We start from the raw sequence: 144,179 nt of genomic DNA on the forward strand, positions 1-144,179 counted from the left end.
AAAAAATCCACAAAAACTTAGGATCCTGTTATTAGGCAACAGCATATTAAAACAAGATACTACTTCATACTTCTTAGAATAAAAGTCAAAAACAATAACAACATCAAATCCTGATGAGGATTTCGAGCACACAAACTTTCATTCATTGCCAGTGGCAATGCGAAATGGTATAGCTATTTGGAAAACAAGCTGGCACTTTCATAAACATTGCTTCCCTTATGATCCAGATAATGAACTCCTTCATATTTATCCAAATGAACTGAAAATTTAATGTCCACACAAAAATATGCACACTGATGTTTACAGCAGCTTTACTCACAATTGCCCAAATTTGGAAGCAACCAAGATGCCCTTCGGTAGGTGAATGGGTAAACTGTGGTACATCCATACAATGGAATATTATTTAGTGATATAAATATCAGCTATCAAGCAATGGAAAGAAATGAAGGACTCTTAAATACATATTTTTTAGTGAAAGAAGCCAGTCTGAAAAGACTGTATGATTCCAATTACATCACATCTGGAAAAGACAAAATTAGAGACAATAACAAGATCAGTGGTTCCCAGGAATCTGAGAGGAGGAAGGGAAGAATGAATAGATAAAGCAAAGGGGATTCTTAGATATGATGCTATAATGGTAAATATATGACATCATCTATTTTTCAATCCATACAACTATACAACACAAAGAGTGAGCTCTAATGTAAACTATGGACTTTAATTAATAATAGGGTATTAGTACTGATCCTTCAATTTTCTTTGCAATTCTTCAAATGTACCACACTAATGCAAGTTGTTAAAAATACGAAAAACTGTGTAGGGGGTGTTGGGTAGAGAGATGGAGGGATATGGGAACTCTGTACTTTCTACTCAATTTTTCTATAAATCTAAAACATTTCTAAAAATAAACTATATTAATTAAAAATGAGGGGCATCTAGGTGGCACAATTGGTTAAGCATCTGACTCTTGGTTTCAGCTCAGGTCATGATCTCAGGGTTGTGAGAACAGCCCTGCATTGGGCTCCATGTTCAGCGTGGAGTCTGCCTGAGATTCTCTCTCCATCTCCCTGTCCCTCCCGCTTGTGCTCTCTCTCTCTCTCTCTCTAAAATTAATAAGTAAATCTTTAAATTAAAAAAGAAACAACTTCAATATCAGTATGCTAATAAGATTTTAAAAATATCTCCCATTCAGTGAACATAACATGAATATTTGGAAGGGGGGATTATAGGGAGATCATTTTATGAAAGAAAAATTATTAAGTTAAACCTCCCTGAATAATTATTTTTGTTTTCCAGATAACGTTTTGGTTAAAAAACAACCAATTTAATAAGATAGATATTAATCACATGGTAAAGAGACAATTTTAGGAAAAATCCATTTTAAACCAATATTAATAGGAGCATCTGGGGGGCTCAATCAGTTAAGCATCTGACTCTTGATTTCAGCTCAGGTCATGATCTCAGGGTTATGAGACTGAGTGTTGCATTGGACTCCCCATTCAGCAGGGAGTCTGCTCTTCTTCCTCTCCCTCTGCCCCTCCCCCTGCTCACTGGCGTGTGCTCTCTCTCACTACCCCCTCTCTAAAAATAAATAAAATCTTTATTAAAAACAATATTAATAAAAGATTTGTGATAGTTTCTAAAAACTAGTTTTCCACAATTTAATGAATATGTTTTATGAATACAGAAATCTAGTAGGGAGTTTTTTTAAAAGCTTTATTTTATATTAAATAACAGTTTTAAGTACTAGAGTTTTTACTTAAGGGTGATATTTCATTAGAAAAGTCTTAGTTTTCTCACTGATCAAATAAGATAGTAATTCATATCTTATTCATGCCATAATTACTAATGTTACTAATTTGTACACACAAAATTTTAAAAAGAAGCTCATTTCCTTTGATCACTTTACAATAGTACTTCTGGAATGTCATGTCAAGAAAGTACTACAAATCTACACCATTTATTCAACAAAGTTATTGAACATCTACCCCAAACTAGGCAGTACAGTAGGCAGTGAGGACACACTCATGAAAAAACAAAAACAAAAACAAAACAAAACAAAACAAAAAACAGAAAGAGGTATGGTTGTGGCCTCAATAGCGCAGTCAGAAGAGGTAAATGGATGTCAGTCAAAGAGTTCTATAACTGTGTAAAATGTTAATGGTAGTAAGTGTAACGGAGAATTGTAGGGCAAATGAGAGCACTTCATAATGGAATTTGTCCTACCCCAAGCCTTGTGATAATGGAGTCATAATCAGAAGGTTGTAAAATAATTGGCAGGTTGCAGAAGGAAGCAGAACATCATCATTGTCAACAACAAAAAATACCCAAAAAGATACTATCACAAAAAGAAACAGAAAGAAAAAAAAAAAAAAAACCCACATACATACATACAAATCCAAAGGGATCATGGAAAGGAATGGACAACCAGAAAAACAGAAAACAAGGGAGTTCAAAGATAAATATTGCTATATAATTGGATTTAGTATCCCACTATACTAACTACCTAGCTTTTGGAGGAAATATAAAATTAGATTTCTACCTCCTAGCTTGAAGGAGAACACACTGCATATGATATAGAATAGTGAATTAAACTATTAAGGTATTGTTAAAAATATTGGTGGAAAATGTACCTTGAGATGATGTCAAATATGATTGATAAAGAACAACTTTTGATTGTTTTGAATGCATATATAACAAAAACACATATGAAAACTGAATGTCAATGTTACTAGCACTTAAAGAATATGAGGGGAAGAAATATTTGCCAAGAAGGAGGAGTTATCAGAGAAATAATACAAAAACTAGGATAATGTGGTGATAAAAAGCTAAAGGAGGATTATTTCAAGAAAAAAGGGAGTGGTTAAGAATGTTAATTATGACAATAATTCAAATATTAAAACAAAAATAGAAGGACTGGAGAAATACCCAATAGAGTTAGCAACAGAGATATTATGTAGTACAATTTATGGAACTAGAATGTTTTATATATAGTCATGACAGAAAAGTTACAAAGTTCTAAAAAACTGACTTGTATGAAATATTCACAAATTACATAGTGAGAAATGAATGTTTAATTGTGAACATGAGTTCACCTTTTTGTGGTGAACAATGTAAACTTTGCTTTGAAAAGTAAATATAGCAGTTATTTTGGACTGATTTGATATATATTTCTAATTCCTTTTTTTTAAAGATTTTATTTATTTATTTGACAGAGAGAGAGAGAGCACGAGAGCAGGAACATAAGAGGGAGAAGCAGGCTTCCCACCGAGCAGGGAGCCTGATATGGGAGTGGATCCCTGGACCCTGGGATCATGACCTGAGCTGAAGGCAGACGCTTAACGACTGAGCCACCCAGGCGCCCTCTAATTCCTATTAAAGTCATTATAATTATATTTTCACGGCCAAAAGTCATCAAATCCTTAATAAAACAGTATGAAAGCATATAGTTATGAAATTTATCTCAAGATGTTATTCTAGCTGAAAATATGAGTGATAAAACTGTATTTTATTCATATTTAATATTTTAAATACAAATTAAACTTCTTTACAAATTTCTCTAGAAAATTATTCTATGAACTCGGGCATATATTGTCTCATAAATAAATTGGTGGTGGTAGAAAAAACTTGTGAAGTTTGAACTTTCAATTAAATTTATCCATTTAGCCAAATCTCTTTTCATTGTTCTATTAGAAGAGAATTTGGCAGATATGAGTCAGGATTAAGTTATCTAATTTTAGATGTCTCTAAGAGATTTTATAATTGTTAAAAAATAATATTTACTATCTCCCTTCAGAATACTATTTGACTCAATACATTCTGGTTTTCCCAGTTAGTTCCTTTCAAACTTTACTGGGAAAACACATTATAAATAACAATTATTTCGTACAGTCTGTTCACAAAGGGGCATTTTTCATAAATACTTAAGTGGACATGGAAGTCTTTTTAAAGAAATTTTACTACAAAGTTTGATGAAACAGATGAAATAAGAACTAAAGAGAGATATTCCATAGTCATGGATAAGAAGACTCAACACGGTCAAGATGTTAGTTTTTCCCAACTTGATCTGTAGATTCAAAGAAATCCCAACCAAAATATCAGCAAGTTAATTTATGAGTATAAACAAACTTATGCCAATGTTTATATGGATAGGCAAAAGATCCAGAGTAGCCAACACAATATCGAAGGAAAAGAACAAAGTGGGAGGACTGATAATACCTAACGTCAAGATTTGCTAGAAAGCCTCAATCATCAACACAGGTGATATTGGTAAAAGAAGAGACAAATGGATTGACAGAACAGAACACAGAACTCAGAAACAGACCCATATAAATACAGTCAACTGATTTGATAAAAACGCTAAAGCAATACAATGGAGAAAAAATAGATTTTCAACAAATGATGCTGGAAAACCTGGACATTCTCATTAAAAAAAAAAAACTAGACAATGTAGCTCTTCACCAAAATTAACCCAAAATGGATCATAGACCTAAATATAAAATGCAAAACTATAAAACTCCTAGATGATAACATAGGAAAAAACCTAAATAACCTTGTATTTGGTGATGATTTAATAGATACAACACCAAAAACACAATTCATAAAAAAATTGATAAGCTAGGCTGCATTAAAATTGAAAATTTCAGAAACAAAACAAGCAAGCATAGGGAAAAAAAGATAGAGAGAGGCAAGCCAAGAAACAGACTCTTAACTATAGAGAACAAACTGATGATTACCAGAGGTGGGAGGTGGGGATGGGTGAAATAGGTAATGGGGATCAAGGACTGCACTTGTGATAAGCACCAGGTATTGTATGTAAGTGTTGAATCACTGAATTGTACACCTGAAACTAATATTACACTGTATGTTAACTAACTGGAATTTAAATAAAAACTTAAACAAATTATAAATTTCTGCTCTGTAAAAGACAATAGCAAGAGAAGGAAGAAGAGAAGCCATAGACCGGGGGAAAATATTTGCAAATGACATATCTGATAAAGGCCTGTGTTCTAAAACACACACAGAATTCTTAAAATTCAACAAGAACACAAACAATGCCCCCCTTTTCTTTTTTCAAATTTTGGATCATAGATCTTAACAGATCCCTCATCAAAGAAGATATGCAGATCGCAAATTAGCACACAAGAAGATTCTCCCCTTTATATGTTATGGGGAAAATTTAAATTAAAACAACAGTGAGATACCACTACACGCCTATTAGAATGGTGGCCAAAATCCAGGACACTGACAACACCAAATCTTGGCAATGATGTGGAACAACAGGAACTCTTATTCATTGTTGGTGCAAAATGGTATGGCTATTTTGGGAAAGTTCAGTGGTTTCTTACAACACTAAACATACTCTTACCTTGTGATTTAGCAATCATGCTCCTGGTAGTTTCCTATAGGAGTTGAAAACTTAAGTCCGTACAAAAGCTTGCATATAGGTGTTTATAGCAGCTTTATTTATGATTTCTAAAACTCGGAAGCAAACAATATGCCTTTCAGTGAGTGAATAAATACACTGTGGTACATCTAGACAATGGAATATTATGCAGTGGCAAAAAGAAACAAACTATCAAGACATGCAAAGACATGGAGGAAACTTAAATTCATATTACTAGTGAAAAAAACTAATCTGAAAAGTTTATGATTCCAACTAAATGATATCTGGAAAAAGTAAAACTATGGTGACAGTAACAAGATTAGGGGTTGGGAAGAAAGAGGAATGAATAGGCAGAGCACAGAGGATTTTTAGTGGAGTGAAACTACTTTGTATAATACTTTAATAATGGAGGCATGTCATTATACATTTGTCCAAAGCCATAGAATGTACAAAATTAACAGTGAACCCTAATGTACACTGTGGACTTTGGGCGATAATGATGAGTCAATGTAGGTTCATCAATTGTAACAAATGTATCATGGTGGTGCAGGATGCTGATAGTAGAGGATGCTGTGCATGCATGGGACCAAGGAGTATAGGGGAAATCTCTGTATTTTCTGCTCAGTATTGCTATGAATCTAAAACTACTCTAAAAATGGGGTCTATTAAAAAAAGAATATTTATGTTGAGTCAAGCTGTATAACAATAGCAATTATACTCTAAGCATGGAACAACACTCTCAAAAGATTTGTCCTTTGCAGTCCACTGCATCTTGATTATAGAAAAAATGTTTTCATACCATTTTTAATTTAAAATTGACACCTTTTTGAAAAAATTTATCTACCAACTTCTGACAAATATATAGTATACATTTCTGTTCAGAATTGCACATTAGCCCAACAACTTAAAAAACATTTTCATATAACTATGAAACTTATCATGATAATAATGCAAGTCAAAAGGAGATTATAGGATTACATTCTACTCAATATATAAATAGAAATATCATTGATTTAGAAAACAAGAACAAGAAACAAATTTAGCCACAGAGAATAGTAGGTAAAATATATAAAGAATAAAAGGGAACTTTGTAGTTCTCCAGTTTACTTCCTGCTAGACATTCAAGCAGTGTTGTGTAACTTCTGAATTGATACTGACATATCAACAGGATAGGATAGTTTGCAAGTGAAGATTTCTTCAAATTAATGGGACAAACTCCTCTTTTAGATCTTTAATCTGCTAGTAAATAGTTCCGTTAGCTGAGGTTTATATCAATCCTAAAGTCTTGGGCTTACAATTCTGTCAAGTTAACTCAATTACTGCCTGACTTTCCTAAAATCTGCTTCCTCCGGAAAACACTAATAAAGATGTTAAGGTCACCAGAAACAGGACTTTATGAAATTTTAAACCACCAATTTACCTGTATCATGTGAAAAATAATTAGCTGAAATACAGCCTAAAATATTGTTATCAGTGAGGAGAAAACATATGAAACATAAATTCTTGTTTAGGTGGCATTTCTTTATAAGTAATTTCTTCTTAATCACATCCCACTTTCTACTTTTTATAAACTGTGATGTATGGGTCAATGCATTTTTTTTTCAGTAGAGTAAAATAGCCATACAATTCATTATTACGATGGGTGAGACCAGAAGTCCATCTTTTTTTTTCTCCTCTCACAAACCATTGTTCATAAAATGAATAATAATGCCTTCTGAGGAAGAAGTAATCACTCAAGAATAGTTTAGCTACTGTAGGATTTATGTCTAATCCTCATTGGCCCAGCTTGAAGCATTCCAGCATACAGCTCCTAACATTAACGATGGTAAAATAATGTACATATTTGTGACACATCAATACTTTTTTTAATGCACTAAAAATGAATTACTAGAAGAATAAAATTTAAAAGGATATACAAAACACAAGTTCAAATTTATAAATAAATTTAGTAGTCTTCCTAAAAATGTTTCCTAATAAGTATAACCAGAACAAACATAATACAGGGAAAATTGAAAAAGAATCAGTAAAAACATAAATGTTGTTTAGTAAGTGTGCTATAGACAGTTAACAAAAATGAATCACTATGACATCACACCTTGTTGTCATTCTATAAGTATATACAAGTTATGCATTAAATAATTATCTATATAAAACACCTATATGCACACTTTGAAAAATGTATATATATAAATTATCTTCCTTTACCTTGCTTGTTAATTTATTTAGTGTAAGTTGGATTGACAACATAATTCTTAGGGATATAGTATATCAAAACTGGTTAACTTTCACAGTAGAGAGGCCAATTTTACTGTGTTATGCTAATGGAAATAGAAGAATAATTTTAAAGGAATTTTTGCAAATTCAGAACATTTATTTTCAATTTTTATTCAAACTTAGAGTGGTGCTCTCTTTTTCACTGTCTTAGTTGTTTATTAACCTCCTCAGAAAAGCAGCCCAAAGCTGTCCTAGAAAAGATATGCAGAAAATCATATTTCTTATTTTAGAGCAGAAATGTATCTTAAAAAATTAACTATTCCAAATGTCTCTTTTTCAGGTGAGAATTATCCTCTAAGCAGGAAATTAATAAGCATTAAGTGCCTGTGGAAGATTGTTTACAAAGATAGTTGCAACAATTTCTCCTTTTTGCAGTGGAATTTGGCACTTCTCCAATCAACAAGTGGAATCTATTTCTCCTACAATGGATACAGGATGGCTCTGTGATTTGCTTTTACAAGCAGAATAAGGCAGAAATGACTTTGTTGACTAGTTTTTAAGAAATCTTACAACTTCCTTTTACTCTCTTAGGAAGCCTCAGCCACCCCATAAAGAAATTTACACTGTCATAACTGGCGAGGCTAGATGGACATAAATGTCCTGAAGAATGAGAGATGGAAAATAACAAGGAGAGAGAAGTTTTGAAGGATAATTGATCATAAGTACAGAAAGGTCTCAGCAGTCCAGCCATCGTTGCTATAGGGTCAGACATATATAGCCATAATAATCCCTCAGCCTCAATGAGGAGCTGAGAAAATCCATCCTTATTAAGCCCTTCTGAATTTCTGATTGCAGAAGAAAATATAATGCCTGTTGTTTTAAGGCACTAAGTTTTGGAATGGATTAAGTCACTGAATTTTGGAGTAATGTGCTATTTAGTAATAAATAACCAAAACTAACAATACCCGTGAGGTAAGCCATTCAAAGACAAAGAGATAACATCTAATTATAAGTATACAGTCTAGAGGTGGTTAGTGATAAATTCATACACAATTAGCTTTAAGAATACTTATAAGCACCACATTGGGGTGAATTCCAAGTGTCACAGGAACAGAAGCAAGTTAGGAAAATAAGTATTAGATCAGCAAACATTTTACAAAAGGGATGATAATGAAGCCCAATATCACTCAAGTCTTTAATTCACTCATCAAATATTTAATGGGTACATCACCTGGGCACTGTGACAATACAGAAGTAAGAAATTTCATGTTTTGTTCACAGAAGGGATGTTCCACAACTGGATTGAAGGACCCTGTGAAGAATTGGTCCAATATGAATTTAGAGGATTATGAATTTGGAGAATTCTTCAGACTTCTGTCTTAGTAAAATGGGGAAATACTTCAGAACATTAATCCCAGAAGAAATCATTTGAAATGTAAAGAATGAAAACAAAATAGTAAGAAGTATATAACATTCTATAAATTACAGATTTTGTATCATTTTAAAATAACTTATACAAAATCAAAATACTAGATTTTAATAAATGCATAAAAATCAGTTTAGATTTAACTTTCCTAATGCAAGGACACCTGAACTCCATTACCTTAAATAATTTAAATTATTAATTTGTAAACAAATAATTGTACAAAATTCCTATTGACATATAAAATTGTAGGATATTTCTTTGATGTGGAAAGAAGTCTTTAATATGCCATGGGGCAAAGAAAATTGGATATTAATTTTAGGTACTTTTTATAGTTTAAGATTTATTTTGACTGTTAATCATTCTTTTAAAATATATGGAATATAAAAAAAAGAATCATTTATCTTTTACTTATACAAAAATAAGTTTCTAGTCAGATATAGAAGAATTATGACTCTAATTTTCCTTTTCACAAGTTCATATACTAAACAATGAATCATGCACAAAGGTGCTGCACTTCTAATATCACCCATTTATAGTGGTTTTTGACGTATAATAAATGAAGTTTGCTTTAGGAAGAATGACATATTGAAATCATTGAAAATGAATTTTTACTCATTATAAGTTTAATTGTGAAAAAAACAAAACAAAACTCTAGTTCCTTGTTGGGGAAAAAAGAAACTATCCATCATTTTGCAAATTATATCAGCTCATATTTTTATCAAACCAAACCATGTCCTTTTGCATGATATAAAAGTTTAAGCATAACATAAAGTTCTAACAAAACTCGGAGGCGGAGCAAGATGGCGGAGGAGTAGGAGACCTAGATTTCGTCTGGTCTCAGGAATTCAGCTGAATAGGGATCAAACCATTCTGAACACCTACGAACTCAACAGGAGATCGAACAGGAGAGTAGCAACAACTCTCTGAACAGAGAAGCGACCACTTACTGGAAGGTAGGGCGTGCGGAGAAGTGAATCCGAGGCGATATTCGGGAGGATAGACGGCGGGGGAGGGGCCTCCGTCGGCCGCTTCTGGCAAGTGCTAGAGCCGCGGAGCACAAAATCGGACCTTTTAGAAGTTGGCTCGGCGGAGGGACGTCGCTGCAGTGGCTAAGCGGGGGGTGGAATCCTCCCGGGACAGTGTGGTCTCAGGACCCTCGGGGTCACAGAAAGACCAGGGGTGCCTGAGTGCAGCAGAGCTCCCAGGTATCGGAGCGGGGAAGCCGGCTGCAGAGACGGAGCCGAGGCGCGGGCTGTCAGCTCGGGGTGGCCATAAACTGTGATCTGCGGCCCAGTCGGGGCACGGCTCCCCCAGCAGGGACCCAACAAGCAGCAGATCCGGGGAGACTCCCCTTCCTTCCCGGGGAGGAGCGGTGCGGGAACGCACTGCAGGGATCTGCTGGGTTTGGAGACTCCGCGCGGGGTCGGGTGCCAGAGATAGAAACGCTCGGTCACAGGCCGGGTGAGCACGGAGTGCGGCCGGAGACCGGGGACACGGAAGTGACTGCTTTTCTCTGGGGGCACACTGAGGAGCGGGGCCCCGAGTTCTCAGCTCCTCCGAGTGGAGATTGGGAGGCCACCATTACTGCCCTGGTCCTCCAAAGCTGTACCGAGAGCTTGCAGGGAACAAAAGCTCCTGAGAGCAAACCGGAGCAGCTTCCTTAGCCCGGACTGACAAAGGCGGGGCAATTCCGCCTCCGGCAAAGACATTTGGGAACCACAGCAACAGGCCCCTCCCCCAGAAGATCAGCACAAACAGCCAGCAAGCCAAGACCAAGTTGATCGATCAAGGAGAATAGGAGAACTCCAGCGCTAGGGTAATACTGCACATAGATTCATGGCTTTTTTTTTTTTCCTTTTTTTTTTTTTTTTACCAGGATTCATTATTTCATCAAAGTTAATTTTTGTTGACTGTTTTTTTTTTATTTTTCTTTTTCCCTTTTTCAACCAACATCTTATAAATCCCTTTTTTTTAAAAAAAAAAACATTTATTTTTCATTTTTAGAGTCATATTTTATCCCTTCATAGTAGTTACCCTTATTTTTGGCATATATATATATAAGTTGTTCTCTCTTTAAAATTTTGAGGTACAGTTTCTTCTAACAGATCAAAATATACCCTAAATCACTAGTGTATGGCTTTGTTCTAGTCTCCTGCCTGATCACATTATCTCCCTTTTTCCTTTTTTTTTTCTTCTTAAATCTTCTTTATTTTTTCAAACAACTTATCTTATCAAGTCCTTTTATAAAATCTTTTATAATTCTCATCTTTACAGTCATCTTCCATCCCTTCATTGTATCAACCCTTATTTTGTACATATATGTCTTTCTTCCTTTAAAATTTTAGGAGGCACTTTTTTCTAACAGACCAAAATACACCCAAAATCTAGTGTGTGGCACTGATCTATGCACTAGCCTGATCATATTTGATCATATTCTGCCTTTTTTGTATTGTTTTGTTTTTGTTTTTATCTTTTCTTTTTTTTTCTTTTTCTCTTTCTTTTTTCTTTCTTTCCCTTTCTTTTCCCCTGGTTTCAGGTCTTTTCTGATTTGTATACAGTATATTTGCTGGGGACGTTGTAAACCTGTTAGCATTTTGTTCTCTCATTCATCTATTCTCCTCTGGACAAAATGACAAGATGAAAGAAATCACCTCAGCAAAAAGAACAAGAGGTAGTACCGTCAGCCAGGGACCTACTCAATACAGACATTAGTACGATGTCGGACCTAGAGTTCAGAATCATGACTTTAAAGATACTAGCTGGGCTTGAAAAAAGCGTGGAAGTTATTAGAGAAACCCTTTCTGGAGAAATAAAAGAACTAAAATCTAACCAAATCGAAATCAAAAAGGCTATTGATGAGGTGCAATCAAAAAGGGGGCACTAAATGTTAGGATAAATGAGGCAGAAGAGAGAATCAGCGATATAGAAGACCAAATGATGGAAAATAAAGAGGCTGAGAAAAAGAGAGAGAAACAACTACAGGATCACGAGGGCAGAATTCGAGAGATAAGTGATATGATAAGACGAAACAACATTAGAATAATTGGGATCCCAGAAGAAGAAGAGAGGGGGGGGGGGCAGAAGGTATATTGGAGCAAATTATAGCAGAGAACTTCCCTAATGTGAGGAAGGAAACAGGCATTAAAATCCAGGAGGCACAGAGAACCCCTCTCAAAATCAATAATAATAGGTCAACACCCCGACATCTAATAGTAAAACTTACGAGTCTCAGAGACAAAGAGAAAATCCTGAAAGCAGCTCGGGAGAAGAGATATGTAACCTACAATGGTAGAAACATTAGATTGGCAACAGACCTATCCACAGAGACCTGGCAGGCCAGAAAGGACTGGCAAGAGATCTTCAGAGCACTAAACGAGAAAAATATGCAGCCAAGAATACTATATCCAGCTAGGCTATCATTGAAAATAGAAGGAGAGATAAAAAGCTTCCAGAACAAACAAAAACTAAAGGAATTTGCAAACACGAAACCAGCCCTCCAAGAAATATTGAGAGGGGTCCTCTAAGCAAAGAGAGAACCTAAAAGCAGCAAAGAGCAGAAACGAACACAGACAACAGACAGTTAACAGTCACCTTACAGGTAATACAATGGCACTAAATTCATACCTTTCAATAGTTACCCTGAATGTAAATGGGCTAAATGTCCCAATCAAAAGACACAGGCTATCAGATTGGATTAAAAAACAAGACCCATCAATATGCTGTCTGCAAGAGACTCATTTTAGACCCAAAGACACCCCCAGATTGAAAGTGAGGGGGTGGGAAACCATTTACCATGCTAATGGACACCAAAAGAAAGCTGGGGTGGCAATCCTTATATCAGACAAACTAGATTTTAAAACAAAGACTGTAATAAGAGATGAGGAAGGACACTATATCCTACTTAAAGGGTCTATCCAACAAGAAGATCTAACAATTGTAAATATCTATGCCCCGAACATGGGAGCAGCCAATTATATAAGGCAATTAATAACAAAAGCAAAGAAACACATTGACAACAATACAATAATAGTGGGGGACTTTAACACCCCTCTGACTGAAATGGACAGATCATCTAAGCAAAAGATCAACAAGGATGTAAAGACTTTAAATGACACACTGGACCAAATGGACTTCACAGACATATTCAGAACATTCCATCCCAAAGCAAAGGAATACACATTCTTCTCTGGTGCCCATGGAACATTCTCCAGAATTGATCACATCCTAGGTCACAAATCAGGTCTCAATCGGTACCAAAAGATTGGGATCATTCCCTGCATATTTTCAGACCACAATGTTTTGAAACTAGAACTCAACCACAAGAGGAAAGTCGGAAAGAACTCAAATACATGGAGGCTAAAGAGCATCCTACTAAAGAATGAATGGGTCAACCAAGAAATTAAAGAAGAATTAAAAAAATTCATGGAAACCAATGAAAATGAAAACACAACTGTTCAAAATCTTTGGGATACAGCAAAGGCAGTCCTGAGAGGAAAGTATATAGCAATACAAGCCTTTCTCAAGAAACAAGAAAGGTCTCAAATACACAACCTAACCCTACACCTAAAGGAGCTGGAGAAAAAACAGCAAATAAAGCCTAAACCCAGCAGGAGAAGAGAAATCATAAAGATCAGAGCAGAAATCAATGAAATAGAAACCAAAAGAACAGTAGAACAGATCAACGAAACTAGGAGCTGGTTCTTTGAAAGAATTAACAAGATTGATAAACCCCTGGCCAGACTTATCAAAAAGAAAAGAGAAAGGACCCAAATCAACAAAATCATGAATGAAAGAGGAGAGATCACAACCAACACCAAAGAAATACAAACAATTATAAGAACATATTATGAGCAACTCTATGCCAGCAAATTAGATAACCTGGAAGAAATGGGTGCATTCCTAGAGATGTATCAACTACCAAAATTGAACCAGGAAGAAATAGAAAACCTGAACAGACCTATAACCACTAAGGAAATTGAAACAGTCATCAAAAATCTCCCAAGAAACAAAAGCCCAGGGCCAGATGGCTTCCCAGGGGAATTCTATCAGACATTTCAAGAAGAATTAATACCTATTCTCCTGAAACTGTTCCAAAAAATAGAAATGGAAGGGAAACTTCCAAACTCATTTTATGAGGCCAGCATTACCTTGATCCCAAAACCAGACAAAGACCCCATCAAAAAAGAGAATTACAGACCAATATCCTTGATGAACATGGATGCAAAAATTCTCACCAAAATACTAGCCAATAGGATCCAACAGTACATTAAAAGGATTATTCACCACGACCAAGTGGGATTTATCCCTGGGCTGCAAGGCTGGTTCAACATCCGCAAATCAATCAACGTGATACAATACATTAACAAAAGAAAGAACAAGAATCATATGATCCTCTCAATAGATGCAGAAAAAGCATTTGACAAAGTACAGCATCCTTTCTTGATCAAAACTCTTCAGAGTATAGGGATAGAGGGTACATACCTCAATATCATAAAAGCCATCTATGAAAAACCTACAGCGAATATCATCCTCAATGGGGAAAGGCTGAGAGCTTTTCCCCTAAGGTCAGGAACACGGCAGGGATGTCCACTCTCACCACTGCTATTCAACATAGTATTAGAAGTCCTAGCCACAGCAATTAGACAACAAAAAGAAATCAAAGGCATCCAAATTGGCAAAGAGGAAGTCAAACTCTCACTCTTTGCAGATGATATGATACTGTATGTGGAAAACCCAAAAGACTCCACCCCAAAACTGCTAGAACTCATACAGGAATTCAGTAAAGTAGCAGGATATAAAAATCAATGCACAGAAATCAGTGGCATTCCTATACACCAACAACAAGACAGAAGAGAGACAAATCAAGGAGTCGATCCCATTTACAATTGCACCCAAAACCATTAGATACCTAGGAATAAATCTAACCAAAGAGGCAAAGGATCTGTACTCAGAAAACTATAAAATACTCATGAAAGAAATTGAAGAAGACACAAAGAAATGGAAAAACGTTCCATGCTCATGGATTGGGAGAATCAACATTGTGAAGATGTCAATGCTACCTAGAGCAATCTACACATTCAATGCAATCCCCATCAAAATACCATCCACTTTTTTTCAAAGAAATGGAACAAATAATCCTAAAATTTGTATGGAACCAGAAGAGACCCAGAATAGCCAGAGGAATACTGAAAAAGAAAAGCAAAGCTGGCGGCATCACAATTCCGGACTTCCAGCTCTATTACAAAGCTGTCATCATCAAGACAGTATGGTACTGGCACAAAAACAGACACATCGATCAATGGAACAGAATCGAGAGCCCAGAAATGGACCCTCAACTCTATGGTCAACTTATCTTTGACAAAGCAGGAAAGAATGTCCAATGGAAAAGAGACAGTCTCTTCAACAAATGGTGTTGGGAAAATTGGACAGCCACATGCAGAAGAATGAAACTGGACCATTTCCTTACACCACACACAAAAATAGACTCCAAATGGTTGAAAGACCTAAACGTGAGACAGGAGTCCATCAAAATCCTAAAGGAGAACACAGGTAGCAACCTTTTCGACCTTAGCTGCAGCAACTTCTTCCTAGAAACATCGCCAAAGGCACGGGAAGCCAGGGCAAAAATGAACTATTGGGATTTCATCAAGATAAAAAGCTTTTGCACAGCAAAAGAAACAGTCCACAAAACCAAAAGACAACCGACAGAATGGGAGAAAATATTTGCAAATGACATATCAGATAAAGGGCTAGTATCCAAAATCTATAAAGAACTTATCAAACTCAACACCCAAAGAACAAATAATCCAATCAAGAAATGGGCAGAAGACATGAACAGACATTTCTCCAAAGAAGACATTCAAATGGCCAACAGGCACATGAAAAAGTGCTCAACATCGCTCGGCATCAGGGAAATCCAAATCAAAACCTCAATGAGATACCACCTCACACCCGTCAGAATGGCTAAAATTAACAAGTCAGGGAACGACAGATGTTGGCGGGGATGTGGAGAAAGGGGAACCCTCCTACACTGTTGGTGGGAATGCAAGCTGGTGCAACCCCTCTGGAAAACAGTATGGAGGTTCCTCAAACAGTTGAAATTAGAGCTACCGTTCGATCCAGCAATTGCACTACTGGGTATTTACCCCAAAGATACAAATGTAGGGACCCGAAGGGGTACGTCTACCCCAATGTTTATAGCAGCAATGTCCACCATAGCCAAACTGTGGAAAGAGCCAAGATGCCCATTGACAGATGAATGGATAAAGAAGAGGTGGTATATATACACAATGGAATATTATGCAGCCATCAAAAGGAATGAGATCTTGCCATTTGCAACGACGTGGATGGAACTGGAGGGTGTTATGCTGAGTGAAATAAGTCAATCAGAGAAAGACATGTATCACATGACCTCACTGATATGAGGAATTCTTAATCTCAGGAAAGAAACTGAGTGTTACTGGAGTGGTTGTGGGTGGGAGGGATGGGGTGGCTGGGTGATAGACATTGGGGAGGGTATGTGCTACGGTGAGCGCTGTGAATTGTGCAAGACTGTTGAATCACAGATCTGTACTTCTGAAACAAATAACGCAACATATTTTAAGAAAAAAGAAAAAGAAGAAGATAACAGGAGAGGAAGAAAAGGGGAGTATGTCAGAGGGGGAGACGAACCATGAGAGATGATGGACTCTGAAAAACAAACTGAGGGTTCTAGAGGGGAGGGGGGTAGGGGGATGGGTTAGCCTGGTGATGGGTATTGAGGAGGGCACGTTCTGCATGGAGCACTGGGTGTTATGAACAAACAATGAATCATGGAACACTGCACCAAAAACTAATGATGTAATATATGGTGATTAACATAACAATAAAAAAAATTAAAAAAAAAAGTTCTAACAAAACTCTAAAGTGGATATCATCATGGATTTAGAATACACTGGGCCCAACTCATGGCATTCTCTATGATGAAAAATATGGAGCTACTGGGATAGTAAAATTTCCAGAGAAAATCTATTTCACAGTTTAATAGATAACACTGATGAGGAATTCTTTTATTCCATATAATATCCTTCTCTTGTAATCTCTTTTCATCATTTTATTTAAACAATTTATTTTATTATGTAAGTATATTTTCTTCCTTCTAATATTTATATTCACACAATCACATTCCACTGTACTCTCCCCACAGCTTTACTGATATAATTGACATATAACATTGTATAAGTTTAAGGTCTTTGTGTTAATTTGATACACTTACATACTGCAAAATGATTACCACCGCAGCATTAGCTAACACATCATGACACATAACTACCATTTCGTTTTTGTAGTGAGAACATTTAAAATCTAATTTCTTAACAACTTTCAAGTATATAATACAGTATTATTAACTGTAATCACCAAGCTGTTCATTACATCCCCAGAACTTATTCATCTTATAACTACAAGTTTATAACCTTTGATCAACATCTCCCCATTCTCCCCACCCCTAGCACCCGGTAACCACTACTCTACTTTTAATTTCTATGAGTTTGACTTTTTAAATTCCACATATTAAGTAGTATCATATATTATTTTTCTTTCTCTGACTTATTTCAGTTAGAAGAATGCCCTCAAGATTCCACCATTTTGTCACAAATGACAGTATTCCCTCTCTCTTGTGGCTAAATGTCCCATTGAGTATGTACTACATCTTCTTTATCAGAACTTACTTTGTAAACATAGACTGAGTATAGTAACCATTTAAATTTGGCTCTTCAACAGCTGAATTATTTTTGTTTCTCCTAATTAAATTGGTCTGGTAATAAATTATTCAAAATGTAATGTTCTTACTAAGAATGGAACATCAGCTAAAGGTATTTTGACAATATGTTTATAAATAATTAGCATTTAATGTGAATCAAAACAGTAAGTTGAGGTCACTGGATAACAGAAAAAAAAAGTTCTTAATGATTTAGGCTTGGATAAAGAGTAAACTTTATTTTATTTTATTACTTATTTTTTTAATATTTTATTTGTTTACTTGAGAGAGAGAGCAAGGGAGAGAGAGCATGAGCAGGGAAGAGGGGCAGAGGGAAAGGGAGAAACAGACCTCCTGCTCAGCAGGGAGCCTGACGTGGAGCTGGATCCCAGGAGCTGGCGACCATGACCTGAGATGTAGGCAGATACTTAAACGACTGAGCCACCCAGGCACCTGAAGAGTAAATTTTATTTTGTATGACTTCTGGTGAAATACAATGGATTAGAAATATATTTTTATTTCCCTCCTGTATTAGCAATAAATTAGATTGGAGCAATAAACTACTACTAATCCAATACTCAATACAAGTGAAAGGAGAAAAGTATTTATTAAAGATATCAACAAGCTTTTGGAAGACAGAAAATATCTAGAGAAGCAACTAAAGTTGAGAAATCTTAATATTAAGTGGTTGCAAGAGGAAAAAGCAAGTCCTTGAAATAGGCAACACACTGATAAGCCTCAGAAATGAAGCCATCAAGTATCATTGAAAGTGAGAGATGGAGGAGTCATAAATAAAAATTGGTTGAAAGTCCAAGGGCAATTAGCCTTCAAATTTGCTCCTACATCTCGAGCTCTGAGGCAAGTACCCTCCCAGACACACACTACCCCCAATCTTTCTAACAAGAGACAGGGGATTCACTAAACTATAAAGCATCCAGACCCAGGAATATTATGAATAATAGGACAGGAATATATGTTTTAGAGAAAACAGGTCTATTAATTAAAACCCAACTTACTAAACAAATGGTAGCCAGGCAGCCTCCTTCTGCTGGAAATACCCAAGAACACCGGAATATTCCTCAAAGTCTTGCCTCACTTTCTGCCTCCCTGGCTTTCCTTCTCAACACAAACACACACACACACACACACACACACACACACACACACACACACAGCCCTGATCACAGAGAAAATTGGCAGTTTCTTCTTTGGAGAATCTGAGCAGGCAAAGACACCTTTATATTTTGGTTTTTGTCTACATTTCAATAAAAACTCTGGTTTCCCCTCAGCACCCTCAATGAAAACACCCAGCACTTAATAAGTACACCAGTGTACAGAAAGCTTCCCATTAATTACTTTGTGTTTTAGTTTAAAATATGATTGGACTGCTAATCAGCACCAGCCAGTTGAAGAAGTAACTTAGTATGACAGATAAACACCTAAACAGGAATTCAATGGAAGGAGGTGGGAAGAGTAGAAGAGAAACAGGAGGAAACAACAATATGGAAATATAAGAAATATTAAAAATATATAAATAGCATAATCAGAGAGATAATATTTACCATGAAACCTGAACACATTATATAATGAAGAAAATAAGAAAATAATAATTATCTCTCAGATATGAAATATATGACAGAGAAAAAAGACACCAGGATCTAAATTCTAAGAGATTTATAGACTATGAAAGAAAAAAGATAAAGGAATTAGTAGTAAAAAAAATGTACAGACCCTACAATAATCCTATATTCAACAAATATGAACTTCAGGAACTGAAAATAAAAAAAATAGAAGGGAATAAATCAAATAAATAAATATTATGAACATAAGCATCCGTGTTGAAGTAGATCACTGAGTAGTTTGCCAATGAATTTAAAAATATACACATATATAACAAATTGCATTATTATAAACTTGCACAGCAACAGAGACATTTCCAGAAAAGAGAATGAAATAGGAAAAAAGTCAGTGAATAGGAATTGTAATAGCATTTTCAGCAGCAAAGTTAGGTGAGAGAAGACGGTATATTTACTGTCTTTAAAACTCTGAAAGAAATCAGGTCAAACCTTTCCAAACCAGTATCTCACAGTTAGGCACAAGGCATTTTTGTTTGCTTATTTTTGTTTTTAAAGGCATTTTCAAATAATTTGTATTTGAAAAACTTTGCTACATGTAGTTTTTCTCTTAACAAACTAGACTCTCTATTTTGCTCCAAGTATAAAGTAAAATCAAGAAAGAATAAACTATGAGATCCAGGAATTAGAGAATCTAGTAAGAGGAGTGAGGAAGCAAATTCTCTGGATACCAGGCCAGGTCAGACGACAAAGTATTCCAAGAGAGGGGACTGAAGGAATTTGGTGACAAGTATTAATTCTAGAAAACAATAAAAGCAACAAGTTAAAGGAAATAAAGGAAATTATAACCCACTGAAGAATATTTTCATAATCACAATTATAAAAATGTTCCAATCATATCTAGAAGGTAAGGAACTGGGAAGGTAGTAATAGAAGTTATGGTCAAGAAGAAGAATTACAGCAAAATGTGATCTTCAATTGTAAGCTTTAGTTTTACTGGGCTATTTATTGACTAATAAAAATAATTTCCAGTGATGAAAATTAGATATTTTGAACCCCCCTCTTCACTTGGGTAAAACTGAAAATCTGGAAAATATAGATTTTATTTTTAGAAGGGTTTTACATTTATAGCAAAACCTGAGTAGAAAGTACAGAGTTCCCAAATACCCTCTGCTTTAAAAATTCTCCTGTATATTCCTTTCCAGAAGAGGCAGCCAAGAGGCTGAACAGCTGAACAGCACTTTTTAGAGACCCAAGGCATTGACCCACTGCCATTTAGTCCAGGGTTTTACCAAGTGGAAAATAGGGCTGGGTGCAAACTCCAGAAATATGGGTGAATCAGAAATATATTGGCCCTCACAAGAACTATAGTTAACCATGTCAATTCTATTCAATTTATCTGTATAATTTTCTTTGTGTCTGAAAAAAAATCTTTAAACTTTTTTTTTAAAGATTTTATTTATTTGACAAAGAGAGACATGGCGAGAGAGGGAACACAAGCAGGGGGAGTGGGAGAGGGAGAAGCAAGCTCCCCATGGAGCAGGGAGCGAGCTGCGGGGCTCAATCCCAGGATTCCCGGATCATGACCTGAGCCAAAGGCAGACGCTTAATGACTGAGCCACCCAGGTGCCCTACTTTAAACTTTTTTAAAGGCAATTCTGCTAACAACAGATTATCTCAACTCTTACCATATGAAAACGTCTTTTGTTACTTTTGAAAGATATTTTCACAAAGTATACAATTATGGGTTCTTTTTGTTTCTTTAACACTTAAAAATTCTATTTTCACTAAAAAATATATTCTCCCTGTTTCTGGCATGCATGGTTTCTAATGAGAAATAGAAGGCATGATTCTCCTCAGGACTATACCCAATGTTGTATATATTGTGAAACCTCTTCCTTCTGGTAAGAAAGCAAAGTATTTTCAGCTTGTGTGCACTCAGGGAATTGTTCTACCTATTTCCACCTTTTTTTCCTCCCATGGCCAGGATATCTGTTTTTATGGATCATGCAGAACTATATTATGAGAGAGAGAGAGCACAAGCAGGGGGAGCGGCAGGCAGAGGCTGAGGGAGAAGCAGGCTCCCCACTGAGCAAGGAGCCCAATGCAGGGCTCCATCCCAGGACCCTGAGATCATGACCTGAGCCAAAGGCAGACGCTTAACTGACTGTGCCACCCAGGTGTCCCTCTTTGAAAATTATTCCAATTTCTCTTTATTTTTCTCCTTATATTTTCTTCCCTGCATTTCTCTCTCTCCCTCCTCCCAGAGCAAGTACATGCCTCACAAGACTCTTTATCCCTACTTAGTAGGTAACCTATCACTCTTGTCTAGCAAAGGAAGAATGACAAGGCTATCTCTGTCATGGGCACCATTTGTTGTGTCTGTTTGGTGCAGTATTTTTTTAATACATGTTTTATGTACAGAAGAAAAGTTGTAAGGCAGTGTTTCATAACCACAGTATCTCAAGGTATTGGTACATGCAGGATCAGCAAGAGAGAAAATGGTACTGTTTAGTCAACTGCTAAGAATTATGCATGACACAGATCATGTTAGCTTGCAGATGCACTTGTTAAATCTGATATGAGAGCTGTTTAATAAAAGAAGAGAGCAAAATGTGAAATCATAAAATTCAAAAATATTAAAAACAAAGTATAGGAAATACATTTTATGCATACATTATCTAGTCCATATGTGATGTGCCATCATGGAAAAAAAGGAGAAAACTTGCTGTGCTAGGAAACAGCTGAAAATACTACTAAAATTGGCAAGAATAATATATTATCTGGCTTTTCCTCATTAAGTTTGGTACAATAGAAAATCATTTGTTTAGGGAGAAAATGAGTCTCTACCAGTGAAGCAAAATTGATTATGAGGAGACCAAGGCTAGATATCCCTTGCTTTTCAGAAGCAAAAATTGTTGAATACTGCAAACCTGAGAAATAGTAACTCATGACATTATGAAAATTTATACAGATATTTTGGATTTGTTTATACTTTCTCTTAGCACATATGGTCAACTTTTCTACTGGAATTTTTTGACAGCCACCAGAATATTTACCAGTAAGAACACTGTTTTATTTCTTCCTTTTTTTTTGTAAATATAAAATATAATGCATAAGATGTAGTTCTGAACAAAACTATTCATTGCATGTGTTTAAAAATGTTTTCTGTGAAAATCTTTTTGGAAACTTCCTTTGTCTCCACCCCCACACCCCAACTTAAAAGTGTATAATCAATTCCTCCTCAGAATCTCAACACAACACTTTCTGTCCATAGGTTCTGTCTCCATGCTTTAATACAAACACCTTTTTGCATAGAAAAAGTAAATAAATAAAATATTTTCCATGCAATGTAAACTAAATTCCATAGGAATACATCTCTGAATACAGAAGAGGCTGTCCAAAATTTCAGACTTTACTTTTTCTATTTGAATATACACATCAAATTCTAACTACAGATTTAGTGGGTTTTTTTTCAAAATTTTATGTGAACTATAGTCGACACAACATATTAGTTTCAGATATATAACACAGTGATTAACAATTACATACATTTGCAAGATTTAGGATTTTTTTTATTTCTCTGTTCTGTCCTATTTATTATTATTATTTTTGCGTAGGCTCCATGCCCAGAGTGGAGCCCAACATGGGGCATAAACCCTGAGCTCAGGATCTGAGTTGAGATCAAGAGTTGGACACTTAATCAACTGAGCCACCCAGGCACCCCAAGATTTAGTTTTTTTAAGCACAAAAACCTAGGTGCAAAATTTCAATATTCTGTGTTCAGATTAATCCTGAAAATCATACATTTGGTTCTATAAGAAACAAATACCATAAAAGGAAATAATATAGTATTGTTATCACTTAAGTTTCTTTGATTTCCCTTCGGCATACGTAACTCATTTGGTTGATTTTGATTTCCAGAGTAACTTCAGGAGAAGTGGTCAGGGGTCACCGGCACCATCACTTTACAATAAACTACCCCTGGATCCTGCTCATTATTTCTGTTTAATATTGTGCAAACAACCCAGCTTGCACAGAAGGTCAGAAAGCATTAAGTCAAATCTGGGTTTTGCACAAACAGTGAAATGTGGAATGGCATAACATCTAAGAGAGTCAGCTGTGATTCAAGATAACTGATAGGCAAGGGGAAAGTTATAACTTGTTGAAATTGAACTAGGCTAAATCACTTTGCTCTCTCTGAGGCAATGAAACCAGCACAGAGACTATAATTCAGCATCCCAAACATGGACATAAATGGTCTCTACATGGAATTCTAACTTTGGACCAAATATGTATATGCAATAGCCACCACCCAAATCTTACTCTAGTGAATAAATGTTTGAAAACTCTAATCATGGCAGGAAAAAAAAAAAACAGTATTCCCTATAATATTTAACTTTCTACCTAGTTTTTTTTTAAATCATATACTTTTGCTTTCTGAATTTCCATGAGCATAATCAAACATTTTAAGGTGGATTTTTATAGGGAATTTTTGCACTATTTGGATTGCACAGTGGTGAATGGAGTTGAAAGAGAAATTTAGCCTCTATGTAAACAAGATGCATTTGCCTCAATATTTTATTGATGACTTTTACTTGGAAAGGTATTAGCTCACTGATTTGTATTACAGGATTATCCACTAGAAGTAATTAATTGTACGTAGACCAAGAGAAGATTGTTAACTATAGGCCACCCCCAAGAATATTATACCTTTGTTATTAAACAGAACTCTTTAGTATTTGGTATTCATTCTACCAGGAATTTATTTATGATTATTAGGTAACTGTTTAGACATTAATTTGAATGTTAAAATGATCAAGCTAAACAAAAATATTGCCTATGTAAGTTCATTAAAATAGTATTTCATAGATTCATTAAAAATAACACAAGAGGAGACGTACAGTAATTTAGCTTCAACCAAAAATAGAATAGTTATTGTAAAATTATTGGCAGTTTGTAAAATATGAGTTTATCCAAATTCAAGCACAGTGAGATATTGTTACTACTAATATGGTAATTATCTCAGAAGGAAGTAAAAAACATTTGCTGAAATATATACCTTATTTATATAGGAAGTGTAGTCTCTCTTTGCAGAAAGACAATACAGATATCTTTTCCTGACAAGGCAAGACAGGTTCTCCTCAGGACCTGTCCTGTTTCTTCTCTTAAATTCCATGATAATAACTAGGGTTTGATCACAGCAAAAACCAACATGGCACATATTAAGCCTTATAAGAGAAGAAAAGGACTAGAACACAAAAGAAGTTATAAAGATTAACCAGTATGTACATTGACTCAGCAGGAGCTAAAATAGCATCCTTGATACCGAATTTTGAAGATGCCTGATCAAGAGGGTCACAACACAAAACTAAGGAAGAAGGATTTTTTTTTTTATTGGGGCACTCTCTCAGGGCACAGAATTTCACACCGTGGCAAAGACTCTATGGAATAATGAAAACTCGATGCTAGGTTGGCTTCTAGAGGTCTGGAGAAAACAATGGCTCATATTGAGCAAAACTGAAATGGCTGAAATTTCACGTGCGAGGAGTTAAAATAATCAGGGAAATAATGATGTTGGTGTGGATATATTATATGCAGACTAGTTTCCAAACAGATTTGTTTCATAGAAAGGCCTGGAGTACTCACTGGTTGCCAAGCTGTTAAACATGTGCTAATGAGAAGGTCATCAGTATCATGAAGAAGTGCAGCAGTGGCTTCCACTGCAGACCAGGTGGACCAGGTGGTAGAAGAGGATGGGGTAGAGCTACATTTGTTGATGCCAATGGAGATGGAGGCTCTGAGCCAATTGGCATTAGGGGGCAGTGCTTCAATTACAATAGCTGGGGGATCACAGTGATCATAATGGCCAGTAAGGGAGTGCAAGACAAGGAGGTCTGACCTACAGAGAGCTGTGGAGATGATTAATAAAACCTGATAATCTTAGGGGTAAAATAAATGGGCAGCAAACAAGGATTTAAAAAGCAAAATGAATAAGCATAAAGCTGAAAGCATTGTCTCAATAAAAAGTCACAATTCTTGGACATTTCCCAGATCTGAACCACTGTTCTAGTCCATTGATTGAAGAAAATAACAGTCCCCAGGACAAAGAACTGCACAATATCACATCAGATATATACAGCATTGATTCCCCTTTTTTTTTCCCTATGGCTGACTGTACACTAGTGAAAAGGATTATTTTTTGATATAGGGTGTGAGTTGTTATTGATACCTGGAGAACTACACTGTCATTATGGCTTCCTTTTTAGGGTGGAAGCCAGTTAAAAAGTAGAATTCTGGCCAAAGTCCAGGTATTACATTGGGTCCACAGACCTACCTGGTGTCATTTCCTCAGCTCATGAAGGTATAATTTGATTGAGATACTTAGCAGTTAACATGCATAGAGCTATCATCGCAGAGAAGGCCTAGTGAAACATCTCTGCTCCCCAACAGATACAATATAATAAATGAAAATCAATATTGCATCTTGGAAAATGGGAGATATTAGTAACATCTTTAAATATCTAAAGGATGTAGTAGTAGTGGTCCCTATCATATTTTGGTTTAATTTACCAGTATAATCCCTGAAGTAAGCAGATTTAAGACCAAAGAATAGTTGTAAACTATCATAATTTCAACAAATAGTGATGAAAGCAGCTTGTATGCCAGATACAGTATTGTTGCTAGAGATTAATGCAGCTTCTAGAGCATGGTATATAATCATTGTTTTCATGAATGTATACTTTTCTTTCACATGAAAAAAAAAAAAAGAATCAGTTTAAATTTTTATGAAACAGACAAAAATACACACTTTCAATTTTCCCTCAGGACTATGTTAAGGCTCCCAAACTCTTTCTTGACATAGTTCAAAGATATCTGGACCATCTGACATCCAAAAGAATAGTATCTTGATTTATTACATCAGTGAAACCATGATGACAAGCAGGATAATCAGGAGGTATCTTACTGCTGAAACAGTTGGTATATTACATACATTCTGGATGGTTAGAAATAAACCATACTAAAATTCAAGGATTGTCTGCTTCAGTAAAAGTTTTAATGGCCCATAAGGGCAACTCAGGAGAATTGCTCCAAAATGAAAGACAACTGGTTTCACCTTGCATCCTCTTCAGCAAATGAAGAAGTACAATAGCCTTTGGGTCTCTTCAGATACTGGAGGCAACATATAACACTACTAGAATTACTGTTCTGGTACATACTGTGGGTAACAGAAATGGCTTCCCCTACTAAGTGGGGTTGAGGAAGAAAAGAACACTTTATCAGACTTAATATCCCAAAACTTGCCACTCTGGCCATAAGAACTAGCAAGTCTATTGTAATGAGAGTGTCAATGATGGAAACTGGTGTCACATGGAGTTTACAGCAAACTCCAGTAGGACAATCACAACATAGGGGCCTGGAGTTCAAGAGCAAGTCCTCATCATCTAAGCAGATGATTTCATACTCCTTGAGAAAAGGACTTGGTGTGTTACTGGGCCCTATTAAAATTAAACACTTGACCCATAAGGTATCAAGTGACCATGAGTTTGGAACTGTCCATTATGAATGGCACCCTAGTGGACACACTAAGGCATAAATTCTATTGGGCCTAGCAGCATTCCACTGTAAGTTAGAAATGGCATATCTAGGATGGAGTTCAAGCTAGACCAGAGGCACAAGTAAACTGCATTAGCAAGCATTTCAGATGTTCTATAAGTCACCACAGTTGGTCCAGTTGTCCCTCCTTCGGTTCATACCTACAGATATATGATACATCTCATAAAACCTATTGCAGGGCACAACCCAAGCTTGATTTACAGATAGGTTGGTTCATTATGTATATGCAAGTCAAAAATGGATGATGGCTGGATGGGAGAGTACTTATTGATGGCTTTGAAAGAAGTAAAAAAATCTTCCCAATTGTGTAGCTGTGGAAAGTGCTTTTCACTCACTTTGGAAGGGTAAGTGGTCCAGGTTTAGAATATATTTGGACTCATAGGTTCATGAACTATGTAGCAACAGTTCTGGACAACTGAAAGGCAGACATTTAAAAGCTAGAAATAAGTTGGTTTTGGGTAGAAACCATAAGGATGGATATATGGGGGTGAGCACAAAGTCGTGTGAAGGTCTTTGAATCATATGTTAATATCCCCCGGAAAAACTCCACCATGAAAAAGCCACTAAATATGAGTAGATAACAAACAAACAACAACAAAAAACTAAAAAACAAACAAACCAAAAACAACAGTTGATGTCAGCCAACATTGTTCAGTGGGCAATCCAATGATGACAATAGAGACACACACATTAAATGTCCATGGTGGCAGAGATAAAGGTTATGATTTGGCTCAACAGCATGGAAGAACATTTATCAACAGTGATCTAGATAGTGCCTACTCCTGACTATCAACATGTCTTTAACAGATACCAGTGCTGAGATACCTGTAGGACATTATTACTTGTGGAAAGTAATTGGGCACCTGGTGGCGAGATGACTGACTACATTAGTATCCTTATGTCCTGGAAGGACTAGTTATTTTTTCTCTCAAGAGTGAACATTTAGGGCGCCTGGGTGGCTCAGTTGGTTAAGCGACTGCCTTCGGCTCAGGTCATGATCCTGGAGTCCCGGGATCGAGTCCCATGTCGGGCTCCCTGCTCTGCGGGGAGTCTGCTTCTCCCTCTGACCCTCTTCCCTCTCGTGCTCTCTATCTCTCATTCTCTCTCTCAAATAAATAAATAAAATCTTAAAAAAAAAGAGTGAACATTTATTCCAGGTGTGGAATAATGCCCACAGAGCTTTAACCAGCCACACTGTCTGAGGGTTTACCAAGTGCCTGATTCACACTCATGGAATCCCACACAACATAGTATCCAGACTGGGATCCACTTGACTTTGAAGAGGTTGAGAAAGTAGGCCCATAACCATAGGATTCATCAGTCATATCACATATTACACCAAACAGAAACAGCTGTTCTGATAGAGCACCAGGATGGCCTTCTCTAGATACAACTGAAGTATCAAGCACTGAATCAATATTGTGCAAAGGGGTGATATTCTCCAGATTTGAATATACAAACTAAATCAGAGATCCATATGATACTGTATCCCCCAAAGAAACGGATATATGGATCTAAGATTTACAAGTTTTGGGGCGCCTGGGTGGCTCAGTTGTTGAGCGTCTGCCTTCGGCTCAGGTCATGATCCCAGGGTCCTGGGATCGAGCCCCGCATCGGGCTCCCTGCTCGGCGGGAAGCCTGCTTCTCCCTCTCCCACTCTCCCCTGCTTGTGTTCTCTCTCTCGCTGTCTCTCTCTGTCAAAAAATAAATAAAATCTTTAAAAAAAAAATAATAAGATTTACAAGTTTAAAGAAGGAATGGCTCTATGGATAATCATCACCAAGGACCCACTTAGGGACTTTTTTCTTTCTATTCCTACAACTATAGGCCCTGCAGTATCAGATGTTCTGGATTCCCCAAAAGAAATAGTCTTGACAATGTAAGTGACAATGATTCCATTTAATTCCAAGTCATGATTGCTACCTGAGCACTTTGGACTCGGTGAAAGCACAGGTAAGAAATATTTAATTTTAAACTGGTAGAGAAGTTTTCAAAATACCATATTAGTTTAAGCTATTATTACTGATATGGTCAAATATAAATGACTACTGGCTGAAATGCAGTAAAAACAGAGAAGAGGGGTAACTTTTCTTTCCCTTCAGATGCTAACGTTGCTATCATTTACAGAATATTAGTATGTGTTAAGGGAGCTGGGGGAGGAATTTCATGAGTTTGAACCACATTATCTGCTGTGAGGCAATCCTGAAGGTCTAGTTTATTGAGAATTGAAAGACTTAAATTTTTATGCTTGCATCAATTAATTTAGGTTTTCCATATTAATACAGACATAAGGAAATTATTCTAGTAAAATGCTAAGAAATATACAGAAGTCAATATTTTGCTCTAAATCTTTGTGTTGCTGTTGTTACAATATAACACGTTTAAAAATTTTGTTGGTTTCAGCTACATGGTGCTAATAATAAAGCATAGCAAACATGAGTTGTCATTCAACATTATTTTCCCACTAATTTCTCATTTTTGACTGGCTCAGCCTTCATTATTTTTTGTTTATACCAAATAAAAAAGTTCCTTTAGCCCTCATTGCCTGCAGCAATATTCGGCCTTGGACAGATACATTATATGTCCAACCTCAGATGATTTCATCTATTGTGATTTGGAGGACTTGGTTTAGTGACACGATAATTGTATTAACTCTTCACAAAGCTTTCCACTATTTGATTCCATCCAAAAAGATAACAGTAATACAACAATGCTTGGATTTGTCAGAAAGGTCCTGCTCAGCTCTATTTATTTTAACATTAATTATCTGAAAACAAGGCAAACATGAGTTGGAGGACAAGAAATATGCAGACACTGCAGAATTATTTCACTAATTGTTTTGGCTTCCAATAATGTAGTACAGTTGCTTCAATTCCCACCTAAACAGAATGACCTATGGGCTTTGTTATCTTGAGAGAAACATAATTATCTGCTGCATTTGCAGCTTCATGGATTATTAAGATGAATTGGAACTTGTGCAGACTTAGAAAACTGTACTTCATGATTTAACACTTTTGCAAGATTTAGAAAAAACTCAAAGGCAATTCTATAACCTTAGAAGTCTGAGAAAAGAAACATTTTTAGACCAAGGTTAATTAAAGAAGAACCAATTAAATTTAACTAGAGTGCTCAAAGCCACATAAATTATTATCACATCAGACTAGTAGTGAACGATAGGAAAGGAAATAAAACAGCATCCATATTCCCACAATACAAAGTCAATTTTATATATATTATCTGCATATTATTATAAGCAAATGATCTGTTCATTCTCATGGTTCACCTGTAATCATGTGTTAAGTTTCTTATCCAGGTTTTAAAAGTAAATCCAATATGATTAAAAATGACCATTTATTACACAGCTTTTAAATGTCACTTTTATTGTCTATTTCATGTTGTTATAAATTATCCTTAATTTAACATTTTTGTGATAAATTTTTTTCTATATTGTAGATAATTTCTATATTTTGGAAAGATTACTCAAATTAGAGTAATTATCAATGCATAAAAACAACATAGGTTATTGAGATATAGCAGATGGTTAGTCTCATAGAGTAATTTTACAGCATCTAGATTAATAATGAGTTCAAATGGTTTGGCTCAATACATGTGAACTGGGGTCACACTACAGTCCACCACTGATATAGTCATGCAGTGTAATAAGGGAAATTGTCCCAGGAAGAATATGAGATTTTGAGATTTTATTGTTCAGATATTTGATGAACTCTTGGTTACTCTTCTAGTGATCCATAGTATACAGTGAAATTAAAGGTCACCAAATTACTATGGATTGTAGGGACACAATACAGGTAGAAAGAAAGGCTTTGAGAGATCAAATGGTTATGGCATGATGTCACTATGGTGACAACTAAATGGTAACAGTTGATAACTACAAGGACTTTTGGGATTGATTTCCTGCTTGCATCTGACTGCCCTTAAGAGCATATCTAAGGAGGGCAGGGGAGAGGGGACTTAAAGCCTTGAATTTCCAAATCAAGACTCAAGTAAAGAATCAGAAAGTTGTGGACCCTTAAAAAAAAATAACAAAACAAAAAACAAAAAACACCTGGAAGTGGCAGGGCACATGAGACTGTGCATCAAGGCCAGAGCCTGGTGGTAGAATGCAGAGATGTTAAATCATTCAAGTGTGCAATCTTACATGCTAAGGTAAGTAGGCTGTTTATATAGAAATGGAGCTTTGAGACTTGGGATAGGGACATTTGGACAGACTCAGATGAAGTTGAAATCTTTGACATCCCAATTTCCTTTGAAATTTGCGAATATTGGAAGACAAAACAACACGTTGCCCCCTACCCTTCTAAAAGAGACGAGACTTTTCTTGCATGAAAATAATTAAACAAACAACCTTTAGCTACCTTCACTGAAATGATGCTGAGGTGTCCCCTGGCAGCAACTGTGAAAATCATGGCACCAGTTAAGGGTATAAGCCCCTTTCTGGGGGTACTGGCAAGCGGAACAAGGCAGAGGGAGAGTATGAAGCTGGTATCCACCAGTACCTCTGTCCCCACACAAAATCCCAACAGACCCCAGCCTCTCCAGCAGAGTCTTTAGCTGAGGAATCTCATTCACATATAGCCTGGGCACTTTTCAAACTGCTGCTTCTGTGCTGGGCCCTGGGGTGTGTGAGTCTGTAGGCAAGCCTTTTCAGAGGTGTTTCTCAGTTCGCTACAGCCCTTTAGGTCTTATGGACAAGAGCCCTGATGTTTTTCAGAGTTAGATGTTTCAGGGGCTCCTCTCCCTGGTGCAGGTCTTACAAATTGGGATGGTTGATAGGGGGTATGAATGCTTTGTTGCACAGAGAGAAGTTCCAGCTTTGGGGGATTCTTCCCACTTGCAGGTTGCTGTGCCAGGCATGGGGTTTTGCAAGAGACTTCTTCTCAGCCTCTTCTAACCTCCTCCAGGTGGTCCTTTTCTCTTTTGCTGATATAGAGAATCTGCTCAGCTAGTTTTAAGGTCTTTTTCAGAGGGAGTTGCTCCAAATGTAACTTAGATTCAGGATGTCCATGGAAGGAGGTGAGGTCAGGATCTTGCTACATTGCCATCTTGGACTGCCTCTGTGGGTATGTTTTGGACAATTTTTTCTTACTCTTTTTGAGTCCAGCAATGTATTAAAAAGTGATTTTACCCAGAATCTAGTTATTGTGAAATGAGAAGACCATTTAGAACACACAGTCTGCCTCACTATCATGTAAGAATGAAATATTTAATTCAGCGATGTTTTCATGATTAAAATATACGCAATTTGAAGAAAATGGTAATGGATAAAGTGGTAAGTTCTGGCATATATAGAATACTGAAGATAGCAGTATTTAAAAGACTGAACATGAAAATTTTTTAAAATACCTAAAAGAGAATCATTTATTTAATTATTTGATAATGAATACAATACACATGCTTATAGTCCATAATTTAATTTGATTCTGGAAGGATAAAGCAGATAAATTTAATAAAACTTCATGAGAACTTCTCTTGAAAATATCTTGGTCATTTAAGTTAGAAAAAAAGTGGTATTTATAATATACTAATTGCTAAAATTGCTTCAATTTCTCATTGTGGTCTCTTGCCTGCTTCATTAGTCCTTAGTCTGGATAACCACTGTGTCATTTCTACTGGCAGACTTGAGTCATCTTTGGTATAAAGTAAATACTCCTGTTGTCTGTCTCCAATAAAATCACAATTTTTCTAGTAAATTTTAAGTCCACCCTTGTCCAATTATCATTTCATTCATTTATAAATCTCATTACACAGTTTCATGAAAATTAATAAACTCAAGTCCACAACCTCAACCCCATAGATTACCTCAACTGCAGTAGATTTCATTTCTAATTTATTGAGAAACTAGAGAAAAATGGTGTTAACTTCCTTGACAATGTTCTCTTCTTTGACAAAATTTCTGTTCTCCCTTGCCCTGTTATTTCATGTCTGTCTGCCAGTATCAAGTGTCCTTACTTAATAAGACTGATCTTTCTAGCTCTGTTCACACTTGAGTCTTCTCCCAACCTGATGAGTCTTTCTTTATAAATTGTCCTTCTTTAACTTCATTTTAAATTTCTCCTTCTCTATTGATTGCTTTTCCTGGGTGTACACATGGTACTCATCAATCCTAGGAATAGTGTGCCAGAAATACCTTCCCTGTGATAAGTTCATTTTTTAATATATTGAGATAGGAAGAAAGAAAGAAATAGTAGGAAGTTTAACGTCCAAAGCATTCTTATTAAAAGAAAAAAGAGAAAAGAATCCTATTCAGAGGTGGAACTACTATCTGTTAATAAACTAAATAGAAGCCATCTGACTAACATATTTATTGAGACATATATCAAAAGAAAATCTAGTTTTTATAATTTATATATATAAATATATATAGTAACATTTTATAGCATCATAATTAACAATTAAAAAATATATGTATAGTACAAATACACACACAGAAACACAGTACAACCAAACCGATGTTTAATCTATTTCTCACTCAGCATTTCAGAATGTATTTCTGTACCATTCACCTTGTATATGATCTTTTTCTAGAGCTGTATCAGAGTATACTATTAAGTACATTATCAAAGATTAGAATGTAATTTCTTTTTGGCAATCTATTTATGTTTACTACTGACTTCAAAGGACATTTAAGATGTAGAAGAGTTATTTTTCCAAGGGTACAAATGAAACATAATCTTGTCAGCAATTCTCATAGACAAGCGATGCAGAGGCAGTTTTAGCAAGACCTAGTCTCCTTTTAACCAGAAATGATTTGTGCACTTTCTTGAGGCAATGTCTATTTGCAGCAATGTTAACATTGACATCAGTAGCTAGAAAATGACAGGAGAAGACAAATAGTCCTCAGGTATAAAAATCAGCAAATAAGAGTCTTGGCCTTTGGGAAAATGTCAGGATGACCATGAGTGACTACAGATCAAAAAAGGGACACAAAATGAAATCTTTGCTTAAATAAAGGTCATACCCCCACAATGATCCCTGCAGCATTTAAAGAGTAACATTATTAAAAGATTATTAAAAGAATAACCAAGTCAGGCAAGGAGAATACCTAGTTGATGTTTCTAGGGCTTTGAGACTAGTCCCATAGACTGTGTGTGTGTGTGTGTGTGTGTGTGTGTGTGTGTGTGTGTGTGTTAAGGACTTATCTTGTGTGCCTCTCCCCACTGAAATCTCATGATGCAAATAATAGTTCTTTAAGGAAAAAAAAAAAAGAGGTTGTTGCAATGTACTCTATTTCTACATTTTCTTAGTAGTGTAACTGGAAAAGACTGGGAGGTGGGATATAGCTTCTTTCCGAGAATGGCATGTTAATATATGATATGGACAGACTGGAGGGAGGTATTCAAGGAGAATAAAAAAGACAACTTTTGAACAGGCATCCCTCTGCTTAGCTGAGCTAAAAAAATTGATGAGCACTGCAAATAGTTGCAGGCATTCGTTTTCTATAAAATGGGTATGTTTTATCCATTAAACTGTTCTGTTTCTGGTGTTTACCTTCATGCACTAAGTAAATGAATAATGAATAAATAAGGAAATGAATGAATGAAGAAGGGAAAGGTAAATATTGTCAACATTTATATGACAGTCAAGAAAATAAGTAAAATATGAAAGAATATGGGAAATATACATTTAAATATTGAAGAATTAAAGAAGTGAATTTCTCTGCTTCTGGTAAATATACATTTTGTAATCCTAGAACATCCTTTAAAATTCATCACTTCCTTCACTTGCCTATCATATCTAGTGAATCATCCTTTGTACACATTAGCTCTGAGAATCACAGCTAATGTTCTAAACAGCCAAGAAGGTTTCAAAGGTCACAGTTTCTTCTGAATCACTTCTTATTAACATTTCATGTAATGCAATTAAATTGTAAGTGGCTAATAATTATAATAAAGGACAAAAGACTCAAAAATAGGCAACATTACTGACACCATTTGGATTCTAAAGGAAATGCCCCAGTGAACCAATATTAATTTATGAGATACTTTTGCATGCCATATCCTCATATGAGGTCACAGTAGGGCAAATAAACAGCTTACATTTCCTACTGACAAATTGAGTTGAGACTGACTTTCTGGAAACAATAAAAATCCTTGTATTTTTAATACTGTTTATATTTGATCTAGCTTGTATATCCTGAGTTATTCAAAGTCTTTTAGCAGTATAGGGAAAAATACATTAGGAAAGAGTAAGCAAAAGTATAAAGAAGATTTTGAGAGATCTATTTGTTTTGATTCAGTAATACATTAGAAGAAGTGAAAGAGTCTGCTTTAAATTCAAGACATTAGTCATTCAACAAGCATTTATTGAATTTATAGTGTGAACAAAGCTCTAATAACACAAAAATGGGCAGTTTTCTCACATCTAGTAGGGGAGTAAGTTATGTAAATTATTAAAGTGAAATGTGGAAAAACACACAAAAGGATGATAAACATTCAATGGAACTTCAGAGAGATTAATCAATTGCTGAGATAAACTGATAAATATTTTTCAGAAAGGTTGAGATTTAATCTGTATCTGGAAGAATGAATAAAAATTTGTCAGGTAGAAAAAAAGTATTTCTGATAGAGGAAGTAGCTGTAAACAAAATTTCAAATGTTTGAGGTTTTGTGAAAACTCAGGCAAAGAGGAATTGTTCAGCAAGACGACAACCTCAGAGTTAAAGAGAGTGAAGCAAATGCAGCCAGAAAATGATTTAAGTCTTTAAAAGCACAAATTGTGAAGCACTTTATCTGGTGCTATGGTTTGGACACATTGACTTTTGGATAGTTCAGAATATCTAGAGAAAATGAATCTCTGACATTAGCTCACATATGGCATTTCTTCCTTCATTTTTTTAAAAGATTTTTATTTATATATTTGACAGAGAGAGACATAGCGAGAGAGGGAACACAAGCAGAGGGAGTGGGAGAGGGAGAAGCAGGCTTCCTGCTGAGCAGGGAGCCCGATATGAGGCTCGATCGCATGATCCTGGGATCACGACCTGAGCCGAAGGCAGACGCTTAACGACTGAGCCACCCAGGTGCCCCTCTTCCTTCATTTTTTAAGACTTATTTATTTGGGAGAGAGTGTGTGAGTAGGGGGGCAGAGGGTGAGAGAGAGAGAGAATCCTCAAGCAGACTCCCCACTGAGCACCAAGCCCAACGCCGGGCTCAATCACAGGACCCTGAGATCATGACCTGAGCCAAAATCAAGAGTTGGACACTCAACTGACTGAACCATCCAGGTGCCCCTCACATATGGCATTTCTTACCATTTTTAGTATAAATAGTATTTTCTGTCACTCAAAAATATTTATCAAGTGTCAATATGTAGAAGTCAGAGAACTAGGTAGTATAAAATAAATACAAAAGAAGTAGAATTTTTTAACGTTTTAGAGTAACATAAAATGTATATGGGAGAAATTCCATTTTCAGTCTGTAATGTGGAGACTTTGGAAATTATTCCCATCCTAACAAGAAAAAACAAAAACAAAACTGAAGAAACTAAAAATCGATGATTTTTCTTGGCCTTAAGAAAACTGAGTTCAAAAGGCAAACCACTACCCTGAAATCTAGAAGTCTGAGAAAAGGAGCCTTGGCTCTGGAGGGTTTTTATTGTGGCTGGGGGGGCAGTCAGAGTGAGGCTTCCTGGGCACATTCAGGAGTGTGACTGGTTTGAATCTTCTACCAGTGTAAAAGGAGGGTGAATCAGCCTTTCTTACCAGCTTGCTCAGATATAGGGTAGAGGGGAAAAGACAGAGAGAGAGAGAGAGAATCCTCATCTTTTACGAGTCAAGATGTCAAAAGATATCAGAGTCAAACATCAAAATGTTGTATCAGACTCCTTCTTACATAGATGAACATAAAATCTCACATTAAAGGCCTATTTACCTCAGTTCCTATTACTAGATACATAACTTTGACTTTCAACAAAAAATTACAAGGCATGAGAAAAGCCAAGAAAAAAACTCTCTACAGACAAATGACAAAGCAAGAATCATAGCAAGATTTATATATGGCACAGATTTTGCAAAATTTCAAGGATTTATAATAACTATAACTAGTATGTTAAGGGATGTAACGTAAAGGTGGAGAATATCACAAAGAGATGTGCAAGAGAAGCAGAGGAGACGCTTTAGGGTGAGTGGAAAGTAAATCAAATTTGTCAATGTAAAGATCTATCTGTAAAAAAGCATATTTCCTCCTGTGGGCATAGTGTAATTGCGAATACGAATCTTGGTTTACTATTATAATTCTAATAATAATTATATATTTTTTTCAAAATTTTGGACATGCATTTTCAATAGTCAGGGGCTTAAACTTTAGCTAACAAATATGTAAACACATTTATCCAAAATTAGAATAGAGAGCAATTTTACACATAAATTAATAATTAGATATGAAAAAAATGGTATCAATAACTAAAAGCTAAAAATCAATACATTGAAATGATAATCACGGTAATGACCATATTCAAAATTCTTGGTAATTATATAACCTAAAGAGATGATTTGACATTTTAAAAATCTGTTCCATAACCTGCCATAATGTGGCAGTAAATATTCATTTGGGGTGTCAGTACTAGTAAGCAGTATCTCGTCACTATAATGCTGTGGAGAAGATGCATCACAAATCTATTAGCTCAGTCACTAACATACATCGGTTCTACTCATTTCCATGGAATTTATTTGAGTTTGTCTATACCTAATAGTCTGTTTACTTTCAAAGTAAACATGTTTAAAGAAAAAGGAAATGCCAGGGAATGTTGCAAAATATATCATGTACCAACTTTTGTCTGCATGTGAATTAGAATATGTCTATATGCTTGACAAAAGTTTGCAGCAGGACAAGAAAAAAATCTTCAAGTCAAATGATGAGTTGACTATATTATTTCTCATCTATATAACAACTAAACTAGGTTGTAGGACCACATGAAGACATACTTTCACTGACAGTGAACAGATTTAAGGCAGAATGCATTTTTATTGGATTAATATAATTATTTCTATAATATTTCACTAACAGCCTAATAAACTTTTAGTATAAACAACTGATGATAAATAAGATAAATAGACTAATACTTATAAAACAAATCTCATTCTTCTACAATGAGAATATTCTTAGATACATATTGAAATATTTTCATAGCTTCATGTTTACTGAAACAATTTTATCTGATACTACTCAGTGAAAGAATTTAGCATGAAATAAAATATTTTAGATGCATTTTAACTAATCTTATATATTCGAGGTAAGATAAAATGATTATCAGTTTGTTGATGGCATGACAAATTCTAACTATAATATCTGAAAATATCATACTGGGAATTCACTCAACAGTAGTAGAAATAAAGCGCACAACAGCAAGTTGACTCTCAGTTCATCATTCTTCAGTGAGTTACCTGAATCAGGCAGAAATTAGAGGGGGAATCAACATTTGTTAGAGAACAGTACTGAGCGAGATTTTTATATGCTGCAAGTCCTAGTCAGTGTTTCAAGTGTCAGCAAGAATTCAGGAAGAAATTCAAAGTTTTACTAGCTTGAAGAATCAAAGGAAAAAAATGAGGGAGCCCACAGCACTTGGGAAATGAGAAAAAGCCCTAGAAAGGGGAGAGCCATAAATGAGGAGCCTTAAATTCTGAATATACACTTTACTTAAATTTTGACAAGACCCGTGATCTCTACATTAAAGGGCATCACAAACTCCTTTGAATGTTTAAGATAAAGTTGAAATTTAACTGCTACCCAAGAAAAGGAGTTTGTATTTTAAATCTGATCAAATTGTTTTTTAAAAAAGAAACATACATAAACGTTTGTGTAATATAACAGAATCCTAACTCTTCACAACAAACATAACATCCATAATGCTCATGATACAATCCAATAATACGCAACGGTATGCAACATACAAAGAACTATTAAAATTGACCCTTTTTCAAGAAAAAAAAATGAAGGAGTTGAAGAATTTTAAAAAATGAATCAATATAAATTTCCAATCAGAAGAAGAGAGAATAGATATATTAATAAGAAATTAACAGAGCTTCAGGGACCTTTGGAAAAATACATATTAAAAAAAAATCTAAGATGTATGTATTTAGCTTTCCAGAAGAGGAAAAAGAAAAAAAAATACTTCCCAAGTTTGTTGAAAGTAATATATTTACAGATGTGAGAAGCTGAACACATCCTAAGCAGAATCAAACCAAAAGATAACATGCGTAGCACATCATTATCAAACTGCTGAAAAGTAAAAATAAGTAGAAAATCTTGAAAGCAACCAGGGAACTGGGAAGGGTTAGGGACATATGGAAACAGAGTAACAATGTCTTAAGAGATTGCTGACTTACTATCCAAAAATGTAGAGGTGAGAAGACATTCAAGCAGTATCTTTATAGTATTTATTTGTTTATTTATTATTTATTTATCAATTTTTTTAATCAGAGAGAGAGAGTGAGCACAGGCAGGGGGAGCAGCAGGCAGAGGGAGAAGCAGGCTCCCTGCTGAGCAAGGAGCCTAATGCAGGACTTGATCCCAGGACCTTAGGATCATGACATGAGCCGAAGGCAGCCGCTTAACCAGCTGAGTCACCCAGGCGTCCCTCTTTATAGTGTTTAAAGAAAAAGATCAACCCCAGAATTCTATATCCAGGTAAATGTCTTATAATAAGAATGGCATAATAAAGATATAGTTAGAAAAAGAAAACAAATAATGTGTTAACAGCAGGCCTGCACAAAGCAATGCTAAAGGCTGAACAGAAATGAAATCAGTTGGATATTCAAATGTAAAGAGTGGATGAATAGCATTATTAATCTATATTTTCTCCTAATTTATTTAAAATACATAAGATTACATTAGAATATAGCATTGAATTGTGGGATTTATAATGTGATGATATGATATATACAGGATAGTGCAAATGTAATTATAAGATTTCAAATTTTCTTCATTTTATGTGATGTAGTACATTACAAATTCTAAGTAGAGTGAAAAATTTTAATGACAGATAATCTGAGAAATCTCTATAAATAATGCAAAGAACTATAGTTATAAACCCAACAGATCTTACAAAGATAAAATTATGTTCTCACAAAGACCTATACATGAATGTACATATTAGCTTTATTTATGATAGCCCCAAACTGGAAACAACCCAAATATCCTTTGACAGTTTAATAGTTAGACAACCTATAGTATTTATACCAGGGAATATTACTCACCAAAAAAAAAAAAAAGAAAAAAAACACATAAAAATTGAGATGAATCTCTAGATAATTATGTCAAATTAAAATATCCAGTCCTCAAAAGATCACATAATGTAAGATTCATTTGCATAACATTCCTGAAATGATTAATGTATAGGAGTGGAAAAGAAAAGAACAAATCAGACATTGATTGATAGGAGTTATGCACAGGAAGGGAGGAAAGAGGGAAAACGTGTGGCTTTAAAAACTAGCAAGAATAATCTTTGATAATGGAATTCTTCTCTACTTTGCCTGTATCAATGTCAGTTTCTTAATTTTGATATACTATAGGTTGTAAGATGCAGTAATTCTGGGAATCTGAATAAAGTGTATAAAGTACCTCTGTACTATTTCTTTAGCAGCATATGAATCAGTTTATTCTAAAATAAAGAATTTAATTAAGCATAGGCTTAAAATGGCAAAACAAACAAAAAGCCAAAAGAAATTTAAATGGAATTATAAAAACAAAGTCAACTAATTCCAGGAGAGGTAGAAATGGAGAAAAAGAGAAATAAGAAACAGATGACACAGCAGGAAACAAATGGCAAAATGGCAGACCCAAATCCAATCACATAAATAATTACACTGAAAGTAAATTGACGATAAGAGGTGTAATAATAGGAAAGGAAAAGGTAAAATTATTTGCATTGGCAGACATGCTTTTTTTTTAATTTGGAAAATCTTAAGTAATCTACAAAATAAATACTAGAGTATATACATAGGAATAGAAGAGTAGAATGATAAGGGAGATGAATTTTTGACTACAAAGGCTATATCAAACTATTGTCTAAACTGTACACATTATAATTTCATGAGCAATGTACAAAAATTAAAATATCCTATCTACATGTTCTCAAAAACTTCATGTTTTCAAACTTTTCATTTACAGCAATTAAATAGCTAAAACTATTTTATTATAATGTTGATGTGCATTTGCTTGAACCCTGGTGAGACTCATCAGCTCCTTGTGTTTTCCTTAGCCCTTTTTTATTTTCTGAAGTGAACATTCTGATCTTTGCTTATTCATGGAAAAATTTGGATTCTTGTTTATTACCAAGAACAAGATAAACTTTTACAGAAGTTCTATGTGTACTTGAAAAAAATATGTAATTGTAAAAAATATGTCTATTTAGGTGCATATTCTAATTGCTGATTATTAAACTTGTTAATGCATTTTGCAAGTCTTTTTAGCTCTGCTTTCTTTCTTTGCTTTAGCTACCATTACACAGAGAAATGTTGAGAGGTACCTGGGTGGCTCCAACAGTTAAGCGCATGCCTTAGGCTCAGGTCATGATCCTGGGGTCCTAGGATCAAGTCCCAGTCTGGCTCCTTGCTCAACAGGGAGTCTGCTTCTCCCTCTACCTGCCACTCCCCCTGCTTGTGCTCTCTCTCTCTCTCTGACAAATAAATAAATAACATCTTTAAAAAATCATATGCTGAAGCCCTAACCTCCAATATGGTATTAAAGATGGGAGCGGTTCAATAGGATCCAATAGTACTTTAAAAGGATTATTCACCAGGACCAACAGGGATTTATTCCTGAGCTGCAAATTCAACATCTGCAAATCAATCAGTGTGATACACTACATAAATAAAAGAAAGGACAAGAACTATATGATCCTTTCAATAGATGTAGAAAAAGCAGTTGACAACATACAGCATTCTTTCTTGATTAAAACTCTTCACAGTGTAGGGATAGAGGGAACATACCTCAGTATCATTAAAGCCATCTATGAAAAGCCCACAGAGAATATCATTCTCAATGGGGAAAACCTAAAAGCTTTTCCCCTAAAGTCAGGAACATGGTAGGGATGTCCACTATCACCACTGCTGTTCAACATAGTACTAGAAGCCCTAGACTCAGCAATCAGACAACAAAAAGAAATAAAAGGCATCCAAATCAGCAAAGAATTCAAACTCTCACTCTGCAGATGATGCGATACTCTATGAGGAAAACTTAAAAGACTTCACCCCAAAATTGCTAGAACTCAGACAGGAATTCAGCAATGTGGCAGGATATAAAATCAATGCACAGATACACAAACAATGAGACAGAAGAAAGAAATTAAGGAGTTGATCCCATTTACAACTGTACCCAAAACCATAAGATACCTAGGAATAAACCTAACTAAAGAGGCAAAGGATCTGTACTCAGAAATGGAACACTCATGAAAGAAACTGAGGAAGACAGAAAAAAATGGAAAACTGTTCCATTTTTATGGATTGGAAGAACAAATATTGTGAAAATGTCAATGCTACCTAGAAAAATATACACATTTAATGTAATCCCTATCAAAATATCATCAACTTTTTTCAAAGAAATGGAACAAATAATCCTAAAATTTGTATGGAACAAGAAAAGACCCCAAATAGCCAAAGGAATGTTGAAAAAGAAAACCAAAACTGGTGGCATCGCAATTCTGGACTTCAAGCTCTATTACAAAGCTGTCATCATCAAGACAGTATGGTACTGGCACAAAAACAGACACATAGATCAATGGAACAGAACAGAGAACCCAGAAATGGACCCTCAGCTCTATGGTCAACTAATCTTTGATAAAGCAGGAAAGAATATCCAATGGAAAAAGACAGTCTCTTCAACAAACGGTGTTGGGAAAATTGGACAGCCACATGCAGAAAAATAAAACTGGACCATTTCCTTACACCACACACAAAAATAGACCCAAAATGGATGAAAGACCTAAATGTGAGACAGGAATCCATCAAAATCCTAGAGGAGAACACAGGCAGCAACTTTTGTGACCTCAGACGCAGCAACATCTTGCTAGACACAATCTCCAAAGGCAAGGGAAACAAAGGCGAAAATGAACTATTGGGACTTCATCAAGATAAAAAGCTTTTGCACAGCAAAGGAAATAGTCATCAAACTAAAAGGCAACCTATGGAATGGAAGAAGATATTTGTAAATGTCTTATCAGATAAAGGGCTAGTATTCAAAATCTATAAAGAACTTACCAAACTCAACACCCAAAGAACAAATAATTCAATCAAGAAGTAGGCAGAAGACATGAACAGACATTTCTCCATAGAGGACATACAAGTGGCCAACAGACATATGAAAAAAATGCTCAACATCACTCAGCATCAGGGAAATCCAAATCAAAACCTCAATGAGATACCACCTCACACCAGTCAGAATGGCTAAAGTTAACAAACCAGGAAATGACAGATGTTGGCGGGGATGCAGAGAAAGGGGAACCCTCTTACACTGTGGTGGGAATGCAAGCCACTCTGGAAAACAGTATGGATGTTCCTCAAACAGTTGAAACAGAGCTGCCCTATGACCCAGCAATTGCACTACTGGGTATTTACCTCAAAGATACAAATGTAGTGATCCTTAGGGGCACCTGCACTCCAACGTTTATAGTAGCAATGTCCACAATAGCCAAACTATAGAAAGAGCCAAGATGCCCATCAACAGATGAATGGATAAAGAAGATGTGATACACATACACACACACACACACACACACACACACACACACACACACACACACACACACGGAATATTATGCAGCCATAAAAAATGAAATCTTTTCATTTGCAAAGATGTGAATGGAACTAGAGGGTATTATGCTAAGTGAAAGAAGTCAATCAGAGAAAGACAAAAATTATATGATCTCATCGATACGTGGAATTTAAGAAACAAAACAGAGTATCATAGGGGAAGAGAGAAAAAAATAAGATGAAACCAGAGAGGGAGACAAAGCATAAGAAACTCTTAGTCATAGGAAACAAACTGAGGGTTGCTAGAGGGGAGGGGGATGGAGAAATGGAGTAACTGGGTGATAGACATTAAGAAGGGCACGTGATGTAACAAGCATTGGGTATTATATAAGATTGATGAATCACTGACCTCTACCTCTGAAACCAATAACATATTGTATGTTAAGTGAATTTAAATTTAAAAAATGAAAAATTAAAACTAATAAAAAACCATTGGGCTTTGGAAAGTAATTAAGCTATGAGGGTGAAAATCTCATTACTAGATTAGTATCCTTATAAGAAAAGCTATGAAAGAAATCCCTCTCCCTCTTTTTGCCATGTGAGGACACAAGAAGGCAGCCATCTGCAAATCCAGAAGAGGGTTTCACCAGATACCAAATCTGCTGGCACCTTGATCTTGGAATTCCCAACCTTCAGAACTGCGATAAATAAATGTCCGTTGTTTAAGCCACCCAGTCTATGGTATTTTGGTATGACAGTCCAGCTAACTAGAGCTCTCTAACACAGTCTCTTTTTCTATTCATTTGTTTTCCCCACTTTCGTGTATCTTTTATTTCTAGTAGCCAAGTCAGTATCTAGGCTATTCCTGCCCTGACACATGGCATTCCTACTTCAATTTATCATAAAATTTGTCCCTTTGTAAACATTCCAGTTACCTCAAAGATTCTTTAGGCTCAGCTCTCATTTTTAGTCGGTTTTCTCTTTTTGTGTTTGTGCAAGTAGGTGTCTCTTTATATTTCTCCTACATCCCATGATACCAGAAATTTTTCTAAGACTTCATTATTTCTAGAATCTAGTTGTGGTGGAACAGGTGTATTCCTCACAGCTCCAAGTTACTCATTAGCCCAGAAGCAGAAGCAATCTATACAACTTAAAAATAATGACATCTCTAAAAATCTTTTATCCTAAAAGAAGTATGAATTAGACAGCACTGGGGTGATATAATTCTATAATTAACATAAATTATTTTAATTTTGTTTTTTGGTGAGGAAGAGACATGAAGGAGAAGGTAGTAAATGAGGAAAATAAGTGTTAGTGCACTTCAAAGAGAAAAGTACACACATTGACAATCAGATAACAAAATGGAGCTAGTAAGGGAAAGAAGGAATTGATGCGCTAAGTGTCAGCTTCCCAAATGGATGTGCACTTACAGTCACCATATGTGTCTTGACTATTTCAGTTCCCGGACGTTCTGTCTATGTCTGGTTTTCCTAGGCCTTAAGTTGCCAAAGCATCAGCTTAAATTTGTGGCTCTGTCTTAAAATATACTCTCTGTTTCATAAACTAAGACTTTTCATTTTGTTTCTAGGTCCATTATGCATTAATTTTTTTTAAAAGTTACATTTTTTCTAACATTTCTATGTTGGACTTAGAGCAGAATCAACTTTGTCTAAATATATCATAAATTATGGTTGTAATATACATACACATAATTTTCATAATTATAGTTATTTTAAAATCTGGCAAAATGCAAAAAAATGATAATAATAATCCTAAATTTTCCTCTAATATTATACATCCAATAACATGCATTAAACTTTTTATGGTTGATTTTGTGTGTGTGTGTGTGTGTAATCACTTAAAATACTCACTGGTATTTTGGATCAGTGTTTCAACTTATATCAGGTATATTTTGTTATATTACAAAGGTTTCATAGTACATTAAAAAAATCTGTTTTTAAAATCTACTAGGTTGCTGAATGCAAATCTAGTTCAATACTTTCATTTCTTATGAATTCCTTGGTAAGCATCCAGCAAATTTTATTTAACCATTATCTTCTTTCTGTGTTGAATCCTGAACTAAATTTTCTAAATTTACCTGTTTTCCAATAAGTGAATGAATTTAAGTTACATACTTTTCTTTGTTTTGCTTAAATGTGCCCCACCAATTTTTTTCCACTAATTTTGATTTTTGTTATGTCTCTGTTTTAAGTATATGACTATTTCCCTTTTAATTTACATCAGTAGTCAGCAAACTTTTTCTGTAAAGGGCAAGATAAGTAAATATTTTCAGTTCTGTGGGCTATATAGTCTCTGTCACAACTACTCAACTCTTCCATTATAGCATGAAAGCAACGACAAATAATTCATAAAGAAGTGAGTGTGGCCACATTTGGCCCACTGTGGGCCATGGGCTATATTTTGCCAATGCCCGCATTTCAATTTAAAATTAAATTAAACAAATTAAAATGAAAACTTAAATATAGCCACCCCAAGGTAGGTAGAGATATATTGTTTTTTTTTTTTAAGATTTTATTTATTTATTTGACAGAGAGAGAGACAGTGAGAGAGGGAACACAAGCAGGGGGAGTGGGAGAGGGAGAAGCAGGCTTCCTGCCAAGCAGAGAGCCCGATGTGGGGCTCCATCCCAGGACCCTGGGATCATGACTGGAGCTGAAGGCAGATGCTTAACTACTGAGCCACCCAGGTGCCCCAGATATATTGCTTTTTAAATTGTTTGCTACCCTGTAGGATAATACCTTTACAAATTTATTTACTCACCATTATTTCCTATTTCTTCTTTATTTTTTTTAAGATTTATTTATGCATTTTAGAGAGAGAGAGCACAAGCAGGTAGGGCAGAAGGAGAGGGAGAGAGAACCTCAAGCAGACTCCATGCTGAGTATAGAGCCCAACATGGGGCTCCATCTCACAAACTCTGATATCACAACCCCAGTTGAAACCAAGATTTAGACGTTTAACGAACTGTGCCACCCAGGTTGCCCCTTATTTTCTGTTTTTTTTAAAGAGCTATTTTTGCAATTATTTTTTTCTTATTCTTTAAGTACTTCTAAGATAATTTTTAGGGAAGACATTCTAAAATCCTATATGCCTAAAATTGTATTTGTTGTACCTTCACATTAACTGACTTTTACTGGATATAAAATCTAATCCTGATTTTCTTTCCCTTATAAATGTCGCAAATATTATGCAACATTCTTCCTGTCTGTATATTGTTCCTGGGAAGTATGATGTAAATTTTGTTTTTTCTTATACCTATGTTTCTTTCACTCTGTAGTAAGCAGAATAACCTCCTCCTCCACCCAGGTAATGTTCACACTCTAATTTCTGGAACTTATACATTTATGTTACACGGGCAAAGGCAATTAAAATTGTAGATGTAATCAAGGTTGTTAATCAGCTGACTTTGAGATGGGGAATTATTCTGGATCTATGATCATGCCTAAAATAATCTCAAAGTCCTTAAAAATGGAAAAGAGAGAAGAACAGGCCAGAGTGATGAAACGTGTGAAGGGTTTTTATTTCACTATGATATAAATCAGCTTATCATGGGCACACTAGAATGGAGCTGCTGTTTTTCTGTCTTTCACTAGAATCTCAATGGTCTTCCAATGGTATAATGGGGCAGAGATAAAGGCCCCAAAAAAGGAAACTATAAAACAAAATCAAGGTATTTCCCTATGAAAAGAAGGAAAAATGAGTAAAACAGGAAGAATGAGGACCGAATAGCTGAGGTTTGAGAAATGGTTGAGAAGTTCAAACTTGATGAATAGATTAGATCACTTGACCCTAGATCCCTTTCTTCTTAATACAAGAACATAACATTTTCAGTAAGATTCATAAATTTTTAAGAAATATAAAATGGTATTTCTAGAATTGCTCTTATAGAGGAGTAAAAAATGAATGCCAGTACCTTTTCCAAATATGTTTAGAATCAAATTAATGACAAATGTATCAATATGGCTCATAATTCAAGATAAACCAGTAAGTGTTCATGCAGCATTACATTTTCTAATTTTTTCTACCAATTATTTATATAATTCTTAACAAATCTTTGTGTATTTATAAATCCAGAAATCCCCTCCATTGTTTTTTATTGACTACCTGAACAAACTGGAGATGCCATTATTTTTTTTTAATTTTTTATTGTTATATTAATCACCATATATTACATCATTAGTTTTTGATGTAGTGTTCCATGATTCATTGTTTGTGCATAACACCCAGTGCTCCACGCAGAATGTGCCCTCTTTAATACCAATCACCAGGCTAACCCATCCCCCTACCCTCCACCCCTCTAGAACCCTCAGTTTGTTTTTCAGAGTCCATCATCTCTCATGGTTCGTCTCCCCGTCCAACTTACTCCCCTTCATTCTTCCCCTCCTGCTATCTTCTTCTTTTTCTTTTTTCTTAACATATGTTGCATTTTTTGTTTCAGAAGTACAGATCTGTGATTCAACAGTCTTGCACAATTCACAGCACTCACCATAGCACATACCCTACCAATGTCTATCACACAAGCCACCCCATCCCTCCCACCCCCCACCACTCCAGCAACACTCAGTTTGTTTCCTGAGATTAAGAATTCCTCATATCAGTGAGGTCATATGATACATGTCTTTCTCTGATTGACTTATTTCACTCAGCATAACACCCTCCAGTTCCATCCACGTCATTGCAAATGGCAAGATCTCATTCCTTTTGATGGCTGCATAATATTCCATTGTATATATATACCACCTCTTCTTTATCCATTCATCTGTCGATGGACATCTTGGCTCTTTCCACAGTTTGGCTATTGTGGACATTGCTGCTATAAACATTGGGGTGCACGTAACCCTTTGGATCACTACATTTGTATCTTTGGGGTAAATACCCAGTAGTGCAATTGCTGGATCATATGGTAGCTCTATTTTCAATTTTTTGAGGAACCTCCATACTGTTTTCCAGAGTGGTTGCACCAGCTTGCATTCCCACCAACAGTGTAGGGGGGTTCCCCTTTCTCCGCATCCCCGTCAACATCTGTCATTTCCTGACTTGTTAATTTCAGCCATTCTGACTGGTGTGAGGTGGTATCTCATTGAGGTTTTGATTGGATTTCCCTGAGGCCAAGCGATGTTGAGCACTTTTTCATGTGTCTGTTGGCCATTTGGATATCTTCTTTGGAAAAATGTCTGTTCATGTCTTCTGCCCATTTCTTCATTGGATTACTTGTTCTTTGGGTGTTGAGTTGGATAAGTTCTTTATAGATTTTGGATACTAGCCCTTTATCTGATACGTCATTTGCAAATATTTTCTCCCATTCTGTCGGTTGTCTTTTGGTTTTGTGGACTGTTTCTTTTGCTGTGCAAAAGCTTTTTATCTTGATGAAATCCCAATAGTTCATTTTTGCCTTTGTTTCCCTTGCCTTTGGCGATGTTTCTAGGAAGAAGTTGCTGCAGCTGAGGTCGAAGAGGTTGCTACCTGTGTTCTCCTTTAGGACTTTGATGGACTCCTGTCTCACGTTTAGGTCTTTCAACCATTTGGAGTCTATTTTTGTGTGTGGTGTAAGGAAATGGTCCAGTTTCATACTTCTGCATGTGGCTGTCCAATTTTCCCAACACCATTTGTTGAAGAGACTGTCTTTTTTCCACTGGACATTCTTTCCTGCTTTGTCAAAGATAAATTGACCATAGAGTCGAGGGTCCATTTCTGGGCTCTCTATTCTGTTCCATGGATCTATGTGTCTGTTTTTGTGCCAGTACCATACTGTCTTGATGATGACAGCTTTGTAATAGAGCTGGAAGTCCGGAATTGTGATGCCGCCAGCTTTGCTTTTCTTTTTCAATATTCCTCTGGCTATTCGGGGTCTCTTCTGGTTCCATACAAATTTTAGGATTATTTGTTCCATTTCTTTGAAAAAAGTGGATGGTATTTTGATGGGGATTGCATTGAATGTGTAGATCGCTCTAGGGAGCATTGACATCTTCACAATGTTTGTTCTTCCAATCCATGAGCATGGAACGTTTTTCCATTTCTTTGTCTTCTTCAATTTCTTTCATGAGTATTCTGAGTACAGATCCTTTGCCTCTTTGGTTAAATTTATTCCTAGGTATCTTATGGTTTTGGGTGCAATTGTAAATGGGATCGACTCCTTGATTTGTCTCTCTTCTGTCTTGTTGTTGGTGTATAGGAATGCCACTGATTTCTGTGCATTGATTTTATATCCTGCTACTTTACTGAATTCCTGTATGAGTTCTAGCAGTTTTGGGGTGGAGTCTTTTGGGTTTTCCACATACAGTATCGTATCATCTGCAAACAGTGAGAGTTCGACTTCCTCTTTGCCGATTTGGATGCCTTTGATTTCTTTTTGTTGTCTGATTGCTGTGGCTAGGACTTCTAATACTATGTTGAAAAGCAGTGGTGATAGTGGACATCGCTGTCGTGTTCCTGACCTTAGGGGAAAAGCTCTCAGCTTTTCCCCATTGAGAATGATATTCGCTGTAGGTTTTTCATAGATGGCTTTTATGATATTGAGGTATGTACCCTCTATGCCTATACTCTGAAGAGTTTTGATCAAGAAAGGATGCTGTACTTTGTCAAATGCTTTTTCTGCATCTATTGAGAGGATCATATGATTCTTGTTCTTTATTTTGTTAATGTATTGTATCACGTTGACTGATTTGCGGGTGTTGAACCAACCTTGCAGCCCAGGGATAAATCCCACTTGGTCGTGGTGAATAATCCTTTTAATGTACTGTTGGATCCTATTGGCTAGTATTTTGGTGAGAATTTTTGCATGGAGATGCCATTATTAATGTGATGAAATCTCTGGCAGAATGTTTGTGTCACTTGCTGCCATCTCTAGGCCATATCCCAAAGTGAAATTGGTGAAGAGTCTCATGAACCTGTCAGCTAGATACAGTTGCAATTTGATTCCTTCAATCCTTTATCAGTAATATCCCATTTACAAGAGACTTGAGATTTAAATAAGCCGACCATTCAAAATACTGCATGTTTGACTTCAATATTTTTTCAGACCTACAATTGAATTTCATTATAATGACAAAAATCTGATACTGAAAATGCACATTACAATATATAATGGAGCAAGCTTATTGTAACAATAGTGGAAATATGTTTACCAGTGATATTCTCTTTCCATCCAGTTGTGCTCTGTAGTCAAAGGTGATAGCAATATGTGTTATTCAAAACAGTGAGCTGCGAATATGAGAAAACTTCCACCCATTTCAAAAATGATATAAATATAACCTAATCTGAAGTCAGCAATTGTGGTTTGTTTTCAAAAGCTAGGTACTTGTTGGTTCAATTTTTTTTTAATTTAATAGCTAGATGGGGCTGTTATGGGAACTAGATGACAAACTGTCAGATTTTGAGAAACAGTGATCATTTGATTATGAAAGAGCTACAGCAATAAACACAAAGAACTGAATAGTCAATAGAACTTTAGAGCTCTGTTTTTTAATTTGAGGGCTTGACCATTAGGGGACATAAAAACAATTTAATAAATGTTATTAATATTTTAAAAATGAGATAAAAATATTAAAATACATGATAGATAATAAAAATATTACTAAATGAAATTTTTATTATATGTGTCTGTGTGTATGCTTTTCCCAGAGACATGGTATCTAAAAACACAGTGAAGTCTGTTGATTTTTTCCAAAGATATGGTATCTATGGCTAGATCCATTAGTGGACTGTCTTAGTCAGCTTGGGCTACCATAACAAAACACCATAGATTGCATGGCCTAAACAACAGGAATTTATTTCTCACAATGCTGGAGCTTAGAAGTTCAATATCAAGGTGACAGCATGGTCAGTTACTGACATCTCTCTTTCCAGTTTATGGAACTTCTTTCTGTGCTCTCACATAGTGGAGAGAGAGAACAAGCTGTCTGGTATCTCTTCTTATGAAGACACTAGTCCCATCATGAAGGCCTCCCTCATGACCTCATCTAAATCTAATTATCTCCCAAAAGTCCCATCTACAGATAACATCACATTGTGGGCTAGGGCTTCAGCACATGAATTTGGGGGGCAATTCTATCTGCAACAGGATCAGTGTCTAATCAATAACACAGTCAATCTCATTGACTGATGCTGAGGATAAGAAAGAGAATCTTGGACAATTCTTGTTTGAGTTATTCCACTACAGGGCCTGTAACAATGTCTGGCACACAGAAAGCACTTAAAAGTATTGAATTTGTGAAGACATAAGTAAACACCTCAAACTCAACATATTGAAGGCAATATGATATAGTGGCTATGAATTCATTTTCTCAAGGTGAACTGCCAAGAATTGAACCTGGTTTTGCCATTAATTAACCATGTAATCATTGGGAAGTTATTTAAATTCCCTGCTTCAAATTTCTCAACTATAAAATGAGAATAGCAATAGTATTTACAAAAATAAAATTATTTTTAGGATTAAATGGGTTAGTATCAAATGATTAAAATAGTGCCCAGCACATCGTAAATGCTGTGTAAGCTTTCTATTTCTTTTTTTTTGATATTCAGTTCATCATATTTGTCACCTTTGAAATCATTCTCCTTCAATGTCCATGGTAATTAATGGTGTGATTATCTACTCATATGCTCAAACCTGAAACATGCCCCAATTCCTTCCTCCTGCTCTTTTCATCCCTTTTATATATGCAAACATTTATTTATTCTTCAGGTTTAAGCAAAGAAGCTTTCTGGTTTCCTACCTTGGAGTTATCTCTTCAGAAATTTCCATATTCTTATATTTAGCAACTCATTTAAAGGCATTTTAATGAAAAGTGCTATATTATTATATTTGAATTATCCTTGTTACTTTTATTTATTTTTGGTCTCTCACATAAAAATACAATAAATAAAAAATGCTTAATAAATATTTGTTGAAGTAACTGAACTAAAAACTACACTTTGAAAATGTGACATATAAAATCACTGTACATAGCAATATAATATTAGTGTATGTGGGGGTAAGGGGATGGAGAACTTTTCCTAAGAAATGAATCCTCATAGGAATTGTTATTTGTTTCAGGGGAGTTTGATGTGGTTAATGCTCTGTTTACTTTTATGTGTATAATGGCTATAAGGCTCTCCTAAAATTACTTATCAAATACTGAAATTTTTCAATAGATGGATCCACAAAGAACTCATCAGCCTCTTTGTCACTTTGATTTCTAGTAAGTGGCAAAGTGACGCTTTCTTTGATTTGGTTAGTTGTTTCTCCCAAAGACTCCCTAGGAGGTTAATGAGTTCTGAAATGCTCAAGTGGTAAGAGAGAGAAAACCAAATAGGGAGAAGCAAAAAGCCTGAAACCAATACAAGAAAATTAATATTGAATGACTGAATCTAAGTTTTTTTTCAGAACTATGAACATTTTATTCATTTAAATAATTTTTATAAACTATATGTAAGAGATTTTTCTGTAACATAGTAAAAAGTCTGTGTTCCATATCTAACAAGCTGGATAACAGTAAAAATAAAAAAAAAATTAAGCCTTAGCTTTCTCATTGGTAAATTGGAGTTATAGAACTACCTGAAAGAAAAGAGTATAAAATTTAAATAAACCAATATCTATAAAGTCTGTGGTATTTTATACATATGTTGTTTTATAACAATTTTGCCTTCAGTTAAGGTACTGATGATGATTTTCTAAGCACCAAAATCCTTAATTAATTTTGGGAAATTAGTCAAACTAGTTATCAATCTTTAAGTTACTTACCCATTGAAATATACATTATATAGTGTATATAAATACACTGGTATATATATAATTAATATATAACTGAAATATATATGTGTAATAATAATATTAAATAACAAGTAATATGTTCAATTATATATTCTATAAGATACAAATATATAACATATAACATATAAATATAGTATATGATACCTTTTATGTATATATATCATATATGTATTATATGTATTTTTTATGTTACTTTTTTACAGAAAAAAAGAGAAGCTTATTAATTTCAGCAGTTTGCTGTCAACCTAAATCTGCCTTCATTATGTGACTTCTAAATTAGATGGAACTCTTGCAATCATTCAGTTGTTATTTTATACCACATGAGCCATTATGGCTAGTAATTCCTCTTGAAGGATTTGGTATCAGCCACAAAGAATTTTGGTTACGACATTTAAAAAAATTACTGCCTGCCCTGAATGCCTGAACAGTTTATATCGGCAAGATATTTTGGTAAAAGATATTTAAATTCTTCCTTTCCTTTAGTTGTTCTATCTTCTTGTTCCTTTCCCAGTTGAAACTAATTCTGTTGAGAAAGATCACAGTGGAATGCAAATGTTTATTAAATGTGTATTCAAACCCTGTGGTCATAGGTAAACTGCAGTTTTCACATAGTTAGCTTGGCTAGTAGGTGCTTTCTTATTAGAAAATATATTACTCAGGGATGACTATAATAAAGAAGTCAATGGTCTATAACTTGTAACTAAAATGCTCAAGCTGGCCTTGTCAATAAATATTTTTCATTATAGTCTACAGTACTCAGAGTTCAGTTTCTGTGTAGGCAAATACTTTAACTTTTGTTATTCTTGTTATATTGTTAAGGGTTTGATATGACCTTTTAAAAAGGTGAACACAAAGCATAGAAGGCTTGAGCATTTTTATTTCTTATTCAACAAACACAGAAGTCAACCAACTAAGACAAAAGGAGAAGGGGAGAGGGACACACAGGTGAAGAGAAAAAAAAGTTTCAGGTAAAATCTTTTTATGCTAATTAATTTTATTAATTAATGATCAATGGTCACAATGGGATAGCTGTAGATAGAAATGATACAAATCAAATTTCTTCATCCCACTTGTGCATTGTTTTCTTATTTTCCACATTAAACTATTATGACTAATTCTTCTTACCTCTTAGAAAACTTGGTTGCCATCTGAGAGCCATGGTCGGGGAAACCATAACTCATCAAAATGTGACTAGAATTCTTCTCAGTGCACAGAGAGATTTATAAAATCACTGCCCATTTTTTAAAAATAACCAACACGTGTAATTTGTTGCAAGCTATGTCTTTTTAAAAACATCAGAAAATAACAAAAAAAGTATGAATTCGGGGGGGCTGGGTGGCTCAGTCAGTTAAGTGTCTGACTCTTGATTTTGGCTCAGATCATGATCTCAGGGTCAAGAGAGAGATGGAGCCCCGCATCAACCTCCACACTCAGCTGGGAGTCTGCTTGAGATTTTCTTCCCCCCCTTTTTTGCCCCCCTACTCCTGGTCTCACACTCTCTCTCTCAAATAAATAAATAAATTTTTTTAAAAAGTCAACTCAACACCTTTGTAGCATGTAACATTATCATTGAAATAATTATTAGTTTTCTTTTTTAATTCTTTTAAATCTTTTCAAGCCTTATAGAAAATCAGTATAAACAACACATTAAAGTAAGTGAGATTAAATTCAGAGTCTAAGCTTCATGAAACAAATGTTAAAGAGTAATCTGTCCAGTCATGAAAGGTATCCTAATTGATACCTGATTTAAAAGAACACTTATGATATTTCTTCTCATGCAGTCTGTTTCTATCTTTATCATGAACAATCCAAAATAACAGATATTTCAAAGGTGATTTATGACTGAGATAGGAAAATCTTAAGAATTCACTTTTGTGTCAAATCTTCCTTTCCTGGAAACCTTCTAAGTTAATTTTAATTAGAAACAAAATGAAAAGCTATAAATATAGTCTTAAAACATCCTGGGACTTGGTAATGTAACTATGAACAGGGAACAATTTGGAAAAAAGGAATGCTTATTTTTAGCATGTTCTTTTCCTCTGTTCCAACTCACTTTTCTCTCTCCTTCCCCCTCTCAGAATCTTTTATTCAAACACAACTGAGTGCTATCAGATCATGTAGGTCATCTCCTTGAATCAGTGTAAGACCCCTCTGCCATACAAAAATTCCCTGGAAATCTGATGTCTGCTACCAAATGAGATTTATTATTTTTTTGCAGAGATGTTTATAGGTTTTATTGTGTTAACACATATTATAGTACTACCTATTTTATTTTATTTGATATTCCTCAATGGAAAAAGTTTTTGTTCAAAAATTGTTTTGAATGATTATACATACACACATTATAGAATTCAAAAAAGTAAAATAGTAAAGGTAAAAGACAAGTTTTTCCCCCTTTCTTCTCCCCAACCATACAATTGCTATATTTCTTTCTGGAACTATCACAGAATTGCTTTATATTAAAGTTTCCAAAAAATAGTCACATAATTTTCTATTGATTCTATACCACTGATGAACATATACAAGACATATATGGGCCAGATACATTTCCATACCCTAGTGTTATTTTTTCAAAGCTATTGCCAGACAGCATTATCTTGTCCTCATTTTATTTATAGATAAATAAAATAAAATCTATTTAAATTTTTTCTTTAGTTTCAAGTTTTTATTTAAAATGTCTATATTACCCAAAGCAATCTACACATTTAATGCAATCCCTATCAAAATAGCAACAGCATTTCTCACAGAGCTAGAACAAAAATCCTAAAAATTGTATGGGACCACAAAAGTCCCCAAATAGCTAAAGCAATTTTGAAAAAGAAAAGCAAAGCTGGAGGTATCACATTTCTGGACTTCAAATTATATTACAAAACTGTAGTAATCAAAACAATATGGTATGGCACAAAAACAGACACATAGATGCTTGGAACAGAATAGAAAACTCAGAAATGAACCCTAAACTCTATGGTCAACTAATCTTTGACAAAGCATTAACGAATATCCAATGGAAAAAGGACATTCTCTTCAACAAATGGTGCTGGGGAAATTGGACAGGAACACATAAAAGGATGAAACTGGACCACTTTCTTACACCATACACAAAAACAAATTCAAAATGGGAGAAAGACCTAAATGTGAGGGAGGAAACTATGAAAATCTGAAAGGAGAACTCATGCAACAACCTCTTTGACCTAGGCCATAGCAACTTCTTATTAGACACATCTCCCGAGGCAAGAGAAACAAAAGCAAAAATGAACTATTGGGATTTCATCAACATGAAAAGTGTCTGCACAGTGAAGGAAACAATCAACAAAACTAAAAGGCAGCCTACAGAATGGGAGAAGATATTTGCAAATGACATATCTGATAATGGGTTAGTATCCAAAATCTATAGAGAACTTCTCAAACTGAACACCCCAAAAATGAATAATCCAGTTAAGAAAAGGGCAAAAGACATAAATAGACATTTTCCCAAAGAAGACACAGGTGGCTAACACATGAAAAAATACTCAACATCACCCATCATCAGGGAAGTACAAATCAAAACCACGATGAGATACCACCTCACATCTGCCAGAATGGCTAAAGTTAACAACACAGGAAACAACAGATGTTGGGGAGGATGAACAGAAAGGGGAACCCTCCTGCACTGCTGGTGGGAATGCAAGCTGGTGCAGCCGCTCTGGAAAACAGTATGGAGGTTCCTCAAAAAGTTAAAAATAGAAGTACCCTACAACCCAGCAATTGCACTGCTAGGTATTTACCCAGAGGATACAAAAATACAGATTCCAAGGGATACATGTACCCCAATGTTTATAGCAGCATTATCAACAGTAGCCATATTATGGAAGAGCCCAAACACCCACTGAATGAAATCCTGCCATTGAAAGGATGTGCATGGACCCAGAGTGTATTATGCTAAGCAAAATAAGTCAGTCAGAAAAAGACAAATACCATGATTTCACTCACATGTGGAATTTAAGATACAAAACAGATGAACATAGGGGAAATGGAAAAAAAAGAGAGAGAGAGAGAGAGAGGCAAACCATAAGAGACTCTTAACTATAGGGAACAAACTGAGGGTTGCTGGAGGGGAGGAGAGTGGGGGATGGGCTAAATGGGTGATGGGTATTGAGGGCACTTGTTCTGATGAGTACTGCGTGTTATATGTAAGTGATGAATCACTAAATTCTTCTCCTGAAACCAACATTACGTTATGTTATTATTATATATTAACTAACTAGAATTTAAATATTTTTTAAAAAGAATATTATAATTACACCATAAACTAACAATTTTATAAGCATAAAAAAATAGGCACAGGATATTTAGAAATTGTGGATAGTAGAGTACAAATTCAAAAGTTTAGGAATTAAGTGAATTGAATGACTGACTACAGAATTAAAAATGTATGTTTAAACTCTAAAATTCAATACAAATTGCTTTTTTAATTTTTTTAAATTATTTTATTTTAAAATATTTTATTTATTTATTTGAGAGAAAGAGAGTGAATGCACGCATGTGAGAGAGAGCACAAGCCAGGGGGGACAGGCAGAGGGAGAGGGAGAAGCAGACTGCCTGCTGAGCAGGGAGCCTGATGTAGGGCTTAATCCCAGGACCCTGAGATCATGACCTGAGCCGAGAGGCAGACACTTAACTGACTGAGCCATCCAGGCATCCCCACTTTCCCTGCCAAACTGCTTTTATAAATCAAACCAAAGACTCAATCAAAGGCTATGTTTTCAGGTAGTTTTCTTCTAGACGAACATGCAGTAGGAAATTAGAACTGAATCGATTCCAACATGAAGTTTAAAAGTAACAGAACAGGACTGAGACTATTCTGATTACTTAAAAAAATGCTAATAATAACAAAATGCCCCTTTTTGGAGCTTTCTTGCCAAACCCATATCCATAGACAGTGAGAGAGAAAGAAAGGACAACACAAATTATTGAATAGTTGGAAGAATTAACTCTTACAGGAATACCTTCTGCATTGTTGAAAAGGATATAATTAACGAGTGCAAATTCATAAGAAAGAAAAAATAAATAAGAAGAGATTAAATAATATAAGATTTAATTCACTAACACTGAATAATGCATTTAAACATAAACATATTAGTGAATAAAGCAGTAATATGTGCATTAATTTAGATTTGTCAGAAGCTGCCACATTTTTAAAATTGCAATTGGCTTTCCTAAGTATTCTAGATTGTCTGCAAAAGAGAATTTACCATGAAAGAATGAAAGATATTTCTGGTTCAGAACACATCTCATTACCCACCTGCTGTTCTTCCCATGTGCTTAACCTGTTAATCAAAATACCACCTGGTATATATCATTTGGATATTAGGAAACGTAATTGTTTATCTCTTTGAGTTTATATTATCAATTCAAAAGGCTTTGTCTTTGAATCAACTGAGGGCACATATCAGGATAAATGGAAATATCCTATTTTACAATATTTATTTGTAAGACTCTACCATACAACCTACATTGTTTTAGAGTGTTATTGTAATACACTTAGATACAAATAATAGTATATATATTTTTCCTTTATTTATTTGACAGAGACAGAGATAGTGAGAGCAGGAACACAAGCAGGGGGAGTGGGAGAGGGAGAAGCAGGCTTCCCGCTGAGCAGGGAGCCCAATGTGGGACTCCATCCCAGGACCCTGAGATTATATCCTGAGCCGAAGGCAGACTCTTAACTGACTGAGTCACCCAGTCACCCCACAAATAGTAGTATATTGAGACAACTTTTGCTGGGTCATCATGTTCTCTTATCATTCCTTATTGCTTTCCAAGTATCAAAAAAAATGCTTTTATACTTTCAGTAAAGTTAAAGGTAGATACACTAGTTACAATGACATTTAGATCAAAATAACAACTGAAATGTCACTGAGAATATACCGCTGATTATACAAAGTCACAGTTTTGAAGAATAAGTAGTGGCAAGAATACTACAGCTTCAGGTTAAAGACAAATTATAATTTATTTGGTTTTCTCGCATATTACATAGAAGTCCACTTTTATTTTTCCCCAATTATAAATGGAAAGAAGGTAAAATGGTACACTACATTCTACAAAGAAATAAAACTTAAATGTTATACCTGAGATCTAACAGATTTCTAAAATGTATTATCCAAGTAGACTCTAAACAACTTGAAAATGAATTAATTATTTCCAGCACCAATTATTGGACTATTGCATAAAGAACTTGCCTCACACTGACTTTGCTAAAGGGATATATCATTGTTTCATTTTAAATGGGAATTGATATAGAACCTAAAACTGCATATAATTTAATGAAAGAGACTATGACCAGCAATAACTAAAAGGTATGTTTGGTGTTATATATGTATATATACACATACATACATACACATACATATATATACATACATACATACATACATACACATACTCTTGGGTGTCTTGAATTTAAGTAGTATTCATCATTTTCTCAGCTTTGTAGAGAAATGCCATTTAATGGTTATTTATTGACTTGCATATTCAGAGTCACAGCAAGTGGGAAAAGCATATATTTATATGGTGAACATACAATAACTTTTTTTTCTATCTCTAATCACTACATGTTCTTTCATTCAAAGGATAGGGCCATCTTTATTTTATTACAAGCACTGTGACTCCAGAAGTGCAAAACAAGTGGTATTTTAAATGACGCTGATAAAATGAGAATTAAATAAAACTTGCAAACAGAATACATGATTATGGACTAAAAGTGAATATTTATTAACGGAAAATGAGTGACTAACAGAGTTGTGCAATTCAGAAGACATTGCTTGGCTATACATTCTCTCTTCAGACAGATTCGGTTCAATGTGATCCTGACTGATAACTAACAAGAATAATTACCATTTGCTTCTCTGAACTTTCAGCATCATTTTTCATTAGGACATACAACTATCTCATTTTAAAATCCATGCATCTTTGATATGGGCTGATTGTCATGACCTCCACTAATCTTTCTTGACCCAAATTCTAAAAGAACATATAAATATTTAATATCTGCTGAAGACCTTAGAAACCTAATATTATTTCAAACACAACAGTGTTTCTGTTTCTCTCATAATGTTGATTCTTTATGTGTATTACATATTAATCACTTTGTCTAGTGTATTATAATTTACTTTAATAATTAGACAGTAAATATCTATTTTCTATCCTCCTCAATTAATCAAACTGTTTTGTATATAAGTAAGGTTCATTAAATAAACACTTTCAATGTCTATCATGTGTCTATCTCTTCTGAGTGAAGGTAATATAAGAAATATAATAATTGGGGGACAGAATATGTCAACTAAAACTCAAAGCATTTACATTTAAATAAAGTTTAATTAAGTGTTATTTTTAAGTCATTTTAGTCATTATACGTCAAATATAAAATTTTCCAAAATTTTTTTATATTTGCAAAGTATAATTTAGCATTATATTTTTGGGAATTACCTTGCATAAAAATATAGATTGATGGAATCGTAGAGAAATTGAATAGTTACAGGGAATTCAAAAGTTGAAAACTTGGCATAGAGTCAATTATTAGTAGTTCTAAAAGAAATTTGAATTTAAATATGTTGTTGGAAATACAGATACCACAGTTAGGGAAAGTCAACATAGATAGATTCAGGCAGTGTTGAAATCACTGTGTAATACTTTCTCCTTTGAGTCAGACTGCCCAGTCTGAACTATATTTGAATATCATATATGTGTGTATTTTATATGTATGTATAAATACTCCTTATATGATAAATTACTATTGACTTAGCATTAATTAATAATAAGCAACAATTGATTGATTCAAGCAATTATATTTATAATTCAGTATAGCCTTACATAATTTCTATTCTAACTTTGGAATTTAACACGAACATCAAATGTGTAAAATTATAGAGTAAAACAAATAGGAATTACACAAGAGATGACTTAGCAGCTGTCAGCTTCTGCAAAGAATGGCAGTGCACCAATTCCCTTGGCATTCATGAAGCTGTTATCATGGCTGCTGTCACCTCTGTCTTTGCTGAGGTTAAGAGCAATCATAAGATGCTTTTTTGATTTATTTACTCAGTCTGTTGATTAACATAGATTCAATGCCAGAACACTGTTAAAATCAATTGAAATTTCATTTAGACATCAACATTCAAGGATGCTCTTCTGGTAGTTTTGGTTTCAAAGTATATTTTAGAACATTATACACTATTTCAAGGTAATTAATTATGATGTGGATGTGTGTGTGTGTGCACGCGTGTGCGTGCATGCACAGGCATGTGTATTTTTCCTCTCTGTGTATGTGTATATCTCTTTGTGGGCACATATGGCTTTCACAGCAGTAAGCGGTAATACATTTAGTGTTCAGAGTCTCAAAGATTATACTCCCTGTCACCAAAGCCATATGCTCACTGGTCTCATCATTCTATGAATGTGTTTGGAAGTCCTGAATAATCACTCGATACATTTACATAATGTTGTCAGTTTTAAAAGCCCATTCATATTCTTGATATGCTTGATAATGACTTCTATACAACCCAGTGACAAAAGCAAAATAGAAACTAATATAACATTTTAAAGGTGAGAAATTGAGGTTCTAGAGGTTAAGTAACTGTCCAATATAACATTTGGATCAGGCACTTAGATGCCAAATCTGCTAGCTGCATGTCCATGGTACTGTTTTTGTTTTTTCCCTATAGGAGCAAATAATCCTTTCCAGAATCAAGTAAGCCATATTCCTGATAGCATGCCAAGAGGAGATATGCAAGCATTTTCCCTATTTTGACATTGATTAATGCACTTCTGATTATCCCATTTTGGAGAAGTATCACTATGATCAAAGCTTAGTAAATCATGATAATCTTTAGGTCATATTCTGGTTTCCCAAGGATATAAACAGTGACTCACATTTGAGCACATTTAATATTTTGCCTAAAATAAATATCATAACCCTTCAGAAGCTTACATTCAGAGAAGAAAAAATATTTTAATAGTACATTTTAATCTCCATAAATAGTGTCTTAAAATTTTTGTTGTCCTTTTTCTCTCAGAGACTAATTCTATAATTAAGCTTCTTAAATTAATTAAATAACGAGGCCATCAGACTGAGGTGGCTCTAATGCAGTGGAAGCCTATATAAGTAAACCAATAGCTAAGCCTATAAATGTCTCAAGGCTATGAAATTGAAACTTAAAGGCAACCAATCACAAAAGCCAACTAGACTTTAAGCTATGGGTCAAATAATTGCTTTGCTTTGCATCTGCCTTTTCTGTAAAAAAGTCTCTCCTCCAGCTCCTGTCAGTGGTATGCTCCTAATCACTTCCGGTTTAGAGCTGCCTATTCAAATAGATTTTTTGCTCAAATAAACTCTTAAAAATTTTAACATGCCTCAGTTTATCTTTTAACAAGCTTCTTCCCAAATGCTGTTGCCATTTTGTTTTCAACACTTGAGAGGACACATGACACTTCTGAAGTTGGGATAGAGTTCTGAGTAGTCAAAGAGTGCTGATCATTGGATGATAAAAACATAAAGAACTCATGAACCAGAAATTCCACTTCTACACTGAAAACAACAAAAAAGGAATTCTTGCACATGAATACACCAAGACACATTCATAGATATTTATCACAGGTTTGTTACAATAGCACAAATCAGGAAAAGCCTGAAATATCAGTCTAGGGAAATAAATAAGTGCTTATCTGTGTTTATCAGCACTTACAATCCTGAAATCACAATTGAATAAATATAGCATGCTTGATAATCTCACTTACAGAATAAAATCATTAAAAAACTCAAAATCTCAAAAACAATACTGTTTATATACATATCTGTCATAGCTTCAGCATTCGTTAAAGTAGATCTCCAGCATATGGAATGATGAGCCACTGTTCAACAAAAGACTATAAGGGAAAATTAAACAGAGAAGATTATTACTCACAGGTCCTGGAGAAGGTACTCAGGAAGATTAAGGCAGGGTGCAGGCAGAGAGAGCAAAGCAGGCAAGACCTGGGGCATATGTCTGTATTAGGGTTGATGGGTGGAGTGCTTTGAGTTCCTGGGCTAAAGCCAGATTGGTCAGTTCAAACCAGAGAGAGTGGGGTTATGATAAGCTTCACCTGGGTTTTATCTAAGGCACACACAAGGCTGGGAGTAGTCATATCAGGAACTACATTTACCTAAGACTCTACAGGTGGTTTTTAGGACATGTGCTGGCAAGAGGGGAGAGTATCAGTTAAAGGCCCCTGCAGGCCACAAGGCCACATGAAATGGATGCCCAAGGCAGCAATATTATGGTGTCGTAATCTCCCTTTACATCTTGAATAAAAAATAAAAAGAGCTTTAATCACATGTTAATTATTTTTTCAATTTGTGGTGCTTGGTACAAGCACATTTATTTTACTTAATTATTATACTTAAAAAATAACAATATTTAGGGTACTTTGTGAAATTTTCCTCCTTTCACTATGATAACTTAGAATTTCCTCTATTGTTTTTTAATATAGGAATCTGTTTTTTTAAAAAATGAAGAAAATTATTGTAAAATGAACATGAAATTCACTTTAGAAAAAATCATGGTGATCCTCACAGAAAGCATGTCCCTTAGTGTTATCTTATTTAACACTGCAGCAGCATAGCATTTTCAGAAAACAACAGGATTTGTAGATGATATTCTAGAGAACTAAACTTACTGAAAAACTTCTATAACTTTAACCATGCATAATGAATCAATCTTTTCTATCAATGAATGTATGGTGAAAGCTTTCAAAGATTAATTATGCTTTACATAAATTTTATTTACATAAAGAACTAGAATAACCATTCAGATTATTTTACAAAGGACTTTTTTTAAATTATAGAAGTATGAGAATACTTTGAGGTACACATATAATTTGCCCTATAAAATAAAAACAACTATGTAACCCATAAAATCATTTAGATTACCATCCCATTTGCCAAATCTGAGCTATTAATTAGTTTATTTGCCAAATACTTTTAGAGAAATGACAATGCATTAAATAATTAAATAGGACAGAATAAACTGTTCCTATTCAAATATATAGTAATATAAATATATATCATATAATATACACATACACACACACACACACACACACATAATGACTGAGTTCACTAAATGCTATGTGTATAAAGGCTGCATGAATCAGATGAGCACTGTAAAGGAGTGTCAAGTCAATGGTGAGATATGGAGCCAGATGTGGCAGGACTATCACTATGAAAGGTATTTGATCTGTGGGATCACAGAGGTGCTATCAAGACTAGGTAGAGAGCAGAAAAGAAACAGGCATTCCTCTTAAGTAACAAGAAACTGTCTCGGTCAGGGATTCAGTAGAGAGAAAGAGTGGTTGGCACTGGGTTAGCTGCAGAGGTGAAGGTGAGCAGACACTGTTCTCATTGCTTTTGGGGTGTAAGTTGCAACATAAAAGGCAACATAAGTGGATCATATGAACAAAAGCAAAGGATGTTCTTGCTGCTCTTTTGGGTTTATATTGTTTGAAACAGTGTAGTGGTAGGATTTCAAGTTTTCTAAGAAAAAAATATGGCCATTATTATATTTTCTCCATGAAAAATATTACATAATTAAAATCAGATAATTAATACACTTCCATATACAAATATTGGGTGTTTGAAATACCAGTGTAAAGCAAATCTTTGAGTATGTAGATATTACCAAACAGGGTGAATATATATGCCTTTTACTTTATTGGAACAAATAAATCTAGCAATAAGAACATCTGCACTTGGAATAACATATGCTTCAGATTCAGATATCAATAAATGAAAGAACAAAACATGAATTTTAAGCACTCTACTTAAATATTCCTCCATCTGGAAAAGAACCAATGCCATAAAAATAGGGTTATTTCATCTTTGTTGATACGATCATCTTGTTTTCCTTACCCACACACAAAATAAAATGAATAACTGAAGCAATTATCTGATAATTCATGCCACATTGTTGTTGTTATTGTTGTTGCTTAAATGGAATGAATATCTAGATAGCTGGACCAATTTTCCACTTTACTTTTGGTATATGGTTAGATCATTAAGAAATATATTACTATGGCATGTAAACTGGCATTTTCCCATTAACTTCAAATACATATTTTGAAGACTGTTCTCTAATTTTTTTTTAATTCCAGTTTCAAAATTATGCTGACATATCTGTAAAATTTCTGGGTGTTTCATTGAGTCTTTAGGTATTTAGACATTCTATTCTATTTCACAAAATTGAAAAATCATCAAAGAACTCAGAAGTCAGTGTTATAATTTTCCTTCTGATATATTTAAAAAAGTGTCAAACGTAGTATACTCAGCTTGAAAATTGGTTGCATTAACTGTCTAGAAACACCTAGTCTGCAGTTACAAGACTATTTCGGTATCAAATTCCCTGATAAACTCCTTGTTGAGTGACTACTCCATTCAAGAGACTGGTGTGATACACTGAAAATTCAGACAATGGTTCATTATTCTGGATGTAAAGAAGAAGCCATATTTAAAATCAAATAGGCTTCAAAAGGTAATAAATGCATTTTAAACTATTGTTACTAATGGAGACTTAAGACTCATGCCAACCAAATGTGTAAAATGTTTCCATCTTGCTATGGATGAGAAAAAATGCTTTGGAAAGTTGGAGATAGAATGCTGACTTGATACTAAGGTCTTATTGTTAATGTTAATTTTGATAATGTTATTGTAGGAGAGATAAAGAAGGAAGGATGAAGAAATATTTGATCCACACATACTGAATCATTTATGGACAAAAAGCTGACATTTGAGTTTTGCTTTGGAACAATCCAGTGAAGAGGTTGAGATGTGTGGGTATAGAGTTAAAACAAGATGGCCAAAATATAATAATAATTGTAGTAAGTCAGGTGTACACAGAGGCTGTTCATTGTAGACAAGTGTCATGATCACCTTGACTTTACGGGCCAGGAATAGTTATAAATCCTTTTCATATATTAACCTTTATAATCTTCACAAAAACTCTATAAGATAGGTATACTATTTTCTCTGTTTTATAGATTCATAAACTGAGGAATTAAATATTTGCTCAGATATATCTCTGCATATTTTAACAAATATTATCTTAGATCCTCAGACAGAAAATAGGTTATTTTAAGTTAGTGTCACATTTCTAAAAAAGCATGTTCAATGATCCTACCATTAAAGTGAAGAGATCTAGGGATAAATGGATGCTACCAATTTCTTCTTTCTTTTCACTCTATTTTTATTATTCTAATGCATTTTTATTGCCAGAAAACTAGGCTTGCAAGATTTTATTTTATTTTATTACGAGCATGCCTGAAATGTTACAAGTAAAGCAAGGATGTTTTTGAGAAAAATCAGAAATGGAAAGAAGACAGTAAAGCCGGTATAAAGACACATAATTTGATAGTTATTAAATGACAGGAAAAGGGGAATTATCCATATTTTTTTCTTAAGTATAAAATAAGCCTGGTATGATATCCACAGCCAATTTTATCTGGAAGTTGGGATCTCTCTCTCTCTTTCTCATCTGTCTGGCCAACTATTGATTAATCTATGTTGCTATTACCTTCATGACTCCATCCTTCACTATGAGCTGCATTTTGCATAGCGAGGAGTTGTTGCGGGAGGTCACTGAGAAGATGTGAGTGTCAGTTAACCCACAAGCTGGACTGGGGAAATTGCAGGCTCCCCAACATCCCCGTCCTTGGAGCGCGTGTTCTCCTTGTCTTCCCTGATCCCAGAAGCATCCCCAAGGATACAGCTTTGAGATAGAAATGAAGTGTTGACACTATCTGAAGAGTATAACGTAGATGAACACAGTTGAGGCCTCTATATGAACTTTTAGGCTTTGGCAGGCAGGTGCATAAAACCACATCTTGCAGTCATCCAAACAGGCTTCGTAGGTACGTTCCCTTGCTTATTAACTCTGCCACCTACCAGTCTGGAGTGGTCTACCTTTCTTTGGTCTCTCCCTGCTCTCAGGGAGTACTGGTACAATTTAAGCCTACACCCTGGATATTGTGAACCAACAAGAGTACATAAAATAGAAGTACAGTTTGAACGGTTCTTAAAAACAAAAATTCATTTAACTATTATTTAAGTAAAGAAATGAAACATTTCTAGAATTCAGAAGCTCACAGCAAAGTCCTCCCTCCACTTTAATAATAATTTCAATACTGAAATATGTGATAATGAATTTATTATTTGTAATAGTTACATAAAAATATGCATTCCTAAAATATAAAATCGTTTTCTAGATTGTGAACTTATAAATGGAATTATATTTATTATTTTGTGATTGTTTCTTTCAAAGAAGCTTATGATTGGGAAATGTATTTATGTTGTTACTTATAGCTGCAATTAATTCATTTTCCATGCTTTAAGTATTTCAATGTGCGATTATATACCAAGACTTATTTTTTAAAAGATTTTATTTATTTATTTGACAGAAAGAGAGAGAGAGAGAGAGAAAGTGCTCACAAGCAGGGGGAGTGGCAGGCAGAGGGAGAGGGAGAAGCAGGCTTCCCGCTGAACAGGGAGCCCAATGCAGGGCTGGATCCCAGGACCCTGGGATCATGACCTGAGCTGAAGGCAGATGCTTAACTGACTGAGCCACCCAGGCACCCCTATCCCAAGATTTATTAATAAATATTTCTTCTTAGTGGATTTGTAGGCTATTTCCAGTTTATTATAATTTCATCTCTATCATACATTTTATCATATATATCCTGGCACACATATAAAGTTGCTCAAAGATGCATATCTAGGACTGAAGTTAGAAAGTCATAGGGTGTGCTTAATACCTTTTTAACTAGATAATGCCAAACACTTTATAAAACAATTGTAGCAGTATTTAATCCCTGCTACTTTAGTCATAAAAAATAAGAGTATTATTAAAATTTATATTGCATTATATTTTCTAAGTTAATTTTATTTTTTTTACTTTTTTTACTTTTTAAAAATTTTATTATATTATGCTAATCACCATACATTACATCATTAGTTCTGATGTAGTGTTCCATGATTCATTGTTTGTGTATAACACCCAGTGCTCCATTCAATACGTGCCCTCTTTAATTCTCTTTAATTCCCATCACCGGGCTAACCCATCCCCCCACCCCCCTCCCCTCTAGAACCCTCAGTTTGTTTTTCAGAGTCCATAGTGTCATGGTTCTTCTCCCCCTCATACCACCCTGAACACGCCCAATCTCCTCTAAGTTAATTTTAATTACTTTAAAACTTAATCATTTTTCATTTTAAATATGAGATTGAACACTTGAACACTGAATCACTATTATAATGACATTGTCAACTGCTTACTGACATATTTTGCATAATCTTGATAACATTATTTAGAAAGTTTCCCTTTTTTAAAAGATTTTATTTATTTATTTATTTGAGAGAGAGAGCAAGAGCGAGCAAGAGCACAAGTGGGGGGTAGGGGCAGAGGGAGAAGCAGACTCCCTGTTTAGCAGGCTGCTGGATACAGGGTTCCATCCCAGGACCAAGAGATCGTGACCTGAGCCAAAGGCAGACGCTTAACCAACTGAGCCACCCAGGTTTTTTAATCTAGGTATACACGTGAGATGAAATATATTTAGTGCACTGCATACGAATGACTTTTGGCTATGTTATTGTTTTCATTCAACTTTTAATGTAGTGTATTTTTGGTCTCATGCCAAAACCTGCCTTGTCTTCAAGGAGAGTTCCTCTAGTAGATGTTTATGGAGCCATACGAAATATGCACTTAAAAGACAGCACAATAAAATTAGGTTTTGCCACCTTTTGACTCCTTAGACATAGATCCAAACTTATTATTTGTTGCATTGTTTTGTGTATACACTTTTAAAGCTGGTACACACTACACAGATGGTAACTGACTTATGATATTTCGACTTACAGTTTTTCGACTTTATGATGATGTGATAGCATGCCCAGTCCGTAGAAACCATACTTCAAATTTTGAATTTTTATCTCTTTCAAGGCTAATAATATGTGATACAATATTCTCTCCTGATATTGGGCAGTGGCAGTGAGCTGCAGCTTCTGGTTACACACATGATCACAAAGTTAACAACTGATACACTTACAACCATCTGTACCCATACAACCATTCTGGGTTTTTTCCCCCCACTTTCAGTACAGTAACCATAAACTATATCAGATATTTAACACTTTATTATAAAATAAACATTTGTGTTAGATAATTTTGCCTAAATGAAGGGTAATGTAAGTGTTCTGAGCACGTTTAAGGTAGGCTAGGCTAAACTATGGTGTTCAGTAAGTTAGGTGTATTAAATGGATTTTCGGCTTAACAATATGTTTAACTTATGATGGGTTTATCGGGACATAACCCCATTGTAAATGAGTAAGATATGTAAACATAAACAAAATTGAGGAGACTAAATCTAAATTAATCTATAATTTCAAGGTGCTTATGTAGGTAGCACCTTAAAATGATTAAAAATACTCATATATCCCACTTAATCTCTAACTGTAAGCAGGATTCTTATCTATTAGGAAAACAATTAAATTTAAGTTTTTTACAAGATATAGTATCGTCATCCAATGTCCCGATACAGAAAAAGTTCATCTACCAATGGCATAAAGAGTCTGAGTCCTAGTTAGAGCTTCATCTTTGGGGAGACTAGCTAGTCCTGGTTATGATCAATTATATCTGATTCCTTCAACCTTGGAAATGGTATGATACATACTTGTATTACTCATTTTTTCTTTGCCAGCACAATCATCAGAGGGCTCACAGATTGCCTGCTCCATCAATGTACATACGTATATACATGTGGTATCATGCAACATGGTATCATCAATATATAGCATTGTCTTGGATCAAGAGATTCCATTTTACAGCAAGGGAAGTGTGAAAATGTGCTCATGATCCCAGATTTCCCTGATTTTATCATATATCCCATTCATCATTCAGAAGCAACAAGTATTAAAGAATAATGGACTGCATCTACTGAAGACTTAGCCAAGGAGCTGGCTTATGGACAACTTTGATTAGTTGGAGAGGAGTCCTCAATCATAGAGTATGTACACTGGATAAGTATAGCCAATATACAAGTTTGACCCCAATAGCTAGAATTCATAGGTCTTGGAGCCAAAGGGTGAAATTAGGACTGATGTCTCATAATCATTCCTATAAATCCACTTGAGGAATCTGTGCTGCTTCTCTCTGTAATCTTGAGTTCAGATTGGTTTGAGACCCTTTTATTCCTCAGTCTTGCAGCTAAGGGTTGTATCTCTCAGTAAAATCTTACTACAGAAGTTTTGTGTCAGTCTCTATTTTCATGGGAAACTGGGTTAAAACAGTAAATATTCAATATGTGCATTTAAAAATTTTATTTAGTGGTCAGATGAATCTAGGGGCTAGATTACTTAATTGGAATTTATATCCTTAATAATTTAATATGAGACCTCAATTTCAAAGGAGAAGAATTTTTTTTGTTAGTAAATTGTTTTCATTTATAGTAATTGGTCTTTTTCACTCTGAACATTTTTTGATGACCCTTCATGGTAGACAGAAAACATGGTGTCTCAGCCTCCTCACTATGTAAACCTAGCTATGTTAAATTCTGCAATTATAATTTTCTTTATCCATAGAATTCAAATAATCATAACATCATTGCCTATTTGTTTTCAATTTTATGCTGATAAAATTGATATTAAAATATTTTGAAAGTTATTTTTCTTCACCAGCTGCAAGTCATAAGGTCTCTAACTAGATATTTATTTTTCTTTGTCATTTATCACTGCTTATAATTCATTGTGTAGTGAGTTACCATTGTTGTCAATATAGTAGCACATTCCCAGACTTCTTGTAAATTTCTGACAAGACTCTTTGTGGAACTCCTTCACTTTCAATGAAAGTTGTTTATCATATTACCTGCATCTCATCCACCCTCATACAACATATATATGACACAATCAGAGATGGATATGCATTTCAGATATGACAAGAAATATTACTCTGATATCTACATATGGATTTTTTTTTTTTAAGAGAGAGAGAGAGTGAGCAAGTCGGGGTAAGGTGCAGAGGGAGAGGGACAGAGAATCTGAAGCAGGCTTCATGCTCAGCATGGAGCCCAACGCAGGGCTTGATCTCACAACCCTGAGATCATGACATGAGCTGAAATCAAGAGCTGGACACTTAACCAACTGAGTCACCCAGGTGCCCCAGAAACCTCTATTTTTAAGTGTCTTGTTTTAAGCTGTGATGCAGTTGCTCTTAATTTCACACTAAAGATATCTGTAATGCTTCGGAAATGGTAAATACTCAAAATGCCACAAAATTAAAAATAAAGATATCCAATAAATAATGTAGTAAAAATACATATATATTAGTTTATGGACTTTGGAGCTGGGTTAAAAATATGTTAGCTAAGTTATAATTAAGATTTAGGGTGCCTGGGTGGCTCAGTCAAATAAGCGTCTGCCTTCAGCTCGGGTCATGATCCCAGGGTCCTGGGGTTGAGTCCCATGTCGAGCTCTCTGCTCAGTGGGGAGCCTGCTTCTCCCTCTGCCTGCCACTCCCCCTGCTTGTGCTCTCTTTCTCTCTTTCCATCTCTCTCTCTGCCAATAAATAAATAAAATCTTAAATAAAAAAAAGATTTAGTGTATGTCCACTATTTTTTTATCAAGAAAAGATGTGTTATATCCTCTAAAGTCTTTTTTTCACTTTCCTAGGTAACTAAATTCCTTATTAGCCAAAAAATGGGAAATTTATAATTATGCTGTACAAAGACATTTATTTAAGGTAACAAAAGCGATATGCCTTCAAATCTGACCATGTACAAATATTAGAGCTAGAAAGCACTGGTAGGAAAAAGAAGAGAGATGAAAGCAGTTAGGGCACATTGCCTATTAATATTTTTCAGCTATTTACTCTCATTTAGTATTAAGAAATAGGAAGTGAAAATATAAATATTTCTCACCTTTAGACAACAAAGATACCTACGTAAATATCAGTAAATGAGTTTGTGATGGAATTTATGGAAACCAATTTACCATACAGATACAGTCCACTAGAAGGCAAATCATGCTGTTCTTGGTAGACAGTGCAAGGGCCAAGGACTGGTCATCAAATCCATCTAGGCCTCAATCTCTTGAAGAATAAAATAAAGATTAAAAAAGATGGCAATTAAGAAAAATACTATAGTACAAGTTAAAAGATTATCATGTTAAAGACTCAAAAAAAAAGTACATTGGAGAAAAATGTTTGCAGCATCTAGAACAAACTTTTCGAAAACTACTTGACATCCTGAGTAAATTCAATAATCTTGTTATCTATGAAACAAACAAAGAAACACTGTATAGGGAAAATAGATTGAGAAGAAATTAGAATGAGAAATTTCTCTATGTAGAGAAACCCCTTGTCTATATTATCTCAACATGACATATCATACACATTCAGAATTGCTGGCAAACTTAAACTGTTCTCCTTTAAAATAAAAAGATAGAAGTTTTTTGTTTTGATACAAATGTTTCAAAATCTATGATTAAAGCTAAACTGAGATTCAACATAGATTCTTTTATTATCTCTTCTTTATATGTCAAGAAATAAATGTGAAAGATTAATTACTTGGCCAGGGTAATAAATTATGAAGCTATAGTATAATAATAGTATAATATAAACTGACTTATTATACACTATGCTATACTATTTTTCTCCATGAGAGAAAATGTTAAGAAAATACTAACCACTACTATCACCACCACCACCACCAAAAAGAACAAAAAGCAGAAAAGAAAATTATGAAAGATCAAATATATCTAATCTAAAGTTAATATGAATTAAAATTACTTTAGAAAACAGAAATTATAACGTAAGACCAAAATCAGTAAAGATATATTCTTCTGCAGGAGAGACACTAATTAAAAAGTCTGCATAGAAAGACTAAAACTAATAGAAGCTGTGTAAAGATCATAAAAATACAATAAAATATAAGAAAGGATAATAAAATCAGTATTAAACAAAGTATGAAATGGGATATTGGGGTATAGGAGCATCATGTATACACTCAGTCAACCAATATTCAGGAAGTGTGTTCAGTACACATGTTTTATATAGCAAAATAAAAATATATATGTGTGTCCTTACCATCACCAAAGTAATACTTAAGTGAGACTAATAATTAGACAAATAACAGAAACCATTTTTATACATATTATAAAAGAAAATTTACTGACATGTTATAAAAGCTATTGCACTTGTTAAGTTTTATGTAACTGATACTCTTTTGTCAATATATGTAAAATAAATAATACTAGAAACACCAGGAGATATTTTTTCTGGAATTTTTATTTTATCAATAGAAGGAGAATTAGAGCAATATTTTCTTAAAGATGCAGAGAAAGACAAAAACTTCTTTACCTTTTGTCTACATATCTGTTCTCTCAGATATTTATGCAAAAAATACTGAGAAACCATGCATAATTTGTTTTCATAGACTATTCAGTAAAGGGTAACTGGAAGCCATATGCACAAGCTCAAACTCAGGTTACTATCATTATTTAGATTAAGGTTCCTTCTTTATTTCAATTTACAATTTGCTTTCTTTTTCTCGCTATTCTATTTAGATACTGTGCAAATTATTAATAATAGAATACATTTATTTATTTTTCTGTTGGATTAAAATGCAATAAAATATCAAAAACTTCTATCAAAGATACCAGTACTTTCTCCTTGGTAAAAGCTCCTTCTGAATTTTAAATATTTGTTTTTTGAATCCCAGAAGCACCAATTCTTTCCTTAGAAGAGCTTATAAAAGATATACAAATATGTTTGGATTACTTTGGGAAAAGAATGGTTATTAATACTGACATGATGGATCCAAACAAAGTCAAATTACATATAATATTTGAAACTCACTGAAAATGTTTCAGTTGTTTGATCTTTGGTTGACTTAGAAACTACATTATTCAAATATGAAAATCTCTCGTGTAATCTAACACATTTCTGTGACCTATTCTAATAGGAATTAGAAGCAACAGTCATTCAACAAAAAATTTAGTAGAAGACTGCTTTCCTCATAGAAAATACAAAGCCTAGATATGTATGAAAGCCAGTCCCAGATGTTGATAGACACCAGACATCAGGGTAGCTTTGAAATTCCTGCAGCTCAAATTTTTAAGGATTTGTAGAAAGAAGTGTTGGGAAAAGTTTAGTATTGCACATTGCATAACTGCACTTCATCTGTAGCATTAATAGGCAGCCTAACTTACTTACCTAATCTAAAATTCTTCAATTTCCAAATATCATCTATTAATTATTAATAGTAAGAGTAACAGAGTCATTGTTAATTCGTTTTATAACTCTGTTAGAACTCTAAGCATATTAAAAAACCTCCAAATAAATAGTATTTTATCATGTTTTGCCTAACCAAAGTGAAGTAGTCCAACAGTGGTTTTGGGATCCGTAAAATGAACACTGATACACAGGTAGAATGCAGATCATACTCAATGCATCAAGCTTATGGAAGACAAGTTTTAACAATCTGTGATGCAATCAAAAAATGCATAGTTTGGGGGCCCTTGGGTGGCTCAGGTCAGTTAAGCATCTGCCTTCGGCTCAGGTCATGATCTCAGGGTCCTGGGATCAAGGCCTGCATGGGGCTCCCTGCTAAGAGGGGAGTCTGCTTCTCCCTTTCCCTCTGCAACCCCCCCCAACCCCCGCTGGTGCTTGTGCGCATGCTCTTGTTCTCTCTTTCAAATAAATAAAATCTTAAAAAAAAAAGGCATAGTTTGATGGGTGTTAATTCCTAATTCCTCCCACCGGGGTTCCTCCCCAGGGGTATGCAAGTGGAAGACGGTGGGATTCTCCCAGGCTGCAGGGAAATGCAAAGTTGAGTTTTCCAAGCTTCACTATCATTCTCCTAGCCATGCCATCAAGAAACTGAAACATAATTATCTTACATGGTTGCAAAAGTTCTTTGAGAGAGTCACTTTACCTATAAGATCCAGATTCTGGGAACAGTTATAATGCCAAGTCCATATGACTGTGTTATCCACAAGTTATATAACCTATTTCCTTGATTTGTATAGGATGTTTTTTTCACATATTAATTGGGATACACAATGTAATTGATGGAGGCCTAATATAAATGTTGACCTGGTCTAAAAAAAAGATTTTCTTCCAGAGGGAATTTCTTTTTTTTTTTTTTTTCTGTATTACCTGGAGACAATGCCAACCTGAAATCATTTTTTTTTTTAAAGATTTTATTTATTTATTAGAGAGAGAGAATGAGAGATAGAGAGCACAAGAGGGAAGAGGGTCAGAGGGAGAAGCAGACTCCCCGTCGAGCAGGGAGCCCGATGTGGAACTCGATCCCGGGACTCCAGGATCATGACCTGAGCCGAAGGCAGTCGCTTAACCAACTGAGCCACCCAGGCGCCCAACCTGAAATCATTTTAAATTAAGATCTTTGCTTAAGCATTTTTCAACGGCACTGTTAATGTGAATCTTGGAAAGACTTGTTTTTACTTCATCTTCAACAACTAATTCCAAGTTCAAGACATACAAAAACGTTTTCTGATCCTTTCTTGATAGTACATTTCTTTCTTTTTATCTTTACTCTGAGTATGTCCAGGTTTATACGTGGGTCTCCTAACAGACTCCCTAATTAGGGCTTTCTTCTTAATTAGTGGAACATATAATGGTATGTAACTTTTAACTGACGGAATTTTCATTTAATTAAATACAGGAATGAAAGATAGAGATCACACCTGCACAGTTATGCTGAGATTTTATAATACTGTCTATCTGTGACAATGTACTATAATCACTTCAACATGAGAATTGGGAAATACTGAGGGCCACAGCTTGGGAATGGCTACCGGGCAGCTGAAAATGAACTGACTTATTTAAGTTAAATGGAATATAAGAGGCCAACATTATGATGGAAATTGGACAGTCAATGAAAATTTAAAAGCTAACTGAGGAGCTTTTATTTGTGTATCATGGAGAATCATTTGGGTTTAATATAAATAATACTTGGTCAAAAAAATTTCATAAATGATTCAACATAATTTGTAGTTATACATACAGTGAATTAGATATCGGAGTGAAAGTAACTACAGGCAGAAAGAAGCAAAACAAAGAAATGCTAAATCAGACAACAGGTCGCATCTATAGAACGGCTACAATTTCTTACCCTCTCTCTTCAATGGAGACATCACTGCAACTAATAACTAGGGAATATATCGCAAAATGAGTTGATTCTCTGTCCCAGTCCTAAATTTGTGTCTTAAAGATATCCTATCCCTCAGCCCTACTCCATCTGTAGAGCCATAAAGTATCCTGACACTGCATCTACCACAGTCACATTTCTCATTTTGCACAATAATCCTTCTGATGAATCTGTGAGACAAGGTTTTCTTCATATTCAGTGATTCTAAAGTTAACTATTCTGTTTCTGCCCTATCGGACAGTTTTTCTCAGTGTCCTGGGCAAGTAAGCCCCTCAACTCATTAAATATATAATTCCAGAGCTGTTTCTTACATCTTCTACTCTTTCTATAGACACTCTCTCTAGGTCACCTCACCAAATCCCATGACATAAAATTTTAAAAAATACATATAGTTAACAACTATATTTATTGTTCCAATTCTAGAATACTCAAGCTCCATACTGACATACATTTGACTATCTTCTGGACATGTCTACTTTGATATCAGACGTAGATTACTTCCTTTTACAATTCATCATTCATGCAGCAAACTTTAACTTACTCATTTTCGATGTTGAAACTAATGTAACGTGTCAACTATACAATGTAGGTTTCAATGTAAACCTATTTTCTCAGAGGAATATTATCAATCACCTTGCACTATATATTCATAACACCTCTTACATCCCTTTTAATTGTACGTCACCATAAATTCCATGAAGAGGAGGAACTATGACCATTTTGTTCACCATTTGAACTTAGAACAATATATCTTGCATAGATAATATCACATACTAGTCAATATATACCTGTTAAATAAAGTAATTTCTCTTGTTTACCCTCCACTGCACAATGATTCAGATCTAAAAAATATAAGCTGTGTATAACTTCTTTTATTTATTTATTTATTTACTAAAGATTTTATTTATTTATTTGACGGAGAGAGACACAGCGAGAGAGGGAACACAAGCAGGGGGAGTGGGAGAGGGAGAAGCAGGCTTCCCGCCCAGCAGGGAGCCCGATGTGGGGCTCGATCCCAGGACCCTGGGATCATGACCTGAGCCGAAGGCAGCCGCTTAACCTACTGAGCCACCCTGGCGCCCCTGTGTATAACTTTTAAATGTATAGTCTACCTCAGGGATTGTTAAAGAGCAGCCCACTAGACTGCTGGACCATGGACTATTTGTCAATGGCCCATGAATTAAGATTTTTTTTTTCATTTTTAAATGTTAAAATAAGAAAAATAAAGAATATGTGGCAGAGACCATATGTGGCCTATACAGCCTATCATCTGGCCCTTTACAGAAACATTGTATTGACTTCTCATCTATGTGTAAGAGGCCCTCCTGTCCACAACCTGTGCAGTTGTACATGGTTGTTTTGAAACAATAATTACTCTTGGGTCCCTGAAACTTTCAGAATACTAGTTCATGAGTTATACAAAGGAATAGCACCTAGGTTATTTCTTTTCCCATTTGAGTTGGCCTTATCTCTAGACCAACACACTAGCAAATAAACAAACCAAAATCTGAAAGAAACAACAGCAAATTCCCCAAGAAAAAAGAACAACAACAACAACAAAAAGCAAAAACATTGGTTTTAGTCTAGGCCAGTTCTCAATCCTTAACCTCATTATTCTGGTCAGTCATGAGGGACAATGCATATGTCTGGTGTTCATCAAAGTGAAATAGAAGAAATTCTCTTGGCACTCAGTGAAAGCACAGTATGAAACTGTTATCTTACTGTTGTCTCGCTACTGGCCATTATTATTCTAGAGAAAACAAACCAAAAATAACAGCTCAAAAATAAGATCCATATTTTCTTGCAAATTGCTATTGTGTGGTCGTGCTCTTTTTTTAAGGTCAGTGAAACTTAGAAATAACAGGAATGTAGAACTCTTAAATGCAAATAGCAAATTTAAAAAGCACTATAGTGAGCTGTCCCCATGATATATAAGCTGACTATAACCTGTATGTATCAAAATCATGCTCTGTTTCTACATGGAAAGACAATGTGAACTCCCTAGAAACCACAGCACAAATTTCATTTTTAAGAAGAAACTAGAATAATGAGAAAATCACTAGGAAAGAAACAAGACACTGAAAAATTCAGTCAATCTTCTATTCCATCAATACGAAAAAAGATATGCGAAGAGCTTTGTGCTTTCCCTTTTAAATGCGGATTTTTTTTTTAAAAAAAAGGACAAAATAGATAGAAAGAATAAAACCAGTGTCAGTCCCAAATATTGTCATATGTTTGGATATACATAGAAGTTCTATGTGTGCTTTGAGATTGCTGTGACTGGGTTTTATAAAAATGATTTACAAATAGGTTTGCTTCCTAGAGTAAGCTACAAGTATGCTATTTAAATAAGAATTGGAAATAGACCACAGTAAGAGAGTTATATATTATACTTTTCCAATAATCTTAGAATAAATACATGTACATAAACATTTAATCTCTTAATTAGAGATTATATAATTATAAAGCTTGTTCTATTGCATGCTGAAGGCAAAAGGGTAAGATTATATAGTAACAAGAGTTTGTAAGGGATAAACAATAATAGATCTCTTAGAATAAAAACAATGTCTAATAAAATGGGTTTTATTTATAATATCTATTATATATATGTATTAGAGTTTAGTAAAGTATAATGGTATGATTTTTCCTGTACTCAATTTTATTTTGAAAGACATATAAAAGGAAAGAATATATCTGTGATCTATATTTTTCTTAAATGCTTGTGGGAACTGAGCACCTTAGATACCTAAATAAAAGGAAACACCAACTAGACTGGACATCAGGAACCGATTTCCTTGTTTACTACCAACCGGCTATGTGACCTAAAACAGTCACCCAAAGAAATTACTATTTATGGAGCATTTATGACATACAGGATGCTTGACAACTACCATGAATTTTTACAGTACCTCTATGAAGTAGGAATTATCCCAATGTTACATGAGACACAGAGTCATTAAGTACCCAAGGTCACATTGTAAGTAAATGGTAGAGCCATGATTTCAACTGGAGTCTGTCTAACTAATAAACCCATATGCTCTTCATATGACTCCATGCCTAAATTTCTCCAGCTCCTATTTTCTACAAAATGAGCATGCTGAGCTATATGATCTGCTTTGTTCCTTCTAACTCTATTGATTTATATATTCTTTCCCTGTTTTTGTGGGTATATCTCTTAAGTCTACTGACACCTCTGAGATCACCTCTTTGTCTCTTCTGCTCACTAATCTTCCATTCATTCCTATATATAATGAATTAACATTTCTCAATGCTCTTTTCTTGGCTTTCTTTTATTCTAATTATGTATATCCTATTGCTGGCTTTTGTTTATTTTTATTTAAAAGTAATCCATGTACATGGCAATAATCATATTATATAAAATGATGTTGTTATCTCATCTACAATACTGCCTAAAGAGCAATGAAAATTTTCTATTGCTGAAGAATGTTATAGTTTTTTCAATATTTTGTCATATCTTAAAACCAAAAGTCAGAATTTTGAAATAAACTATTGTTGCCAAGTATCACTATAACTTGAAATTATATATAGATAAATGTACGTATACGTGTTTATTTTTAAGAGAAATAATTTCCTTTTCTGGATAGTACACTTTTTAAAAATTATGTATGGTTTCGATTAGAATTAATTCTCTTCCTAAAACAGTAAACTTTTACTATTTTCTGGAAAGTTTTCTTTATACTGACAAAACTTGTTTCTAAATAATTGTCACCTTATCACATTCTGTTTTGAGTCATAAATATAAATGTGTCAAGAAGGTAGAAGGCTATATTAGTTTTACCGGACAAAGTTTTATGAAATTGTCTACTTAAATTTGTACAAGAACACAAACACCACACTGCTGTTGCTGAAACTTCTATTTGGATGTAAGAATGCCTAGGAAGATGAAGTCTTAAAAAACAAACAATTCAGCAACCTAACATCTGCCAATATACCTTCTAGAAAGTATCTCTGTGACAGGTCATGACAACATTTTAGTTTTCAATTTCTTGCACACATGTCCCACTTTCCTACAAAATGGTCAAATAAAACATCAATTTGTCAGATTTAATGGCACTTTGCTAGAAAAACAAACAAGCAAACAAAAAAAGCTAGAAACCTTTTGACAATGGAAATCAATTGATACAATTTAATTATAAATGTGAAGCTTACATCTCTTCAATGAAAGTAGATAGACTGTGAAAACATGGTTTTATTCCACACTCCACTTACCTAACTACATAGCTTTGTGAAATTCCTGTTCTTTTTTTAAAAAAAAATTGTGGTTTTCTTAAGATGTATTTTACATACCATATACCCATTTCAAAAGTACAACTCAATTATTTTCAGTGACTTTACTAAGTGGTGTGACCATCACAATAAATTAGTTTTATAACATATTCATTCCACCAATACAATCCCTCAGTCATTTATAGTGAATCCTCAATCTCACCTCCCAGCATCAGGCAACCACTAATCTTTCTGTCTCTATACACTTGTCTTTTCTGGACATTTTATATAAACTGAATCATTAAATATGTGGTCTCACGTGTCTACCTTCTTTTACTTAGCAAAATGTTTATGGTAGACAAAATAATGGCCCCACAGATGTCCACACTTTAATCCCAGGAATCTGTGAATGTCTCCTGACATGGTAAAAGGCCTCACAGGTGGGTTTAAGGGTGTGGATCTTGAGATGAGAAATTATCCTGCTTATTCAGGTAGACCCAATCTACACACCTGGGTCTTTTAAAAGCAGAGAACCTTTTCCTGCTCTGGTCAGAGATGGAGATGTGAGGACTGAAGAAAGAGTCAGAGATATGCAAGGGTGTTGGCTTTGAGATGGAGGAAGCGGGTATAAGCCAAGAAATGCAGACAGGTTTTAGAAGCTGGAAAACACAAAGCAACAGATTTTCCACTAGGCCTCCAGAAGGAACCAGTCCTGCCAGTACCTTGATTTTAGTGCAGTGAGGCCCGTGTCTAACTTCTAAACTACAGAATTATAAGATATAGTTGTGTTATTTTTGTGTTAAAGTTGTGGTGATTTGTTAATGTAGCAACAGAAAAGTAATAACAGTGTTTTTGAGGTTCATTCATGGCATAAGCATGTGTCAGTAATTTGCTCATTTTTATTGCTGGATAGTATTCCATTGCAGAGAGTGAAATTGCCAGACGGTCTTCCAAAGTCGCTGACCAATAATATGTGAGAGTTCCCCTCCTCCACATCCTTGTCAACATTTGTTATTGTTCTTATTTAAAAAAGCAACTCTAATGGGTGTGAAACGACATCTCACTGTGGATTTAATTTTTATTTCTTTAATGACTAATAATTTTGAACATCTGTTCATGTGCTTATTAGCCATTTGTGTATCTTCCTTGGTAAAGTGTCTCTTCCTATCTTTTGCCCCCCCCCCTTTTTTACTGGATTTTTTTATTTATTATTTTTAAGTACCAAGAGTTTTGTTAATTGTTGTTTTGTAAACTTCTGGAGAGAAGTCCTGTATCTGATAAATATTTTCTCTGATTTAAAAAAAAATAATTAATGGTGACTTCTGAAGTGCAAAAGTTTTAAAATCTAATGAGATCAAATTTATCTTTTTTTTTTTTGGTTTTATGCACCATATTAAGAAATCTTTACTTAATCTAAAGTTTCAAAGATTGTCTCCTATAGTTTCTTGTAATTTTTTTTAGCTCTTATATGTACATATGCAATCCATTTAATTTTTGTGTATTTTGTGAGTCAAGGGCCCAAGTTCCTCTTTGTTTAGTGGGATAGACAATTGTTCCAAACTATTTGTTGAACCGACTATCCTGTCCGACAATGAACTGCCTTGGCAACTCTGTCAAGAATCAATTGAGCCTACAGAACTAACGAAATCTCTCCCTCTAAATATATATATTTATGTATGGATATGGATATAGATTTATTTCTAGAATTTCTGTTCCATTGATCTGTATGTCTAGCCATATGTTAATTCTCCAGTGTCTTGATATCTGTTGCTTTTTGAGAAATTTTGAAATCAGAAAATATGAGTTTCTTAATTTTATTTGTTTACAGAATTGTTTAAGCTGTTCTAGATTTTGCATTGCAAATAAATTTCATAATCTTTGTGTTAATATCTGCGGAAAAGCCTGCTGGCATTTTGATAAGGATTGCATTCTATCTATAGATAAATTATGACAAACTGCCATGTAAACAATTTTATCTTCCAGTCCACTGAGCATGAAATGCCTTTCATTTATCCTTTTAAAATATTGTTCAGGATGGTTTTATAATGGTTGGTTTAGGGTTAACTACAGGGGACCATTTCAGACTATATAACTGCTTAGGTTAGCTGGAAAATAAAATCATATGTATATGTAAATATAATAAAATAAATACATAGGTATATATATATATATATATATATATATATATATGAAGAGAGAAAGAAACAATTGAGCATTACTGTGATTTTTTTTAAAAATTAAATATCACTGGTTGATTCACAAACTATGTTACCAATCTTTTAATCTTGAATAATTATTCCATGCAACTTGCTATTTAGTCAGTTCTTGGATTAGTGTAAACCTTTGCCACAAGTGCCTTCTCCCTTAAAGCAAAAGGGTTCTCAAAATATGTTTCATGAAAACATATCGTTTGCCAGAATTTGCTTAATTTGCTCTCCTTCAGGGCCATATGGCATGATGTTGAAGGAATCTTGGTTAATTTAGTTTAAAACACACTTAAATATGGTATATGTCTCTAAAAACTGGGAGGTCTATTAAACAATGATATGAAAACATTACCTTCATTTCATCTTTTAAGTTTTCTTTTTCTTTTAACAGAAGTATAATTGACTTTCAAGTTTTTAAAGATGGCATAAATCTCTGTGATTATTCTAGGGATGAAATTTCAATTTACATTTTTGGCAGGGATGATAACATACAGGGAATCCATTTATACTTCCTACCAAACACCCCTTGACCAACAATTTTACAAGATAGGGGAGGGATTCTTCCAAGTTGCCAAGAATAAATATAGCAACTATACACAGCCACAGGGTGGGTTCCTGGTATTACTGAGTTTATAGTAAGATAGACTCAGGCCATTCATGGCCTAATTTTATCATGAGCTCTGATGAACCATATTGTCATTTCAGGTCTTCAGGATTAATATTAGCACACAAAATCCAGAATCTGTGACAAGTTCATCTATATTTCCTTTATTTTATTTTATTTTATTAAAGGTTTTATTTATTTGACAGAGAGAGACACAGCGAGAGAGAGGGAATACAAGCAGGGGGGAGTGGGAGAGGGAGAAGCAGACTTCCCGCTTAGCAGGGAGCCAGATGCGGGGCTCAATCCCAGAATTCTGGGATCATGACCTGAGCCGAAGGCAGACGCTTAATGAATGAGCTGCCAAGGCCCCCCATTTCACTTTATTTTAGATGAAATTTTATTTATTCTAAAATTTTCCTTTTCTCTCTTGTCTAGTGATCTCAAAATCCAATTATATAATATATCCTACAGAGGTTTATCTTCTACAAAATATTAAGTTATTTCCAATTTTACAGTATGTATGTTCTTTCCTTCCAGATTTGACTGCAGTTATTCACTTGGAATACAGTTGGCTCTGACTCTATTGGTCTGGAGACAATGAGATGTGATGGGGGTAGAGCAAGGAAATAATTAATTTCCCCTTTTAAGTGCTCAGATGAGGCAATAACTCTATTCAGGCAAAGCAAAAACAAACAAAAATTTTTTTTTCATTTTTTTATTGTTATGTTAATCACCATACATTACATCATTAGTTTTTGATGTAGTGTTCCATGATTCATTGTTTGTGCATAACACCCAGTGCTCCACGCAGAATGTGACCTCTTTAATACCCATCACCAGGCTAACACATCCCCCCACCTCCCTCCCCTCTAGAACCCTCAGTTTGTTTTTCAGAGTCCATCGTCTCTCATGGTTCATCTCTCCCTCCGACTTACTCCCCTTCATTCTTCCCCTCCTGCTATCTTCTTTTTCTTTTTTTCTTTTTTAACATATATTGCATTATTTGTTTCAGAAGTACAGATCTGTGATTCAACAGTCTTGCACAATTCACAGCGCTCACCATAGCACATAACCTACCAATGTATATCACCCAGCCACCCCATCCCTCCCACCCCCCACCACTCCAGCACCCTCAGTTTATTTCCTGAGATTAAGAATTCCTCATATCAGTGAGGTCATATGATACATGTCTTTCTCTGATTGACTTATTTCACTCAGCATAACACCCTCCGGATCCATCCATGTCGTTGCAAATGGCAAGATCTCATTCCTTTTGATGGCTGCATAATATTCCATTGTGTATATATACCACTTCTTCTTTATCCATTCATCTGTCAATCGATATCTTGGCTCTTTCCCCAGTTTGGCTATTGTGGACATTGCTGCTATAAACATTGGGGTGCATGTACCCCTTCAGATACCTAAATTTGTAACTTTGGGGTAAATGCGCAGTAGTGCAATTGCTGGATGGTATGGTAGCTCTATTTTTAACTGTTTGAGGAACCTCCATACTGTTTTCCAGAGTGGTTGCACCAGCTTGCATTCCCACCAAGTGTGTAGGAGGGTTCCCCTTTCTCCGCATCCCCGTCAACATCTGTCATTTCCTGACTTGTTCATTTTCGCCGTTCTGACTGGTGTGAGGTGGTATCTGATTGAGGTTTTGATTTGGATTTCCCTGAGACCAAGCGATGTTGAGCACTTTTTCATGTGTCTGTTGGCCATTGGATGTCTTCTTTGGAAAAATGTCTGTTCATGTCTTCTGCCCATTTCTTCATTGGATTACTTGTTCTTTGGGTGTTGAGTTGGATAAGTTCTTTATAGATTTTGGATACTAGCCCTTTATCTGATATGTCATTTGCAAATATTTTTTCTCATTCCGTTGGGTGTCTTTTGGTTTTGTGGACTGTTTCTTTTGCTGGGCAAAAGCTTTTTATCTTGATGAAATCCCAATAGTTCATTTTTGCCCTTGCTTCCCTTGCCTTTGGGGATGTTTCTAGGAAGAAGTTGCTGCGGCTGAGGTCGAAGAGGTTGCTGCCTCTGTTCTCCTTTAGGACTTTGATGGACTCCTGTCTCGCATTTAGGTCTTTCAACCATGTGGAGTCTATTTTTGTGTGGTGTAAGGAAATGGTCCAGTTTCATTCCTCTGCATGTGGCTGTCCAATCTTCCCAACACCATTTGTTGAAGAGACTGTCTTTTTTCCATTGGACATTCTTTCCTGCTTTGTCAAAGATAAGTTGACCATAGAGTCGAGGGTCCATTTCTGGGCTCTCGATTCTGTTCCATTGATCTATGTGTCTGTTTTTGTGCCAGTGCCATACTGTCTTGATGATGACAGCTTTGTAATAGAGCTGGAAGTCCGGAATTGTGATGCCGCCAGCTTTGCTTTTCTTTTTCAATATTCCTCTGGCTATTCGGGGTCTCTTCTGGTTCCATACAAATTTTAGGATTATTTGTTCCATTTCTTTGAAAAAAGTGGATGGTATTTTGATGGGGATTGCATTGAATGTGTAGATCGCTCTAGGGAGCATTGACATCTTCACAATGTTTGTTCTTCCAATCCATGAGCATGGAACGTTTTTCCATTTCTTTGTCTTCTTCAATTTCTTTCATGAGTATTCTGAGTACAGATCCTTTGCCTCTTTGGTTAAATTTATTCCTAGGTATCTTATGGTTTTGGGTGCAATTGTAAATGGGATCGACTCCTTGATTTGTCTCTCTTCTGTCTTGTTGTTGGTGTATAGGAATGCCACTGATTTCTGTGCATTGATTTTATATCCTGCTACTTTACTGAATTCCTGTATGAGTTCTAGCAGTTTTGGGGTGGAGTCTTTTGGGTTTTCCACATACAGTATCGTATCATCTGCAAACAGTGAGAGTTCGACTTCCTCTTTGCCGATTTGGATGCCTTTGATGTCTTTTTGTTGTCTGATTGCTGTGGCTAGGAATTCTAATACTATGTTGAATAGCAGTGGTGAGAGTGGACATCCCTGCCGCGTTCCTGACCTTAGGGGAAAAGCTCTCAGTTTTTCCCCATTGAGAATGATATTCGCTGTAGGTTTTTCATGATGGCTTTTAGGGTATTGAGGTATGTACACTCTATGCCTATATTCTGAAGTGTTTTGATCAAGAAAGGATGCTGGACTTTGTCAAATGCTTTTTCTGCATCTATTGTGAGGATCATATGATTCTTGTTCTTTCTTTTGTTAGTGTGTTGTATCACGTTGATTGATTTGAGGATGTTGAACCAACCTTGCAGCCCAGGGATAAATCCCACTTGGTCATGGTGAATAATCCTTTTCATGGACTGTTGGATCCTATTGGCTAGGATTTTGGTGAGAATTTTTGCATCCATGTTCATCAAGGATATTGGTCTGTAAATCTCCTTTTTGATGGGGTCTTTGTCTGGTTTGGGGATCAAGGTAATGGTGGCCTCATAAAATGAGTTTGGAAGTTTTCATTCCATTTCTATTTTTTGGAAGAGTTTCAGGAGAATAGGTATTAATTCTTCTTGAAATGTTTGGTAGAATTCCCTTGGGAAGCCATCTGGCCCTGGGCTTTTGTTTGTTGGGAGATTTTTGATGACTGCTTCAATTTCCTTAGTGGTTATAGGTCTGTTTGGGTTTTCTATTTCTTCCTGGTTCAATTTTGGTAGTTGATACATCTCTAGGAATGCACCCATTTTGCCAGGTTATCGAATTTGCTGGCATACAGTTGCTCATAATATGTTCTTATAATTGTTTGTATTTCGCTGGTATTGCTTGTGATCTCTCCTCTTTCATTCATGATTTTGTTGATTTAGGTCATTTCTCTTTTCTTTTTGATAAGTCTGACCAGGGGTTTATCAATCTTGTTAATTCTTTCAAAGAACCAGCTCCTAGTTTCGTTGATCTGTTCTACTGTTCTTTTGGTTTCCAGTTCATTGATTTCTGCTCTAATCTTTATTATTTCTCTTCTCCTGCTGGGTTTAGGCTTTATTTGCTGTTCTTTCTCCAGCTCCTATAGGTGTAGGGTTAAGTTGTGTATTTGAGACCTTTCTTGTTTCTTGAGAAAGGCTTATATGCTATATACTTTCCTCTTAGGACTGCCTTTGCTGTATCCCAAAGATTTTGAACCATTGTGTTTCCATTTTCATTGGTTTCCATGAATTTTTTTTTTTAATTCTTCTTTAATTTCCTGGCTGACTCATTCATTCTTTAGTAGGATGCTCTTTAGCCTCCATGTATTTGAGTTCTTTCCGACTTTCCTCTTGTGATTGAGTTCTAGTTTCAAAGCACTGTGGTCTGAAAATATGCAGGGAATAATCCCAATCTTTTGGTATTGGTTGAGACCTGATTTGTGACCTAGGATGTGATCTATTCTGGAGAATGTTCCATGGGCACTAGAGAAGAATGTGTATTCCGTTGCTTTGGAATGGAATGTTCTGAATATGTCTGTGAAGTCCATTTGGTCCAGTGTGTCATTTAAAGTCTTTATTTCCTTTTTGATTTTTTGCTTAGATGATCTGTCTATTTCAGTGAGGGGGATGTTAAAGTCCCCCACTATTATTATATTGTTGTCAATCTGTTTCTTTGCTTTTGTTATTAATTGCCTTATATAATTGGCTGCTCCCATGTTAGGGGCATAGACATTTACAATTGTTAGATCTTCTTCTTGGATAGACCCTTTAAGTAGGATATAGTGTCCTTCTTCTTCTCTTATTACAGTCTTTGTTTTAAAATCTAATTTGTCTGATATAAGGATTGCCATCCCACCTTTCTTTTGGTGTCCATTAGCATGGTAAATGGTTTTCAACCCCCTCACTTTCAATGTTTGGGTGTCTTTGGGTCTAAAATGAGTCTCTTGCAGACAGCATATCGATGGGTCTTGTTTTTTAATCCAATCTTATAGCCTGTGTCTTTTGATTGGGGCATTTAGCCCATTTACATTCAGGGTAACTACTGAAAGATATGAATTTAGTGCCATTGTATTGCCTGTAAGGTGACTGTTACTGTATATTGTCTGTGCTCCTTTCTGATCTATGCTGCTTTTAGGCTCTCTCTTTGCTTAGAGGACCCCTTTCAATATTTCTTGGATGGCTGGTTTCGTGTTTGCAAATTCCTTTAGTTTTTGTGTGTCCTGGAAGCTTTTTATCTCTCCTTCAATTTTCAATGAGAGCCTAGCTGGATATAGTATTCTTGGCTGCATATTTTTCTCGTTTAGTGCTCTGAAGATATCATGCCAGTCCTTTCTGGCCTGCCAGGTCTCTGTGGATAGGTCTGTTGCCAATCTAATGTTTCTACCATTATAGGTTACATATCTCTTCTCCCGAGCTCTTTCAGGATTTTCTCTTTGTCTCTGAGACTCGTAAGTTTTACTATTAGATGTCGGGGTGTTGACTTATTTTTATTGATTTTGAGAGGGGCTCTCTGTGCCTCCTGGATTTTGATGCCTGTTTCCTTCCCCACATTAGGGAAGTTCTCTGCTATAATTTGCTCCAATATACCTTCTGCCCCCCTCTCTCTTTCTTCTTCTTCTGGGATCCCAATTATTCTAATGTTGTTTCATCTTATCGTATCGCTTATCTCTCGAATTCTGCCCTCATGATCCTATAGTTGTTTCTCTCTCTTTTTCTCAGCCTCTTTATTTTCCATCATTTGGTCTTCTATCTCACTGATTCTCTTTTCTGCCTCATTTATCCTAGCAGTTAGTGCCCCCATTTTTGACTGTACCTCATTAATAGCCTTTTTGATTTTGACTTGGTTAGATTTTAGTTCTTTTATTTCTCCAGAAAGGGTGTCTCTAATAACTTCCACGCTTTTTTCAAGCCCAGCTAGTATCTTTAAAGTCATGATTCTGAACTCTAGGTCTGACATCGTACTAATGTCCGTATTGAGTAGGTCCCTGGCAGATGATACTACCTCTTGTTCTTTTTGCTGAGGTGATTTTTTTCATCTTGTCATTTTGTCCAGAGGAGAATAGATGAATGAGAGAACAAAATGCTAACAGGTTAACAATGTCCCCAGCAAATATGCTCTATACAAATCAGAAAAGACCTGAAACCAGGGGAAAAGAAAGGGAAAGAAAGAAAAAAGAAAGAGAAAAAAAAGAAAAAAGAAAAAGAAAAAGATAAAAACAAAAACAGAACAAAAGAAAACAAAAAAAAAACAGAATATGATCAAATATGATCAGACTAATGTATAGATCAGTGCCACACACTAGATTTTGGGCATATTTTGGTCTGTTAGAAGAAAGTGCCTCCTAATATTTTAAAGGAAGAAAGACTTATATATGTAGAAAATAAGGGTTAATACAATGAAGGGATGGAAGATGACTGCAAAGATGAAAATTATAAAAGATTTTATAAAAGGAATTGATAAAATAAGAAGTTGTTTGAAAGAAGAAAGAAGAAGATTAAAAAACAAAGAAGAAAAAGAAAAAAAAAAGGGAGAGAATGTGATCAGGCAGGAGACTAGAACAAGGCCATACACTAGTGATTTAGGGTATATTTTGATCTTTTAAAAGAAACTGCATCTCAAAATTTTAAAGAGAGAATATATATATATATATATATATATATATATATATATATATATATATGCCAAAAATAAGGGTAACTGCTATGAAGGGATAAAATATGACTCTAAAAAATGAAAAATAATTTTTTTTTAAAAAAGGGATTGATAAGATGTTGGTTAAAAAGGGAAAAAGAAAAATTCAAAAAAAGAAAAAAAAACAGTTAAAAAATTCAACTTTGAAAAACTAATGAATCATGGTAAAAAAGCCATGAATTCTATGTGCAGTATTCCCCTAGTGCTGGAGTTCTCCCGTTCTCCTTGATCGGTAAACTTGGTCTTGGCTTGTTGGCTGTTCGTGCTGATCTTCTGGGGGAGGGGCCCATTGCTGTGGTTCCCAAATGTCTTTGCCGGAGGCGGAATTGCCCCGCCCTTGTCGGTCACGCTAAGCAATCTGCTCAGGTTTGCTCTCCGGTGCTTTTGTTCCCTCCAAGCTCTCAGTACAGCTTTGGAGGACCAAAGTGAAAATGGTGGCTTCCCAATCTCCACCCGGAGGAGCTGAGAACTCGGGGCCCTGCTCCTCAGTGCACCCGCAGAGAAAAGCAGTTACTCCCGTGTTCCCGGTCTCCGGCCGCACTCCGTGCTCACCCGGTCTGTGACCGAGTGTTTCTATCCCTGGCACCCGACCCCATGTGGAGTCTCCAAACCCAGCAGATCCCTGTGGTGCGCTCCTGCGCCGCTCCTCCCGGGAGTGGGATTATCCCTGGCTCTGCCGCTTGTTGGGTCCCTGCTGGAGAAGCAGTGGCCCGACTGGGCCGCGGATCACAGTTTATGGCAACCCCGAGCTGAGAGCCTGAGCCTCAGCTCTGTCTCTGCAGCCGGCTTCCCCGCTCTGATACCTGGGAGCTCTGCTGCACTCAGGCACCCCTGGTCTTTCTGTGACCCCGAGGGTCCTGAGACCACACTGTCCCACGAGGGTTCCACCCCCTGCTTAGCCACTGGAGTGATGTCCCTCCACGGAGCCGACTTCTAAAAGTTCCGATTTTGTGCTCCGCGGCTCTATCACTTGCCAGAAGTGGCCGACGGAGGCCCCCTTCCCCTCCGTCTATCCTCCCGAATATCGCCTCGGATTCACTTCTCCACACGTCCTACCTTCCAGTAAGTGGTCGCTTTTCTGTTCAGAGTTGTTGCTATTCTTCTCTTCGATCTCCTGTTGAGTTCGTAGGTGTTCAGAATGGTTTGATCCCTATCCAGCTGAATTCCTGAGACCAGACGAAACCCAGGTCTCCTACTCCTCCACCATCTTCCTCCACCCCCCAAAAAACATTTAACAGCTTAAGTGATGACACTTTTCTGGCAAAGCAGCAAAGTTCTGTTGTTTTCTTGTTTTATAAGGTCTATGGATTTGATATGGACAAAGTTGTATGACTACCTTCATACATTCCCAATTAAATTCTCCAGGTGCTATTCATTCCAGGACAATGACCAGACCTTCACATAAGAAACCTACTGATAAGGCCGCCTGGGTGGCTCAGTCAGTTAAGCACCTGCCTCTTGATTTTGTCTCAGGTCATGATTTCAGTGTTTTGTGATTGAGCCTTGCATCGGCTCCGTGCTCAGAGGGGAGTTGGCTTGAGATTCCCTCTTCCTCTGCCCCCGACCTTGCTCTTGCAAATAAATAAATAAATCTTAAAAAAAAGAAAAAAGAAAAGGAAAGAAAAGAAACCTACTGATAAAGTCTTATAATCTGGCCAAATTGAGACTCAAACTGTCCATTTGGAATTGAATTCAAGCGATTAGGCTATAAAGATAGAAAATGGTTTAACATATCCTAGAATGGTGCTAGTCTATTCCCTGATCCAAAAACATAAGATATTTGATCTTTTCATACTCTTTCTTTGATCCGTCCAGTGATATTAGAAGCAATATCTGCATATAGAATTTTGCATGTCATTCTTACTAATGGAGAACATCAGCTACTTGTCTCCTAAGACATTTAGTTTTAGGGGATTTTTATATCAGTAGTTTAGAGACAACAATTCATAACTTCCTTGTCATTCTTATGATTTGCTAGTTTTCCTTTCTTTATTATAAACTTAATTTTTATCTTATTTTTACTTCCAAGGAGGCCACATAGACAGTTTAGGATGCCATTTATTTTCCTGAAATTCTGTTGCTTTTAAATAACTAATACAAAAATGTCCAGGGTTGTTCATTGTGAAAAAAAATGGATTTAAACCCAGGAAATAATTTATTTGTTGGGTCAAAATGGAAGACAGGAGAAACTATATGAAGGAGTAAATGGTATCACAAAGTTTGCTCAAGTTCCCCTTCCAAGAATTGCAAGCTCAGGACATGGCTGCTGGTACAGCCATTAATAGATGTTTGTCACTGTGCCACGGAGTCTCACAATTGCCGCAGCCCTTTTTACACATTTCTAGAACTTGGTTCTGTGACTTTTTGGTATTTCCTGCTAATTAAAAGAGTTGAACAGAATCTTTGGATATCTCACATCATAGGATCTTGGTGGAATATATGCAGCACTTTAGCTTTTGTAGAGTTTGAGTTCTTCCCACCTTTCTTGTGACTCTAAACATAGTGTTGAACTCTCCATAGCCACACACATGATAAATATCTAATACATGGACATATACTGAGACCTACATTTGCTGATTTATATGATTTTCTGATTCTATGCAAGAATCAAGCATTGTATTGTGTCCAAAGATTATCACACACACTGTGTAGAGTAAATAAGCATGTCTGGGACTTTTCTACCTTATCTAACCAGTCAGTATAAATAAAAGTGAAACTAGTTCCCCTAAGAATTTAATATTCATGTTATCTGTTTATGATGGCCTCGATTCAGAGAGTAGTTGAAGAGAAATATGTCATATGTCCCAAAATAACCATCCTCTCTACAGATCAGTTGATGATTTTTAATCTCCCCTTGAAACTTTTCTTAAATATGCTCCATTCAGTAAATAGATGCTCCTAAAACCTGTAGAACTATGCTATTTAATCTTTTCCCCAAACAGTATATTCAGGTTGACAAGGATCTGGCTGTTTCCAAATTTATTCCCTTTATGCACAGAGAGAGAGAGTGGTGATAGAGATAGGGATATGACAGAGATAGGGACACCCCAGAGAGGGAGTGAGAGAAATAGAGCTCAGTAGTCCTTTCCAAACAGGTAGTTTCCATATTTCAAAACAATTAACTGGATTACATGTCTGAATACTGTTGAATGCAGCTTTTATAAGTAACAATTATTGTAAAGACGTTTTTAAAATGTCTAGCCAAACTGGGTTGTTCTGAGTATCTCATTTTGAATATTAGCTCAATAGGTAAGTCAAATATTTTTTAAATGGTTCAAATGTTTAATGGTATGATAATTTATCTACTATAATAATCAGACATCTTTAGCATTATTTGTTATATGCTGTATCTCATCAATTATCTCTCATCTTAATTTTAATAAGTATTACTACAAGTCAGAGGTCAAATATTAAATTTGAGTCTAATATGCTAGGATTTTCCTAATCCAGCTGGAGGGCTTTCAATTCCTATTTGACAGGTATTCCTTATGATGTCAACCAAACAAGCAAAGAGGAAAATATCTTTAGATGAGATCTTTGATGATAATGCCATAAGTTGACTCTTAATTCCTCTCTATATCACAAATATTGGTCATGGCTCCTGAAATGGTAAGAATGAGGAGAATTCCCTAACAATACTCCTTTTTTTCATATATTTAAATAAAAATTTTCAATCCCACTACTTGTTTTTATGCCACCTATAAAGTGCCCATCATAGAGTTTTCCTTGTTTCTTTGTTTTGTTTGTTTTATTCCCTCAATTCTAGTCCATTTCCTTTAACCTTAAAGAAAAGATTAATTTGCAATTGTGAATTAATATATAATGCAACAAGATATTTTTAATATGGTTAACAGTATTAATTAGTCCAGTTACCCATTTACTGAAGTCAGAATAAAATCTACACTGGTCAATAAAAATAAATAAACTATGAATTCTAAGGATCATTTGGCTCAAATATCTTTCCATAACATGCCCTGGGAAAGATGTGGGATGTGAGTAGTATAGTATCTGGTTGTGAGTGTCCAGAGATGTAACTCAGACAGTCATTATGTGGAATTGTGCTTTGGAGTCCAATACAGGTATAATGCAAAACAGACACATCATCTACCTTTTGGTGCCTGCATGTTTGATCTAAAGAAAAACTCTATGACTTCATCAAACTATACATTTATTTCTCAAAGGATGACACTTACCAACTGTTTTGTTTTTACCAACTATTTTTTTTACATGGTTATATTATGCCAGACTAGCTTTTCCTTTTTCCCTACATTTCATAAAATTTCCGTGTGAAAATAAATTATCTAAGTAAACTATATTTAGGTCAAAGATATGTCTAATTAACACAAGCCAAATAACTAATCATGATTTATATAAGCAGATCTTTGTTATAGCACCTCAAGATACTGTACATGGCATTTTATTTTTCTACACACAACTCATGTGTCTATACACATGCAGGTCATTCTCTAACAGTTGAAAATGAAAAATCATTATGCTTTCCATAGTACCAGACGGAACATAAATATTATTTAATACTTTCTTTGGAATCTCCCTACTAATTAAGCATATGTATCTAAGTAAAGCAATTTCCAAGGTGGCTCTGAAATGGGCTTCAATTGATAGTAGGAAAATATGATCCAATTAGTCAGTGTAGCACCCATATTTGTCACATCTTTCCTGGTACTCCAGCTGAATTTCAACCGTCAGCACCCACATCTCTGTGCATGAGATTTTCCCCCTTTACTAAGGAAAGTCATGCTGTCCTCTTAAGAGTACTCATGACAAATGCAACATGCCGAAGAATAAATGTCCCCCACAAACATTCCTCAATCAATGAGCCTCTGCTGTTGGTGTATGATTACCCCAATTCTTTCATACCTCGGATACGATATTTCTGTAATGTGTGCTATGCACCTCTTCTCAAAATTTTCCAGGAGAATTATTTTCTAGCTATTTACTATGGTAGATGTTTTAAAATGTGAACCTTATCATCATCCTTTTCTTCTATCAACTCCACCACTTTCCTACTAATGTTAATCGAACTTCCCACGATACCACCTGCATCAATACTGGTTTCAGGATCTAATTAAGGGAGAACAAAACTTAGACAGTTGGTAGGAGACGAGTTAAAGAAGATGGGATATACATGGACTATGAAAACCTACAACGTGGGGACGTCTGGATGGCTCAGTTGGTCAGGACCTTCAGCTCAGGTCATGATCCTGGGATCGAGTCCCACATCGGGCTCCTTGCTCAGTGAGGAGCCTGCTCCTCCCTCTGCCTCTGCCGCTCCCCCCTGCTTGGGCTCTCTTTCTCTCTCTCTCTCTCTCTCTCTAACAAATAAATAAAATCTTAAAAAAAAAAACAAACTACAATGTGTGTCTTGTGTTAGGGGGTTTATCACTACTCAGGCCCATCTCATTGCAGCCATTGGGAAAACAAGACCAGTGTTCCTCTATGGCAATAATTACCACCAGTATGCCAGATTTTGGAAGATAAACTTGTAATCTAATTTTTTACATAAATTTTTTTGTTTCGTTATTTTAACATTGACAAGTAATGAAATTTTATTTAAATGTACCTGGCTATTAGAAAATACATCAAACTAAATAGCTAAAATGAAGCAATAATAATCGTTTTGAATGATACTCCACCTCCACTGATCCTATCATGTCTAGCTTCAGAGAAATCATTTGCTCTAGACCACTCTTAAAATTGATACCTTTTAAAGTAAGCTGGTAAATGAGTATAGCAGTACTTTCAATTGTATTTTCTCCTTCCAAAATCCAAAAGCACCATAAAAATATGCTTTTTTCTTAGTGGTAGAGGTTACAAAGGATAACTTATCCTTTACTTGAGAATAAATATCCTGACAAGACAGATCATGGGAACCTTAATAACTTCAACAGTGTGTTTGGTTTCTGAATATCTATATATTTCCCTCCTATCCTCTGGTAAGCATATATCTCCTTTCATCAGGTGTGATTAACACAATTCCATCAATATAGTGGACCAGTGTGGTGTTCTGGAGAATCTTACAGTTTAGATAACTTTGACCAAAAATTAACCCTCCAAAATCTCAGTTACAATAAAAGAAAATTATTTTTAAACATGTTAAAAATTTATCTTTATGTAAAATATGTACACACCATGAGTAAAATCAAAGTTCTATTACCAAAGACTTTTAGACAACTAAAATCTTTAATATAGACAAATTATTTTTTGTATATTTAACACAAATATAAATTTTTGACATATTTGAAAGTAGTTAATTTTAATTTATTTTAACTGAGCTTTAATTTTTGTTCAAAATTACCTAGATTTATTTTATACAAAATTTCAATTCACCATATATCATGGTTTAAATCTGTGCCTCAATGGTGATAAAAATTCTATTATTGTGCGTGCTGGTAGAGTTGTGACAAAATGCTTCCATTTCATGGTAGGAAGAACCCTTGGAATCAGAGAACAGATATTGTTAGGTGTTTGATTTTAAACACTATTACAGCTTTCAGTGAGCTTCGGTAACTGTACAAAATTAGATAATAACGCTTTCTCTACGGGTGAACAAAAATGTGTAAAGTATGAAAACCTGATTCTCAATTAAGAAATCTTAATAGGCATGATGTACTACTGTAGCTGTCTTAGATTACCCCAACTCAGGTCTGGGATCCCCAACAGATACCACTTGTATCAAGAGTCTCTTTGAGAGTGCCTGGGTGGCTCTTGATTTCAACTCAGGTCATGATCTCAGCGTGGTGAGACGGAGCCCCACGTAAGAGTCACTTAATAAATATTGAAATCTGCTACTCAACCTAGAGTATGCTCCATAGAGATTTTTGATATTTGAAATCTCTCCCCTTCAAGGCTCTTCCTTCTTCTCCTCTCAAGTCTTTCCTCCCTTCTCATGCTCTCTCTCTTTCATCTTAGAAGGAGGCATCTCTCACATTGAACTCTGCTTTCTGAGGCCAAAGAAATAAGTGGCTTTGTCCACACTTGTGATCACTAGACCACCTGGTAGTAGCCCAATTTCAGCTACTCTGGAGGGTGTTTGGGAAAGTATTAGAATTGGTTTTTAGATGAAAACTGGTTTTAGAAGATGCCTCTCCTGTCTGGCCAACAAACATTCTTTGCTTTTTGGTTTTTGTTTGTTTTGTTTTGTTGTCAGCTTTCTTATGTCCTTCAATTATTCTGTCATTACCATTAGATCCTTAAGTTATTATCCTTTTAAGACATTCTCAAATTTTTTTATTAAATAAAAAATCTTCCCGGGCGCCTGTGTGGCTGAGTTGGTTAAGCAATTGCCTTCAGCTCAGATCATGATCCTGGAAATCCAGTCCCACATCGGGGGGTCCCTCCTCAGTGGGGAGTCTGCTTCTCCCTCTGACCCTCCCCCCTCTCGTGCTCTCTCTCTATCTCTCTCAAATGAATAAATAAAATCTTTAGAAAAATCTTCCCTAAAATTCTATTAAATCCAAATTTGAAAAACATAAATGGAAATCAACTTTTAAAAAACACGTGGTAGACATCATTATGAAGAGTAACAATATTTTAGATGCACCTCGAAACAAACAATTAACATAAGAGAAGCCAGGGATTCAAACTCATTTCACATTAAAATCTCATTCTTTCTACTGTATCCAAATTTATGGCCAATATTTTTGTTACTCTCATCTTTTCCTTTTGTGGAATAAAATGAATTTGGAGGCTATGGTTTCTTCAAATTCATCAAAGAGAAAATTAAATTCTGTTAATGATAAGTCTATATTTTAATTTTAATCCTTAAATAAAGGTTACAATGCACCAAATGGCAATTTTCACCAAGAAATCATATTCTTATTTTTGACAATTTCATGTTTTATAAAATACTCAGTTGAGAGAGGATCACCCCTTTATTCAATGTTAGTAGTTCTGAATTTAATTTTCTGATTTGACCTAAACTGGTGACTTAACTCTTATCCACAGCCCTCCTTCTTCCCACTGTGGAAGTGGAATAAACTGTACTTTTTCATGGACTCTCTTGATTGAAAAAAAATGGATTGTGGGTCCTTACATTTTTCAGTATTCCTTTAATTTTTTAATTTTTTTATTAAGATTTTATTTATTTATTTGACAGACAGTGAGAGAGGGAACACAAGCAGGGGGGAGAGGGAGAGGGAGAAGCAGACTCCCCGCTGAGCAGGGAGCCTGATGTGGGGCTCAATCCCAGGACCCTGGGACCATGACCTGAGGCCGAGGCAGATGCTTAATGACTGTGCCACCCAGGCACCCTCAGTATTCCTTTTAAACTTATATCTTAAGGTTAATAAATTTCACAAAATCACCAGTGTATTTTAGGAAATCAGTTGAAGTTCATATATTTTCTATGGAAACCCAAGGTGTTTTATAATAAATTCTAACAGATTCTGGAGTAGATATGACTAATTTATCTCCTAGAAATTCACCTAGAAAACTAATTATACTATTTCCTCTCAATTTAGTGAATTTTCACACTGTTATTATGCAAACAAGTTGGTCTGTTAGTTTCACTGAATCATGCTGATAAATGACTAATATTCTATGTTCTCTAAGGTGTTGCAAATATATTTTTCCTACCCCTGTTTACTCAAGGTATAATAAATACAGGAATAGCCTCCACATGAGAGAGACAGATCAGGCATGGAGTCTTGCCAGGTATTTGTTGTCTAACCAAAACAAACATCATATTCAATAATTCTTACAAAAACTGTTTTTACTCATGGCAAAAAATTCCCATGGGACTCCATTTGAGGAATTATACAGTCTTTAAAAATAATTAAATAATGAAATTATAGAGTTCATGAAAGAAAATTGTTCTCTCTCCCATGTTCATCTACTCTATACTGTATCTGAACTTGAAACATCCCTGTGTTTTGTTTTCAGTGCAACAGTTCACCTTTAACAGAAATATGTATTAGACAGAAAAACACATACACTCTAATATGGGTTTATGGTATCATAGTTAAAACAGACTTCCCTATGCCCCTGTTCGAAATAGTGTATTTTTTGCTGCACTAAAGGTATTCACACTGAGAGCAAGGCCCCATATTTCAATTTAAAGTAGAGGAAATAAATACTTTTTCAGTGTTAAAACAGTTGGGAAAATAGGAAGTCTTATTCACTTTTTGTCAGCGTGTAATTCTTCAGCTTATTGAGAGGACAATTTGGCAGGAACTATCAAAATTAAAACTAAACATTCTGTGGTAAACTAATTTCAGAAATAGTCTCACTCTGTGCCAAGGTATTTGTATAAAGATTCTTATAGTAGCAGCTCTTATAATTATTATATATAAAAGAAGCATAAATAACCTGAATATCCATCAGAAGCACTATGGTTAAATAAATTACATGAAATAAATGATTTAGAATATTAAGCAGCCTTAAAAAAATACTAAGCAGCCATTAAAAAAATCTATTAGATCTCTTTGTCCTGATATGGAGAAATTAGTAACATGTTCACTGTTAATTAAATATAAATTGTTTTATATTAATTTTATTTAATAAACATGTATAGTGCCTTCTAAATGTCACATACTAAGTATTTTGCAAATATTAACATTTGTTCCTTTTTAGTGACAACCTTATGAACTGGGACTGTTACTATTTATCCATTTTCCAGAGGAGGAAACTGAAGTATGGAGAGGTTAAGTGATTTGCCCACTGTAACACTACTAGTAAGCAAGGAAAATTCTATTTAAACCCAGAGGCAGAAAGAGCAACGGGGCATATAGATACTGGATGATGCCACACAATTGCCTCCTGGATCAAGAAAAGAAGTAGATTGTTTTTACAATTATAAAGTTCCCTCAAAGAAAATTGTAGAAATGAGAATGGTAAAGCATTTCTTGTTTACATTTTCCAGTCTTAGGATATTTCAAAGTTCAGTATATAGATTTAAATGCCAAGTTTTCTTTGAGATTAAAATAACACCACAAAATGTGCCTGAAATACTTTGCCACTATTAGTCTTATTTTTTTCTACTCTTGCAGACAGATATGTTCTATACTTTCAATTAACTAAAAATAAATCTCTCCAGAACTTTACATTAAAGTGACTTCTGACAAAGTTTGCTGACCTTAATCAAAACTCCAACTATTTGTATCTCGGGAGAAATGCCTGCTTAAAATCCACTTATGTACTAACTAATTCAGATTTTACCTATGAATTCCATATATAAATTGGAAAGAAATCATACTTTCACTTCCTTAATTACTTCATTTATTTTTCCAGCTTTATTGAGGTTTAATTGACAAAATTGTAGTATATTTAAAGTACACAGGTTGATGATTTTATATACATATACACTGTGAAAAGGATTCTCACAATCAAATTAACACACCCATCATCTCACAGTTACTTTGTGTGTGTGTGTGTATAATCTACTCTCAGCAAATTTCTGCTATATAATACAGTATTATTAACTGTAGTCACCTGGAACATTAAATTTTCAAATTCTATTCATTTTGTAACTAAAAATTTGTACCCTTTCACCAACCTCTCCCCATTTCCCCCACCCATAGTCTCTGACAACTACCATTTTTGTTTTTAGGAGTCTGAATTTTATTTTATTTTTATGATTCCACATATAAGTGGATATACATATACATATCTGTAGCTAATTCACATTTTCTTTATCCATATCCTTTGATTTTTTCCATAGTTAAGATATTGTAAATAATGCTGCAATTAAACTGGACATACAGATACCTCTTCAAGACAGTTATTTTGTTTCCTTCAGATATAAACGCAGAAATGGTATTGCTGGATCACTATGTTAGTTCTTTTACTAATTTTTTCAGGAATCTGTATATTATTTCCATAATGGCGGTGCCAATTTATATTCCCATCAACAGTGTACAAGGGTTCTTTTTGGTCTACATCCTCACATTTGTTAACTTTTGCCTTTTCGATAATAGATATCCTAACAAGTAAGAAGCAATATCTCATTGTGCTTTTGATTTGCATTCCCCTAACGATTAGTGATTGTAAGCAATCTTTTCATATACTTATTGACTGTGTTCTTTAGGAAAATGTCTATTTGGGTTCTTGGCCCATTTTGAAATTGAGTTATTTGTTTTTTGGTATTGAGTTGCACAAGCACTTTATATATTTCGGATATTAACCCCTTACCAGATATATGGCTTCATTCCATAGGTTGCTTTTTTAAATTTTGTTGATAAGTTCTTTTGAGGTCCAGAGCTTTTTAGTTTGTTGTAGTACCACTTATTTATTTTTGCTTTTACTCTCTTTGCTTTTGGTGCTGAATCCAAAAATTACCAAAACCAATGTCAAGAATTTTTTCCCCTATGTTCTCCTCTGGGATTTTAAAATTTCAAATTGTACATTTATTTTTTAATCATTTGACTTTTGGGTATGGTGTAAAATAGTAAGTCCAATTATACTCTTTTGAATGTGGCTATCCAGTTTTCCCAACACCATTTATTGAAGAAACTGTCCTCTACCTATTGTGTATTCTTGATGTTCTTTGGAAATTAGTTGATCATATATCATGGGTGTATTTCTGGGCTCCCTGTTCTGTTCCATTGATCTATATCTTTGTTTTGATGCCAAAACCATCCTGTTTTGATTACTATAGCTTTGCAATAGACTTGAAATCAGGAAGAGTGATGCCTCCACCTTTGCCTTTCTTGCTGAAGACTGCTTTGGCTTTTTGGAGTCTTTTGTGGTTTCATGGCATTAAGTTGTTTGTTTGTTCGTTTGTTTTCCTATTTCTGTGAAAAATTCCATTGGAATTTTGATAGAGATTGCAGTGAATCTATAAATCACTTTAGTAGGAACATTTAAAAAAATATTAATTCTTCCAATCCATGAACACAGGATATCTTTCCATTTATTTGTGTCTTCTTCAATTTCTTTCATAATGTTTTATACTTTCCAGTATTCAGATCATTTCTGCAGGACAGCTTTGCCAAGTAAGGTATTCTTGGTTGGCAGAGTTTTTTTGTTTGTTTGTTGTTGCTATTGTTGTTATTTTCCTTTCAGTATTTGAATATAGTTTCCTATTCTATACTGGCCTGTAAGGTTTCTGGGGAGAACTCTCATAACAGCCTTATAACACTCCCTTTTTTTGTGAGGAATTTTTTTCTTGATACTTTTAAAATTATCCCTTTGTCTCTGATTTTACACAGTTTAATTAAAATGTGTCTCACAGAAGATCTCTTTGAGCTGAATCTGTTTGAGAATATATGAGCTTTGGTAACAGGTTTGAACACTTCTGAGCCAATAGTTCTTTAATAACCTTTCTGCCTTTTTCACCTTCTCTTCTCTTGGTACTTCAAGAGTACAAAAAAATGTTCCATTTGATACTATCCCATACTTCATTTAGGCTTTCTTTACTATTTTCATTCCTTTTTCCTTTGTTCTCGAAGACTGGATAATTTCAAATGACATGTCTTCAAGTTCACATATTCCTTCTTCTGCTTGATTAAGTCTGATATTGATGCTGTCTAGTAATTTTTTTTCTTTTTCCCCCATTCAATTTATTTTATTCTTCAGACCCAGAAGTTTTGTTGGATCTTTTTTTTAGTTTTCATTACTTTTTTGTTATTATTTTTTTCTCTATCTCTGTTAAACTCACTTTGTTCATGTATTGTTTTCCAATTCTATTAAACCATCTTTATTCTCTTGTAACTGGATAAATTTCCTTAAAACAATTATTTTGACTTATTTGCCAAGTGATTTATAGATATCCATTTCTCTGGGGTCAGTTACTGGAAAATTATTGTGTTCCTGTAGTGGTGTCACATTTCCTTTATTTTTCAGGTTCCTCCATGCCTTGTGTTGTTATCTTCACATTTGAAAAAGCAGTCACCTCCTCCAGTCTTTACTGACCTGCTTCAGGAGAGAAAAGCCTTCTGTCAGCACTGCTAGAGATTTTGTATCAGAGGTGTTTTTTTGGTGTTTCATTTTGTTTTGTTTTATGGATATGACTGTTGCGTATTTTTTGTTCTCTCTTAGTAGGTTTTTTTGTTTTGTTTTGTTTTGTTTTGTTTTTAAGATCATATGCATTATCTTGATCCTATAAAACAAGACTGGTTTGGCCATATCCCATTTACTTTGCCCAGCATGACTCTGAATGCTCAGGTTTTGTGCTTTCACTCAATCCTACAGAGTCAGGCTGGTTTTCTGTGCATACTCACTAGCTATCTGCAAGACTCACATTCACTAGGTATGGAATTGGAAGCATTTGGGTGAGGCATGTGCAATGTTCGGGGTGACCATGGACCAGATGGGGGGAATCCACATGTGATGTGTCCTCAGTGGTTTGTGGACAGGTCTTCTGATAGAATCTGTGAAGAGGTTCATCCCTCTGATATGTTCCAAACCCGAGCTGCTATTCTCCCAGCTCCTCCCTGGCCCTCAGTCATGTAGCTCACCTCAGTATTCTGGATGTGATAAGAAAGAAGTGGGCTTCTTTGACAGCATCACACACAGCTGGGGAAGCTCGGTGCTCACTTGCATGCTCTAATTTTCCCTAGTGAGTGAAATCACAGGCCAAGGGGGAGGTGGTCTCTCTCGGCACTGAACTTGGGGGAAGGGTGATGTGAGTAAGGTGAAACTGTTCATCTCTCTTCAGTGCATCCAATCTTGACTTTTTTTTTTTTCTCCAACAGTGTGTTAGAATTTCTCTGCTGAACTTCCAAACTTTCACAAAGGTACTCTTGTCCATGCGTGATTGTCAAAATCACATTTTGGTGGAAATGTGGTAGAAAACTCTTACTCCACACTTTGCTGAAATCATTTAGCCTTATTCTTGATTAATGCTTTGTAGTTGAATGTGAAAATAATTGTTACTTGCAATTTATTGACTCATTTAAGTATGTATACATATATTACTATTCTTGGAATAAGGGCTGCAAAGTTAGCAAATAAAAATGCCAAAGCCCAGTTAAATTTAAAGATCAGATAAGCATAGCTATTTTTGTAACATAAATAGTATTGGGACATACTTACATTTTAAAAAAGACTTTGTTTATCTGAAATTCAAATTTAATTAAGTGTCCTATATTTGTGTAGAATTTTATAAAATGTCTTTATATAAATTAAATATCTTGAATATTTCTATAATATTTTCATTTCTTAAAATTTCTCCCTCTATGCAGACTTAAATGTAGACACACCACACACATATAAATATACATATACACAGACATATTGGCTTATGGATTTTTCTGTCTTATGTATAATTGATGAAAGAAGAAATAGTATATTTATCCAAGGCATGAATTGGGAAGTTAGCTTATTACACCTTATATCGCAGCTGACAAACAGAAGATCTGACTTATCTTTACATGCAGGAATCAAGTATGCCAAATGTCCTATGATGCTTTCACCTTCTTCTCATATACTTCAGCCAATTAAAAAGCTATGCTAAATGTAATAAATCAGAATGATTCCCAGACTAGAGAGATGTTCAAAAGTATACTGATCTGCTGACAAATATCTTAAATTTCATGAGATCTACAAGTATGGTTCTATCCAAATGATCCCAGATGGTCCTCTTTTGAAGATTTTATAGCCTTCGCAATGATTGAGTGTTTTAGCATATCTAAATACAATCTATGTCACTTTAATTCTTAAAACCTCAAGACTTAAAAACTGAAACCAATATTCTAAATGACATAGAAATAGAATTTACAATGTGGTCATTGGTAATTTTATATAATTTGTAGTTTTGCATATATGCTTCAGTAAGAATAATGATAAGTAATATTGAGTGAATTTTAAAAGAACTGATTTACTCATTATCTTTTATATTTTAGAAACAGGCAGTTGACTAAGCAAATAGTGTTTTCCAGTGAGCAACACAGGCACTTATTCTTGGAGCCCTACTTTCTTACTCATATTCCTTTGCATGAGGAGTTGTCCCTCTACCTCTCTAAGCCTATAGAAAACATTAAAATGTTTATCCACATGAGTACATTGATCTTATTGTTAAAAATAGCAGATATCTGACTCTTTTATATAAGATTAAGACTTTAAATTGGCTATTCTAAGACTTTCCTTAGACTTTTTGGTAGATAATTACTCAACTTTATGTTGGCTTGTAATTAAAAGATTTACTCAGCAAATTGAATAAGTGTTGAATTTTATAAAGTAAAAGGAGGAAATAGCATAACTTGGGTTAAATATTAGATGAATGCTTTCCTGAGGTACTATTATGATTGAAATGAACATTTAGTTATACACAATACAAAACATAAAATATTCCAGGCCCAAAGTGATGCAGCTATGTTCTAAAGAGTAGAACTTTGGGACCTTAATGACAGTTCAATATTCCTGGAATAACCTCAATTTCTTCTCTCTTTTCCTTCCTTACTTGAAAAAGTTCTTCCTGATAGTCAGTGCTTCTTTCTAGCCACCACAGTTGGTAAGAAGGTATAATATTCTATTCAAGAATTTTTCTTTCACAGACTTCATCATTATTCTAGGATGTCCACCTCACTGGGTCTCACCTAATGGCATGAGAGAGTATCTGCATTCCAAATACTGCCAGATAACAAAACTTTCAACACATTCCTCCTCTACTCCTATCAGAAGGAGAGAGAGAGAAAAAAGATAATATTCCAGATTACCTATTATCTATTACCATGGGGTTCACTTAGTCGTCTAGATTCTCTATATGTGTCCTTGACTTAATCTAGATCATATGTACCTATCCTTGTGTACATTGTTTAGGGCCCTTAATACTGCTTTTACTGAACTACTCTTCAGTATTTTGTCAGCATTCTATAATAAAGGATGTTTTAAGAATCATTACTTTGAAACTTATTAGATATGTTGTGAGGATATTATTGAGGACAGTATCCATATACCAAAAGTTAAATACATTTTTGTGTGTGCTTGGAGAGTTCAGTCTGGGGGTAGAATTTCTGAGTAGTTGTTCTGATTTCTTATCTTCTGAATACTATAAATAAAATAAATTTATTTTTTTATCCTTTATATCAACTCCTAAATAGCTTCTATGTTTAGATACTATATATTTATTTATTATTTTTATATAATCATAGTCCTTGAAAGACAAAGTGAAGAAAGGGAGTTTTTGTGCTTTTTCCTTATGTAAACTTTGTAGAAACCCAATTTGTTGGTAAAATGCAGAGTAAGTCACCCTCTATCAAAGGGCATCCCAAGTGCCAGTGCTTGCCAGAATTCTCTATCCAACAGAACTCCAATATTGAAGAAAGACAAGTGGAGTCAATTGCTTTCTAATAGCAGTAATCCTGCTGTCAAACTAGTGGGCAGTCCTAATAGTTTTGTAATTATATCTTAGGTTAGCAGTTGTAAGGCTACAATCACCACTCCAAGTTTACTGTTTGGAAATTCCCTCCCCTTGCCATTTTGTAGCATATATATAATTTATTTCTCCTATTCATGCTTTACCAATTAGTAGACACTTAGCACAATAATGTAGGTTCCAATTCATTCACAGAGATTTTTTTTTTCTTGGTGAATTTCAGGAAAGTAAAAACACATAAAATTACATTTAATAATATTTAAAATAGTTATCCTTAAAGCATAGAGTATATTTTTGAGTAAAACCTAGCTTACAAATGGAAGAATACAATTATATTTATAGATGAGGCAGGATGCACTGGTGTTTAAAGACCTCCACACTCACAGAGGTCACATGGATTCCATACATAAACTTTTTCATTTAGATGAAGGAATGCCATAGAGTTCTCAAAAAATAATGTCAGAATAGTTGAAATCATGAATAACCATGAGGTACTTGATATTTTTTTAAATTAGAAGTATAATTGTAACAGAATTAACATTGATTTTTACATTTTCCAAATTTGGATGTTCCTGATGGCTAAAATTATGTGATGAATACCTTCATGAGGATAATAGAATTGTTTTCACATTAATAAAAAAATGGGAAAACAACAATTGCATTGGTTAGTCTTAATGTAAAATAAAAATTAAGATGTCTCTATTGCATACATTGCATTCTTCTTTGGAATTGCTTATTAACAACATGATAATATATTAAAATGAAGTGATATAATATGGCAAATGATTATCACAAAAAAATTAAGTCTGTTTCCAATTAAACATAAATACCGCCAGAATCCTCTTCAAAGATGTATGTTTGTCTTAATGATAAACTGCAGATGTTACTTTTCTGTAGAAGATGAGATTGAAAATCAAGTCACTACTTCTAAATGCTGTTTTCTTCTTTCCTGATTATATTTTAAGATCTCTTTTATCTCTACAAAACTGGCACAATTCAAATTGCCTTTCTTTCATTTATATTCTACTATTGAATATCTGAGTGAATTAAGAGTTACATCTTCATTACATATAGAGAATAAAGAGTAACAACTATGGCTAACTATTGAGGAAATTAGCCAAAGCAAGGACATAGATTAGAAATACCTTGTTGCTTCGTCTATAATGCTACTTTTTAATGTATTTCATTTGTTTCACAACAAACATAAAATCTCAATAATTGTATGTAACAGTAGCGGATGCTGCTAATTTTATATTTTTGCTCTTTAAATTACACATCAGGATAGTTTAAAATTTCTGAAATTGGTACCAGTATCTTAATTAGAAATGGTAACTACTAGCCCTTATTTAAACATACATATGTTTCCTTCTCCTTCTGGTATGTTGTTCTCCCCTTTTTATTTCTTCTCCATACATCCTTAAAACCTACTGTCCAAATCCCAATTTGTTAACATCCTTGTGTATGTTTTAACATGAAAAAAAAGTTGTGTTAATTTTTCTCTTAGGGACGCCTGGGTGGCTCAGTCAGTTGAGCATCTGCTTTGGCCTCAAGTCATGATCCCGGGGTCCTGGGACTGAGTCCTGCATTGGGCTCCTTGCTCAGTGGGGAGCCTGCTTCTCTCTCTCCCTCTGCCTGCCGCTTCCCCTGCTTGTGCTCTCTCTCTCTTTCTGACAAATAAATAAAATATTAAAAAAATTTTCTCTTAATTTTTAAAATAAAACCATTTTCTTCAGAATTAACGTTTATTCCAAACTATTTATAGATTCACACTTTTGTAAGTTATTTTCATAATGAATACATTTTTAATATTTTGTTCCATGAAAACTTTTCATTAAATAGAAAAGCACTTTTTTTAAATAACTGAGGTCCACTACATTCATAGTCCTTGCATATTTTTATGTTGCCCCATCTGCCCGCTGGACATCTCAAAATGGATGTTATTCAGACAAACTCACTTCTGCCATAAACTTGCTTCTCTTCTGTAACCTGCTTATTCTAATTTTGATACCAGTGTGTTAGGAGGAGACTTTTAACCTTAACATGACTTTTAAGGAAATGTAACAAAAAACATTTAAAATATCTACAAACACATGAAAATCCAGCCTTGGAAAATTACACATTTGTTCGTATTCACATAAGATCTTGAATGAATGGGAATATTACAATTTGAAAGGATGTAGTCCATTATTTTGAGTGATTCTAGGACCTAATGGTTGATCACACCTCAGGAAATCCAAACAAGTTGAATAAAGCTTTAACAAATCATAGGAAACATAGAGACCAGTAGGGCTATTGTAGATTTTGAGCCACAAAGCTGGAACATAGTAATACAGAATGGAGGTTTATAAGCATCCAATTAACATTTTAACAATCATTAATCAAATGTTCTTTCTGAAAAAAAGGGGGGGGCTGCAAATTGCAAAGTGGAAAACTTTGCTTACATGATGATTTTTTGGAACCAGAAAAGGCACTCCATGAACGTAAGCTCATTAAAGCACTTGTATGAAATTTCTCTAATTTCTAATCAAATTAACTCACAGGAACAGTTTAAAACCTCTAATAAATACAGAAAGAAATCTGATCAAAATAAAAAGAAAATTAAAAGCAAACAATATTAGTTGTTACTCCTACTCCTTAAGTCACATTCAGCATAAGACCCATTTAGTTATGCACATGTGTATGGACAGGGGAGGTTATAGGGATTATTTAGGAAATAACATCTATACAGTAATCTGATGACTTGGGAAATTTAATGAATACCCTTACCTTACTGAGGACCAATTGTAGAAGCAAATATTGCCATTTTATTACTTGCCATTTCACAGAATTTCCAGTGGGATTTAGAATAACTGTTCCTGGACCATTCAGGAGGAGTTGTTCTTGAAACCACTCTTACATGATGCCTCCTCATACTAGTTATATATATAATACACAATATTTAATTACATATTATAGTTTTTATAGATTTTATAGTTTATAATAATAGATAAAAATGTATCATATCCAGACATGTAGCAAGGGATAGAGAGACCAAGGATAATTTAAATACGGGTTAAAGCTGCAATTTGATTCATAATCTATTTTGTTTCCTAACAGTCCGCATACAGTTATATGCAGTCTACATACAGTCAGTATACAATTATAGCATAAAAAAGACAGTTGCATTTTAAAGAGAAAAAGACTTTTTTTTTTTTTTTTTAGAATTTGGTTTTGAGGATTTCATGTTCTCATGGGAAATTATCATTGAAATTAGTGGCAATCTATAATTAGGTAAAATGACTCCAGTTTAAAATTCAAAAGGCCAAAATAGACAAATTTTGTATCAATAGCAGTAAACAAAATTATCAAACATATTATTGTCTCTATTGTGCAATTCACAATGAAATTTAGTATTTCAATTTCAATAGACAAATTTGCTCTATATTGACCTTGAAAAGTTTGTTGGTGGGAAACATAAAATTATCATTTTCCCTTATATTAAATATATCCCTTACATAGAGTGAATTATTATAATCTTCTCATTATAACATTTCTTTTTTTTTAAGATTTTATTTATTTGAGGGAGAGAGAGAGAGATCATGAGCGGGAGAGAGGGGTAGAGGGAGAGGCAGACTCCCCACTGAGCAGGGAGCCCGATGCGGGACTTGATCACAGGACCCTGGGATCATGACCTGAGCTGAAGGCAGACGCTTAACTGACTGAGTCACCCAGGTGTCCTACAACATTTCTTATTTGAGAAATAGCTTGTGTTGAGATGTAAAAAAAAAACTGTGACAGTTACCTGTTTCTAGTCCAGTAAACAGCTGTTGCAGTAAATGGGAAAGAAAGGCCAAGAGTTTTTATCACTTCATTTCAATATGATTTTCCCTTAAGTATTAGGTGACCTACATTATTATCTAGAGGTTTTAAATGCTTTCGAATTCATGACGATAGAGAGAAAGGAAGAAGAGGCTGAAAAAAGTAAGAGGAAAATTAGTCACATTAGAAATTTTTCCTATATCTAGAAGATGTGGATAGATTTCTGTCATATTTTGTAATAATTTCTGAAGTAAAATTATTTTCAGGCATAGAAACAAAGTTGATATGATCCATTTCTATTAAAAATGTGATATGATACTATATTATACCTTAAAATATATCATGAGTGAGAATTACTAGAGTTACTTTTGTTGATTACAGAGAGAGAATTAGAAGTTCTTGTTTTAGGTGTTGCAGCTCATGCATATGTGCATGCATGCACACACACATACATATACACATGCACAAAACAAATAAATCTACCCAAGACAAAATTTTGAGAAAATATACTCTTGAGGATTACACATTATTTTGAAAGTAAATATGTACTGGTTATGGGAGACTGAAATATCCTAAGTACAAAATGTGCAAAATCTGTAGTTCTGGTAGAAAGCACTGTCTGAAGGACTAATTGTGAAGTTAAACACTTAGAATTATTAAAGTTTCTGCAGTGAGATGTTACATATTGTGTAGAAAGGCCCTATAATATTTTTCTGGTATGAATGACAATATCTTGAAGAGAACCAGTAATTGTTGGGTTCCTTTGCCTGAGGTTTCTGCTGATGTCAGTTTATAGGAAATTACTCATCTATGTATCCAAGAGCATATTAGATTCCTACATAATACCCTAGAGATTACTAGACTTTTAAATTATTTTCCCTTTCCTTTTGGATAACCCTTCTAGAAATTGTGGGTTTATACTAATTTATGAGAAAGCAAAATCAATCCCTGTTTGTGTTTAAGTCAATTCTTAACAACAACAACAACAAAAATCTCTTTCTAAAAATGATATGAAGAGACAGTCATCCTGGGTTCTAAGAATAAGAGAAAATGTACTTTAAAGAGAAAAAAACTCCACAGTGTAAAACCCTCCTGACGTACAGGAGACATTTTAGGGTATCTTCTTATATAGTTTCATAATAGGGCATTGTTAGAAAAATATACAACCAGAATGAAAACAAGGGGAAATGCTAAAAACAATAAAGGCCAAAGTGAAAAAAATAGCTGCTAAAGTAAAACTTATTATAGAGATATAAATATGCATAATGATTGAAAATTAATTCAATTTAAAATAATAATGATAATAACAGAGATCAAACTGTACTAACTAAAATGGAGAATTTAGGGGCACCTGGGTGGCTCAGTCACTTAAGCGTCTGGGACTGAGCCCCGTGTCAGGGCTCTCTGCTCAGTGGAGAGTCTGCTTCTTTCCCTGTTCCTGCTCTCTCTCTCTCTCTCTCTCCCCCATGCTTTCATGTGTGTGCACTCTCTCTCAAATAAATGAATAAATTAAAAAAAATAAGTAAATAAAATAAAACAGAGAATTTAATTTTAACTCTAACTTAAGTATGTAAAGTAATTCATTACAGTTAACAAAAAGTGAGAGAATATTTGCCATCAATTTTTCAGTTAGGCTCAATTTTTTTTTAAACAAAAGAACAATCAACCAATAGCAGATTTTAAAAAAAAAAAAACTAGATTTTACAGAAAACAAATATCTTTTTTCATTTATTTAATGAAAAATATTTAAGTGTTTACTCTATGCCAGGCATCATATAACGATTATCAAGCAAGTTGAAACTATAGTTACTATCAATTAAAAATGATCTTGCCTTTGCTCTCATGAAACTGACATTCTAGATGGGGAGACAGACAACTATGTAAGTTATCGTTGAGCAGAGTACTGTGTACCACTTAATCCCAAGGGTACTGTGTACTGATTACTAAAACCAGGGGAGGACTCTAAACACTTCTGCTCACTGCATATTGGTACCCGAGTCTCCCAGGAAAACATAACACAGTCAAACAAACGATGGAACAATGCTTTACTTACACAGAGAAGAGATAGAGCCGAATCAGCTTCAGTAAGGGTGTGTCGGTCACTCTTGGCCAGAGTCTCTCCTACTTGTAGCCCTTTTATGCTGCAGTGGAAGAAATCCTGTCTCCTCCTCATAGAAAATAGATATTCACATAGTGGTTGGCCAGGTGCCATATGACACACAAGCTTTAAGGAGAGATAAATTGTGCTCATTGTGTGTGAAACAGGGGAAGATATTTGATAAGCCCAACACAGGGTGTATGTGTTATCTTCAGGTAAGGAACTGTTCCAAGCCCAAGGACCACTTTGATACAGCTGAGTAGGAGTCAAAAGACTATGTGCATGAGACTGCCTTTACCAACAGTCCACCCCTCACCCTTCAGCTGGCCACTGAAGCAGTGGACAAAGTATATAAAATCTAATAGGACTACCCCCACCTCAAATTTAGAGATGCAGTCAAGTCCAATAGGGCCCCTGAATAACCTGTATGCATGTGATTTGTTCATGGAGCCTGTCTCATTTTGACACAGTGCTTTACCAAGTCAATAGGAAAGCCAGACACATAAGAATGCCTAATCCTCCCCGGAAGATACTATTCAACCAGAAACCCCAAGTGCCAGGGCTGAGCCACCTAAAGTCTAATAATGAGTCTAGCAGGCACTGCAGTGTATAGCTGATAACCATTCCATCTGAACATAGATTTTTCTCCACTTTCCCTGAATTATGGATATATATATATATATATATATATATATATATATATATATATACACAAACACATATATATATAACAATATTTTGGCAATAACACAAATGCCACTCTGTTTTGCCAGCGGATAACTAAAAGCTGTTTGGTTGTCCATCTCCAACTTGGCTCATAAGTTTAGTGTCTTGTTGGTACTGAATAGCTTGGATGGCAGCATTAGCTAATCTCACCATAGTTAATGACAAGTTACCACCTTTCTTCTAGGGCACGTACACCTGTGCCAGCTTTGGGGACACAGAATGCAGAGCAGACAGTTTTCCTAGCAGTGTGCTTCAGGTAACGATGTCAATTGTCAGAAATGTGGGGCCCTTCCAGTTTAGACTCATTTTGCACAAGCACCTGAGGACATAAAATTCCCAAACAGCATGCCCTATTTGAGGGTGACGAACCCTCCATAGCCCAATATACCCCAGAAAGAAACAAATAACTTGAAGGAGCACATGGATCTTAAAAACAAATGCAAAAAGAAAGAAAGAAAATTGCAGATCAGTATCTCCATTAACTTAGATGCAAAACTCCTAAAAAAAAAAAGTAAACAAAATCTCAAAATTTATAAAAATAAGTATACACCATTAGCAAGTTGAATTTATTCCAGAAATGCAGGAATGATTCAACATTTGAAAGTCAATGCAGTCTAGGGCGCCTGGGTGTCTCAGTCAGTTAAGTGTCTGCCTTCGGCTCAGGTCATGTTCCCAGAGTCCTGGGATCGAGCCCCACATTGGGCTCCCTGCTCAGCGGGAAGCCTGCTTCTCCCTCTCCCACTCCCCCTGCTTGTGTTCCTTCTCTCACTTTGTCTCTCTCTGTTAAATAAATAAATGAAATCTTTAAAAAAAAAGTCAATGCAGTCTATTTTATCAACAAGCTAGAGAATATAAAAACCATGAGTATATCAATTAATGCAGAAAAAGAATGTAAGAACTGAATGTATGCTGGTACTTTGTTATAGCATCCCAAATGGACAAAGAGAGTAAACTTATTATACAACAGTTTATTAGAGAATGTGAGGATGTAGTCTTAGTGACTGAGGATAAAAAGGGATGGAAAAAAATGTATAGACCACTGGTATATGTGTGTTACAAATTAGGGTGAGGCTCAATCCAAATCTGTTCATCTGTAATATAACAACCACCACAACTATCTGGACATTCTTTACTTATATATCAGGCACCACTCTTTGAGGTCAGTTTTTGAATTCTTTGGAAACTTTTTATCATAAATGTGTTTTCATGTTCTGGATGATTCCTACAACTTTACCATATATCTTAAACATTTGAGCTCATTTGAGTCTTTGAGACATCACTACCTAAATGTCAGAATACCTCAGTGTTAATCTGTTTCAATTTCTTTCCAGAAAGCTGATTTAAAAACCCAGTGGAAAGACACGAAGAGTTCACTAGGTACCAGGTGAACTGGGGATAGGATATTATAAATGTAGATTGTGATCTTCTGTGACAACCAAGCAAACTTATTTAGTGTTTCTTGGAGCTTTATATAGTACTTGGAACAGAGATGCTCATTAAATATTCAATTAATTTAATTAATAAATAAATTTAAAAAAAGAAAGTCTAGAACAGGAAAAATGAAGATACTAAGAATTTGGACAAAATATATTTAACAGTAATTAGAGGTGACTATAAATATTTCATATTACTTCATTCTATCACCAACATTCAGCAGAACATGCACTCTCGTGTTGTCTCAAAATGACTGAAGATAATTTTCACACATCACTGGACTGATAATTTTTGATTACATATAGTGATGGTTCATGGTACATAGTGATGACTTGATCAAACATTATGTCAGCAGTTATTTGAAAAATGGTCCCAGTGATGGGCGCCTGCGTGGTTCAGTTGGTTAAGCGACTGCCTTCCGCTCAGGTCATGATCCTGGAGTCCCGGAATCGAGTCCCACATCTGGCTCCCTGCTCAGGAGGGAGTCTGCTTCTCCCTCTGACCCTCTTCCCTCTCGTGCTCTCTATCTCTCATTCTCTCTCTTTAAAATAAATAAATAAAATCTTTAAAAAAGAAAAAATGGTCCCAGTGAAAAGAAGTAACATAGCAATAATGCCTGGTTTTAAATTCAAGCCCCCTCCCAGTAGCTTTGTGATGTTAGTCAAGGTACCTCATTTTTAAGATGGAAACAATAATAACGTCTACCTTTTAGTTTTTGTTGTTGTTTTTTGTGAGGACTAAACAAGTTGATATTTGCAAACATCATAGAAAAGTGTCAGGCATATATTAAAGGTTATGCACATATTTGCACTTACGACTATTATGCTTTTGAGCAGAATAACTGGCGAAATGATTCTCAGTTATCACTTTTCCACTATGCATTGTCTTGTATCTCCTTCCATTAAACGGCCTGTCTACCAATTCTACCTCTCTTTTATCTTTTCATCACAGTCTCTCCATTTTCATCAGACCACCTTACTCTCTAGTTTCACATGGGTAAGACCACCCTGAAAGCTCTAAATTGTTAATTCCATATTCCTCACACAGAATGATCTCTATTCTTCTCCAACAATATACTAACCAAGCTAATAGCACAAATTGTCTCATAAAACATACAACTATCTATCTTTAACTTTATTTCTACTTTTGGATATAACTCCATGCCACACTCTCACTTCTTGTTTACTTATTCTTTCAGAGCTGCTTTTTAAATCCTTACAAACTATTTTCTGTCACATTAATTATAAGCCCAGCAAAAAGAATTCCCGTATTCTCTACTTTGGGTTTGTTTGCTTCACAGTTCCTCTAGGGTGTCTGGCACAAAATAGATGCATAATTAGACTGGTTGACTAAATATAGTTAGAAGTATTTCAGACACTAGGGCCATTTTTAGTTTTGAACACCTAACCATTTTATTTTTTTTCCTAACCATTTTAAATGGCTAACTGAGCAGAATGTTTTATAATAGTGTTCACTTGGTATTTTGATATACAAAACTATAAAAAAATCAAGAAAGTAAATTATCATAGAATTGATATTTATAAAGTTGTATGTATTCATTAGATCTAATGAACATTCTCATAGTAGGATAAATTTTTGGAAATACAGATAACCACACCCAAGAAGAAGAATATGATTGCATAATTTAAAATCACGTCATCAAAGAATATACAAAGTGTTGTTCAAATAGGAACATATTTCTTGGTGTTTCCTATGTGTGTATGACACAAATGATTCTGTAAACCCGTTTGTATCACTGACTGAAATAACCTCATGCTGAGCAATGCTTTAAATACCCATTAATGTGATTCAAAGAACAATAATGTTTGGATTTGTTCTAAGAGTCACCGCTACTTATGATGCTGAAAAAGCTCAGTACACCTTATAGAGGTGTTTGAATATTTGCTTTAAAATATTGCTCACAACAAAGGAATTTCACAGTGACATTTCTTTGGCAGTGCTGACTGATAGCATCACATGCTACATCTTATGAAGTGCTTAGTAATCAGGTCTTCAAAGGCACTGAGCTCTAGTCAACAGAAGGAAGGGTGATTTCAATGACAGTATTCACAATAAATGTTCTCCTGGGGAGCATTTACATAATCATGGAAATGGAAATGATCATTACTTGTCATTTATTATTTTACTATGTCCCCTTGAAGAGTACTATGAGTGAATCTATCCATCCATCCTTCTTCATAGATTACTCTAATAGAGCTCATCTATACAATCCATTTTCTAATCTCCATAATAAGAACAGTTTAAACTCTGAAAGAAACTGTTCACTTATCAAATCATTAAGCACATTTTAATGACACTAGTAAAATAAGAAAAGAAAAAAAAATGGATTCAAGAAAAATCCTGTAACAGAGCACATGTCCTTACGTGTATTACCTTTCTTAAGTCTAAATAACCTCAGGGAAGATTCCACTCTGAAAAGCAAAATGGCATTTGCCCTTGATTTATGGATATCTTACATTGCTATGCAGTTCCCTGAAATAGTTTGTGTGAAATATAATTAAATACTTTTTTCTAAATATATAATATAAATATGTTCATGTGAGGTATGAAAATATAAAAAATCAAAGGTTATCAAAGTAAAGAATGCATTGCTAAATATTTTAGTATGTTTAAAATATTCCCTGAATAACTTTCTGCTTAACCTCCTCTACCATGTTATGAAAGGTGTACTACTCAAGAAACCAGTTATAGAACAAGTGTTTCTTCTGGTTCTTCCCTGAGGTGTTTGTTTGTTTCTAAACCACACTTGGGTGAGCTATCTTTTGGAATAATTGCAACCAATAAAACTTGCTCTCAAGGTCATATATTATAACGCTAAGTTCGTTTGCCTTGTTTGCTCAAGCCAGCCATAATCAAAGGAATTATTTAAAAGGATATATGAAGATAGCCCACATAATTAATATGTGGGCAAACAAAAAAAGACGAGACAAAGCAAAACAGGGAGTAGAGACTAAAAGGCACATTCCCAAGTCCATAACATTAAGTTAATCTACTTGCAAAGTATAAAATGAAAAAAAAAATCTTCAAGGTTTTATCACCTGCCAAAAAGTGTTTCTAATCAACAGCTTAAATATATGTATACATAAGACATACAACTTTTAAGATAAAAGGCCACTATATGATGATATCATGAACAAGATTATGATTAACTCTATTAATAAATAATGTATTGGGCTATTTCTTTTTACCATGTTATTCAATATATGCTGACAGCATCCCATTAAAATATACTCCATAAAAGGTGGAAAGGTTTATACATTCATAAAAATGTATAAACATAATTTTCCATATATGATCCTTTGACAGTTTGCTGTAATTATGGCATAAATTTTGCTTATAATGCTAGGTGATAAGCTACATAATTTTACGCACGGTTGTTAACTACAATTTCTTGCAAATAAACTCAATCCACAGTAAATTCAAACTCCTACTCTTTGACAATTATCAGAAATGTGACTATTGCTTACAATGGGAGTACAAGTTTGTGGTAATTATCACTCCATTTATAAACCTACCTGGATTTCAGTGAAGAATTCCTCCCTTGTTTCACTTAGATATTTCAGAGAAAATACTCAGAATTCACATCCAAAACTATAAACTACAAAGTTTATACAAAACTACAAAGGACAGTCATGTGAGGATTTGAATTTGCACAGTACAAATTTAAATAGGTAGAATATTCAATTCTATTAAAACCTAGATCTAAATTAATATAAATATTTATGTTTCTGTGAGGATAGGTAATCAGTTATGCAATGCATTTAACTAAATGTATATGGTGGCATTCCGCCTTTTGGGACAGACAGAGGACAATAAAATATCTTTCTTTTCCTAGGTCAGAACTTTTATCATCCACACCTTTGTTTCTTCCATTAAAACAAACAAACAAACAAAAAGACATGTTGTGACTACCCATAATTTCAAACACACAGGTACACATATTCTTTGACTTTATAAATCTCTGGCATAGGACAACAGATAACAGTACAGGCTTTGGAAAGATGCAAAAATAAAAAAAGAAGAAGAAAAAAGAAAGAAAGAAAGATGCAAACACTATCTAACCCTCTCAACTACTTACTGCCTTTGTCTTTAGGTAAGGTACTTGATCTTTCTAATTTTCAATTTCTTCAGTTTTAAAATGGAAATAATTAGAAAACATTTTCTATGGAATTGTTGTGAGACCTAAACGAGATATGGAATGTAAGATATACCTGGAACAGGGAACAAAATGTGTAGACAAAGTAGTGAATTGAAGGTTTCACCTGAAGCATCATGATAAGTCATATAATAAAACAGTAAAGGATTTTATAATTTTAAAATGGGCATTTTAAATTCTCAATTGCTAAGAGGGAGAAGAAAGACAATCAACTCCCCAAAAATGTCACAATGTTTTTGAGTGGAAAGCGTGATGGAACTCAGCAGAATGGCAAATTGAAATCTGAATGCCAGTGGGAGAGGATACTGGTGAGAAACAAGACAGTTCACACCACAGAAACCCAAAGATACTAGGGAATTAAAAGTAGGAACAAGCCAGTGAAATCATTAAAAAAAAAAAAAAGGTTGGACTGCCAGTATTATTTTAGTCATGCAACATTCTTAGAAGGTATCATCGCCTTGTAAGTAGAAGCTGAGTAAAGTGAAAATCAAAGACTTTCATGGATCCATCATAGAGCTGACTTTGAAGGGAAAAACTATGACCCTCAATTCTGGAGATACAGGCTCATCTGGAGACAAGGGAAACAAAAGCAAAAAGAACTTTTGGGATTTTGCACAGCAAAGGAAACAATCAGCCAAACTAAATGGCAACCAGTAGAATCGGAGAAGATATTTGCAAATGACATATCTGATAAAAGGTTAGTATCCAAAGTCTATAAAGTACTTCTCAAACTAAATACCTAAAAATTAAATAATCCAGTTCAGAAACGGGCAGAAGACATGAATGGACATTTATCCAAAGAAGACATAGAGATGGCCAACAAACACATGAAAAGACGCTCAACATCACTCTGCATCAGGGAAATACAAATCAAAACTATAATGAGACATCACCTCACACCTGTCAGAATGGCTAAAATTAACAACACAGGAAACAACAGATGTTGGTGAGGATGCAGAGAAAGGGGAACCCTCTTACACTGTTAGTGGGAATTCAAACTGTTTCAGCCACTCTGGAAAACAGTGTAGAGGCTCCTCAAAAAGCTGTAAATTTTACTTTTAAAAAAGGTTGTTCCACTTTGGAAAACTGTTCACAACAGGAAAATAAAAATATAATGTACCGAGCTAGATTTTACAAAAGAAATGCCCTGAAATCTAAACTGTCCTGAACTTATGTTAAAGTAGTTACAAATTCCATGGATGAGCTTTCTCAGAATCCAGAGGGCCCGATGTTGATTTATCACTAGGCAATAAAACACTGACACGATTGCTTTGGTTAAACTGTTGTAGAAAAAGAGACATAATTTTTTCAATCACATATAAAAGAATATAAAGACACTGGGTTTTAAAAAACATTAGAAAGAGTTACAATAAAAAACAGTTATAATAATAATATTGATAAAGAATAAAGCTACTAAAATATTAAGGAGGTTTTTCTTCTACACATAAATTTTCAATTATATTTAGAACTTAATTATTTTATAAGACCGAAAGTAAAGCCTATTAACATTGTCAATGGATAAATTGAAGAATGGTTTATTTTTTTCCATCAACTATGTGACATTATTCACTAGTATCTTTGCTATTAATAAAGTAAAATAAAATAATAAAATAATAAAATAAAATATTGAAACAAAATAAAGGGATGGACATATCATGGGAATATGAGTGTACTTACTTTTTGCCAGAATGAAATACTAATATTTTCATTCAATATAGCAATAAAATGTTCATACCACTGCTTTACTATGTGATAAGAAACAACTTTTCCTTGTTTTTGGTCTGTAGACTATCTTTCTCCAATGTAATGGGAAAGAAAGAAGAGAGCTAAAATTTCCTGAGGAATTACCAACTGTAGACAGACATTGCATTAGATTCTCTAAATATCTTATCTCTTTAACCCTCACAATAAATCTGCTAGGAAGAGGTTTATCTCTTTACAGTGGACCAGAGCATTTCTTAGTTTACTAGCTAGGAGACTAAGCTAGGCTCTTTTTAAAGGAATTTGCTAGAAGAGTCATCTTTTTTCTTTTTTTCTTTTAAACATCGGGGAAAATGATTCAATATTATTTTAATACAAGATATATTTACACAGATGACAAATCTTACCTTTCTTCAATTACCTGACTATTCAAATATATAATCTCTAAGGAACTGATAATTTATATAACAAAAGGGTGTCTTTTATTAACTATATAGAGTATGGGTCATTCAAAAGTATTCAGTTTCTTCAGTTTCCTTAAATCTTCTCTAAACTACGATATTGAAATCAACACAAATACACACAAGCATACTCATATAAAAGAACACATCTTTACATTTTCCTTCATGAATTTAAATTCCCAACAGACAAAATATGCCATATATTACTTTGCTGTTTTCAAATTTAGGATTTTATGTTATATTATTATATCCAAAAAGTTCTATTCCCTAAACCATGGGTCAAAAATTATGGCCCATGGCTACATCAAGTCCCCACTTGTTTTTATTAATAAAATGTTATTGAAACAAAGTGCCCACAACTTAATACTGTCTATAGCTGTTTTCATGTCACAACATCCTACTTCAGTAGATATGACAGAGATCATTTGGCCATAAGAACTAAAATTTACCATTTGTTCCCTTACAGAAATTGTCAACCACTGCCTCAAGATATGGTGCCATTTAAATTTTCCATACAGGATTTAGATTCAAATCTCCCATGAAAACATCCAGGAAATCAATCCTTTATCCTTATTGTTTCTACAATCTTAATGACTTCAAAAGTTACCTAATCCACTATATTATTATATTTGATATACTCCCCTGAACAAATGATAAGCATACATGCTGTGCTTTATGCTAAGTTTATGATAAGCATATATGCTGTGCCAATACAGGGAATTATAACATTCATAAGGATAAAGGCTCGCGTTGAACTCTTCCTTAATGTACAAACAGTAATGGTAATGGATACGGTGGTACTCAATGACGTTTGAAAATTTCCTCAAACCAAGTGCTTAGAGTTTTTGACTCCTCTACCCAAACAGCAGTAAAATAAAAATCACTTAGTGATATTCTTACAAAACTAAGCTATATTTGCTATATTTCAGTTTCGTGAGGAAATAATAGCAATAGCAATTTTTAGACCCCTCGATTTATAGAACAGCAGTCTAGGAAAGAAATAACAAACCAGAATCTGCCAATGATAAGTTTTGGAACTTAGAGACAATGACAAAAACCGCAATAGGTACTATATTATCAGTGAAGTACCCATGATAGGAAACAAAACAAAACAAAACAAGAGTCATTACCCATTTATCCTAATAGGAACAAGCATTCACCATGTATTTGTGCCCATACAAAGTAACATCTTGTTTCTAGTTCATATAATTTAGTAGACTTTTTTCTGATACCTGTATCTATTTGTTTATTTTAACTTCAGCTAATTGCAAGGATATAAATAGTTATTAAACAAACGTATTGTACAAATAAGAGCATATTTTCATAAACAATCACAATTTTACCATAATCTGACTATATAATAAAACACCAAGAAAATTCTTTTTAAAAAGTAAAAACACCCAGGGTAATTTAGAAATAATAATCAGTAGCCTGTAACTAACTTGAATATTAAATAAGAGTAGAAAAATGTGTAATCACATCCACTAATATATATTTGGTGTACTGTATATTAATTAAGTATAAACTTTAATTGCTTTTTAATACATACTGAATCAGGATATATTTAACGATCCAAGAACAAGGCTACTCAAGTTACTACTTAATATATAGTTAACCTTTGACATGTAATTAACTATATTTCTTTCTTAAATTGCATATGTCAATGTCAAGAGTTATTTAGAAAGAATGCTGATGGAGTATGGTAAGATTTATTAATAAGGTTAAGAATGACGACTTTCAAAAAAATATGAATGTTCTCTGCAGAAAACTTATAAATATATGAAAATGATTTTTTTCTTTATATGTCTTGTTAGTGGATAGAAATACCACTGATTTCTCTATATTGACTTTATATCCTACAATTTTTGTGAATTTCTTGATTAGTTCCAACAGTTTTTTTGTTGTTTGTTGATTCTTTAGGATTTTCGGTATACAAGATCATATCATCTGCAAATAATGACAATTTTACTTCTTCCTTTTCAATTTGGAAGCCTTTTAGTTTTTGTCTTGACTAATTTCTCTACCTAAGAGTTCTACTACTATGTTTGTTTGGGTTTTTTTAAAAGATTTTATTTATTTATTTATTTATTTATTTATTTATTTATTTATGAGACAGAGTGAGCGAGCACGAGCGGGGAGCAGGGGCAGAAGAAGAGGGAGAAGCAAACTCCTCACTGAGCAGGGAGCCTGACATGGGGCTTGATCCCAGGACCCTGGGATCATGACCCTAGCCAAAGGCAGACCCTCAATCAACTGAGCCACCCAGGTGCCCATCTACTACTATGTTGAATAAGAATGGTGAGAGTGGGCACTCTTGTCATGTTCCTGATCTTAGAGGAAAAGCTTTTACTCTTTTGCTGTTGTGTATGAGATTAGCTACGGACGTGTCATAAATGGTTTTTGTGAACCAATGGTAGGAATGTAAATTGGTTCAGCCACTATGAAAAACATTATGAAGACTCCTCAAAAAAATTAAAAATAGAACTATCATATAATCCAGCAATTCCTCTAGGTATATGTCAAAAAAAAAAAAAAGAAAAAGAAAACAGTATCAAAGTGATATCTGCACTCCCATGTTCACTGAAGTATTTTTTTTAAAGATTTTTATTTATTTATTTGAGAGAGCGAGAATGAGAGAGAGAGAGAGCACATGAAAAGGGGGAGGGTCGGAGGGAGAAGCAGACTCCCCGCTGAGCAGGGAGCCCGATGCGGGACTCGATCCCGGGATTCCAGGATCATGACCTGAGCCAAAGGCAGTCACTTAACCGACTGAGCCACCCAGGCGCCCTCACTGAAGTATTATTAACAATAGCCAAGAAATGAAAACAACCTAAGTGTCCATCAGTGGATGAATGGATAAATAGATGTGTCCTGCAAATACAGTGGAATAATATTCAGCCATGAGAAAGAAGGAAATCTTGTCATTTGCAACAATAGGGAAAGGACCTTGATAAATTATGCTCAATGAGATAAGTCAGACAGAGAAAGACAAATACTATTGATATCATTTATATGTGACATCTAAAAAAAGCCAAACTTGTAAAAACAAAGAGGAGAATGGTGGTTACCAGGGACCGGGGAATGGAAAAATTAGGGAGATGCTGTTTAAGGGTTCAAATTCATACCTCGTAGTTAAATAAATCCTGGAGAGCTAATGTACAGCATAGTGATTATAGTCAACAATTCTGTATTATAAATTTCAAAGTCGCTAAGAGACAAGATTTAATTTTTTTCAAAACAGCACAAAGAAAATAGTAATTATGTGACCTGATAAAGGTGTTAGCTGGTGCTACTGTGGTAATCATATTGCATTATATAAATATATTGAATGAACACATTGTACACTTTATTTTTCAAAGATTATTTTTTTGAGAGAGAGAAAGAAGGGGAGAGAGAGAGAGCATGCTGGGAAAGGGGCAGGGGAAGAGGAAGACAGAGTTCTAAGCAGACTCCCTGCTGAGCATGGAGCCTAAGATGGGACTCGATCCCACAACCCTGAGATCAGGCCTAAGCCAACTCCAAGATTCCCACGCTCAAGCAACTTTGCCACTCAGGCTCCCCACGTGTTGTACACTGTAAACTTACACAATATTACATGCCAATTCTATCTCAAAAATTATAATTTTAGTTTATCAACAATACTTAACAGCAAGTATATGTGTTACAAGAAGCAAATAAAAAATGGCTGTATATAATCAAAGTCTAAAACATAACCACTGATCTTTTCATTCTTAGTTCAGAAAAATTATTTTAATAACTAGATTTAAATGGAAGAAAAATACATCTCAGATCCTTATATTTCAGTATAACTTAAATATAGTCATATGTGTTATTTCTCTTTTGGACCAGTTCATTTCATTTTAAATGACTTGCTGTTATTTTTCCTCCTCAAGCCTGCTTCCAGTTTTTTTTTTGTTTTGTTTTTCTTGAGTGGTCTTACTGTGACATTTTGCTTTGGGTAGGGTGTGTATTCAGTAGTTTGATACTTAATTTATACTCTTCTGTTCTACTTTAATAATAGTTCTAATAATTTTTATCAGGCATATCTTTTTATGTATTAACTGCTTCTAATTATTATTTCACCATTCATGTTTTCAAACTCTCTCCTTTGCTTTCACCAAGATTAAAATTCAAAGATTTGTTCTTGGTCAAGGTAAAAATAATATGATGGTCTCTGTTTGTGTGTATGTGTATCTGTGTTTATGCCTTCAGGAAGATAGTGAAGGACACTTTGTCAAATAATGACTCTTCCACTGTGTATTATGTACGTGCATTAATGGAATCTTCAAAAATATACACCATATTGCACCTAATTTAACTTCGTCAATGTTCTCAAATTCCTAATTTGAAACACTTACCCCAATGTGATGGTACCTGAAGATGGGGCTTTGTAAGGAAATTAGGATTAGATTAGGTCATGAGGATGGGGTCCTCATGACTGGATTAATGCCCTTATAAAAAGAAGAAGAGGGATGCCTGGGTGGCTCAGTTGGTTAAGCATCTGCCTTCAGCTCGGGTCATGACCCTGGGATCCTGGGATTGAATCCCGCATCAGGCTCCTTGCTCAGTGGAGAGCCTGCTTCTCCTTCTGCCTCCCTCTCTCCCTACTTGTGCTCTCTCTCTCAAAAAAAAAAAAAAAAAGAGGGAAGGAAGGAAAAGAAGAGACAGAAGATCTAACTCTCTCAATCTCTCTTCCTTTCCATCCCCTCCTCCCTCTCTGCCCCTCTCTGTAAGCACACAGGGAAGCCATGGGAAGATATAACCAGGAAAAATAATCTCACCAAGAACCTGACCATGTGTACCCTGATCTAGGAATTATAGCCTCAACAACTATGAGAAATAAATGTTTTTTGTTTCAGCCACCTAGTCTATGATATTCTGTTACACAGCCCACATTGACTAAGACAGGCAATAATGTAACAATAGTGCTACCATGTTTTGATTGCATCCTATCACATAGTGTAGAATTTCAGGGTCTCCTTCCTGGTGATGTTTACTTTGATCTCTTAGTTAAAGCTGTATCGGCCACCTCTATCATATAAAGTTATGCTTTTATTTTTCCTTCATAATTAATAAATACGTATGAGAAGGTATCTTGAAACTATGTAAATCTCCAATTCTTCATTAAACTTTTTTTCTATTTATTTATTGATATAAGTATAGACTCATGGATTTCTATTTTCAATGAGTTATAATCTATTGTAATCACTCTTTAATTTGAAAGTATCAATGTCCCATACCTAAATCAGGCATCCATTTCATTTTGATATGTATTATGTTGAGTACTTCCTTATTTTCTGACACATAAAGATGCACCAGGCCAATCTTCTTTCCATCAATGAAATTTCTGTAAAGAGGCAAATGGAAGTGACAGAAATAAAACTCATGATATCACAAGTGAATAATTCCTTCGATAGGCTCAAGAATATACCTTAACTGAAATATCAAGAGGGAAAAGAATAGAAACAAAACAAAAGAATTAAATATTTATGAGCTGTAGAATGATATTAAACTGTCTAATATACATGTAAGAAGAATCACAGAAAAGATGATAGAGATACAGGTGTCAGAAAAACATGTGGAGAAGAAAGAAAATGTTTTAAGAGGGAAAAACCAACTCCAATTTCATTCAGTTCTCTAACAAGGTAAGGTTGATACCAAACTCCAAACAAGGTCAATATGAGAGAGAAAAGAACCAGTGAAACCCTTTAGTAAACACAGGTGCAAAACTTCTTAACAAAAATAGAATACTGAATATATATATAAACAGATCTAGATCAAGATCTAGATCTAGACATAGTACAGATGATTTATAAATATTTGCATATGTATTTATATCTATAAATAAGCATATGAAGATATTATACCATGACTTACAAGAACTTATAAGGAAATTTTTAAAAAATTTATTTAATTCTAGAAAATTAATATAATTCCCCATATTAACAGATTGACAGGAAAATCATTTGGTAATCATTACACCTATTCATGATAAAATCTTTTAGCACACAAAAAATGTGATTTTGTATTTAGAACTTACATCAAATATTATATTTAAAGATTAAATGTAAACAGCTTTTCTTTTTAATGGGGAAAGATACAGAAATGATCATTATCCACTCTTCTATGAAACTTTGCAATGAATTGCTAAATAGTGCAATGAGGAAAAGTGAGGTAAAATCTATATGGTTTAAAAAGGAAGAAAGCAACTGTCATTATGTGGATTGGAAAAAGAGAAGAAAAATGGCATTATTTTCAGGTAAAAAGAGAGTATATATAGAAATCCCAAAAGAATCTAGAGATAAATTTAGAGAATTAGTATGACTGCATACAAAAATCAATATATGAAATCAATTCCATTTTTTAAAAGATTTTATTTATTTATTTTTGTGAAAGAGAGAGTGTGCGAGAGAAAGCATGAGCTGGGGGAGAGGCGGATGGAGAAGGATAGGCAAACTCCCCACTGAGCAGGAAGCCCGATGCAGGGGTCGAACCCACGACCCTGGGGTCATGACCCAAGCTGAAGGCAGACGCTTAACCGACTGAGCCACCTAGGTGCTCCATCAATTGTATTCTGTATAAAAACAATAATCAGGAAATATTTTAAGAAAACAAGAATGGCAATGAAAGTGTAGATTGCTCTGGGCAGGACAGACATTTTCACAATGTTTATTCTTCCAATCCATGAGCACAGAACGTTTTTCCGGCTCTTTGTGTCTTCCTCAATTTCTTTCATAAGTGTTCTGTAGTTTCCAGATTATAGATACTTTACCTCTTTGGTTAGATTTATTCCTAGGTATCTTACGGTTTACTGGTGCTATTGTAAATGGAATCGATTCCTCAATTTCTCTTTCTTTAGTCACATTGTTAGTGTATAGAAATGCAAATGAATTCTGTGCATTGATTTTGTATCCTGCCACATTGCTGAATTGCTATATGAGTTCTAGTAATTTGGGGGTGGAGTCTTTTGGGTTTTCCACATAAAATATCATGTCATCTGTGAAGAGAGAGAGTTTGACTTTTTCTTTGTAAATTTGAATGCCTTTTATTTATTTTTGTTGTCTGATTGCTGAGGCTAGGACTTCTACTACTATGTTGAACAAAAGTGGTGAGAGTGGGCATCCCTGTCGTGTTCCTGACTTTAAGGGAAAAGCTCTCAGTTTTTCCCCATTGAGAATGATATTTACCGCGGGCTTTTCATAGATGGCTTTTATGATACTGAGGTATGTTCCCTTTATCCCTATATTTTGAAAAGTTTTAATCAGGAAAGGATGCTCTATTTTGTCAAATGCTTTTTCTGAATCAATTGAGAGGATCAGATGGTTCTTTTGTCTTCTTTTGTTAATGTGATCTATCATATTGATTGATTTGTGAAAGCTGAACCACCTTTGCAGCCCAGGAATAAACCCCACCTGGTCGTGGTGAATAATCCTTTTAATGTACTGTTGGATCCTACAGGCTAGGATCTTGTTGAGTATTTTAGCATCCATGTTCCTCAGGGATATTGGTCTGTAATTCTCATTTTTGATGCAATCCCTATCAAAATACCAACGACATTTTCACAAAGCTGGAAAAAAAATCCTAAAATTTGTATGGAACCAGAAAAGACCCCAAATAGCCAGGGGATTGTTGAAAAATAAAACCAAAGCTCAGGACATCACACTACCTGACTTCAAGATATTATTACAAAGCTGTGGTAATAAAGACAGCATAGTACTGGCACAAAAACAGACACATAGATCAATGGAACAGAATAGAGACCCAGAAATGGACCCCCAACTCTATGGTCAACTAATCTTTGACAAAACAGGAAAGAATATCCAATGGAAAAAAGACAGTCTCTTCAATAAATGGTGCTGGGAAAATTGGGCATCCAGATGCAGAAGAATGAAACTGGACCATTCTCTTACACCATACACAAGGATAAACTCAAAATGGATGAAAGACCTCAATGTGAAACAGGAATCCATCAAAATCCTAGAGAAAAATATAGGCAGTAACCTCTTTGACACTGGCCACAGCAACATCGTTCAAGACAAGTCTCTCTCTAAAGGCAAGGGAAACAAAACAAAAATGAACTTTTGGGACTTCATCAAGATAAAAAGGTTTTGCACCACAAAGGAAATAGTGAACAAAACTAAGAGACAACCCACGGAATGGGAGAAGATATCTGTAAAGACATTTTGGATAAAGAGCTGGTATCCAAGATCTATAAAGAGCTTTTCAAATTTAACACCCCAAAAAACAAATAATGCAGTCAATAAATGGGCAGAAGACATGAACAGACACTTCTACAAAGAAGACATACAACTGGCTAACAGACACATGAGAAAATGTTCAACATCACTAGCCATCAGGGAAATACAAATCAAAACCACAATGAGATACCACCTCACACAAGACAGGAAAAAACAAATGTTGGCAAGGATGTGGAGAAGGGAACCCTCTTACACTGTTGGTGGGAATGTAAACTGGTATAGCCACTCCACTCTGGAAAACAGTATGGAGGGTTCCTCAAGACGTTAAAAATAGAGCTACCCTATGATCCAGCAATTGAACTACTAGGTATTTACTCCAAAGATACAGATGTAGTGAAAAGAAGGGGCACATGGACCCCAATGTTCATAGCAGCAATTTCCACAATAGCCAAACTATGGAAGGAGCCAAGATGTCCTTCAACAGATGAATGGATAAAGAAGATGTGGTTCATATATACAATGGAATATTACTCAGCCATCAGAAGGGATGATTTGCATCAACATGGATGGAACTGGAGGATATTATGCTAAGTGAAATAAGTGAAGCAGAGCATGGAACGTTTTTTCCATTTCTTTGTGTCTTCCTCAATTTCTTTCATGAGTATTTTATACTTTTCTAGGTACAGATCCTTTGCCTCTTTGGTTAGATTTATTCCTAGGTATCTTATGGTTTTCGGTGCAATTGTGAATGGGATCGATTCCTTAATTTCTCTTTCTTCTGTCTTGTTGTTGGTGTATAGGAATGCCACTGATTTCTGTGCATTAATTTTATATCCTGCCACTTTACTGAATTCCTGTATGAGTTCTAGCAGTTTTGGGGTGGAGTCTTTTGGGTTTTCCACATAAAATATCATATCATCTGCAAAGAGTGAGAGTTTGACTTCTTTACCGATTCGGATGCTTTGATTTCTTTTTGTTGTCTGATTGCTGAGGCTAGGACTTCTAATACTACGTTGAATAGCAGTGGTGATAGTGGATATCCCTCCCGCGTTCCTGACCTTAGGGGAAAAGCTCTCAGTTTTTCCCCATTGAGAATGATATTCGCAGTGGGTTTTTCATAGATGGCTTATATGATATTGAAGAATGTAACCTCAATCCCTATACTCTGAAGAGTTTTGATCAAGAAAGGATGCTGTACTTTGTCAAATGCATTTTCTGCATCTATTGCGAGGACCATATGATTCTTGTTCTTTCTTTTGTTAATGTATTGTATCACATTGATTGATTTGCGGATGTTAAACCAACCTTGCAGCCCAGGGATCGCCCAATAGGTCATGATGAATAATACTTATAATGTACTGTTGGATCCTATTGGCTAGTATTTTGGTGAGAATTTTTGCATCCGTGTTCATCAGGGATATTGGTCTGTAATTCTCCTTTTTGATGGGGTCTTTGCCTGGTTTGGGGATCAAGGTAATGGTGGCCTCATAAAATGAGTTTGGAAGTTTTCCTTCCATTTCTATTTTTTGGAACAGTTTCAGAAGAACAGGTATTAATTCTTCTTGAAATGTTTGGTAGAATTCCCCTGGGAAGCCATCTGGCCCTGGGCTTTTGTTTATTGGGAGATTTTTGATGACTGCTTCAATTTCCTTAGTGGTTATAGGTCTGTTCAGGTTTTCTACTTCTTCTTGGTTCAATTTTGGTAGTTGATACATCCCTAGGAATGCATCCATTTCTTCCAGCTTATCTAATTTGCTGGCATATAGTTGCTCATAATGTTCTTATAATAGTTTGTATTTCCTTGGTGTTGGTTGTGATCTCTCCTTTTTCATTCATGATTTTGTTGATTTGGTTCATTTCTCTTTTCTTTTTGATAAGTCTGGCCAGGGGTTTATCAATCTTGTTAATTCTTTCAAAGAACCAGCTGCTAGTTTCGTTGATCTGTCTACTGTTCTTTTGGTTTCTATTTCATTGATTTCTGATCTGATCTTTATTATTTCTCTTCTCCTGCTGGGTTAACGTTCCATGCTCATGGCTTGGAAGAACAAATATTGTGAAGATGTCAATGCTACCTAGAGCAATTGAATGTGTATTCAATGCAATCCCAATCAAAATAACATCAACTTTTTTCAAAGAAATGGAACAAATAATCCTAAAATTTGTATGGAACCAGAAAAGACCCTGAATAGCCAGAGGAATGTTGATAAAGAAAAGCAAAGCTGGCAGTATCACAATTCCGGACTTCCAGCTCTATTACAAAGCTGTCATCATCAAGATGGTATCATACTGGCACAAAAACAGACATATAGATCAGTGGAACAGAACAGAGAGCCCAGAAATAGACCCTCAACTCTATGGTCAACTAATCTTTGACAAAGCAGGAAAGAATGTTCAATGAAAAAAGGACAGTCTCTTCAACAAATGATGTTGGGAAAATTGGACAACCACATGCAGAAGAATGAAACTGGACCATTTCCTTACACCACACACAAAAATAGACTCAAAATGGTTGAAAGACCTAAATGGAGACAGGAGTTCATCAAAATCCTATAGGAGAACACAGGCAGCAACCTCTTCGACCTCTGCTGTAGAAACTTCTTCCTAGAAACATTGCCAAAGGTAAGGGAAGCAAGGGCAAAAATGAACTATAGGGACTTCATCAAGATAAAAAGCTTTTGTACAGCAAAAGAAACAGTCCACAAAACCAAAAGACAACCGACAGAATGGGAGAAGATATTTGCAAATGCCATATCAGATAAAGGGCTAGTATTCAAAATCTATAAAGAACTTCTTAAACTCAACACCCAAAGAACAAATAATCCAATCATCAAAAAATGGGCAGAAGACATAAACAGACATTTTTCCAAAGAAGACATCCAAATGGCCAACAGACACATGAAAAAGTTCTCAACATCGCTTGGCATCAGGGAAATCCAAATCAAAACCTCAATGAGATACCACCTCACACCAGTCAGAATGGCTAAAATTAACAAGTCAGGAAATGACAGATGTTGGCGGGGATGCGAAGAAAGGGGAAACTTCCAACACTGTTGGTGGGAATGCAAGCTGGTGCAGCCACTCTGGAAAACAGTGTGGAGGTTCCTCAAAAAGTTGAAAATAGAACTACCATACGATCCAGCAATTGCACTATTGGGTATTTACCCCAAAGATACAAATGTAGTGATCCGAAGGGGTATGTGCACCCCAGTGTTTATAGCAGCAATGCCCACAATAGCCAAACTGTGGATAGAGCCAAGATGTCCATCGACAGTTGCATGGATAAAGAAGATGTGGTATATACATACAATGGAATATGTAAAAATTCATTTTTCCCTTCCTGCTATTTTCTTTCTTTCTTTTTTTAACATATAATGTATTATTTGTTTCAGAGGTACAGGTCTGTGATTCAATAGTCTTACACAATTCACAGCACTCACCATAACATATACCCTCCCCAATGTCCATCACACAACCACCCCATCCCTCCCACCCCCACCGTCCAGTGAGATCATATGATACATGTCTTTCTCTGATTGACTAATTTCACTCAGCATAATACATCTCAGTTCCATCCACGTCGTTGCAAATGGCAAGATTTCGTTCCTTTTGATGGCTGCATAATAGGAGGGGGAGATGAATCACGAGAGACTGTGGACTCTGAGAAACAAACTGAGGGTTTAGAGGGGAGGGGGTTGGGGGGATGGGTTAGCCTGGTGATGGGTATTAAAGAGGGCACGTACTGAATGGAGCACTGGGTGTTATATGCAAACAATGAATCATGGAACACTATATCAAAAACTAATGATGTATTGTATGGTGATTAACATAACATAATAAAATTTTAAAAAAAATAAGTAAAATAAAATAAAATGTAACTGTTTTAAAGGCCAATATTTGCTCCATGAGCTCCCAGAGCAGAAGCAGTCTCATGGAAGGAATAAAATAAAGATCAGTTCCCGGTCCCCCTCTCACCCTTAAAAATCATGTATAATGGTCTTTATTATTCACTTCTTAAAACAGAGTATTACAAGTTTTCAGATTTTAAGATACATAGCAAGATCTTATATTTTTCAGGACAAAATATTGAATATTTTCTCATTTAAAGTTTTGAGAATATAGCCCTTATTTCATTGGAAATAAACTTCAGAAATTTTTACTTAGGTATAACAATAAGTTAGGTGTGCTTAAAGCAGTAGTTAAAAATTAGTAATGCACACCAGGAGCAGTGTGTACCATGAAGCAGCTAACAAAGTAAATAATGCACAATGCAAAATTTTGTTTAGCAGAATGATGTACTCATGCATCATTTATAAAATAAATCTATATGGGAAAGTAATCATGAAATGCAATAACTATATGAAATGAAAAAGTCATGTGATTTCATGTTTATTATGTTTTATATCTATCTTAGTATCCCAAAGCCTGCTCTTTTATATCCTGGTATCAATACTTGCCTCAGTCATGATCTAGTTGGTTATTTCCCCTTGGAAGGGGTTTTTTTGCAGATCCTTCTAAGAATCTGCTCCTTCTTCCATTCTTTCCCAATGCTATCTGCTATAAGAAATGTTTCCTGATCTACGGGAAACCACTCCACTCATCAGAAATAGTATCTTCTTCCACTATAACCCATTGCAATGCACATGCCTCTATTGAGTATAATATTTTAATGTCTTTATTTATCACTTCTACTAAATTGTTAAGTCCTTCAGAGCAAGAACTATGTCCCAACTCACGTAGAGAATATTGTATACAGTAGGTGTTTGATGAACAAACAAATTAACTAAAATGCATTTTGTCAAATGATTTGTACAATAGCCATACATAAGGATTTTTTTTTCTAATTAACTATTGTCCTTTTAATGTTTATGTAGTGGTCTTTTGCATGGTTTTGGCTGCAAACTTCATTTGAATTCAAACTTCATTTGAATACTTCTCCTATGCTTAATTAATATCCTATAGGAGGAGCCTGAATCTCCTTTTCTTATGATCTGTCATCTAGGTAATAAACATGTGATACAGTGATACAGCCAGGTATCCCCACTGTTATGAGAAGAGAGCAGCAGTAGTAGGCAGACTGGCATCCACTACCCAGTATCACCAGCATGAGCTTCATAACTGGACATAGTGGGCATAGTCTTACCTGGAATAACCTCTCCTTGTCCCTAGCTGGATAGCCTCCAGACTAATTCTGATAACCCAGGATATTTCTGATCATTAGTTCTAATAGCTTTTAGTGGATTCCTTTACTCCTTAAACTGTCCAAAATGAGCTATTGCTTACAAATAAAAATCAAGTTAAATACACAGTTACTGACAGTGTGATTCACTCCAAAATATAGTCCAAGGTGAAGATGTCAATCATACACACACAAAAACAGAAACAACACAAAAAGTGGAAAAATGAAAAAATAAAACATCATGATGCTGTGTCATTTCACAAATCAAATCCCTCCCCACAAAAAGACAGCAAAATTTGTTTTACTTAAAAAATAATAGACTTTGGGCACCTGGGTGGCTCAGATGGTTAAGCGTCTGCCTTCGGCTCAGGTCATGATCCCAGGGTCCTGGGATCAAGTCCCTCATTGGGCTCCCTGCTAGGCGGGGAGCCTGCTTCTCCCTCTGCCTCTGCCTCTCTCTCTCTCTCTCTCTCTCTGACTCTCATGAATAAATAAATAAAACATAAAAAAAATAGACTTTGAAGCAGTTCTCTCTGTGGTACTTACTTGTTACATCAATAAATAGCACTTGAACTACTGAATGAACAGCAAATTTGGTTATTTAAACAAATATTGGTTTGGGAGGATCACTAGCTGTAGTGATGTTCAGAGTAAAGATAAAAAATCAATTGATAATTTTATCTCATTACTTTGTTTAAAAGGCATACCCAAGGTAGCAATTTTATACATACAAAGAGGTCACTGTAAAAATTCTGGTGAAATTTTGCATTTGGGACCAAGGCAATGAGATAACTTCTCTGTACTCATCCCTATATCAAATAATACATTTTGAGCTATCTAGTTGGTATCTACTGATATCTAGTTAGCTTAGTCTTTTTTAAAATTTAAAAATGGCATGGAATATAAAATCAAGTAATTTCCTTTATAATCGATGTTTTATTTAGTTTATTCTTTCTTCATCTAAACTGTTATTAATGCAAGAGATTATGATAACCCATCCTTTAAACTCTTCAAAATTTTTTGGATTATGTGGTCTTACTCTTCTGTTTTATTTTCATTTCTAAGCTGTGCATTTACCAAGTAGTCTTTAAACATTTACCAAGTTTCTTTTGTTGTTGCTTTTGTTTTGTTTTGTTCTGTTTTGCTTTTGCTTGAAGAAAACATTTTTTATTTGTCTCTGATCGAACTAAATCATAATAAATCAGAATCCTATTCCTCAGTAATGTTTTATTTTCCACCATAATTTATACCTCTTATTGACCATCTTTTTTTTTTTTTTTTCCTTTTTCACTCAGCAGAATAGCCTAAGTTATATCCCCTACTTCAGGCAACATTGGCACTGGTTCTCTCTCTTTCTCTTTTCTTTCTTTATTTAGAGAGAGAGTGTGTGTGCATGGCCGGGAGGTGGAGGTGGTGGGGGGGGGTAGGGAGAGAGAATCTGAAGCAGGCTCCATGTTGAGCACAGAACCCAAGACAGGACTTGATCTCACGACCCTGAGATCATGACCTGAGCCAAAATCAAGGGTAGAACACTTAACTGACTGAGCCACCCAGGTGACCCTGGTCTTTGTTCTTATGGTTAAAAACTCCTATCTTTATTCTTTTTTAAGATAATTGTTGGAAAAATGAAGAGTTCCTTTGCAGATGTTGTCTTACTTAGTAAAAACTATCCTTTATTCCAGAAATTAGATCCAGGAAGATATTTAATGACTTTAGTATTTTGCCATCTGTTTTCAGTGTTTATCCCTATTTTACAGATGTAAAGTTGACCCCAAGTCAACTTTTACTGCAATTGCTCATTTTTTTAAATAACTTCTATAGACTACAAATCAACTGTGAAGTGATAGGAAACAAGTAATTAGATGGGCACAAAATGAAAATTGACAGAGAGATTTGCAGTGTTATAACTTGTAAATTAATTTGTTTTAAAATTAGAAAATTTAAATGTTTGATTTTTAATCAACTTTTAAATAGGCTATCATAAAATCCTTTAGGGATTTTTAACTTGTTTTTTTTTTTAAATTTATTTATTTATTTGAGAGAGAGAACACAAGCAGGGGGAGGAGTAGAGGGAGAAGCAGACTCCTGGCTGAGCAGGGAGGCTGACATGGGGCTCAATCCCATGATACTGAGACCAGACCCGAGCTGAAGGCAGACGCTTAACCAACTGTGCCACCCAGGCTCCCTTAGAGATTTTTAACTTGTATTAGTGAATTTGTATACTGGGTCATAGTTCTATATAATTAAGTTCTCTACAGAATTATATAGTTCACAGAACATTTATAAAATAGAAGTTGGAATTCTCTAATATTGTTTAATGGAAGAAGAGACTATTGTGGTATGAAATTATCGAGCCTAGAGCCCAAAGAAGTATATTAAAAATCTTGACAGCACCACTTAAAATCAACAAGGTTTAGTTTTCTCATTTGTAAAATAGACTGTAGTTATTATTTGTAGCACACTGGAGATGAGTATGCCATAATTCATAGGAATGCTTTGAATCTCAAATGAGATACAGATGGTGAAGGTGTATTATAAATTATAAAGGTCTATGAAAATGTAAAGCAGGGGTGGCAAATTTTTTCTGTAAAGGGTCAGATAGTAAGTGTTTTTGGCTTTGCCTGTGTTAAAGTCTTTGTCACAATGGTTCAACTCTGCTGTTATAGCCTCCAAGCAGCTATTGACAGTAAGTAAAAGATTAAATGTGCTATGTTCAGTAAACTTTATTTGTGGATACAGAAATTTAAATTCCACATAATTTTTATATGTTACAAAATATTATTCTTTTTTAAGCTTTTCCCCCCAACCATTCAAAATTGTAAAAACACTCTTAACTTGCAAATTACTGGAAATAAAAATCAGCAATTGTTTGTTTTGGGCCTATAGCCTGTGCTTTTGCTGACCCCAGATGTAAAGCACTATAAATGATGATCTACTAACTTTCCATTATCTCTTCATATCTTTAGAATGCACAAAACTCAAATCTTCCAATTAAATTATTCGATCCCTAATATCCATCACACACTCCTTTATAACAATGGAGGTCACAAAAAACAAAATGACTCTTACTTTAAAGGTTATATCAATGCATTTGGGAAAACAGCAGTGAAAGCAAGGACATAAGGCAGAATATATATCTTAAGAATGTGCAAATGCAGAGACAGGAAAATTTAAATTTCATTAAAGATATTGAGAGCTTATGGCATAAAAACTAGCCTTTTTGGTCTCATGTTTTCAAATGTTTCTTTTATTTAGTGATTAAAGTAGTATTCATAGTCTATTTTTTCCTCATAGTCTGATAGTCTTTTTCCTCAGTCAATTGTTCTTTTCTTTTCTTTTTTTTTTTTTAAAGATTTTATTTGTTTATTTGAGAGAGAGAGAATGAGAGACAGAGAGCACGAGAGGGAAGAGAGTCAGAGGGAGAAGCAGACTCCCTGCTGAGCAGGGAGCCCGATGCGGGACTCGATCCTGGGACTCCAGGATCATGACCTGAGCCGAAGGCAGTCGCTTAACCAACTGAGCCACCCAGGCGCCCTCAATTGTTCTTTTCAATCTGATATTTAAAAACATCTATCAGTTCTTAATTCTACAAAATTTCTAATCTTCAATAATTTTGATTAGTTTCTGCTGTGACAGTGTGGTGACTAATCGTATCATTTCTGTGTCCAGCATGGCGTTAAAATTCAATTAATATGAGATGATGAGTTAATTTAGTCACAATAGCAGTAAACACCAACTTTTCATTAGAATGGGAATGACAGAATTTATATACATGGCATAATATATATATTCAAAGTAATAATGAAGGGCGCCTGGGTGGCTCAGTCATTAAGCGTCTGCCTTCAGCTTAGGTCATGTTTCCAGGGTCCCGGGATCGAGCCCCACATTGGACTCCCTGCTCAGCGGGAAGCCTGCTTCTCCCTCTCCCACTCTCCCTGCTTGTGTTCCCTCTCTCGCTGTCTCTCTCTGTCAAAAAATAAATAAAATCTTTATAAAAAAAGTAATAATGGAAAATTATATTGATTGTAAATAAATATATTAAGATGAAAATACAATAAAATTAATCTCCATTTACTACTATTTGATTTTTTGAAAAAAACATTAAAAATGCATAGGCCTACCTATGAATAATGTTTGTATACAGTTAAAAGTATAATGTTTGACACAGTTAGAAATTATAATATTATTCACAATAGGAACTTTTTTTCTGAAAACTTTGAAATGACATTGTCTTCAGTTTCAGATTTTAAAATAATAATGGTAAATAAAATGATAGTAACAGAAAATAAGTGAATAATAAATGAGTAAAAAAATAAAAACTGCTATTATGTCTTATACAAAAAAAAATAGGTATTTATTTTTCATTGTAAGAAGAATTTAAGAATGAGCCAGTTAAGTGTGCAATGATACCACTTTCTTGTTTCTCAATTATAACAACTAGTTAAATAAAATAGCAAAAAACTGAATAGTATGGCTAATTAAGTTCATTTAAAAAATACCAGTGAAGCCTGAAACTTAACCGGACTAGCTATCATAAGAGTGATAATAATTAATATAATAGAGCTTTAGAATTTGAACTAATTTCACGTACAGTTTCATGCAATCTTCTTACATTAAATAGTCTGAGATATGAATTGCCTATCCCTAATTCAGTTAGGTTACTTCCATAAGTTCATAAGAACAATAATTGAAAACTTTGGATTTATGTATCAGTTAAGCAGGTGCCAAAGCCCATGTTTGTAGGGACTTTTTCTGTCCCAGTATCACTATATTCTATGGCTAAACATTGGAATCTTAGAATATGTTTTCCATTCAATAACAAAACAAATGGCATGAATTAATCTAGATAATTATCTTCTACAATGGGGAAAAATAAGCCAAAACATGTAGTTATCATTATTCATCTATACCAGTGTGTCTCAAAGGTTTTTTGTTTTTCCCAAGAATAGCCCACATTTTAATTACCTGAAATAGTAGTTAATAGTCTTATCTTAGACTGAGACCTCATCTTAGGCTGAATCAGAATATTCTGTGGTCAGAAACAGTATTTTAAAAGACTCCATAATTAATTCTGACAAACACTCTTTCCTAAGAACAGAAACAACATTATGGGTATCATTTGTTTACATGTATATGGGGCAGATATTTTAGCAATAATTCAGCATTGCTTTAGGATTACCTACATAAGGATAATGCTGATAATCAATAGGCATTTCAATTTTAGAATCCCTGAGTTTCGTTTTACTTCCCCCCATTTTTGTTTTGTTCCATAAACAAAAAAAGAGTTTATAATCTGATAATGTGGATGAAAGTTGTAAGCTACTGAAAACTGAGATTTATATATTTTATTCTCCAAATTACTAAAGATAGGGGCACCTGGGTGGCTCAGCGGTTAAGCGTCTGCCTTCGGCTCAGGTCATGATCCCAGGGTCCTGGGATGGAGCCCCGCATCATGCTCCCTGCTCAGCAGGAGGCCTACTTCTCCCTCTCCCTCTCCCCCGCTTGTGTTCCCTCTCTCGCTGTGTCTCTCTATGTCAAATAAATAAATAAAATCTTAAAAAAAATAAACAAAAAACTCCACAAATTACTAAAGATAAATGAGTATAGCTTTCTACTAAATGAAAATATACCTGTGAAAGTAAAATTAGATAAGTAAAAAATAGAATGTAAGATGTTTATGGAATGTTAAAGGTTAAAAGAATAGCTAGCACACATACAATTTTGAGGGGCAACAGAAATAATGTTTTAACAGATTAAATAGTTCTTAAAAGCCGTCTCACTTATTAAGCTACCAACTGTCCATGGGCTTTAATTTTTTCAACCTTAAGACAAGGCCAGGTTTGCTCTAGGGAGTATCTATAATTCCCATCAGTTTTTTTTTTTTTTTTTTAATCAATGATTCTATGATTGAACCAATGCATAGTAGGTTTTGTTTGTTTTTTTTTTTTTCCTTCTTCCTCCTCCAAAGTCCCATAAATAAATTGAGTATTTCTCTGCTTTGAGTAGCTAGCTTATTAACCTTTCATACACGCATATTTCTCTTTCCTGTTTTCATAGCAATGCCGGCTGGAAATGCTCGATGATCTTGACCCTCTTGATGACTGTAGAGTACCTAAATAATCTGCATTATTGCTATATTTTTGATAATACAAACAAAAAGGTGTCAGTTATTAGGTATGGATAAAAATATACTAATTTAAGCCAGGTAATTAGTGATCCATTCTTCACAGTAGAGCTCCAGGTGTATCTACGGCCTGCTTTAGGGCACTAGGTTTCTGATAAAAAATTTTGCAACTGAAGAAGAGCCTTAGGACTTACTTTTTTTTAAGGAAAAAAAGAAAGCTTTACTTTCTAAAACGTCTATGTTTTTCTGCTTGAGGCTATCTTCATTTTCCTTCAGAGGCCAAATGAGTACTTTGTGCATTTTGTTAAAGGCATCTTCCAAAATTGTTTCACAGGTGGAATCCCCACTGATAAGAATGGGCATATGGAAAAACAAGCATCAAAGGGCATGCCCCAGAGAAAAGCCACAGAGCTTGACAGGCTTAAAGGAGGTTTGGGGAAGAAAATAAGCTATCAATCAATCCAATCGGATGTACCCATGACATTTGTTCTTTTTTTGAAAGTATGTCTTTGATAAGGATCTATTCCACCTGAGCTTGAATACTTTTCATTTTGCCCACAAAGAGCCTCATGTGCTCATAACAACTAAATGTAATGCCACATTTTATAAATACTAAGCCCTAGTAATATTAGTAATTAATTTTTTAAGGCTAGCCCTCAGTATTGTTGTCATTTTGAAAAGTGCATGGTAAATGTGTAATTTATCACACTGCATGAAATTTAATCTGATGTGTGAAATTACAGGAAAAATAGAACGTCCAAATATGAACAGATTTTGAATATTACTCTTCCCAGGAGCCTTCATGTAAGGCTCTCAGCCTCGGTAATTGTACCAAAAGCCGTTCTAAAAGTCTGTGTATGCACGCTACATAATGTGCAAATGTACACATGATATGTCACTGTCCTTTGCATTAAAATTGGTAATATTGTTTACCAATTGCAGCTAAAATCCTTTTAGACAGAAAAAATAGGAATTCCATTTTAAAATAAGTGGATTTGAATCCTACTGGTACCTACCTTCCTGACTCTTTATATGAAAATACTCTGACATGCTGCATTCCAATTCCTATTACCTGTATAGATTTTCTAAGCTGTAAAACAGATTTGAGCAAATGGGTTCCAGAAGGTGTACCAATTAATAGTATAAAAAATTAATTAATACATCAGTCATCTCCAGTTTATATTTGATATTAGTATATGCTAGCTTGACATTCTTCTTCTTCTTTTTTTTTTTTTTTTGCCAAGTTATCTGGTTGGTCTCAGCAATTTAAAAAACAAGATTGATTAATAAAATTAGAAAACAGCATTTAAAAAAATGATTTAAGGATTATTTTTCCTTAAAATTAAGTGACTATGTGTCTACAATGCCAGTTAATTGTTACTTTAAAAATAAGAAGTGTTTTAAACCAGAGGAAAAATGTCAAGAAAACCTGAATTCTGAGACCTGCAGAATGGATAGTCAGCAGTTGAGTACAGAGCATCAGATAATTTAGAAAAGCAGTGAGTCATGCTTTAAAAGTCACTCTTAAAGACCTCCTACACCTATCATCATGGTAATAATTAAAGTTAAAAATATTAAAATTTTAGTTTTCCTAAAGGCATTGGAGCAATTTTTAAATGCATTATCAAATACACAAACATAAATCAATTTGCCAAAAATTCCAAAAATAAAATAAAACAAAAAACTTTCATAAACTACAAGTTCCCTTTATCCCCCTGATCCAAGTCTCCTCCTGTACAGAAGTGGCCTCTCCTAACTATGTAGTAGAGATTCACCAGGGCCCTTCACTCTGCATTTGTATAATGTATGTGCTTATGTGATATAGCTATTAATATCATATATCAATATATTTTAAAAATATAAACGAGGTCCTCTTCTTTTATCCTTGTGGGACTTGCTCTTTTCACTTGCTACTCTGTAAATGACATGTAAAACAAACATTAGGTCTGAATTGTAATCAAAACATAGCTTTACTTTCTCTTCTCTCCCTGTTTCCTTAAACTTTATTCTGTGGGGGTAAATATCCCCTGTAGCTACATGAACATTTATACTGTCCTAAGACTGAATTGGTCGTTCTCTGGTAATAAAATATCCTTTGTTCACTTCTAACCATTAAAGGAAAAAAAGAGAAAAAACCCTCAATTTTGGAAGTAAGTTCTCTAGGCCTACGCAATAAGCATTTTGCAACTGTTTAGCTTTAAATCTTCTTGTTTTAACCATTTGGGATTGTCTCAGGCTAAAGCTACTTGGCAAAGAAATCAGGATGCTTCTATTTTCTTACGATCAGTTTATGATCTCTAAGCTCATCTCTGTCCCCACTAGCCAGCTGCAAATTCAGCCACAAACATTTGTCAAGTAGGGGAAAGGGGAAAATATTCTTACTTGGTTTTGCAGTTTGAGCTGTCTGGAGACTGATGATAATTAAATGTGACTTGCCCTTCAGGGGGTGCTTTCCTCGGCACTTTAAAGGCTCCCAGCTGTACCCAGTCTCTTTTAGTTCTTTTGACTAATGTGAGGCATCTTCTCTCGTTTTGGGTTTTGGTCTTCTTTTCACTCCTGGGCTTTTAGACATTTACCTCCATCTCTGTCTGCTGAGATCTCCCCTCAGGCAGCGCTCTTAGACAGGATCCAAGATGATCCCACATCTGCCCTCTCTCACTGTGCCAAAGGTGCTCTATAAGTAGAACTTGGGGTGCCCTTATAACTACAAATGCTGGGACTGGGAGTGTGCAGGAAAACCCCTCTATCCTTCATAGTTTAAGGCCCATCTTCCAAGCTGTAGGTAAACACTTCTAAAGTTCTCCCAGTGGTTCTTTCTATTTTTTTAATTAAAAAAAAAATTTTTCCCCAGTGGTTCTTTTAAAAACTACTTTCAAAAGGCTTGGAAATAAAAAGTGGCATCATTCTCCCTGAATGCATTTGTTTCTAGACCAACTATAAACAGGTGGAATTCTTGGTTCTTGGGATGTATACAGTTTGAATTTTCATAGAGTATAATAATTTTTTCCACTAAATGCTTTTGTTAATTTATACTAGCAACATTTGAAAGTCTCTGTTTTCTCATATCCTTAATTTATTTATAATTTGTGATATCTTTTTCATTTTTATTAGCATAGCAATTCCTATGTCCTCCATTACAGTTTAAAAATCAAATCTCAATAGAAAAGTTAAGAAAACGACATTAACAATTACTCTGGTATTTTTTGTGTGTGTGTGTGAAGTGAGAACTCACTCTCCACATTTTGTGTATTATATTATTCACTCTAAAATGTTATTCATCATAAAGTCTTGCTGTTTACAACAACATGGATGGATCTAGAGAGTATAATGCTAAAAGAGATAAGTCAGTCAGAGAAAGACAAATACCATATGATTTCACTCCTTTGTGGAAGGTAAGAAACAAAGCAAATGAGCCAAAGAGTTAAAGAAAGAGAGAGAAACCAAGAAATAGACTCTTTACTACAGAGAACAAACAGATGGTTACCAGAAGGGAGGTGGGTGGGGGGATGGATGAAATAAGTGATGGGGATTAAAGAGCACACTTACCGAGATGAGCGCTAAATAATGTATAGAATTGTCGCATCACTAGGTTGTACACCTGAAAGTAATGTAACACTGTATGATAACTATTCTGGAATTAAAATTTAAAAACTTAATAAATAGAAATAAAATAAAATGTTATTCATCAGTCTCTTAAAAATAACTTTCAGATAATAAATTCTATCATTCACCAAGA

The sequence above is a fragment of the Zalophus californianus genome, chromosome 5 (genome assembly GCF_009762305.2).
Source record: "Zalophus californianus isolate mZalCal1 chromosome 5, mZalCal1.pri.v2, whole genome shotgun sequence".
NCBI lineage: Eukaryota > Metazoa > Chordata > Mammalia > Carnivora > Otariidae > Zalophus > Zalophus californianus.